Source organism: Pseudophryne corroboree, chromosome 12 (genome assembly GCF_028390025.1).
Source record: "Pseudophryne corroboree isolate aPseCor3 chromosome 12, aPseCor3.hap2, whole genome shotgun sequence".
Lineage (NCBI taxonomy): Eukaryota > Metazoa > Chordata > Amphibia > Anura > Myobatrachidae > Pseudophryne > Pseudophryne corroboree.
Window position 1 is genome coordinate 36,349,732 of NC_086455.1, and position 131,151 is coordinate 36,480,882.

The window sequence follows — 131,151 nt, forward strand, 5'->3', positions numbered from 1 at the left end:
CAGCTGCGATTAGGTACATAGAGAAACATGGCATCTGCGTCACTACTGTAGTGGTCAGTATGCATACCCATAAGGCTACCATAGGTGTCAATGTTTTCTATGGTTCAGATGGGTGTCTATCATCTTTTCTGGGCTTCACTTGCTTAGATTAGCAGTTCCGAAGCCTTAAAAAATTGCTATTGAAAACAAACATGAAAAATGGCCCTGTATTTCAAGTAAGCCCCCTTCTGTGTCTCCAGCCAGCTCCCATTCCATGTCTCTGGCCATCTCCCCATTCTGTCTCTCCAGCCAGCCCCCCTTTCTATGTCTCCAGCCACTCCCTCCCCTTTTGTGTCTCTAGCCAGTCTCTCTTCTTTCTGTCCATGCAGCTCCAACTCTGTATATCCAGCCAGACCCCCTATCGTCTCTCCAACCGGCCCCCATTCCATATTTCCAGCTAGGGACCCTGCATCCAGCCCCTATCCATCTACACTGTGTAGAAGCTAGGGGTGTGCCCCCCCTCAGGTTCACACAAAATCATCAGTTCATGGATTCTTCATCCTACCCATGGAAGTATCAGATGGGACAACTTTCCTGGATGCACTATAAAATAACAATGTACTGTACTGGGTAAGTGATATGCTGAGTCTCTCTCTCCCTGGTAGATTCCAGTTCTATGGAACATACTACACTGCTGTCTCCCAACAGATCCTCTTAATGTACAATCAATAGTGTTAGTAATACTACAGTTACATAACTAATTTTTTTATTCATTATTTATTGAAAAAACTTCAACAAATGACAAATTATTTGCTAATGATATAATTGTATCATTTGTGTGAAAAACAGTAAAGTAGCTAATATTTTGTGTTACAATAAGGTTGGGATAAAGAGAATGTAATGTATAGGTTGGGCAGACCTGTGAAAACAGGACAGAAAAGATTCACTCTTATAGAATCTTGCCAGAACCACTTACAGGCACCTACGGGAGCTCAGATGTTTGTTGTCCAGTCCTGGGGCCTAAAACAAGAAAAGATGGTCATTATTACGTTCAAAGTTTGACGTGGCACAGAAATTAAGCAGGGGTGGAGGATAATGGAGCACCTAACATTACTGACACATGTGCCTTAACTACCCTTTTGTCACCTATGTGCACTCTCACACCAAGATGCCAAATGTCAGCAGCACCCACCTGACAGTTAATCTGGCCTATTTGGAACACTGGGGTACATTTACTAAGCAGTGATAAGAGCGGAGAAGTGAGCCAGAGGAGAAGTTGCCCATGGCAACCAATAAGCACTGAAGTAACATCTATAATTTACATACTATAAAATGATACAAAGCTGCTGATTGGTTGATGGGGAAATTTCTCCACTGGCTCACTTCTCCGCTCTTATCACTGCTTAGTAAATGTACCCCACTGTCTGTTCATACTAGAGTCTCTCGGCATTGAACTGGCATAACCTATTCAGTGGCGTAACTACAGGGTGGCTAGACTGGCAAATGGGCCTACAAAGTGAATGGGGCTCACTGAGCTCCGGTGTGTGAGCTCCGACATCTGGATAGATCTGAAGCCTGGCCTGGATTTTTGGACTCCCAGATAATCGTCTGCTGCGACATGCCAACACTGCTCCCTGCTGCGCCCTCGCCTGACCCCATACTGTCTGCCACTTGCCTGAGGAGGCGTCTCTGTTGTTGGGATCCGCCTGTGGAGGTTGGTGTCCATGCTGGTACTCCTGTGGGTGACTGTTGGTGTGTCTGTCTGCTGGGAGCACCTCTGACCAGCATTCTGTACCAGCTCCTTCCTCATCTTACGGTTCCCTATATGACTCCATTAGTACATACATATCTGCAGCTGCACAGAGGAAACCCCTGGTGGGCCCCACTGCCGGAGGCTCAACCCCTTCCTCTAGGGATTAGGTTCCAGAATGTGCACTTGTATTATACATGATAGATATGTTGCATTATACTGCACAAGACTATGGTGTATTGCAAGCCTCTGTGGAGACTGGCCACACCCCATCTGGAGGCTGACTTTATCCCTACGTATGGGCCCCTATCACGGTATTCCCTGTTGGACCCTTCATACCCCAGTCCGACACTGTGTAAACCTATGGGTTTATAGAAATAAAATAGGAGGCCCACCTTGAGAGTTTTCCAGGGGACTCCAAGCCCCTAGTTACACCACTGAACCTATTTGAGGGAAGTAAAGAAATACAGAAGGAGTATGCTCTCCAGGAAGGCCACTGGTCACCTTCACTGAAGAACTCTTTGCTCTCTTCTATTCTTGTAAACTCACAGCTAACCTAACTACAACACCTATCTATGGGCCTAATTCAGCATGGATCGCTATTCAGAGAAATCACAAATTGAGTGATTATCGAACGACTGCACATGTGTAGCATTCGCATTGCGCACTTGCGAGGGATAATAATAGCGACAGAAATTACGTACAGATCATAATCGCAATGTACCCGCAATGAAACCTGGCGTTTCTGGTCGGAATTTCGGAAACCTACCGTTTTCTGGGTGTGTCAGAAAAACGCAGGCTGCCCAGGCATTCTCAAATCTGGACATCTTCCTTCTAAATTGCTGAAATAATACAATTTCACGATGAATTATGCCAAATCCATTTTATATTAATGTACTGTACTATGCCACCATTTCGTGACACCCATACTTGGTTATTATCCTGGCTAAGAACATCTCACATCTTGCTTCCCTACTAAGACGTGCGGTGAGTTAAACGGCAGGGAAGGCACTGATCTTATTAACTCTCCCCCCCCCCCCCCTCCCTCCCCCTCCTTCATGAAGAAAGGAAGACAAAAAAAAAAAAAAAGCGTGGGACTCCCCCTATGTCATGAAAACCAGCACCAGGCACAACCAGCAAGGGGGAATAATGACATAGCAGGAGGGACACTCAGTGTGGGGTCCCCCAGCCATCACATTACCCACTCCTTAACGGGTCAGCTCAGGGCTGGAATTCCTCAGAAAGTGGGGACACCCAAAAAATAAAATGGGGTCCCCCCTCCTGAACAACAACCAGAACTGGGCTATGCCCCGCACCCCTGGTGGCGGTGGGTGCGGGGTTCATGGCAGAATAATATTGTTCTTTACAGGTGACCTACAGGTCCCAGCTAGCCTGCCCAAGCATGCCGGCACTTGGAGAACCACAAGTGCCAGGCCCGCTGGCACCCGTAGTCCGCCTGTAAAGAAAATATTAAAATAAAAACACCACACCATATGTTTTAATATTTTATTGTGCTGCACCTTCACCTGGGGGCGGCGACCTTTCAGCTCTTTTGCATGGCGTCCCGCCGCTCCAGGGCTTCCGGCGTCTTCACCTGGTGGGCGGTGGCCTTTAAGGTCTTTTGCATGGCCGCCGCCCATCCAGGACTTCCCCGGCGTCTTCTGCCTTCAGGAGATCTTCACTGCTCCTCCTCCGCCATCGGACTGACGCCGCTGCCTCGCGCTGACTTATATAAGTCAGCCAGGGGGAGCAGGGCGATGACGCGGTGAGCCGTGATTGGCTCGTGGCGGCCATCTTGAATTTAAAAAATGACGCTGAGGCGCCATTTTTGAAATGGGTACCCGCTGCCGAACTCTGCAAAATGGCTACCAGGCAAAGGATCCACCCAGATCCAGGCCTGCCGCCAGCCGCGCAATGTCCACCAGGTCCCGCTGTCACAAACCCGTCGTGTCCCGCCGCATAGGCTCTCTACCCAGCGGATCAAGCACTGTATCCGGACGGATCCTGCACTGGATCCGCTGGGCCAATCACATCTCCTGGACTGACAGGGGAGTGCTTTCATGTGAGTGAATGCACGCTCCTGTCATTGAGGCACCTGTACTAGTGCCGCTTTTACACACATTTTCAATGGGCTCTAACAGCCCGTAGCTTGGCCTCGCGCCTGCCCGCCTCCCCTGACTGCACGTCCCTGATATATATTTATATTGGTTTTGGTTACCAGTACTGTGCTTCTGTATTAATACCCAGTTCCTTGTAATATTATCTATACAGTTCTCTTTTGTAAAAATGTGGCCGCCAATCCTCTGACGTTGGTCCTTTGCCAGAGCGGACCTGTTGGAACAGAGATAAAACGGTGTATCTTCGGGGGTGTCTAGTTTTTTACTTATAATAATTGGTATCAATCTAATCTGTCACGTGGTGGCCAGTGTGGCCTACAGTAGATAACCTTCACACGATGTACTATTCAATACAACCCAATAATTCTATTCCAAGTACAATTGAAATACAGACTTTTGATTTATTAAAACATTATTTAAAAACCACTGTAGTAATAAAAAAGTACATTCAATTATTACAAAGTTTTCCTTAAGAACTCCCTGATTGGGGCAGAGCTTGTTTTTGTGTTAGCTTCTGTGTTCTCAAAGAATGCGTGTCATCCAACGCATTTCGTCAGTAACGACTTCATCAGGGGTGTCTTTAGAGAGAACAGAAATGGGTTGTCTTAATATATCCATAAATTCATAAGAAGGACATTTCTTACATTATTTAGTTTACAGGATTACATTTGAAAAATACATTTACAGTTGGGGAGCATCATTTCTCACAAAAGAACAATTAATACATTTTATGAGGTGTTATAATTCAAACATGGAGGGCACAGATTATTTCGTACATCTTAAGGAGATAACAAATAATATATTTAAAAGATGAAACAATATATTTCACAAAGTCGTAGGATTTGGGAGGGTTGATCAACATCAATTGTTCCATTACAATTTATGCAATAATTTTCTCAAAACAGAATATGCATTCTAATTTCCTTATATCATTGTAGTGATGGGACTACGTAAAAGTGAAAACTTAATCACTTAACTTATTAGTGGGTAGTAATATACATATCATAGTTTGGGCTTTTAACCATAATCAAAGTATGGGCTTTATAAACCTTAGATTACTTACATAGAGTATACAGTGCATGCACGTCTCATCTGTTGGGACCCACTGTAAGCCCGAAGCTGTGGGTTTTTTACCTAACAAATTATTTTGTTAGTATCTATAACCTTATAATGGCAGTGTTTAAATCAAATTGGTCTGGAAATACTTACTTAATAATAGCCTTTATTGAACCGATTGGAGTGTTTTTGCCCATATATATATATATATATATATATATATATATATATATATATATATATATATATATATAAATCAACAGTCAAATGCCTCCCTTGTTTGTTTTGGGAGGAAGGTTGGTTTCCAGAGCTTGATTCTCTTAACAGATATTGGTAAGGGGTTAATATACCATTATTAGCTATTAAATTGGAATGAGGTAAATAAATTACATTATAAAGTTGAATTACTGGTATTCCTTATTTGAACAACCTATGTTGGTCCACCAAGGTTGCTCTCTATTGAAATCCTATTAGATAACAATGTTACTATTAGGAAGTTATATTAGACTAGATTTAAATTAAAACAGGAATTTTAAGGTCATTAGCTGGCCAAATATTGAGGCAATTAAATGGTCCTACATTAGTACTCTCTCCTGGTCTCTCCAGTCCTGTGGTCAAGCAGACAATGCTGCATAGGACTTGGGCTGCTCTATTTATACCTCTTTTGACCATATGTCACTTCCTGTTTCAATGTGATTGGGCTAAAATAAACTAGTCCTGAATCCTATGTTTATATGACTTTGGCAGCTTTAATATTATATATATATATATATATATATATATAGCACAAGGGCTTCCCTTTACTTTTATGTTGGGTAAAACTCACAAAAATGTAATTCCTACCTACAGATGACAGGTGGCAGCAGAGCTGGCCCTAACCAATATGATACCCAAGGCAAGATTTTGGCTGGTGCCCTCTTGTACAGACGCTAGTTCCGCCTCTGACCCTGTACCCCTTTCAGAGCACCATCACCCTTCACCCATAGCAGTAATCATTTTGGTGCTCCTACCCCCTATATTTTAAATAGGAACTGTGTGCACATTCAGTGCGCAGCCCAAAACGGTGCGTGTTCTTGCTGGGAAGGGGCATGGCCAGACAATAATACCCCCAGTTGAAAGTAGGCCACACAGTACTGCAACTTTATTCACATTATATCATGCAATAGTGTCTCTTATTCACGGTACATCACACAGTAGTACCACGTTACTCCTCACAGTAGTGCCCCTTATTCACATTACACCACACCATATTGCTCTTTATTCACATTAGACCACACAGTACTGCCCTTTTTATACTTTTCGCCACCAAGTACTGTAGTACACCTTATACACATAATGCCGCACATTAGTGGGTGGCACTTGACATGCCGATTGTCGGGATCCCGGCGCTCAGCATACCGGCGCCGGAATCCCGACAGCTGGCATAAAGACAATTATTTTCCCTTTTGGGGTGTCCACGACACCCCTGGCGGGAGAACAAATAGCGTAGCGCGACACCGCACCCGCAGCGTGGCGAGCACAGCGAGCCCGCAAGGGGCTCTTTTGCACTTGCCCTGCTGCCGGTATACCAGAAGTCGGGATCCCGGTGCCATTATGCTGGGCGCCGGGATCCCGAGCGCCGGCATACCGTAGTAGACCCACATTAGTAATGCATTTCGTATGCAGATAGAGCTGTAGTCACATACAGAATATAGGCATGCTGCATATCATTCTAATCAGCAGAAGCTGCTTGTGCCCCATGTCATTACAAATGCCCTAGGCATTTGCCTAGTTTGCCTATGCCCAGGGCCGGCTCTGGGTGGCAGAGCACCATAAACACTGATAACTGCACATTTATTTTTTTATGTAAGTGCTTTACTAAAGGGCAAATTAATTAGGACTATCTGAGACCTCACCTACTGTATATGCAGCTTTAATAAGCCTATAAATATGACCTTTACACAAAGAAAGTTGGAGTTTTCTTTATCTATTTGTGTTTCACAGTCTTATTTTGTTTACCTGATTGGCTTTGGCTTTGTTCCTCACTATCTCCCTTCTCCAACCCAGCAACTTTACTTTGTTCCACATGACTCCTCCTTTAAAGACATAGGGGTATATTCAATTGCTGTCGAAACTGTCGTCTTGTCGGAAAGACGGCAGTTTTCGACTTTTTCATGTCGGAAGGGGTTCCGACCTATTCAATCCCCGGCTTTTTGTTCCGACAAGTCAGGGAATTCAACATGTCGGAAAGCACGTGCCGCCGATCCGCGTGCGTCTGTCGGAAACAGGACCAAATTCGACAGGTTTTGGTCCCGTTTCCGACAGTCTCAATCAGACTTTAAAAAAAGTCGGATTGAGCAGGGCGTCCCCCCGTCCTCACTCCCGGCAGCGCACCCAGGCTCCCCCAGCCGCCGACAGCTCCCCCCGCCACTGCTGACAGCTCCCCTCGCTGCCGCTGACAGCTCCCCCCACAGCCGCTGACAGCGCACCCGGCAGCCGCTGACAGCAGCAGCAGGATGGGACACTGGGAACGAGCAAATATCGACAGTCGGATTTGCCTGCTCATTGATTAGGGTTGTCGGATCCATTCTGACAAATGCATGTCGGAATGGATCCAACTTTAATTGAATATACCCCATAGGGATCTATTTACTAAACTTTGGATGGAGATAAAGTGGACAGACAAAGTCCCAACCAACCAGCTGCTGTCATTTTTCAAACACAGCCTGTGACATGACAGTTAGGAGCTGATTGGCTGGCACTTTATCTCTGTCCACTTTATCTCCATCCAAAGCTTAGTAAATAGACACCTTGGATGCTTGGCTGGTAGTGATGTGTCGCTGACAGCTACCCAAGGCAAGTGGTTTTCACCTGGGAATAGCCACCATGAAGAACTTCTCCTTAGTGCGTATGGCAATTATAGATTAGCATTTTTTTAGACTTAAGATGATGATACCAAGGTATTTACCTAGGTACATCAAGATTGATATCGTATATTACCACACATTCCATTTGTACATGTAATTGCCTAGGTATTTGCACATTCTGGAAACCCACTATAACCATAGTAACAGTAGGATTATTCAATGTAACAAGAGTCTTCAACTATAGGTTAAATAGTGCAAGATATACTGTATGGTTGAATGTGCCTTTCAGATGGTATGCTCATATTCCCATGGAAATCAGTACTAATTGTATGACACATCCGTTCAGATCTTTTGTGCACCATATAGTTTTATAGCTCTGAGAAAAAAAAGTTTTGTTTGAAGATACAATAAAGAATTATTTACAGATGTACAGTAAAATGGACCAGTGGGGGAATGATCAATCGTGTTGGTTTGGCCATGCCTCTCCCAGCATATTTGTGACCAGATATGAATGTATTCACCACCTCGAAACCGCAGAGTGTTCCAAAGATGGGTTGACGTTGCTTCACCTCCCTGGCTAACCCTGGCCCCTATCGCACCCCCCAGATAGGCCCAAGTATCATGTATCTGCACCACCCCCTTCTGGCAGTATCACATGTTACATTATTATACACAAACAGGCATGATAGTGTCACAAATAATAGCAAATCTGTCACAACCCTCTATCATGTTTAACTATATTGGTTAAGAGTCAAGTTTTTGCCAAATAAACATTTTGCCTTCAAATACTCTTTTTGTCCTTTGCAGTTGAGATGCAGGAGGGCTGGATCACATGGGTCCCGGGTGCCAACACGGGTTAGCAGAATATTCCAAAGAAGACATGGTGTTGAACGTGCATGTGCTCTAATGGAGGAAACTATATGGAGTTAGTCTATCATAAGCAGTGCTATTTTTGTAGGAAAATAAGTTCAGGAACTGTGGGCAGGATAGAGGTGAACGGTGATGTGGGTGGAGCTACCAAAATAATTATGGAAAATTCATTTTGGCCCAGGACAGGTTGGGTCTGGAACTCAAGGTCGACAGCAATTAGGTCAACACCACTTAGGTCGACACCAATTGGTTGACACACCTTAGGTCGAGACCTGAAATGGGTCGACATGTAAAAAAGGTCGACATGAGTTTAAAAAATAAAAATTGGTGTCATTTTCTCCGTAAAGTGACCGGAAACCCCAATTAGTGCACCACGTCCCCTCGCATGGCTCGCTTTGCTCGCTATGCTTCGGGCAAGGTGCCTCGCTGCACTTGGCACAGGTTTCCATTACCAATTGTAGTCCACGTGGATCGTAAAGTATGAAAAAGTTCGAAAAAATGGGAAAAACTCATGTCAACCTTTTTCCATGTCGGCATTGTTCATGTCAACCTTTTGCCCACGTCAACATATTTCAGGTGCCGACCTAAGGTGTGTCGACCAATTGGTGTTGACCTAAGTGGTGTCGACCTTATCGGTGTCGACCTTTTGTCCGGATACTGGACAGGTTCGGGAACCCAGTTCCAGATGATGTCATATTTAATGAGGGGTTCAAGAACCCAGTTCCTGCTGAAAAATAGCATTGATCATAAGTGCTTTGCATATACCCAGTGCTGGCGCAACCTGCTCAGCAAGGGTATGCAATGCAGGGAGGCACCGGGCAGAGGAGGCGCTCTCCCCGCACTGCTACCCTGCTGTTGCTGCCGGCTGCCACTGCACCTGTCACTGTATGACAGGCAGAAGCGCCGGCAGCGGGAAGCGCGGCTTTCAGCATCTGGTGGTCCCTCCGGCATGGCCTATCATGGGCTCTCTGTTTGCCTCTCCGTGCTGAGGATCTCCTCCGTCGTCCCCTCTGGATCCCTGGTGCTTTGGAGAGTGACTGCTTCTGACGGCTGTGGAATCGGGCATGGTGGCTCTGCAGTCCCTCGCTAAGCACCTCTTCTTTGGTGGTCCTCTCCTGCTGGGAGTTGCCTTCGCTGCTGGTCCTGGTTGTTCCTCCCTGCCATCCTGTGGACTGCCGCATTGGAGGTAGTTGCATTCTTGCTGACCCCCCCCCCCCCCCCCCCACCCCCCACCACCACCCCCCTGGCTTGTTCATCCCCCCCTCTCTCCTCCTGTGGACATACAGATGTAGCCATGCTCATCATTGGCGAGGCGCTTGCGCACGCATCGCAGCATGATGGGAACGCGCCGCACTGCAACTGGCCACAGTGGGCATTCGCTCCATAGGCTTTAATGTGTGCGCGCATGCACGCAAGCGCACACAGTCACGGGCACACTAGCCGCGCCACCTCTGTGCATCGTGGCAACAATGAGCGTGGCTACATCCGTATGTATAAGGGGCACCACTTCTGTGGGCATTATGTGTGGCGCTACTACTGTGGGCATTAATTGTCAGGGGCACTACTACTGTGGGCATTATGTGTGGCACTACTGTGGGTATTATGTGTAAGGGGCACTACTACTGTGGGTATTATGTTTGGCACTACTGTGGGTATTATGTGTAAGGGGCACTACTACTGTGGGTATTATGTGTGGCACTACTACTGTCAGCGTTAAGTGTAAGGTGTACTACTACTTGGGCATTATGTGTGGCACTATTATAGTGAGCATTATGTGTGGCACTTCTACTGTCAGCATTGTGTAAGGGGTACTACTACTGTGGACATTATGTGTGGCACTACTACTGTGGGCGTTATGTGGCACTACTATTGTGAGCATTACGTGTGGCACTACTACTGTCGATGTTAAGTGTAAGGGGTACTACTACTGTGGGCATTATGTGTAAGGGAAACTACTACTGTGGACATGGCCCTCATTCCGAGTTGTTCGCTCGCTAGCTGCTTTTAGCAGCATTGCACACGCTAAGCCACCGCCTACTGGGAGTGAATCTTAGCTTAGCAAAAATTGTGAACGAAAGATTAGCAGAATTGCGAATAGAAATTTCTTTGCAGTTTCTGAGTAGCTCCAGACTTGAATTTAAAAAATGACGCTGAGGCGCCATTTTTGAAATGGGTACCCGCTGCCGAACTCTGCAAAATGGCTACCAGGCAAAGGATCCACCCAGATCCAGGCCTGCCGCCAGCCGCGCAATGTCCACCAGGTCCCGCTGTCACAAACCCGTCGTGTCCCGCCGCATAGGCTCTCTACCCAGCGGATCAAGCACTGTATCCGGACGGATCCTGCACTGGATCCGCTGGGCCAATCACATCTCCTGGACTGACAGGGGAGTGCTTTCATGTGAGTGAATGCACGCTCCTGTCATTGAGGCACCTGTACTAGTGCCGCTTTTACACACATTTTCAATGGGCTCTAACAGCCCGTAGCTTGGCCTCGCGCCTGCCCGCCTCCCCTGACTGCACGTCCCTGATATATATTTATATTGGTTTTGGTTACCAGTACTGTGCTTCTGTATTAATACCCAGTTCCTTGTAATATTATCTATACAGTTCTCTTTTGTAAAAATGTGGCCGCCAATCCTCTGACGTTGGTCCTTTGCCAGAGCGGACCTGTTGGAACAGAGATAAAACGGTGTATCTTCGGGGGTGTCTAGTTTTTTACTTATAATAATTGGTATCAATCTAATCTGTCACGTGGTGGCCAGTGTGGCCTACAGTAGATAACCTTCACACGATGTACTATTCAATACAACCCAATAATTCTATTCCAAGTACAATTGAAATACAGACTTTTGATTTATTAAAACATTATTTAAAAACCACTGTAGTAATAAAAAAGTACATTCAATTATTACAAAGTTTTCCTTAAGAACTCCCTGATTGGGGCAGAGCTTGTTTTTGTGTTAGCTTCTGTGTTCTCAAAGAATGCGTGTCATCCAACGCATTTCGTCAGTAACGACTTCATCAGGGGTGTCTTTAGAGAGAACAGAAATGGGTTGTCTTAATATATCCATAAATTCATAAGAAGGACATTTCTTACATTATTTAGTTTACAGGATTACATTTGAAAAATACATTTACAGTTGGGGAGCATCATTTCTCACAAAAGAACAATTAATACATTTTATGAGGTGTTATAATTCAAACATGGAGGGCACAGATTATTTCGTACATCTTAAGGAGATAACAAATAATATATTTAAAAGATGAAACAATATATTTCACAAAGTCGTAGGATTTGGGAGGGTTGATCAACATCAATTGTTCCATTACAATTTATGCAATAATTTTCTCAAAACAGAATATGCATTCTAATTTCCTTATATCATTGTAGTGATGGGACTACGTAAAAGTGAAAACTTAATCACTTAACTTATTAGTGGGTAGTAATATACATATCATAGTTTGGGCTTTTAACCATAATCAAAGTATGGGCTTTATAAACCTTAGATTACTTACATAGAGTATACAGTGCATGCACGTCTCATCTGTTGGGACCCACTGTAAGCCCGAAGCTGTGGGTTTTTTACCTAACAAATTATTTTGTTAGTATCTATAACCTTATAATGGCAGTGTTTAAATCAAATTGGTCTGGAAATACTTACTTAATAATAGCCTTTATTGAACCGATTGGAGTGTTTTTGCCCATATATATATATATATATATATATATATATATATATATATAAAATCAACAGTCAAATGCCTCCCTTGTTTGTTTTGGGAGGAAGGTTGGTTTCCAGAGCTTGATTCTCTTAACAGATATTGGTAAGGGGTTAATATACCATTATTAGCTATTAAATTGGAATGAGGTAAATAAATTACATTATAAAGTTGAATTACTGGTATTCCTTATTTGAACAACCTATGTTGGTCCACCAAGGTTGCTCTCTATTGAAATCCTATTAGATAACAATGTTACTATTAGGAAGTTATATTAGACTAGATTTAAATTAAAACAGGAATTTTAAGGTCATTAGCTGGCCAAATATTGAGGCAATTAAATGGTCCTACATTAGTACTCTCTCCTGGTCTCTCCAGTCCTGTGGTCAAGCAGACAATGCTGCATAGGACTTGGGCTGCTCTATTTATACCTCTTTTGACCATATGTCACTTCCTGTTTCAATGTGATTGGGCTAAAATAAACTAGTCCTGAATCCTATGTTTATATGACTTTGGCAGCTTTAATATTATATATATATATATATATATATATATATATATATATATATATATATATATATATATATATAGCACAAGGGCTTCCCTTTACTTTTATGTTGGGTAAAACTCACAAAAATGTAATTCCTACCTACAGATGACAGGTGGCAGCAGAGCTGGCCCTAACCAATATGATACCCAAGGCAAGATTTTGGCTGGTGCCCTCTTGTACAGACGCTAGTTCCGCCTCTGACCCTGTACCCCTTTCAGAGCACCATCACCCTTCACCCATAGCAGTAATCATTTTGGTGCTCCTACCCCCTATATTTTAAATAGGAACTGTGTGCACATTCAGTGCGCAGCCCAAAACGGTGCGTGTTCTTGCTGGGAAGGGGCATGGCCAGACAATAATACCCCCAGTTGAAAGTAGGCCACACAGTACTGCAACTTTATTCACATTATATCATGCAATAGTGTCTCTTATTCACGGTACATCACACAGTAGTACCACGTTACTCCTCACAGTAGTGCCCCTTATTCACATTACACCACACCATATTGCTCTTTATTCACATTAGACCACACAGTACTGCCCTTTTTATACTTTTCGCCACCAAGTACTGTAGTACACCTTATACACATAATGCCGCACATTAGTGGGTGGCACTTGACATGCCGATTGTCGGGATCCCGGCGCTCAGCATACCGGCGCCGGAATCCCGACAGCTGGCATAAAGACAATTATTTTCCCTTTTGGGGTGTCCACGACACCCCTGGCGGGAGAACAAATAGCGTAGCGCGACACCGCACCCGCAGCGTGGCGAGCACAGCGAGCCCGCAAGGGGCTCTTTTGCACTTGCCCTGCTGCCGGTATACCAGAAGTCGGGATCCCGGTGCCATTATGCTGGGCGCCGGGATCCCGAGCGCCGGCATACCGTAGTAGACCCACATTAGTAATGCATTTCGTATGCAGATAGAGCTGTAGTCACATACAGAATATAGGCATGCTGCATATCATTCTAATCAGCAGAAGCTGCTTGTGCCCCATGTCATTACAAATGCCCTAGGCATTTGCCTAGTTTGCCTATGCCCAGGGCCGGCTCTGGGTGGCAGAGCACCATAAACACTGATAACTGCACATTTATTTTTTTATGTAAGTGCTTTACTAAAGGGCAAATTAATTAGGACTATCTGAGACCTCACCTACTGTATATGCAGCTTTAATAAGCCTATAAATATGACCTTTACACAAAGAAAGTTGGAGTTTTCTTTATCTATTTGTGTTTCACAGTCTTATTTTGTTTACCTGATTGGCTTTGGCTTTGTTCCTCACTATCTCCCTTCTCCAACCCAGCAACTTTACTTTGTTCCACATGACTCCTCCTTTAAAGACATAGGGGTATATTCAATTGCTGTCGAAACTGTCGTCTTGTCGGAAAGACGGCAGTTTTCGACTTTTTCATGTCGGAAGGGGTTCCGACCTATTCAATCCCCGGCTTTTTGTTCCGACAAGTCAGGGAATTCAACATGTCGGAAAGCACGTGCCGCCGATCCGCGTGCGTCTGTCGGAAACAGGACCAAATTCGACAGGTTTTGGTCCCGTTTCCGACAGTCTCAATCAGACTTTAAAAAAAGTCGGATTGAGCAGGGCGTCCCCCCGTCCTCACTCCCGGCAGCGCACCCAGGCTCCCCCAGCCGCCGACAGCTCCCCCCGCCACTGCTGACAGCTCCCCTCGCTGCCGCTGACAGCTCCCCCCACAGCCGCTGACAGCGCACCCGGCAGCCGCTGACAGCAGCAGCAGGATGGGACACTGGGAACGAGCAAATATCGACAGTCGGATTTGCCTGCTCATTGATTAGGGTTGTCGGATCCATTCTGACAAATGCATGTCGGAATGGATCCAACTTTAATTGAATATACCCCATAGGGATCTATTTACTAAACTTTGGATGGAGATAAAGTGGACAGACAAAGTCCCAACCAACCAGCTGCTGTCATTTTTCAAACACAGCCTGTGACATGACAGTTAGGAGCTGATTGGCTGGCACTTTATCTCTGTCCACTTTATCTCCATCCAAAGCTTAGTAAATAGACACCTTGGATGCTTGGCTGGTAGTGATGTGTCGCTGACAGCTACCCAAGGCAAGTGGTTTTCACCTGGGAATAGCCACCATGAAGAACTTCTCCTTAGTGCGTATGGCAATTATAGATTAGCATTTTTTTAGACTTAAGATGATGATACCAAGGTATTTACCTAGGTACATCAAGATTGATATCGTATATTACCACACATTCCATTTGTACATGTAATTGCCTAGGTATTTGCACATTCTGGAAACCCACTATAACCATAGTAACAGTAGGATTATTCAATGTAACAAGAGTCTTCAACTATAGGTTAAATAGTGCAAGATATACTGTATGGTTGAATGTGCCTTTCAGATGGTATGCTCATATTCCCATGGAAATCAGTACTAATTGTATGACACATCCGTTCAGATCTTTTGTGCACCATATAGTTTTATAGCTCTGAGAAAAAAAAGTTTTGTTTGAAGATACAATAAAGAATTATTTACAGATGTACAGTAAAATGGACCAGTGGGGGAATGATCAATCGTGTTGGTTTGGCCATGCCTCTCCCAGCATATTTGTGACCAGATATGAATGTATTCACCACCTCGAAACCGCAGAGTGTTCCAAAGATGGGTTGACGTTGCTTCACCTCCCTGGCTAACCCTGGCCCCTATCGCACCCCCCAGATAGGCCCAAGTATCATGTATCTGCACCACCCCCTTCTGGCAGTATCACATGTTACATTATTATACACAAACAGGCATGATAGTGTCACAAATAATAGCAAATCTGTCACAACCCTCTATCATGTTTAACTATATTGGTTAAGAGTCAAGTTTTTGCCAAATAAACATTTTGCCTTCAAATACTCTTTTTGTCCTTTGCAGTTGAGATGCAGGAGGGCTGGATCACATGGGTCCCGGGTGCCAACACGGGTTAGCAGAATATTCCAAAGAAGACATGGTGTTGAACGTGCATGTGCTCTAATGGAGGAAACTATATGGAGTTAGTCTATCATAAGCAGTGCTATTTTTGTAGGAAAATAAGTTCAGGAACTGTGGGCAGGATAGAGGTGAACGGTGATGTGGGTGGAGCTACCAAAATAATTATGGAAAATTCATTTTGGCCCAGGACAGGTTGGGTCTGGAACTCAAGGTCGACAGCAATTAGGTCAACACCACTTAGGTCGACACCAATTGGTTGACACACCTTAGGTCGAGACCTGAAATGGGTCGACATGTAAAAAAGGTCGACATGAGTTTAAAAAATAAAAATTGGTGTCATTTTCTCCGTAAAGTGACCGGAAACCCCAATTAGTGCACCACGTCCCCTCGCATGGCTCGCTTTGCTCGCTATGCTTCGGGCAAGGTGCCTCGCTGCACTTGGCACAGGTTTCCATTACCAATTGTAGTCCACGTGGATCGTAAAGTATGAAAAAGTTCGAAAAAATGGGAAAAACTCATGTCAACCTTTTTCCATGTCGGCATTGTTCATGTCAACCTTTTGCCCACGTCAACATATTTCAGGTGCCGACCTAAGGTGTGTCGACCAATTGGTGTTGACCTAAGTGGTGTCGACCTTATCGGTGTCGACCTTTTGTCCGGATACTGGACAGGTTCGGGAACCCAGTTCCAGATGATGTCATATTTAATGAGGGGTTCAAGAACCCAGTTCCTGCTGAAAAATAGCATTGATCATAAGTGCTTTGCATATACCCAGTGCTGGCGCAACCTGCTCAGCAAGGGTATGCAATGCAGGGAGGCACCGGGCAGAGGAGGCGCTCTCCCCGCACTGCTACCCTGCTGTTGCTGCCGGCTGCCACTGCACCTGTCACTGTATGACAGGCAGAAGCGCCGGCAGCGGGAAGCGCGGCTTTCAGCATCTGGTGGTCCCTCCGGCATGGCCTATCATGGGCTCTCTGTTTGCCTCTCCGTGCTGAGGATCTCCTCCGTCGTCCCCTCTGGATCCCTGGTGCTTTGGAGAGTGACTGCTTCTGACGGCTGTGGAATCGGGCATGGTGGCTCTGCAGTCCCTCGCTAAGCACCTCTTCTTTGGTGGTCCTCTCCTGCTGGGAGTTGCCTTCGCTGCTGGTCCTGGTTGTTCCTCCCTGCCATCCTGTGGACTGCCGCATTGGAGGTAGTTGCATTCTTGCTGACCCCCCCCCCCCCCCACCCCCCACCACCACCCCCCTGGCTTGTTCATCCCCCCCTCTCTCCTCCTGTGGACATACAGATGTAGCCATGCTCATCATTGGCGAGGCGCTTGCGCACGCATCGCAGCATGATGGGAACGCGCCGCACTGCAACTGGCCACAGTGGGCATTCGCTCCATAGGCTTTAATGTGTGCGCGCATGCACGCAAGCGCACACAGTCACGGGCACACTAGCCGCGCCACCTCTGTGCATCGTGGCAACAATGAGCGTGGCTACATCCGTATGTATAAGGGGCACCACTTCTGTGGGCATTATGTGTGGCGCTACTACTGTGGGCATTAATTGTCAGGGGCACTACTACTGTGGGCATTATGTGTGGCACTACTGTGGGTATTATGTGTAAGGGGCACTACTACTGTGGGTATTATGTTTGGCACTACTGTGGGTATTATGTGTAAGGGGCACTACTACTGTGGGTATTATGTGTGGCACTACTACTGTCAGCGTTAAGTGTAAGGTGTACTACTACTTGGGCATTATGTGTGGCACTATTATAGTGAGCATTATGTGTGGCACTTCTACTGTCAGCATTGTGTAAGGGGTACTACTACTGTGGACATTATGTGTGGCACTACTACTGTGGGCGTTATGTGGCACTACTATTGTGAGCATTACGTGTGGCACTACTACTGTCGATGTTAAGTGTAAGGGGTACTACTACTGTGGGCATTATGTGTAAGGGAAACTACTACTGTGGACATGGCCCTCATTCCGAGTTGTTCGCTCGCTAGCTGCTTTTAGCAGCATTGCACACGCTAAGCCACCGCCTACTGGGAGTGAATCTTAGCTTAGCAAAAATTGTGAACGAAAGATTAGCAGAATTGCGAATAGAAATTTCTTTGCAGTTTCTGAGTAGCTCCAGACTTACTCGGCAACTGCGATCAGTTCAGTCAGTTTCGTTCCTGGTTTGACGTCACAAACACACCCAGCGTTCGCCCAGACACTCCTCCGTTTCTCCAGCCACTCCCGCGTTTTTCCCAGAAACGGTAGCGTTTTTTCACACACTCCCATAAAACGGACAGTTTCCGCCCAGAAACACCCACTTCCTGTCAATCACATTACGATCACCAGAACGAAGAAAAAACCTCGTAATGCCGTGAGTAAAATACCTAACTGCATAGCAAATTTACTTGGCGCAGCCGCAGTGCGAACATTGCGCATGCGCATTAGCGACTAATCACTCCGTTGCGAGAAAAATATAATGAGCGAACAACTCGGAATGACCCCCCTTGTGTATGAGGCACTACTGTGTAGCATAACGTGTATAAGAGGCACTACTGTGTAGCGTAATGTGACTAAGGGGCACTACTGTGTGACATAACGTGAATAAGGGATACTGCTGTGTGTCGCAACATGAATTAGTGGAACTACTGTGTGTCGTAATGTGAATAAGGTACACTACTTTGTGCTGCAATATGAATCGTGCATTACGTGGGGTGTAATGTGAATAAGGTACACTACTTTGTGCTGCAATATGAATCGTGCATTACGTGGGGTGTAATGTGAATAAGGTACACTACTTTGTGCTGCAATATGAATCGTGCATTACGTGGGGTGCAATGTGAATAAGGTACACTACTTTGTGCTGCAATATGAATCGTGCATTACGTGGGGTGTAATGTGAATAAGGTACACTACTTTGTGCTGCAATATGAATCGTGCATTACGTGGGGTGTAATGTGAATAAGGTACACTACTTTGTGCTGCAATATGAATCATGCATTACGTGGGGTGTAATGTGAATAATTACACTACTTTGTGCTGCAATATGAATCGTTCATTACGTGGGGTGTAATGTGAATAAGGTACACTACTTTGTGCTGCAATATGAATCGTGCATTACGTGGGGTGTAATGTGAATAAGATTGTGCTATTGTGTAGCGTAATTTGAAGTGGGTTTACTATTGTGTGGCCACGCCCCTTCCGTGTGAGACCACACTCCTTTATTACATGTGGGAGGGAGGGCGCAAATTTATAGTTTGCAGGGGGGGCACCCTAGCACCAGCCCTGCATATACCAATATAACAATGTCCAGAATTGCCTAATGTGTCCCAGGGGTCTGAATCTTCAGCTTTGTTTCATGATAAGTCCGTTGACTTCAAAGTGTATCGAACCCCTGGCATTAACCATGATTATGCTCTATAGCTTATAAATGCACTAACTCCTGGTCATTACCTCTGATCCTGGTTACTGACTGTATATGATCCACCCCAAGATAATCAATCTCTTATTTTAAGAGTACGTATGAGCACAATTATGCACCACCTCTCAGAGGCTTACTGGTCTGCTGAATGAGTGCTCATCCTTCTGATCACAGTTACAGATTTAGTCTCCAGTCATGGGATTAATTAGTTAATATAAAAACAACGGAAATAAGTTTCAAAAACCATTATAAACAGGATATGACTGCATGCAAACATTCCAGCTGTCCGTCTCTATATATAAATATACAGGGCAAACACAGCACAGAAAAAATCCTTCTCTAACATATTTATTTTGAAAACAGTACTCTGTGGAACTTGACTTTTCTCATTATTTTTCTAAGGATTCTAGAAATAGAAAGACTTTGTGCACAACATATTTGTGGCTTGATGTTAATTAAAAGTTCTGGAAATAACTAACAAATATGTTGCTCATAGTTACCAAGCAATCTCGCTATATAAATTCCATAGTGTAACGAAGGTACAATACAAAATGTACAAATCACAGCAATGAAGCATTTTTCAGACCAGTAATGAACAGGTCAATGAAAGCACAATAACAACAGTGAACATATAGGGCGGGATGTACTAAAGGGAAAATGCGATAAACCCCCCGTTTTGGGGTTTTTTATCGCATTTTCATATGTACAAACACCCGACCGCCACGTTTTTGCCACACAGGGTATTGCCGGCGAAATGGGTGCGGCGACCTCAAAATGGGGGGCATAACATGGGCGTGCACGCGGCGTCTGCGTGACATCGGAAAAGATGGCAGCAGGCGATCGCAATTTCTGCTTAATCGTGGGGGGGGGGGGGGGGGGGGGACGGTCAGCAAGATGGGCGACCTTGCCTTGAGATGGGTGGACCCCAGCATGCGATCTCATGGATTGCAAATCCAAGCGCAATCAGGCCCAAAATGCGTGGGGGGCTCACTAGGAATTTGTAAAGAACCACTATTAGACGAGTACACAAAGGCTGCAATTTTTATTTTTGTTTAAAGAAAAAAATAATTTAATCTGCACCTAAAGCCAACATCTTCAATGTTAAACAAACTTACTAAATATTACCATCACTGCTTTGAAGTTGATGGTGGGAAACGTTCACAATATTTTCACAGTCTTTGGGGGTCATTCCGAGTTGATCGCTCGTTGCCGATTTTCGCAACGGAGCGATTAATGCGAAAATGCGCATGTGCATGGTATTTTAGCTCAAAATTTAGTAGATTAACTAACGGCAGAACAAAGAATTTTCATCGTTGAAGTGATTGGAGTGTGATTGACAGGAAGTGGGTGTTCTGGGCGGAAACTGACCATTTCCTGGGAGTGTGCGGAAAAACGCAGGCGTGCCAGGATAAAACGCGGGAGTGTCTAGAGAAACGGGGGAGTGGCTGTCCGAACACAGGGCGTGTTTGTGACGTCAAACCAGGAACGAAACGGCCTGAGCTGATCGCAGTGTAGGAGTAAGTCTCGAGCTACTCAGAAACTGCTAAGAATTTTCTATTCCCAATTCTGCTAATCTTTCGTTCGCTATTCTGCTAAGCTAAGATACACTCCCAGAGGGCGGTGGCCTAGCGTGTGCAATGCTGCTAAAATCAGCTAGCGAGCGAACAACTCGGAATCACCCCCTTATTTGTTTGCACTGAAACAGCAATCCAAAGAAGTTTATAAAAGTTAGTATTTATAAATCGGGACCAAATTTTTTTTTTTGTTAACATTGAACTATGGGGGTCATTCCGAGTTGTTCGCTCGCTAGCAGTTTTTAGCAGCTGTGCAAACGCTATACCGCCTCCCACTAGGAATGTATTTTAGCTTAGCAGAAGTGCGCACGAAAGGATCGCAGAGCGGCTACAAAGTTTTTTTTTGTGCAGTTTCAGAGTAGCTCAAAACCTACTCAGCGCTTGCGATCACTTCAGACTGTTCAGTTCCTGTTTTGACATCACAAACACGCCCAGCGTTCGCCCAGCCACGCCTGCGTTTTTCCTGGCATGCCTGCGTTTTTGCAAACACTCCCTGAAAACGGGCAGTTGACACCCAGAAACGCCCACTTCATGTCAATCACTCTGCGGCCAGCAGTGCGACTGAAAAGGTTCGCTAGTGCCTGTGTGAAACTACATTATTCATTGTAATAGTACGTTGCGCGTGCGTATTGCGCCGCATACGCATGCGCAGAAGTGCCGATTTTTTTTTGCCTCATCACTGCACAGCGAACGAATGCAGCTAGCGATTAACTCGGAATGACCCCCTATACTTTGAAGCAGCACTGTTTCTTGCTGGTAATCCATCATATATTGAGCTTCAGTATCCAAAATCAATAATCCAGACACATTTTTTAATAAACTGGAAAAATCTTGAAAACCTAATTTTTCAACTGTATTTTTGCGTTTTGCACCCTTGGTACCCACCTCTGAGTACAATAACTATACTAAACTAAATCAAATAAAATCCTAATAAATATAAAAATGGCCCAGCTGTGATTATAACAGTGAAATAAAGTGCTGTACCATACTGTATGTACACAGACAAAACCATGCACAGCAGTTAATGGAGGCAGTTCCTCTTTTATTACAGAGCAGCCCTGCGGCCCTTTTTAACTATTTTTCCCAATTAAGTTTAATTTGCCAGCTGTCATTTTAATTTATGTTAATTTGGTTTACCTGAGGTACAGGAGCCTGGCAGCAGAGGTTTCTTAGAAAGAACACGTGGCGTAAGGAGGTGGATGACAGGTTCAGCAGTTGTCTTCCAAATCTGCAATAGTGCTATCACTCCCTGGGGGTCATTCCGAGTTGTTCGCTCGCAAGTGGATTTTAGCAGATTTGCTCATGCTAAGCCGCCGCCTACTGGGAGTGAATCTTAGCATCTTAAAATTGCGAACGATGTATTCGCAATATTGCGATTACACACCTCGTAGCAGTTTCTGAGTAGCTCCAGACTTACTCGGCATCTGCGATCATTTCAGTGCTTGTCGTTCCTGGTTTGACGTCACAAACACACCCAGCGTTCGGCCAGACACTCCTCCGTTTCTCCGGACACTCCTGCGTTTTTTCCGGAAACGGTTGCGTTTTTTCCCACACGCCCATAAAACGGCCTGTTTCCGTCCAGTAACACCCATTTCCTGTCAATCACACTACGATCGCCAGAACGATGAAAAAGCCGTGAGTAAAAATCCTAACTGCATAGCAAATTTACTTGGCGCAGTCGCAGTGCGGACATTGCGCATGCGCATTAAGCGGAAAATCGCTGCGATGCAAAGATTTTTACCGAGCGAACAACTCGGAATGACCCCCCCTGTCTCCATACTTCACTCAGTGGGGTAAATTTACTAAGATGGGATGTTGCCCATAGCAACCAATCAGAGTCTACTTCTCATTTATCTAGCACCTTCTAGAACAGGGATGGGGAACCTTTGGCCCTCCAGTTGTTGTTGAACTACACATACCAGCATGCATTGCTACAGTTTTGCTATTTGGCCATACTAAAACTGTTGCAGGGAATGCTGGGATGTGTAGTTCAACAACAGCTGGAGGGCCGAAGGTTCCCCATCCCTGTTCTAGAAGATAATACCTTGAATTTGATTGGTTGCTATGGGCAACATCCCATCTTAAATAGAACTCCCTAAATTTACCCCATTGTAATAATCCCCAACCAAGTAAAAACATATAAATGTAACATACATGTAAAACATTTTTATTTTACATAATACTACCTCTCAATGGCCCCCCATTGCTATTATTCGTTCCTCCTACCGCAAGATGTGTTGAAGCTGTTTTTCCAACACTGGCCAGTGGTAGATTTTACCTGTGGGCTGCAAACTCAACAACTGCACTGGCAGTTCCAGGGGGAAGTGTTTTCTTCCAATGGGAAGCCACTTCCCTGCTATCATGCCAGCCCTATCTGGCTTCGGTGGGTTGCAGACACTAGAAGCTGGCCAACTTGTTAATGTGTACGCATGTGTGAGATCACAATTCCACGCATGCACACATTTACAGACCTTCTGGCAACACTGGTAAGGAGCAGCCGCTGCCAGTGACAAAAGTGTTAGACAATTCTAAAAAAAATGACACATTTAATTATATATACAGTAATATATACAATATAGAAAATACACACACAAAAGCAAACTTTTGTATTAAAGTTTATTACGAGTCTATGCGACTTTATTGTTGTAATTCACTACAGCAATATGAGGACTCGATGGCTGCCTGTCACCATTCACACAGTGGTTCGGTCACTGTGTTTCATACGGTATGCAGTTAACATACCGCCCGCCGGGATCCCGGCCGTCTCAATACCGACGCTGGGATCATGACGGGTGTACTATACCGCTACCAGAATACAGGTGAGGTAGGTGATTCCCCCTCTATGGGTGTCCATGACACCCATAGAGGGAGAATAGAACCTGTGGCGAGCCTGCAAGGGGCTCTGTTGTGCTCGCCCCCCCCAGGCATTTTATCACCCATGATGCCCCTGTCGGTATACTGACATTTGGCATCCCGTGTGGCGGGCTCACATACCGATCCCTTTCATACAAAACACTACAGTGGAACCACCTACAGAACTATAGCTATAGCCTCTGGTTAAACCTGCCGATTAGGTTCATGCATCGAAAACATGTTGGATCTGTTGCTCTGAGACTATGTAGACATGTCGGGCCTAATGCAATACGATAATTACTACATCATTTCTACCTGAATGGCTTTGTAACAAGTGTCGGCATGTAGCGAATCTGTAATAGACTGAGTGTTAGAGTCTACAGCTTTTCAGCTTTGTAGAAAAGATCCTGTAGTTTATGTGTGTACGTACAGTATATAATATATAATCAGGGCCGTAATTAGTAATGGGTACTGCCTGCCATAATGTGTCAGAAATGGGGACTGCCTGCCATAATGTGTAAGAAATGGGGACTGCCTGCCATAATGTGTAAAATAGGGGACTCTGGCCCACATTCCGAGTTGTTCGCTCGCTAGCTGCTTTTAGCAGCATTGCAAACGCTAGGCCGCCGCCCTCTGGGAGTGTATATTAGCATAGCAGAATAGCGAACAAAAGATTAGCAGAACTGCTACTAGATAATTTGCTGCAGTTTCTAAGTAGCTCCAGACCTACTCCTACACTGCGATCACCTCAGTCCGTTTAGTTCCTGGTTTGACGTCACAAACACGCCCTGCGTTCGGCCAGCCACTCCCCCGTTTCTCCAGCCACTCCTGCGTTTTTACTAGTGATGAGCACCGGAAATTTTTCGGGTTTTGTGTTTTGGTTTTGGGTTCAGTTCCGCGGCCGTGTTTTGGGTTCGAACGCGTTTTGGCAAAACCTCACCGATTTTTTTTTGTCGGATTCGGGTGTGTTTTGGATTCGGGTGTTTTTTTCAAAAAACCCTAAAAAACAGCTTAAATCATAGAATTTGGGGGTCATTTTGATCCCACAGTATTATTAACCTCAATAACCATAATTTCCACTCATTTTCAGTCTATTCTGAACACCTCACACCTCACAATATTATTTTTAGTCCTAAAATTTGCACCGAGGTCGCTGGATGGCTAAGCTAAGCGACCCAAGTGGCCGACACAAACACCTGGCCCATCTAGGAGTGGCACTGCAGTGTCACGCAGGATGGCCCTTCCAAAAAACACTCCCCAAACAGCACATGACGCAAAGAAAAAAAGAGGCGCAATGAGGTAGCTGTGTGAGTAAGCTAAGCGACCCTAGTGGCCGACACAAACACCTGGCCCATCTAGGAGTGGCACTGCAGTGTCACGCAGGATGGCCCTTCCAAAAAACACTCCCCAAACAGCACATGACGCAAAGAAAAAAAGAGGTGCAATGAGGTAGCTGTGTGAGTAAGCTAAGCGACCCTAGTGGCCGACACAAACACCTGGCCCATCTAGGAGTGGCACTGCAGTGTCACGCAGGATGGCCCTTCCAAAAAATACTCCCCAAACAGCAGCACATGACGCAAAGAAGAAAAAAAAGAGGCGCAATGAGGTAGCTGTGTGACTAAGATAAGCGACCCTAGTGGCCGACACAAACACCTGGCCCATCTAGGAGTGGCACTGCAGTGTCACGCAGGATGGCCCTTCCAAAAAACACCCCCCAAACAGCACATGACGCAAAGAAAAAAAGAGGCGCAATGAGGTAGCTGTGTGAGTAAGCTAAGCGACCCTAGTGGCCGACACAAACACCTGGCCCATCTAGGAGTGGCACTGCAGTGTCACGCAGGATGGCCCTTCCAAAAAACACCCCCCAAACAGCACATGACGCAAAGAAAAATGAAAGAAAAAAGAGGTGCAAGATGGAATTGTCCTTGGGCCCTCCCACCCACCCTTATGTTGTATAAACAGGACATGCACACTTTAACCAACCCATCATTTCAGTGACAGGGTCTGCCACACGACTGTGACTGAAATGACGGGTTGGTTTGGACCCCCACCAAAAAAGAAGCAATTAATCTCTCCTTGCACAAACTGGCTCTACAGAGGCAAGATGTCCACCTCATCATCATCCTCCGATATATCACCGTGTACATCCCCCTCCTCACAGATTATCAATTCGTCCCCACTGGAATCCACCATCTCAGCTCCCTGTGTACTTTGTGGAGGCAATTGCTGCTGGTCAATGTCTCCACGGAGGAATTGATTATAATTCATTTTAATGAACATCATCTTCTCCACATTTTCTGGATGTAACCTCGTACGCCGATTGCTGACAAGGTGAGCGGCGGCACTAAACACTCTTTCGGAGTACACACTTGTGGGAGGGCAACTTAGGTAGAATAAAGCCAGTTTGTGCAAGGGCCTCCAAATTGCCTCTTTTTCCTGCCAGTATAAGTACGGACTGTCTGACGTGCCTACTTGGATGCGGTCACTCATATAATCCTCCACCATTCTTTCAATGGGGAGAGAATCATATGCAGTGACAGTAGACGACATGTCCGTAATCGTTGTCAGGTCCTTCAGTCCGGACCAGATGTCAGCATCAGCAGTCGCTCCGGACTGCCCTGCATCACCGCCAGCGGGTGGGCTCGGAATTCTGAGCCTTTTCCTCGCACCCCCAGTTGCGGGAGAATGTGAAGGAGGAGATGTTGACAGGTCGCGTTCCGCTTGACTTGACAATTTTGTCACCAGCAGTTCTTTGAACCCCAGCAGACTTGTGTCTGCCGGAAAGAGAGATCCAAGGTAGGTTTTAAATCTAGGATCGAGCACGGTGGCCAAAATGTAGTGCTCTGATTTCAACAGATTGACCACCCGTGAATCCTTGTTAAGCGAATTAAGGGCTCCATCCACAAGTCCCACATGCCTAGCGGAATCGCTCTGTGTTAGCTCCTCCTTCAATGTCTCCAGCTTCTTCTGCAAAAGCCTGATGAGGGGAATGACCTGACTCAGGCTGGCAGTGTCTGAACTGACTTCACGTGTGGCAAGTTCAAAAGGTTGCAGAACCTTGCACAACGTTGAAATCATTCTCCACTGAGACAGGTGCATTCCACCTCCTATATCGTGCTCAGTTGTATAGGCTTGAATGGCCTTTTGCTGCTCCTCCAACCTCTGAAGCATATAGAGGGTTGAATTCCACCTCGTTACCACTTCTTGCTTCAGATGATGGCAGGGCAGGTTCAGGCGTTTTTGGTGGTGCTCCAGTCTTCTGTACGTGGTGCCTGTACGCCGAAAGTGTCCCGCAATTCTTCTGGCCACTGACAGCATCTCTTGCACGCCCCTCTTGTTTTTTAAATAATTCTGCACCACCAAATTCAAGGTATGTGCAAAACATGGGACGTGCTGGAATTTGCCCATATTTAATGCACACACAATATTGCTGGCGTTGTCCGATGCCACAAATCCACAGGAGAGTCCAATTGGGGTAAGCCATTCTGCGATGATCTTCCTCAGTTGCCGTAAGAGGTTTTTAGCTGTGTGCGTATTCTGAAAAGCGGTGATACAAAGCGTAGCCTGCCTAGGAAAGAGTTGGCGTTTGCGAGATGCTGCTACTGGTGCCGCCGCTGCTGTTCTTGCGGCGGGAGTCCATACATCTACCCAGTGGGCTGTCACAGTCATATAGTCCTGAGCCTGCCCTGCTCCACTTGTCCACATGTCCGTGGTTAAGTGGACATTGGGTACAACTGCATTTTTTAGGACACTGGTGAGTCTTTTTCTGAGGTCTGTGTACATTTTCGGTATCGCCTGCCTAGAGAAATGGAACCTAGATAGTATTTGGTACCGGGGACACAGTACCTCCAACAAGTCTCTAGTTGCCTCCGCAGTAATGATGGATACCGGAACCACGTTTCTCACCGCCCAGGATGCCAAGGCCTCAGTTATCCGCTTTGCAGCAGGATGACTGCTGTGATATTTCATCTTCCTCGCAAAGGACTGTTGGACAGTCAATTGCTTGTTGGAAGTAGTAAAAGTGGTCTTACGAGTACGACTTCCCCTCTGGGATGACCATCGACTCCCAGCAGCAACAACAGCAGCGCCAGCAGCAGTAGGCGTTACACGCAAGGATGCATCGGAGGAATCCCAGGCAGGAGAGGACTCGTCAGAATTGCCAGTGACATGGCCTGCAGGACTATTGGCATTCCTGGGGAAGGAGGAAATTGACACTGAGGGAGTTGGTGGGGTGGTTTGCGTGAGCTTGGTTACAAGAGGAAGGGATTTACTGGTCAGTGGACTGCTTCCGCTGTCGCCCAAAGTTTTTGAACTTGTCACTGACTTATGATGAATGCGCTGCAGGTGACGTATAAGGGAGGATGTTCCGAGGTGGTTAACGTCCTTACCCCTACTTATTACAGCTTGACAAAGGCAACACACGGCTTGACAAATGTTATCCGCATTTCTGGTGAAATACTTCCACACCGAAGAGCTGATTTTTTTGGTATTTTCACCAGGCATGTCAATGGCCCTATTCCTCCCACGGACAACAGGTGTCTCCCCGGGTGCCTGACTTAAACAAACCACCTCACCATCAGAATCCTCCTGGTCAATTTCCTCCCCAGCGCCAGCAACACCCATATCCTCCTCATCCTGGTGTACTTCAACACTGACATCTTCAATCTGACTATCAGGAACTGGACTGCGGGTGCTCCTTCCAGCACTTGCAGGGGGCGTGCAAATGGTGGAAGGCGCATGCTCTTCACGTCCAGTGTTGGGAAGGTCAGGCATCGCAAACGACACAATTGGACTCTCCTTGTGGATTTGTGATTTCAAAGAACGCACAGTTCTTTGCTGTGCTTTTGCCATCTTGAGTCTTTTCATTTTTCTAGCGAGAGGCTGAGTGCTTCCATCCTCATGTGAAGCTGAACCACTAGCCATGAACATAGGCCAGGGCCTCAGCCGTTCCTTGCCACTCCGTGTGGTAAATGGCATATTGGCAAGTTTACGCTTCTCCTCTGACAATTTTATTTTAGATTTTTGAGTCCTTTTTTTACTGATATTTGGTGTTTTGGATTTTACATGCTCTGTACTATGACATTGGGCATCGGCCTTGGCAGACGACGTTGCTGGCATTTCATCGTCTCGGCCATGACTAGTGGCAGCAGCTTCAGCACGAGGTGGAAGTCGATCTTGATCTTTCCCTATTTTTGGAACCTCAACATTTTTGTTCTCCATATTTTAATAGGCACAACTAAAAGGCACCTGAGGTAAACAATGGAGATGGATGGATACTAGTATACTTATGGATGGACGAGCGACTGCCGACACAGAGGTAGCTACAGCCGTGGACTACCGTACTGCGTCTGCTGCTAATATAGACTGGATGATAATGATATAAAAAATATATATATATATCACTACTGCAGCCGGACAGGTATATATTATATAATGACGGACCTGCTGGACACTGTCAGCACTGCAGACTCCTAAAGTAAGCTACTAGTAGTATCAAGAAGATAGAAAAAAAAAAACACCACAGGTAGGTGGTATACAATTATGGATGGACGAGCGACTGCCGACACAGAGGTAGCTACAGCCGTGGACTACCGTACTGCGTCTGCTGCTAATATAGACTGGATGATAATGATATTAAAAATATATATATATCACTACTGCAGCCGGACAGGTATATATTATATAATGACGGACCTGCTGGACACTGTCAGCAGCACTGCAGACTCCTAAAGTAAGCTACTAGTAGTATCAAGAAGATAGAAAAGAAAAAAAAACACCACAGGTAGGTGGTATACAATTATGGATGGATGAGCGACTGCCGACACAGAGGTAGCTACAGCCGTGGACTACCGTACTGCGTCTGCTGCTAATATAGACTGGATGATAATGATATAAAAAATATATATATATCACTACTGCAGCCGGACAGGTATATATTATATAATGACGGACCTGCTGGACACTGTCAGCAGCACTGCAGACTCCTAAAGTAAGCTACTAGTAGTATCAAGAAGATAGAAAAAAAAAACACCACAGGTAGGTGGTATACAATTATGTATGGACGAGCGACTGCCGACACAGAGGTAGCTACAGCCGTGGACTACCGTACTGCGTCTGCTGCTAATATAGACTGGATGATAATGATATAAAAAATATATATATATCACTACTGCAGCCGGACAGGTATATATTATATAATGACGGACCTGCTGGACACTGTCAGCAGCACTGCAGACTCCTAAAGTAAGCTACTAGTAGTATCAAGAAGATAGAAAAGAAAAAAAACACCACAGGTAGGTGGTATACAATTATGGATGGATGAGCGACTGCCGACACAGAGGTAGCTACAGCCGTGGACTACCGTACTGCGTCTGCTGCTAATATAGACTGGATGATAATGATATAAAAAATATATATATATCACTACTGCAGCCGGACAGGTATATATTATATAATGACGGACCTGCTGGACACTGTCAGCAGCACTGCAGACTCCTAAAGTAAGCTACTAGTAGTATCAAGAAGATAGAAAAAAAAAACACCACAGGTAGGTGGTATACAATTATGGATGGACGAGCGACTGCCGACACAGAGGTAGCTACAGCCGTGGACTACCGTACTGCGTCTGCTGCTAATATAGACTGGATGATAATGATATAAAAAATATATATATATCACTACTGCAGCCGGACAGGTATATATTATATAATGACGGACCTGCTGGACACTGTCAGCAGCACTGCAGACTCCTAAAGTAAGCTACTAGTATCAAGAAGATAGAAAAAAAAAACACCACAGGTAGGTGGTATACAATTATGGATGGACGAGCGACTGCCGACACAGAGGTAGCTACAGCCGTGGACTACCGTACTGCATCTGCTGCTAATATAGACTGGATGATAATGATATAAAAAATATATATATATCACCACTGCAGCCGGACAGGTATATATTATAATGGCGGACCTGCTTGACACTGTCAGCACTGCAGACTCCTAAAGTAAGCTACTAGTAGTATCAAGAAGATAGAAAAAAAAAACACCACAGGTAGGTGGTATACAATTATGGATGGACGAGCGACTGCAGACACAGAGGTAGCTACAGCCGTGGACTACCGTACTGCGTCTGCTGCTAATATAGACTGGATGATAATGATATAAAAAATATATATATATCACTACTGCAGCCGGACAGGTATATATTATATAATGACGGACCTGCTGGACACTGTCAGCAGCACTGCAGACTCCTAAAGTAAGCTACTAGTAGTATCAAGAAGATAGAAGAAAAAAAAAACACCACAGGTAGGTGGTATACAATTATGGATGGACGAGCGACTGCCGACACAGAGGTAGCTACAGCCGTGGACTACCGTACTGCGTCTGCTGCTAATATAGACTGGATGATAATGATATAAAAAATATATATATATATATCACTACTGCAGCCGGACAGGTATATATTATATAATTAATGACGGACCTGCTGGACACTGTCAGCAGAATGCGTTTATAGAATAAAAACACCACACGACGAGTGTTTAACTTTTTCAGGCAGACAATCACAATATACTGGTGGTCAGACAGTGGTCACTGGTCAGTCACACTGGCAGTGGCACTCTGGCAGCAAAAGTGTGCACTGTTAAATAATATGTACTCCTGCTACTGCTCCCCAGTCTCCCACACAATTAAGCTGTGTGAGCACTGAGCACTCAGCACAGTCAGATATACATAGATGATGCAGCACACTGAGGCTGAGCACAGATATGGTATACTGTTACTGTGTCACTGTGTATCGTTTTTTTTCAGGCAGAGAACGGATTATATTAAATAATAATATAATAAAACTGCACTGGTGGTCACTGGTCAGTCACTAGTAAACTCTGCACTCTCTGAGTACTCCTAAGCTCCAGTAAATCAAGTGTCTCACTCTCACTCTCTCTCTTCTAATCTAAATGGAGAGGACGCCAGCCACGTCCTCTCCCTATGAATCTCAATGCACGTGTGAAAATGGCGGCGACGCGCGGCTCCTTATATAGAATCCGAGTCTCGCGATAGAATCCGAGCCTCGCGAGAATCTGACAGCGGGATGATGACGTTCGGGCGCGCTCGGGTTAGCCGAGCAAGGCGGGAAGATCCGAGTCTGCCTCGGACCCGTGTAAAAAGCGTGAAGTTCGGGGGGGGTTCGGATTCCGAGGAACCGAACCCGCTCATCACTAGTTTTTACCTGGCACGCCTGCGTTTTTTAGCACACTCCCTGAAAACGGCCAGTTACTGCCCAGAAACACCCACTTCCTGTCAATCACACTACAATCACTCGAGCGTTGAAAAAACGTCGCTCGAGCTTGTGTAAATCTGCAAAGTTTTGTGTTAAATTACTTAGCGCATGCGCGCTGCGTACCATGCGCATGCGCATTTTCCACCTAGTCGCTGCGTTGCGAAAAACGGCAAAGAGCGCACAACTCGGAATGGCCACCTCTGCCTGCCTAATATGTAAAAAAGGGGGAGTGCATGCCATATTGTGAGAAAAAGGGGGCACTGATGCTGTTTCTTGCACACAGCTCTAAAATGTCTAGTTACGGCGCTGATATAAATCTATATACATGTTGTAAATAAACCCTTACCTCCACCCCACCCCCCCTTTCCCATATTGGCTCTGCCATCACCGTTGAATGTTTTATTAATCATTACATTACTCATTCAGTACTTACCATACTGGCAGATATTTCTGTTTAAAACTGTTTTGCAAATTAGTAATGTATCAGCAATAACCAATCAAACCAACTTGCAAATACTACCAATAGAAAACAAATACAACACATAACATTATTAAAGATCCTGGTGGTCATTCCGAGTTGTTTGCTCTGTAATTTTTTTCGCATCGCAGCGATTTTCTGCTTAGTGCGCATGCGCAATTTCCGCAGTGCGACTGCGCCAAGTAAATTTGCTATGTAGTTAGGAATTTTACTCACGGCTTTTTCATCGTTCTGGTGATCGTAGTGTGATTGACAGGAAGTGGGTGTTACTGGGCGGAAACTGGCCGTTTTATGGGTGTGTGCGGAAAAACGCTACAGTTTCTGGGAAAAACGCGGGAGTGGCTGGAGAAACGGAGGAGTGTCTGGGCGAACGCTGGGTGTGTTTGTGACGTCAAACCAGGAACGACAAGCACTGAACTGATCGCAGATGCCGAGTAAGTCTGGAGCTACTCAGAAACTGCTAAGAGAGGTGTATTCGCAATATTGCGAATACGTCGTTCGCAATTTTATGATGCTAGGATTCACTCCCAGTAGGCGGCGGCTTAGCGTGAGTAAATCTGCTAAAAACAGCTTGCGAGCGAACAACTCGGAATGAGGGCCCCTGTGTGGAATATCACTGCTCAAAAGTAGTAATAGTTAACAAACAGCAAAGAAGAAACCCTGAGCCATGTGTAAAATAGCAACAGCAGACGTGGATTTGCCTTTACACAAGTGCACATTCCCCCAGCACATGCCTATTCTCAGTGCCCAATTTGTACCTTCCTCCTGGGGGCCCTGGGCAACTAATGACTGGCACTCTGTCTGTACTCATGTAAATCCCCGATCAATCACTCTTTTTTGTTGAGCAGCTCCCCAATATTTCCCCAACCATAAAAACAGTATTCTGTACCTACTGGATATAGTATGGGGTACAATGCAGCATATGTAAGAGGCACGGAGGTGGGGCCCTGCAAAAGAAGTACGGCGCGCTCACTTACCAGGCCTACGTACCTCTCGGATCCCGTCCTCCACCTTCAGTCCGTCGAGACAATTCAGACGATACTGGCACGCGTCCAGACACAGAGAAGAACTTCCTGGAGCAACCTGAAACGAATGGCGGACACACTATGCAGGGGTGGCCTACACTGGATTCAGTGAATGGTCATCATTGGCACTTGTGGTCTCAGACTGGGTGCTCCCGTAATGGTGCGAAGCACCAGGCGCGACCCTGAACGAAAACGCCCAAAGGGGGGGGTAGGGGAAGGGGCAACATACACCACAGAAAAACACACGAAACACAATTCCGCTTACCAGCTGTATCCTCGGATTCCTGCCAGACGACTGGCCCTTCTTCCTTGCTCCTGTAAGAGAACACACAACACAGCCCACGGGACGTGGCGCTGCTTACGCTTTACGATGGAGAGACACTTATACAGAGGTTATAACACAATATAGTAATACTGTTTCGACCCGTGTGATACTCACCAGCGCGTAACTTCCGACAGCCTACCTTCCATGGGGGCCTGGCTGTGGGGAAAACTGAGGACTTACCACGTATGCGGCGTAGCGCCAACTGATGCGAACCGCGGCCTAGCGCCGACTTAAGCAACCTGCGGCCTAGTGCCGACTTACCACACCTGCGACGTAGCGCTGACTTACGCAACCTGCGGCCTAGTGCCGACTTACCACACCTGCGACGTAGCGCCGACTTACGCAACCTGCGGCCTAGTGCCGATTTACCACACCTGCGACGTAGCGCCGACTTACGCAACCTGCGGCCTAGAGCCCGTCTACCTAATCCTGGTGGCCAGACATATCCTATTGGGCCTAGCGCCCACATTGCTGACCGGGCTTCATGCCCGCCTGCGGCCCAGTACTCGTGGGCCTACTGCCCTTGGGTCCTCCGGGCCTAGTGCCTACCTGTTGTGCCTCAGGCCTAGCGCCTGTTTTGCCCCACGGGCCTAGTGCCCGCCTATGGTGCCTCAGGCCTAGTGCCTGTTTTGCCCACGGGCCTAGTGCCCGAATCCCTGGTTTTCTAGGGGAAGGGGGGGCACCACCTGGACTTACCCGTCCTAAGGGCTGTGGCTGGACCAGGCCTGGTCCGTCCACGCCCACTGCGTTGTCTTCGCCGGAGGTGGGATGGCTCCCACCACCTCCGGGCTTCCTGGAGTCTTCACCTGGGCAGCGGTGGCCCGTGCAAGCTCTTTTGCTTTGCACACAGCTGTCCCAGGGCTTCTGACGCCTTCACCGACGGGCGATGGCTCTTTGTACTTCACCCGGCGGGCGGCGGTGTGTCTCAGCTCTTTTGCGACTGCCGCCGCCCTCCAGGACTTCCAGCGCTGTCTTCCGTCTTGAGTCTTCCGGAGCTCCTCTCTGCTCCTTCCCCGCCGACGACTACAACACTCGCGCCCGGCACTGGCTAGTATCAGCCAGTGCCAGGGGGCGGGACTATGATGTGGCGAGCCAGGATTGGCCCGCCGCCGCCACTCCCGATTGGCCACCAGCTCGCGAGTCGTGATTGGCTCACGGCTGGCGCCAAATTCAAAAAGCCGCGCTGTGATTGGCGGGGTCTGAGTCCCGGAGGATGCAGGCCCACCGCCATCACCCGCGTGGAGCGGCGGTGGCGATTCACCGCCGCCCCCAAGCCCACCGCCGGACTCTGAAAACATCTGGGCAGGTGGAGACCAGACCAGGCCCGGTCCCCATTGCTGCCCGAAGCCAGCGCTACCTCCGGCCCCATGGGACGGCGCCGAGCCATCCCAGGTGAGGAGGGATGTGCAGGCTAGTAGCAGGGCCAGTGACCGCACGAGTACACTGGCCCTTGCTACACATACATTGGGACACACAGTTAAATATTGAGCGGGTTACAGTGCGGGTCAGATACAATGCAGGTTATAGTGTAGGATGGAAACAATGCTGGACACAGTGCGGATCGGATCTATTGTAGCTTGGATACAGTGTGGGTTACAGTGCAGGATAGACTACAGAACGGATACAGTGCAGGTCAGATATAGTATGGGTCATATACAGTGCAGGTTACAGTGCAGGTTGTATACAGTGTGGGTTACAGTGTGGGTCGGATACAGTGCAGGTTGTATACAGTGGGTTACAGTGTGGGTCGGATACAATGTGGGTCACATACAGTGCAGGTTGTATATAGTGCGGGTCAGATACATTGCAGGTTGGATACAGTGTGGGTCAGATCCAGGGCAGATTACAGTGCAGGACAGATACAGTCTGGGTCATATACAGTGCGGGTCGGATACAGTGCAGGTTACAGTGCAGGTTGTATACAGGTTGTATACAGAATGGGTTATAGTGTGGGTCGGATACAGTGTGAGTCAGATACAGTGTAGGTTGTATACAGTTTGGGTCAGATACAGTGCAGGTTGGATACACTGTGGGTCAGAGACACTGCAGGTCAGAAACAATGTGGGTTTGATACAGTGCGGATCGGATGCAGTGCAGGTTTCAGTGCAGGTAGGATACAGTGTGGGTCAGATCCAGGGCAGATTACAGTGCAGGACAGATACAGTGTGGGTTAGATACATTGCGGTTTGGATACATGCCGGCTGTAGCCTAGAAGTAATAGTGCACTTACTGTGACAGCAGACAGGAAGGTCCCCCTGGTGGTAAATCCTGCAGTGTACACAGCACTCTCTCAATGCTTGCCATGTGTGTGGCTGCAGCGCAGCAGCCGCCTCTGGATAGATGAGAATGTAGGGATCCATAGGCCGAAAGCCGTGAGAAAGGCTCTCTCAGCCACTTAGCAGTCAGCCCATTGATTTCAATGGGACTTTGAAATTGGTGCCCAAATCCAAAACCTGCGGATCAGACACTGGATTACGTTTTGCCTCGTTTTCAGATGCGGGGCAGGTGGGGAGATCGGAGTCCCAGTGTCAGCATTCGGAGTCTTACCTCCGGTTCTGGTCCCTGCGGCCTTCCTGTTAGCTGGCTGGTGTGGCTGCAGCGGATAGGAGCTGTTGCAGCGAGGTCCTCCAGAGCGTCTGCCGGGCCCTTGGGAGCGGAGCATGGCAGCCGGAGGTGTCTGTTTCCAAGTGTCCTGTTGTTGGAATGCGGCATCTGGGAGACTGAGGCCAAGCCAATTGGTATCCCAGTTCGCGTCCAGTCAATCCGGTGCTGCTTTCCCTTTTAAAAAGGGGTTGATGCTTAGCTATGGTGCTAGTGCTTCAAGTTACTTGCTGCTGTAAGGTGCTCAAGCTCTGTGCTCCCAGGTTAACCTCTGGTATCCTGGTTCTGTGGGGGCCGCCCGGTGGTCAGTTCTGTTATTGCAGTCCTTTGCTTCCAGTCCACCTGCCCTTGTGGTGTAACTGCTGGGTCCTCTATCTGGTAGAGGGTCTCCATTTTCTGTCAGTGCTCACAGTGATCGTCTCTTCAACATCATTCTTCAAGTCATCTCTTCATTCAGTGTTCTTCAGCATCGTTTACAAATCACAAGGCATCTCTTCATTCAGGACTCTTCAACATCGTTTACAAGTCACGAACATTTGGTCTTTCAGAGTTCACTCAGACTTATCTCCTAGTCGTTGTATATGATTGAAGTCTCAGTAAAGCTGAAATAACCTTTCTCAGTGTATCGTTCTCATTTAATGTCCTCGTTGCCATCCCTCCTGCATCTTCGGGCCTAAATCCATGAATAGGAACTACATTCAGCCATCCCATTTCCTTCCTTTGCCGACAGCTGCTCCCTCAGTTCATTATCAATCGTCAAATCCTCAAGTCAAGCCAAGCGTGACACCCGACCCGGGTACATTCAGATTGGGTAAGTTCGGGAGGGCTCGGTTTTCTGATAACCAAGTCGCTCATCTGTAAAAGAAAAAGAAAATATATTGGAAGAAAACATTAATTTGGCAAAAATGTGCAACAAGGGGCCGCATTTGAAGGGCATGTGGCCTTGATCAATGTGTAGTGACACCTTAAGCTCTTCCATTCTGGATCGTGTATATCCTGAATGGAAACTTTTTACTCCAATTAAATGGTCACTTCTTTAAGAACTTGATCCTTTTTTGATATGCCTATCACTTTATCAGTCTCCTGTAATATAGATTTTTTTTTCTTTTTAAAAACTGCAAAGTAAAAAATACTTTGATATATATATAATATATTTGTTTGAACCAACACCAGTTTTAATCCTTCAAATTTCCCTTCATTTCCTCCCAAATCCTTTGCTTCTGAATTCCATCTTGCTAGGTAACTTTATATGACAAAGTATGGTGTGGTCCTCCAAAAGGGATCATCTCCCCTAGGCATTCCATCATGTAGCTCATCTTTACATCTTTGACACAAGAAGTAGTTGAGGTAATGATCGCAGAAATATTGTGCAAGGCAACAGTTAGATAATGCTTAAACCAATGGCCCTCATTCCGAGTTGTTCGCTCGCAAGCGGATTTTAGCAGATTTGCTCATGCTAAGCCGCCGCCTACTGGGAGTGAATCTTAGCATCTTAAAATTGCGAACCATGTATTCGCAATATTGCGATTACACACCTCGTAGCAGTTTCTGAGTAGCTTCAGACTTACTCGGCATCTGCGATCAGTTCAGTGCTTGTCGTTCCTGGTTTGACGTCACAAACACACCCAGCGTTTGCCCAGACACTCCCCCGTTTCTCCAGCCACTCCTGCGTTTTTTCCGGAAACGGTAGCGTTTTTTCCCACATGCCCATTAAACGGCCTGTTTCCGCCCAGTAACACCCATTTCCTGTCAATCACATTACGATCGCCAGAACGATGAAAAAGCCGTGAGTAAAATTCCTAACTGCATAGCAAATTTACTTGGCGCAGTCGCAGTGCGGACATTGCGCATGCGCATTAAGCGGAAAATCGCTGCGATGCGAAGATTTTTACCGAGCGAACAACTCGGAATGAGGGCCAATGTTTTTTGCACCTCAAATGGTTCAATGCTGTAAAAATTCCTAAAAGGTGGAAAACAAAACATGTTAGTATTAGAGATGTGCACCGATCCCCGTGTTTTGGTTTTGGATCTGTTTTTCCTTTGTATTTTTGGATCTGTTTTTGATTTTGCCAAAACCACCTTTGTGTGTTTTGGTTTTGGATTTGGTTTTGAATCTGTATTAAAGTTTTTTAAAAACTAGTTAAAAACGGGTGTGGTTCGTTTTATCGACAGTATCTAGGTCGACAATGTTTAAGTCGACCACTATAGGTCGACAGTCACTAGGTCGACATGGATGGAAGGTCGACAGGGTTTCTAGGTCGACATGTGCTAGGTCGACAGGTCTAAAGGTCGACATTAGGGAAAAAAAATGTTGGTGTCGTTTTCTTCGTAGAGTGACCGGGATCCCAAATTAGTGCACCGCGTTCGCTCGCCATGCTTCGGGCACGGTGCCTTCGCTCCGCTGCCGCTTCGCTCGGCACACTTTACCGTTCCAATCGTAGTCCACGTGGATCGTTAAGTATGAAAAAATCCCAAAAAATAAAAAATGTAAAAAACTCATGTCGACCTTTAGACCTGTCGACCTAGCACATGTCGACCTAGAAACCCTGTCGACCTTCCATCCATGTCGACCTAGTGACTGTTGACCTATAGTGGTCGACCTAAACATTGTCGACCTAGACACTGTCGATCTTCAGATCGGATCCCGTTAAAAACAGCTCAAATCACAAAATCTTGGCCTGTTTTTGTTCCGAAAGTATTATTAACCACAATAACATTCATTACCACTCATTTACATTCACGTTTAACCACCTCACATCATTGTTTTCATCCAGTTTAGGCCAAAAGGTTGCACCGAGCTGGATGAATAAGCTAAGTGACAGAAGTGGGTGGTACAAACATGTGGCACTTCAACTTCTAGCAGGGCACATCCAGTAATCAGAATCAACTATTAAAATGTTTGTCATCTACACAAGAAGACAGTGAGTAATGCTCCAAACAGCGCATAATGCAAAGAAAAGAGGTGCAAGATGGAATTGTCCTTGGGATCTCCCACCCACCCTTATGTTTTCATAAATTATACAAGACATGCACAGTTTAACAAACGAATCACTTCAGCGATAGGAACTGCCACTTCTGGCTGAAATGATTGGTTTGTTTGGGCCCCCACAAAACAAGTTGCCAGTGGGCAGAGGACATTGCTGGCAATAATCTCTACATACACAAACTGGCTCAACATAGGCAAGATTTCTTCATTGTCATCATCATCCGATTCCTCACTCCCATCAGTGCGTACATCATCTCCTTCACACAATATTAATTCATCCCAGCTGGAATCCACCATTACAGGTGCCTCTGTATTTTGTGGACATAATTGCCGGTATCGGTCTTCCTCATGGAATTTGAAATTCATTTTGATGAACATCATCTTTTCCACATTTTGTTGAAGTAAGCTCCTACGCTAATCACTGACAAAGTTCCCGGATGCGCTAAAAACTCTATCTAAGTACACACTGGAGGGGAGGGGGGGGGGGGGGGGGGGGGGCAACTTAAGTAAAGTAAAGCCAGTTTATCTAAGGGCCTGCAAATTGCCTTTTTTATCCTGCCAGTATTGAAATGTACTGTCTGACATGACCAATTTGTATGCTATCACTAAAATATATGCATCAACCATGAATATTACACAGTGTTGCAGTAATTTTATGAAATATTACACTGCGGTCTGACCTACAACATCACAATATGTGTATGAATATTAAACTGCGGTACGGCCTGCAGCGTCACAATACTTCTATGAATATTAAATTGTAGTACGACCTGCATCATCACAATACTTCTATGAAATTGGGGTACGACCTACAGCGTCACAATAAATGTAAAAAATTACACTGTGGTATGACCTACAGCGCCACAAAACTTGTTTGAAAATTACACTGCGGTATGACCACTAATGTCACAATACTTGGATGAAATTGGGTACAGTGTCACAATATGTGTATGATTATATCTATATGTTTAGCTTTTTTTAGTGACACTGGGGCAGAGCCACTGGGTGGTCCAACAGAGCACTCCTAGACAGACAGAGCACACCTGTAGGACACAGCAGCCCCTTGATGGACAACAAAGCACCCCTTTATGTACAACAAAGCACCTCTGGGGATGGACACAGCACCCCTTTATGTACAACAAAGCACCCCTGGGGACAGACACAGCACCCCTTTATGTACAACAAAGATCCCCTGGGGATGAACAGAGCACCCTGGACAGACACAGAAGGTCTGCACTGAACGCTTTCCACAGCCAAAGTGAAATGGTGCCAATCACTGGGGACCTTATGTAGAATCCAAAACCCACAATAATCCGACAGCGGGAGGATGATGTTTTGCCTTGTTTTGGGGTCTGAGCCAGACGGGAAAACCCCAGCTGGACTCGTATCCCAGCTCGGAATGCTATGTTTGGGTGGGTCTGGTTCTTAGAGAACTGGACCTGCTCATCTCTAGTTAGTATAGACACTTGGGGGGATGTAATAGACTTCAAGTGTTACGGAGGCCACCAGGTGATACAAGGTGGCGCTTACATGATTACACTTGCCCAGCAGTCTTTTAGCCTCCTGCAATGCTAGCCTTCACCTTTAGCAGCCACCTTTCCAGGGTTTATTAGGTCCACCCCGTACTCAGATGCCCCCCGGACTTATGGATGGACAGGGCAACTATAGGAGGCTGGGCAAGAGTAAAATTCAAGTGCAGAGAAAAGCTCACTGGATTCAAACTTGATTTAGCTGACCAGTTCACAGGCTGGGATAAGTAACAGAATGTATGTGAGTGCAACAATGCACAGGATGATATTAGCAACTAAACACAAACTGTATATCTGTATATGAATGCAACTATGTACAGGGTGATATTAGCAACTAAGTATAAACTGTATATGAATGCAACAATGCACAAGATGGTATTAGCAACTAAGTACAAGCAATTAATAATTTAGCTGTAAGTCCCATAAGGAACTTGGCAGAGGAAAGCAAGGTACAGATAACAAGATAATTTAGCTGCAGGAGTCCCCTGGATTCCAGGCAAGGCAAGGTAAGGCTGGAACTGGAGCTTGTCTGAATGGACTTCCAGAATAGGTCTCACATACACAGTCAGGAGCTCAGGTGACACAAGTAATGTACTCAGGATTCTGGCAGGACAGGGTACACAGGATTCAAACAGGGCTGGGTATCACAAGTAACGTAATAGCACTAACTGCACAGGTTCAAGGTACTACCATAGGACAGGGACCGGAACCAGGTACAAACAGGAATAAGAACCTATATCCGGCGTCTGGTAGAGGGCAGGCTGGGTAATAAAGGGAGCAAGTCCCAATAAGGATGGCTGGAAAATGACAGGCCTCCTGAAACACAGATTAACTGCAGCTGGAAAACCAGACACACGGTAATGGCCTAATTATCCAACAGGTGAGACTGCACAGGCCACACATACAGGAGACCGGCTGCAGTTACACAGACTCGGCAAAGGTACCCCAAACAAGTACATGAGAAAACCTGGAATGCTAACAGAAACACGACAGACTCACAGCATAAGAGCATAAACAAAATTCGCAGCTTGTAACATCTAGAAGCAGAAAGCGCCAGACATTGTGCAAGTTCTCCCATTTTTATAAAGCAGCAATCATTAACAGGGCAAAACCAGGTTGGTTTTGCAGTGTAAATGATTACCACTTTGAAAAACGAGAGAACTCACACAAAGTCTGCCATTTCCTGCTTCTCACCAGCTATTACATCCCCCCTTGGAAGAAATTTACATTTGTTGCCTCTTCACAGTCTTTCTCCTCTCTGAGTTTCACCCAAACTGCTAGCATCATCTCCAACAGCCCTTGTTAATAGTAATACTACAGTAGCCAAGAACCATTAAGCTAAACTTTGATGGAAATACAAACACATGCTAAGGTAATAAAGTATTACAACTTTGCAAAGTGACAGTCTGAAACTTTCCATGAATGAATCTCTTGTGTTGCTGCTTGCTGGATCATCCCCAACCTCCTGTACTGATCTGTAGTCACACAGACAGCAGGTCAGCCGTCTCCAGAGGCAGGAGAATGAAACAAGAGAAACAGCAGAAAACACAAATACATTTCAATGAGCCATGTATGCAAATTTACATTTTACTGATATTATACATATCATATAACCATTGGCACCAAATCAAAATGCTCAGCATCACAGTGCAAAAGACTGTACTATGTCATTTGGGCAGTACGGATGGTATAACGGTTAGCATTACTGCATCCCAGCACTGTGGGCATAGATTTGATTCCAACCATGGCCATAACTGTGTGGAGTTTGTATATTCTTCCCGTGCTTGAGTGGGTTTCCTCTGGGTACTCCAGTTTCCTACCACATTCCAAAGATATACTGGTAGGTAAATTGGCTCCCCAACAAATTAACCCTAGTGTGTACTAGATGGGCCAAGTGGCTCTTATCTGCCATCAAATTCTGTTTTTATGTTTCTACAAACTATTGAAAACAATTGTATTCACTGCTATATCAAAAGATTTTTCAAATTAATAAACATATATGTCTCTAAATGCAGTGTATCTGTATTTGCTGTACTTGAAATATTGGACAATGATGGTTATTAAGAGTTTCAAATAGTAGCCTGTCTCCAGTCAAGAGTGCATGTTTGGGGGGAAGAAAAAGGTTTGCACAAGGAAAATACTGATGCGCTGACGCGTTTCTTCTATTGTGCATGATTTCATCAGAGGAAAAATGTAAAGTTTACTGCTGCATTCTGGAGATCACCTTTCCAATCCAGCAGCCTGATATTCCTCCTAGGCAAACCCTGTGCCTGTGGCAGCTGTGTAGCCACCATATGTTATTAAAGAGGCGCAATCTGAAATGGCGACCCTCACATACTGACAGTGATACATTAATAGCATAGGAGACTTTTACAGCAGGGCAAGTAAGGATCTGCATAATGAAAGTCTTATGTACCGACAGATGGACTGTGTGATTTTATATGTGTAGTACGTATAAGGTTCCGACATAGAGGGTGATTATTATTTATTTATTTATTACCAGTTATTTATATAGCGCACACATATACCGCAGTGCTTTACATGATCATGCTGTCACATACTGTATTATAGGCTGTAAGGGGGATCATAATACTCTTTACAAGGACAACGCCAAATGTCATTTATAGAGCGCCAGAGGTGTGGTATTTGCTTTTAAAAATAAAACAATGTTAATATGTACATTAGTATATACGTAATAGTCAACGAAAAATGAAAGCTGTAAGAAGAAGAAAGAACAGCTTCAAACAAACAAACAAACTAAAAAAAAACCGATACTGTAGGTAGGTGCTGTAGAGAGTGTTTCTTTTGAGGTTTTTTAGGTCTTCAACCTATTAGCTAATAAGTGGAAAGAGCTCAGTGGTTAGTTTAGAGTTGTTTACTTTATCTCATGCTAGTAAAACTGACCCAGAGGTTAAAGGTGGTTCTAAAAATGTACATGAGAGTGGGAGTGAGACACACAACATAAGGGAAGTGGTGTGGCTGTTACATGACACAGTGCAGCTGCTGGAGAAAGAGTTTTAAAATGCGAGCAACAACAGTCATATGCTTTTCACTGCATGCAGATGGGTGTTGTGTAATATTAGAGGTTATTGAAGTTTCTTCAGCTATGATCAATGGTGAACGTACAAGTTGGTCTGGGTGTGCCTCAATGGAAGAAGAGCACGGATTAGATAATGATATCCCAGATGGCATGCTGCTCTCCGCAGTAACCAGGACCGCAGTGTCACACACCATGTGCATGACTGACATGGCCGAAATGGGAGCTGCTTCTCATAACCAGCACCAGCAGATCACCCCACTGGCACTGTGATGAGGGACTCAGGTGTGGATGTCGAACCCAGCGGGGAAGGAAGAGGTTAATGCACTGCCACTGCCAGATATGGTTCTGAAACTGAAAAGAATGAAAAAAATGTTTCCTCTTGTCAAATGCACAGGAAGTACCCTGTTCCGTTTGGTCCAGGGCATAATATCATAATATGCCCCAGTTGGGTCTGTGGTTGTTGGTCATGCCCAGATACTAACTCGCTCACTCGCTCACTCACTCACTCACTGTCTCACTAGGGTATAGGGTAGGAGTAGCAGTAGAAGCTGTGTGCAAGAAACTAGGTGGTTCAATGAAGTTCCTGCTCATGGGGGGTAATTCTGAGTTGATCACAGCAGGAACTTTGTTAGCAGTTGGGCAAAACCATATGCACTGCAGGGGAGGCAGATATAACATGTGCAGAGAGAGTTAGATTTGGGTGGGGTGTGTTCAATCTGCAATCTAAATTGCAGTGTAAAAATAAAGCAGCCAGTATTTACCCTGCACAGAAACAAAATAACCCACCCAAATCTAACTCTCTCTGCACATGTTATATTTGCCCCCCTGCAGTGCACATGGTTTTGCCCAACTGCTAACAAAGTTCCTGCTGCGATCAACTCAGAATTACCCCCATGGACTGGAACCCTAGGAGCACTAAGAAATGCTGGAGGAATAGTAATATGTGAATGCTGTTTGAGCTGCGGAACTTTAAACGGCTGAGCTGGACTTGGACGGTGATGCTTGATATGCAGATGTGTCCCTGCTCATCCTACAAGCTAATCACGGCAAATGTGATTTGTGTACCATGGTTAGCATGCCCATGGGTGTGCAACTAAACTGTGTAAGCACCCACGATACATGGGATTGCATGGTGCATACGCTCCCGCAAATGGGCAGCAGCATGCCACGGTTAGTGGCAATCGCGATGTGGCCGCTTGTAGGACATCTGTAGGAACCAGTTAGGACCAGTGAGGCTTGACTCCGGAGACAAACTGTGACCAACAGAAAACAAGACTTGGATATATGTGAGAGTTGGTACTAGAAGAATCTGTGGTATCGGGGATTCGACTGTAGACATCAGAACTGGGTTCTGGGCAAGGGGTGATAGTACTGGACATTAGAATGGGACTGGAGGCTTTGGAGTCCAGAATGTTGAACAGTGGACTGACACCAATAGTATTGAGCACTGATGTGAGATTAGGGATACTAGAGCTGGACACTGGGTGAAACTGATGTTACTTGAACTGGACTCTGGGCTGGGACTAGTGGTAGTAGCGATGAACACCGGGCTGGAACTGGTGGGATTAAACACTGGGCTGGAACCAGTGGTACATTAACTGGATACATGACTGGAACTGGTGGTACTAAAGCTGGACACTGGATTGGAATTGGTGGTGCTGAAACTGGACACAACTGAAATCAGTGATGCTAGACACTGGACTGGAACCACTGGTACTGAAACTGAACACTGGGCTGGTACCAGTGGTGCTGTACACTGGATCAGAACCAGTGGTACTGAAACTGAACACTGGGCTGGTCCAGTGGTGCTAGACAAGAGTGGAACCAGCAGCACTTGACATGAAGCAGGAACGAGGTACCTCAGTAGAAGATTTAAGGAGACCACACTGGAGAGCACAGAGAATCTGCTCACAATGAAGCCTGTGAGAGACTTTGCACTGACAACCTGACAGAACTTCAGAAAGTCCCTTTATAGGGCCTACTGCCAGCGGATTGACTGAGACCTTCAGGGAACCAGGGACTACTTATTGGTAATACAGCAATCGGCAGAGCTGAAGGAAGATGGTGATGCCCTTGGTCTGGAGCCAAAGGGAATCCGCACATGGCAGATGCTGGAGCCAGCCATACACCCAGCATGCAGGCAGGTGAGCTGAGGAGAAGCTGCTGCAGACATTGCATGGTGTCTTCCCTGGCGTAAGGCTGAGAAGAAACTACAGCCTACGAACAGGTACATTGTGGGGTCTGTGGCATAAACTGGACAAGATATCAGCCTTGACATGTGTACAAAAGACTCATCTGGCATGGGACTATTAATGGAGACTATAACTAGTGCAGGATTTTCTATAGTGGCGCACTGTAAGCAGGATTCAATATAAGTCCCTGCAGCTGTGGTTCAGGCGCCATTTCATACAGAACCACTGCTGAGTTGCATGCTCTGACTGTGCTGACTTCATGCTGTGTCCATCCACTCCAGTATGGAGCTGACTTGACCTATCTGTTTCTACTGTGTCCATCCAATCCAGTGGCTGAGCTGACCTGACCTATTTGTTCATTGCGCCCATCCACTCCACTGGCTGAGATGACCTGACCTATCTGTCCCCTGTGTCCATCCACTCCAGTGGCTGAGCTAACCTGACCTATCTGTGTACACTATGTCCATCTACTCCAGTGTCTGAGCTGATCTGACCTATCTGTCCACTGTAATCATCCACTCCAGTGTGGAGCTGACTTGACCTATCTGTTTCTACTGTGTCCATCCAATCCAGTGGCTGAGCTGACCTGACCTATTTGTTCATTGCGTCCATCCACTACACTGGCTGAGATGACCTGACCTATCTGTCCCCTGTGTCCATCCACTCCAGTGGCTGAGCTAACCTGACCTATCTGTGTACACTATGTCCATCTACTCCAGTGGCTGAGCTGATCTGACCTATCTGTGTCCACTGTAAACATCCACTCCAGTGGCTGAGCTGACCTGACTTATCTGTGTCCACTGTAAACATCCACTCCATTGGTTGAGCTGATCTGACCTATCTGTGTCCGTTCACTCCAGTGGCTGAGCTGATGTGCGTATTTGTCCACTGTGTCCATCCACTCCAGTGGCTGAGGTAGCCTGGCCTATCTGTGTCCCCTGTGTCCATCCACTCTAGTGGCTGAATTGACCTACTGTATCTGTCCACTATGTTCATCCACTCCAGTGGCAGAGCTGACCTGACCTATATGTATCCACTGTGTCCATCCATTCCACTGGCTGAGCTGACCTGACCTATTTGTCCATTGCGTCCATCCACTCCACTGGTTGAAATTACCTGACCTATCTGTGCCCTGTGTCTATCCACTCCAGTGGCTGAGCTAACCTGACCTATCTGTGTCCACTATGTCCATCTACTCCAGTGGCTGAGCTGATCTGACCTATCTGTCCACTGTAATCATCCACTCCAGTGCTGGGCTGACCTATCTGTCCACTCCAGCCCCCTCAGGCTTCTTAGTGTTTGTGACAGGACGATACCGTACGGAAGCACTCGCAGCTTCCGCGTCCCGTTGACTGTGCACAGAATGGAAGGTCAAGCCGCACGAGGCCTGACCACATAGGGGATTCCCGCTTACCGTCAGTAACCGCCTGTTACTGACTCCACCCACTGCGCTGTGGGCGGGTTCTCGCTGCCACCACCAAACTCCTAACCTGCCGTGGCGTTTGGAACCACGGTTCTGCTCTGTATGTGCCGACGCACTGCTTTACCACACCTGTGTGGTGTCGACGAATCCCCACTAGCCACTTGCTAGGCCTCTACCGGTAGCTGGCGGAAGGCGGAGCTTGGAGACGTCAGGTGCTTCCCTGGACAGCCGGAGAACGGGGCTAGGTTTGGCCTAACCCTGTTGGTCACAAGATGAAGCAGTCTTCTTGAGGCAAAGGTGTTTATTGCTCAAATAACCTTTAAAAAGGCTCCTCCCTATTGCTAGGGGCAACAGCATACAATCAAGATCTTTTCAGCAGAAGAAGATGTTACAATACACTCTCCTATGGGCCAACTGCCCTTCTTTTATCCCTCTCCAAGACCCCTTACCACAGGGGGTAAGCCCGCCCTGTGGTGCACAACCAATCAATGTTTACCCATGAGCTGTGCATGCTCTGGTCTCATGCACACCTAACATTGTTCCCTATGGACAGTGGGGAGTGGTCGGTCTCTTTTGTCTCTCCCATCTGGGAGAGCAGGGTACTCCCACGGTGCCGTTCAGTCTGGCTGGGGGGAGGTTTTCCCTCCTAAACTGACTTCCAGAAACCTGCCCGGGACCCCTCTCACTGCCTGCAGCCTGGATTTGGGCTCCAGAGCTGGGCAGCCTGGCTCCCCGGTCCAGGTTTCTTGGCACTACGGCTGATCTCCATGGAGCTCCAAGAAACCACTCAGCTTGTTTCATAGCTAAGCTGCTTCTCTTTCTCCCGGTACCTCTTGGAACTGTGAGGCTGGATGGGAAAACATTCCGTTTTTGGGGAAAAGGTCTGGGAGAATCCATCAGCCTGCACAGCTATGGATTCCCCCCTCCTGGGACACACAATCAAGTAAGTGCACTTTCTCTTTAAATACATTACATTTTAAATCACACTGTACATTTCCCTCTAAATATACACTGAGCCTGTGCCTTGCACAGACTCTACATACTCAGGCACTGCAGTGCCTTCCCTAGCCCTGCAGCCTGGCTGCTAGGGCTCTCTCTCTGTGCTGGAGGTATGGGGCTGGCTTCCCCCATCCTCCAGCCTGCCTTCCTGCCTCTGGGGTTCCAGGGAGCTGGCTCTCCCTGTTCCCCCAGTGTGGCACTACTTTTGTGGCCCCGCCGCACGCAGCGGCGCACCCCCCTGTACCAAAGTCCGGCGGCCCGGGACACTTGTCCCGGCCGCCGTGACCCTGGCTTGTTTCAGCGCTGAGGCGCCGGGAGCGTAGCTCCCGGACCCCAGCGCTCACCATCCTGCTGGGCAGCCTACTATCACCCACGCCGCTAGGGAGCCGGCTAGCCCGGTCCCCCATGAGCGGCGCCTGTCTGGTAGCCTCGCTGCAGCGTCCGGCGGGGAGCCGGGCTGCAGCGCACCCCCCTCGCCGGCTAGCAGCCCGGGACGTCCGTCCCGGCTGCTGCGGCTGGCCACCCGTGCTGGGCTGAGGCGCCGGTAGCAGAGCTCCCGGCCCCCAGCGGCGGCTCTCACATAGAGCACTGCAGCGGGAGCCGAGCTCCCAGCCGCAGCGCTCACCCTTCTCCCCGGCGCGCACACTCCAGTGCGCCCGGGGCTACACTGACCGCTGCCGGGAGCGGAGCTCCCGGACTCCGGCGGTCAGCGGCTGCCTCCTCTCCCCCGGCGTGCACACTCTGCTGAGCGCGCCGGGGGCTGTCCTCCCTGCCGTGGTCTCCGGAGGGGTCCGGGACCACGGCACAGTTAAAAATACATTTTTTACACACTTTATACATCACGGCGCCTAGCGCCCAACATAATTCAAATATGGCGCCAAGCGCCCATTGTCCTTGCAAATGGCGCCAGGCACTAGGGATTAACCCCTTCAGTGCCAGGGCGGCCATTTGCCTCGTGGCTGGGGCTCTCCGGCCACACTCCTCCCCCCCCCATTCAAGCGGGTCAACCAGGGACCCGTGTCCCAACGATTTGGGTCCTGGTCCCGCAGTCCGTTGGGGTGAAGGGGACGCTACCTGGGGGGTGTAGGCTCTGGCCTAGACAGTTCATCCATAGTGTAGTGGGCCTCTCTTCGTGGGTGCACAATGTTCAAATAGTCCACCCGAAGTCCAAGTTCAAGGCTCCACCACAAAAGTCTGTCCAATTCCCCCAAGGTCGGTTGCAGCCACCTAACAGGTAGGTGGTAAGTCACCACGGTGGGGGGCCGGTTACAAACAAGTGCCACCCACGGTGTCCCAACTGTGGCATACCCCACCTCCCACAATAGCAGTTTTCTGCTCAAACAGGCCACAGGGTGCTCCTGCCCATATGGCTCTTTCTGGCTTGGTACTGCTCCCAGTCCGTGCAGTGGCGCAATAGTTCGTAACACACAGTCCTGGTCAAGAATGTGCGCCATCAGCACTGGAGCGGGTACCCGAGCCTCCTTCAATGACTGGAATGCCAACTCGCAAGCGGGTGCAAAGTCCACTGACTTGGGAATGCCCTTCCTAGCCATCTCTGTCAAGGGGTTCACTACAGGACTAAAGTCAATGACAACATGTCCGTAGGGCCTTACAGGTTCTAAGGTCAGTACCGGTCTGGGTGATGTGGGTCGGGGACAGCCTCTGGTTGCCTCCACCCCCTCTGGGTTGGGCCTACCCCTGTCTCCTCCCACATGGTGCCCCAGGCACTGCACCTCCGTCATTCCTACCTGGCAACTGTCTGCCCTAACTGTCAGACCTGCCCTCCAATCCTCTTCTGTCGACCTATGACTCGGGAAACCTACCCTGTCACCTAGGCCTACTCCTTCCTCCTCGTCCGCTACCTGTGCCACAGGGATGGCGGCCAGACCACCAGCCTCTGGATCCTGTGTGGCATCCACTACAGGGAGGCTGCGTGTCTTCCCCGATCTACTGCGCACAGGCAGGGGACCTGCTATGTCCACAGCAACTTGCTGCAAGGGTTCTCCTATGGGCAGAGGCCCAGAGACAACACAACCGCTGGAGTGCCCCGGCTGCCAACGCATGGCACCAGCCTTACAGTTGGTCTGGGCGTCATCCGACATTCCAGACCAGGGTAAGCTCTGTGTCAGGCACTTCAGGGTACGGTCTGTCTCCGGGTTACTGTCCAAAGGGGTTTCGCTGGCAACCGACACCGGTTGCACAGGAACGTCCCCTGAGGGGACCAGTTGGACACATTCCCTATCTGGTCTATCCCCTCCCACTTTCCTGGCTACCCTGTACCTTAACCCTTCCCGCCAGGTCAACCTCCCCGCCCCAACCCTGTCAAGGCCGCTGCCAGAGTGGCGCCTCATGCCTTTCGGGGATGGGTCAGAGAGTTGAGCCTCCCTAAACTCCTGCCTGTGGCCCTCAATCTCTCCTAAATTGGGACACTCTACAGGGGGATCTAGGGGGGGACTACTAGGGTCAGTCTGGTAGGGGTCAGTCATGGAAAAGTCAATGTGGTTTCTCATACTCACCGCCGGAGTTGGCAAACCACTTGGGTCAGGAACATCATTGGGCACCCCCACAGGATCACACGAGCTGGAACCGACATCCTCTGCGTTGCTAGGGGACGTAGGCATACCAGAGGCAAAAGGCATGCGGGGTCGATGTACTGATCTAGCCGCTGTGATCTTTTCCTCTGGGCTGGTTGATGCTGTGGTTGGCTGTGCTGGCAGTTGTCTAGCAGCTGTAGTCTTTTCCTCTGGGCTGGGCTGTGCTGGAGTAGCTGATGTCAATGGTGGTTTTGGAACTTGACTCCGGGGAATGGCGCCAACAAACGTAGTGACGATCCCACCACCCAGATCATTTCCTAGGACCACATCAGTTGGGAGACCATCCATGACGGCAACTTCTCGTAACTCTGGTCCAGCTCCCCAGTCCAGGTAGACTCTTGCCATGGGAACCGCTTTTTCTGTTCCTTCTGCCAGGGTGACTGTGGCAGTGCGACCCTGCAATACTGCAGCAGGATCTATAAGGTGGGGGCTCACCACAGTGATTGAGGCCCCAGAGTCTCTTAGGCCTTCTCCCTGCAGGGGTCCCACGTGGACTGGCTGCAGGTGCCTCCACATGTTGTGTAGGGGCTTTTTGGCCATGCAGGTGACTCTCTCCGCAGAGTGCACCTGTCTCTCGCCACACTCCATCGGACTGACTGGAGGGGGAACAGTCTCTGTAGGCTCATCTCCTCTCGTCAAACAAGCGATCCGGGCTCCAGCACTCGGATTTGGGGCACGAGTCTGGGGTGCTTGGGATGCAGGACAGTTCATCCTCAGATGTCCGATTTTCCCACAGCCGTAGCACTTCTTCTCCAGTCGTGGCACCGATGATCTCTGATCAGTTGCAGGGACGCTGCGGTGCGGTTGCTGGCCAAGAGCACCCGGGTTGGAAGATGCTTGTCTTTGGGGTTGATGAGCTGAAGAGGGTGGACCCCTTGGTGGTACAGTCTGTTGGAGCTGGCTGCTGGCGGGGCGCTTCTGCCCCCGTGGCCGAATTGCCACATACTTGTCTGCTAATTGGGCAGCCATCTTTAAGCTGGGTGGCTCCCGATCTAGCACCCACTCCTTCACTTCTTGGGCGCACCTGCGGTAGAACTGCTCCCTGCAAATCAGGTCGATCAGTGCGTCCCATGTAGTGGCTTCCGAATCCTTCACCCACTTCACCACGTACTGCCGCAGCTGGGTGGCGAACTGCTCATGGGTGCTGCTAGGATTCTTGGGCAAGTCTCTGAACTTCTTCCTGTAAGACTCTGGAGTGATGAAGAATCGCTGGAGGAGGGCCTTCTCGACTTCGTCGTAGTTCCCACAGTCCTCCGTCGCCACTCCTCGATAGGCCTCCAAGGCCTCTCCATGCAGAGTGGGCACAAGGTGTCTCACCCACTCTGACTTGGGTAGATCATGTAGTTTACAAGTCCTCTCAAAGACTTGCAAATGTCCATCAATGTCCCCATCACTGTCTGCAAACTTGGCAAACTGAACTCGTCCTGATCTGTGTACAACAGCTGACAACGGCTCCCGGGGTACCACGGCCTGTGGTGCCCGCTCATCACGCCACATCTGGATGATGATCAAGCGCTCTTGCTCCGTTGCCCTTTCCCCCAATTCCGCTAGCCGATCTGCTAGGGTATCCGGGCCGCCCCCCCTGGGACGTTGGGATCCTGGCCCTGCTAGGGATTGCTGGGAAACATGGCTGTTGTGAGAGAGGGCGGGGCTTGTGGTTCTCACCGGTTCCTTACGAAGGTCCACTGTTGGGCCGTCCTCTGCGATGCTGACGCCGTCAGTGCTTTCCACCTCCGCCCGATGAGACTCCTCCCAGCTCCTGAGCGCCGCCTGCATGACGCTCCTGGACGCGTTGGAAGGGATATCCACACCCTTCCCCTGGCATACGATCTCCAGATCCTCCTTGGACATTCCGCTGAATTCCGCCATCTTGTGCGTTCTCCTGTGCTGCAGTTACTCCTCTCCTGAGTAACTCGGCTTCTCCAATCAGGTGATGAAAAGCCGCCTGGGATGATCCCACCGCTGCCACCAATTTCTGTGACAGGACGATACCGTACGGAAGCACTCGCAGCTTCCGCGTCCCGTTGACTGTGCACAGAATGGAAGGTCAAGCCGCACGAGGCCTGACCACATAGGGGATTCCCGCTTACCGTCAGTAACCGCCTGTTACTGACTCCACCCACTGCGCTGTGGGCGGGTTCTCGCTGCCACCACCAAACTCCTAACCTGCCGTGGCGTTTGGAACCACGGTTCTGCTCTGTATGTGCCGACGCACTGCTTTACCACACCTGTGTGGTGTCGACGAATCCCCACTAGCCACTTGCTAGGCCTCTACCGGTAGCTGGCGGAAGGCGGAGCTTGGAGACGTCAGGTGCTTCCCTGGACAGCCGGAGAACGGGGCTAGGTTTGGCCTAACCCTGTTGGTCACAAGATGAAGCAGTCTTCTTGAGGCAAAGGTGTTTATTGCTCAAATAACCTTTAAAAAGGCTCCTCCCTATTGCTAGGGGCAACAGCATACAATCAAGATCTTTTCAGCAGAAGAAGATGTTACAATACACTCTCCTATGGGCCAACTGCCCTTCTTTTATCCCTCTCCAAGACCCCTTACCACAGGGGGTAAGCCCGCCCTGTGGTGCACAACCAATCAATGTTTACCCATGAGCTGTGCATGCTCTGGTCTCATGCACACCTAACATTGTTCCCTATGGACAGTGGGGAGTGGTCGGTCTCTTTTGTCTCTCCCATCTGGGAGAGCAGGGTACTCCCACGGTGCCGTTCAGTCTGGCTGGGGGGAGGTTTTCCCTCCTAAACTGACTTCCAGAAACCTGCCCGGGACCCCTCTCACTGCCTGCAGCCTGGATTTGGGCTCCAGAGCTGGGCAGCCTGGCTCCCCGGTCCAGGTTTCTTGGCACTACGGCTGATCTCCATGGAGCTCCAAGAAACCACTCAGCTTGTTTCATAGCTAAGCTGCTTCTCTTTCTCCCGGTACCTCTTGGAACTGTGAGGCTGGATGGGAAAACATTCCGTTTTTGGGGAAAAGGTCTGGGAGAATCCATCAGCCTGCACAGCTATGGATTCCCCCCTCCTGGGACACACAATCAAGTAAGTGCACTTTCTCTTTAAATACATTACATTTTAAATCACACTGTACATTTCCCTCTAAATATACACTGAGCCTGTGCCTTGCACAGACTCTACATACTCAGGCACTGCAGTGCCTTCCCTAGCCCTGCAGCCTGGCTGCTAGGGCTCTCTCTCTGTGCTGGAGGTATGGGGCTGGCTTCCCCCATCCTCCAGCCTGCCTTCCTGCCTCTGGGGTTCCAGGGAGCTGGCTCTCCCTGTTCCCCCAGTGTGGCACTACTTTTGTGGCCCCGCCGCACGCAGCGGCGCACCCCCCTGTACCAAAGTCCGGCGGCCCGGGACACTTGTCCCGGCCGCCGTGACCCTGGCTTGTTTCAGCGCTGAGGCGCCGGGAGCGTAGCTCCCGGACCCCAGCGCTCACCATCCTGCTGGGCAGCCTACTATCACCCACGCCGCTAGGGAGCCGGCTAGCCCGGTCCCCCATGAGCGGCGCCTGTCTGGTAGCCTCGCTGCAGCGTCCGGCGGGGAGCCGGGCTGCAGCGCACCCCCCTCGCCGGCTAGCAGCCCGGGACGTCCGTCCCGGCTGCTGCGGCTGGCCACCTGTGCTGGGCTGAGGCGCCGGGAGCAGAGCTCCCGGCCCCCAGCGGCGGCTCTCACATAGAGCACTGCAGCGGGAGCCGAGCTCCCAGCCGCAGCGCTCACCCTTCTCCCCGGCGCGCACACTCCAGTGCGCCCGGGGCTACACTGACCGCTGCCGGGAGCAGAGCTCCCGGACTCCGGCGGTCAGCGGCTGCCTCCTCTCCCCCGGCGTGCACACTCTGCTGAGCGCGCCGGGGGCTGTCCTCCCTGCCGTGGTCTCCGGAGGGGTCCGGGACCACGGCACAGTTAAAAATACATTTTTTACACACTTTATACATCACGGCGCCTAGCGCCCAACATAATTCAAATATGGCGCCAAGCGCCCATTGTCCTTGCAAATGGCGCCGGGCACTAGGGATTAACCCCTTCAGTGCCAGGGCGGCCATTTGCCTCGTGGCTGGGGCTCTCCGGCCACAGTGTTGTTAATATTGGCCAAGCTAGATTACAGTACAGGCAGTTAGCAAGCCATTGTTTATTTTTTTACAGTGCAGAAACTTAGTTACCTTAGGTACCTTATCTATTGTCTAAGTGTGACACACTGTGATTCGGCAGGCTGTACTCCACTGCATTCACATAAATAATTTAAGTACTGTGACTCCACCGTGTGAGTTGTAATTTGCGAAAAAATAAAAAAGTTTTAAAAAATTACTTTTTTTTTGTACAACTTGTGTGCTGTACCCCACTGCCCTCACGTAAATATAAGTGGTCTGACTCCGCCATGTGAGTTATTTGCAAGAAAAAGTTTAAAAAGATGTTTTTATAAAATTGTAATTTTTTTTGTACAACTTTTGTGCACTGTATCCTACTGCAGTTTTGTTCATATAAATATAAGCAGTGTGGCTCCCCACAGACTGAGTTGTCATTTGCAAAAAAAAAATAATAATATTATTTTGTTTGTACAACTGGTGTGCGCTGCACTCCACTTTGTTCACATGCATATAAGTACTGTGACTCCGCAGACTGTGCCCCAGTGTGTTAACATAATATACTGTAATCCTTTTTATGTACAATTCGTGTATGCTATGGGTGCTGTCGTTCACATAAGTATAAGCACTGAGTTATTATGGATCATGACTATAGAAAAGTAGGTGCAGCAACCAAGTACTAGTGCCATGGCTGCTGCCAGTCATGATAGTACTACAACATCTAGTACAGTGGTCCAGGGGGCAGAACGTTTAAGAAAGGGCATCTGAAATCAAAATCTTTCACACTGTTAAAAAAGGGATAGTGGTGTCACATTAATGATAAATCAGTGGTTAAAAAAAATGAACACTAAGAATCAAACTGTGTTTACAAATCCCTGAGTAGAGTCTAGGGGTGCCCACATTAACTATGTGTGAGTCTGACATTTCTCATTCTATACTCATAGAGAATCCTCCTTTTCCTCCTTCCACTATTTCTGCACCATCTGTAAATGTGGGGAGGAGCAGTAGAAGTAAAGATGGTGGTGGCGATGATGATGATGTCATAATAGAAATTGAGGATGCTACTGTGGAAGTGGAAGAGGATGAGGGGTATATTTGTGTACTATCTGATTCTACAGAGGATGAGGATGTTTATGATGTTGTTTGTGTAAGTCAGCCACCAGTGGCTCAGTTCTTGCCTGTGATAAAAAGAAAGCCATTGTGATACCTAGGCATAAAACCAAAAATCCACTTTGGGATTATGGGATTATTTTTACCCAAATCTTGACATTTGTGAAGGCATCTGCTCCATTTGTGAAGCCAAAGTTAGTAGAGGTAGGGACGTTAACCATCTAGGTACATCCACCATGTTGTCATTTGTGTCAAGTACATGAAATTTATTTTACAAAATTATAATAATCATCAATCTCCTCAATAGTTTGGAGCTAGTCCTTCAAAAATAATGGTTTTTTTTTTTTTTTTTTTTTTTGGGGGGGGCACAAACAAACCAAGCACTTCAGGCACAAAAGTGGCAGTCCCTGTTGCTGAAGTGATTGGTTTGTTAAACTGTGCATGTCCTTCATGAAAGTGGGTGGAAAGGCCCAAGGACAATTCCATACTTGCCAAAATTTATTTTCATAATGGGCTGTATTTTTGGGGAGCAATGGGGATGATCTTTGCATTACTACTTTGCAACACATTTTAAGCAAGAAATGATGTGGTGCCTCACATATGTTAATTTTAATTAATCAATCACTATTGTATTTTTTATGGCCTTTTCTCTCCTGATTTGCTGCAAAACCAAAGGACAATGTAGTCCACTTCTCAATTTTCATTTTATTAATAATCAATCAATGATTCTTGTGTTTTATTATGTCCTTTTCTATCCTGACTTGCTGCAAAACAGAATGTCAATATAGTCCACGTCTCAATTTTATTTTTCTATAATAATCAATCAATGTATTGATCATTCTTTTATTCTATTTCTTTTATGTCCTTTTCTCTCCTCACTTGCTGCAAAACAGAAGATTAATATAGTCAACCTCGCAATTTAATTTTTTTTAATAATCAATAAATCAATCAATCAATTATTCTTTTTCCTGCCTTCCACTATATACTCAAAATCCATTTCCCTGTTCTTCCCTTAAGGTCTCTGTGCTAGTTCTTGATTAATGAAAAAACATTCTTGGGTACTTTCTATGGGGTCTTATAGTTTATTAAACTGCCATCCTGTCTGCCACTGCAGTGCCACTGTTTCCTACATGTGCCATGTTTGCAGTTGAAGTGCCACATGTTTTGGCCGCCCACTGCTGTCACTTAACTTAATCAGTCAGCTAGCTCAGTACAACCTTTTGCCCTAAACTGTATGAATACAATATTGTGAGCTGTGAGGTGGTAAATATTGACTAGAAATGAGTGTAAATAAATATTATTGAGGTTAATAATACTGTAGGGGCAAAAACAGGCCCAAATAAGGTGATTTTAGCTGTTTTTATCAATTAAAAAAAATATAGATTCAAAACCAAAACACTTGAGGGTGGTTTTGGCAAAAACAATAATAAAGTTTCTTATAACGTTTCTCACCCAGGATGCTACTAAGACCCTCATCCACTCACTGGTCATCTCCAGGACTACTGCAATCTCCTCCTTTCTGGCCTCCCTCAAAAATGCCTCTCTCCAATCTATCCTCAATGCTGCTGCCCGTCTCATCTTCCTCACCAAACGTACTACATCCACATCCCCTCTCTTGCAGGACCTTCACTGGCTCCCCTTCCCATTCAGAATACAATTCAAGTTTCTCACACTCACCTACAAAGCCCTCACCCACTCCTCTCCCTCTTACATCTCTGACCTTATCTCTCTTTAGATTTCCACCCGTCCTCTTCGCTCTGCTAATGCACGCCGTCTCTCCTGTCAACTGATTACCTCCTCCCACTCTTACCTACAAGATTTTGCATGTGCTGCTCCCTATCTCTGGAATGTTCTACCTCTCCCCATCCGACTCTCCACCTCTCTACAAAACTTCAAACGGGCTCTCAAGACCCACTTCTTTACCAAACCCAGCCAACTCTCCTCCTAACCCTCTTGTCTATGCTCACTGTCTACCCCTTCTGTGTTTTGGAATGGGGAGAGATAGCGCTCACTGGGGGAAGGTTAGGATGAGTGCTGCTAGACCTGGAGGTGTCCTACCTCCTGTTGCAGATAATTGGAAGGAATGGGTCAGCGCACTCTAAGGGTGTGGATGTTGAGGAGGGGGGGGGGGGGTAGAAATGAGGGGGGGGGGGGATTGACCTTGTTCTTGTATGAGGATAACCAATGATATTTATGTTCCCTGTAAGTGCAATGATAACCCGTGAGACAAGATGGATTGTGTATATTTATTGATTGTATGTTACGTATCAGTGAACGTCCCTCTTCAGGTATGTCCTGCAGACTACCCTTTCTGAGTGTACCCTCCTAAATGGTACACCTGTGCCTGGGCCCTTACAGTCAATGTGTCCAAAATGCCACTATCAGGTGTGTCTTGCAGACCACCCTTTATATGTATACCCTCCTGATGGTATACCCTACTCAGAAGGACCCCAGCTGGGGTTAATGTCAGGTGTACCTTATTACGGGTCACCTTTACCATAGGTGTGGTTGGCCTATGTGCTTCTGGTTAATTTTCTGTTAGTGTATTCTTGTGAGTGTGACAGTTTGCGGCGTCCCGCCTGTCAGACTCTATCTGGTGTCCTCGGCTGGAGGTTGCGGGTGTGGGGCTGTAAGGTCTCACTTACCGCCGGGGGCAAAGCTGGCGCGCCTGCCGCCGGTGTCTGCAGTCCCGTCCCGCTTCCTATGTTGCCTCCGTGGGTCCTTTCTGTAGCTCCGGTCCCCGTCCCTGTCACAGGCGCCGTTGTATTTCTCCTGCTTGCGGGGTCTCGTCTACTACTTCCTGGTGCCGGTGTCACGTGCAAGGTCACGTGAGCGGGCAGTGTAAGTCCGAAGCAGTGTGTTCTCCCTCTCCGGCCGGAGAAGGGGATCTGTGGTACAATTAGGAGGTGAAAGTCTGTGTATGTATCAGGTCTCCAACGCGTTTCAGCATATGTGCCTTTTTCTAGGATTCTAGGAAACGCGTTGGAGACCTGATACATACACAGACTTTCACCTCCTAATTGTACCACAGATCCCCTTCTCCGGCCGGAGAGGGAGAACACACGGCTTCGGACTTACACTGCCCGCTCACGTGACCTTGCACGTGACGCCGGCACCAGGAAGTAGTAGACGAGACCCCGCAAGCAGGAGAAATACAACGGCAACTGTGACAGAGACGGGGACCGGAGCTACAGAAAGGACCCACGGAGGCAACGTAGGAAGCGGGACGGGACTGCAGACACCGGCGGCAGGCCCGCCAGCTTTGCCACCGGCGGTAAGTGAGACCTTACAGCCCCACACCCGCAACCTCCAGCCGAGGACACCAGATAGAGTCTGACAGGCGGGACGCCGCAAACTGTCACACTCACAAGAATACACTAACAGAAAATTAACCAGAAGCACATAGGCCAACCACACCTATGGTAAAGGTGACCCGTAATAAGGTACACCCGACATTAACCCCAGCTGGGGTCCTTCTGAGTAGGGTATACCATCAGGAGGGTATACATATAAAGGGTGGTCTGCAAGACACACCTGATAGTGGCATTTTGGACACATTGACTGTAAGGGCCCAAGCACAGGTGTACCATTTAGGAGGGTACACTCAGAAAGGGTAGTCTGCAGGACATATCTGAAGAGGGACGTTCACTGATACGTAACATACAATCAATAAATATACACAATCCATCTTGTCTCACGGGTTATCATTGCATTTACAGGGAACATAAATATCATTGGTTATCCTCATACAAGAACAAGGTCAATCCCCCCCCCCTCATTTCTATCTTCCCACCCCTCCTCAACATCCACACCCTTAGAGTGCGCTGACCCATTCCTACCCCTTCTGTGTCACTCCAGTCTGTTAGCTCCTCACCTTTTAGATCAGAGGTTCTCAAACTCGGTCCTAGGGGGCCCACACAGCGCATGTTTTGCAGGTCTCCTCACAGAATCGCAAGTGAAATAATTAGCTCCACCTGTGGACCTTTTAAAATGTGTCAGTGAGTAATTAATACACCTGTGCACCTGCTGGGTTACCTGCAAAACATGCACTGTGTGGGCTCCCGAGGACCGAGTTTGAGAACCTCTGTTTTAGATTGTAAGCTCGCAAGAGCAGGGACTTCTTTCCTCATGTGCCTTTCCTTTTCTTACACTATCTCATACTCCATACTCCCTTTGATGGCACCTATCCCCGGGTTTTTCTATACCTGTCCTATATTTTCATGAACTGTAAGCGCTGTTTTCTTGTTTGCTCATTTGATTATGTACTATGTAATGGGCGCTGCGGATCCCTTGTGGCGCCATATAAATAAAGGGTAATAATAATAGTAAAGTTAATACAGATGCAAAACCAAAAGCGAAACATGGGGGTTGATGCACAGCTCTAATTTGGATACCGTTTGGAGGCCTTTTCCTATCTTATGCATGTCTCTTTAAATTTCTTAGAATGCTCTCTGGTCTTAATTTTTATAGCTTTTACCAATGTTTTTTGACCAATGTCTTTCATCTCAAAACAGTTGACTTTTTTATTGATTCACAGGTATAGTCTAATTAATAGCCAAAGCTAGGGCAATATACTGTATTTCATCTACAGTATGTATGTAAACATGTAGATTCTACAGCACAAGGAGTTGAATACTTATATTCAATACATTTTCTTATACTTACCGTATATTGAATACAAGTTGCATGTTTGCAGAGACATAATGAACTATGAGTTTGAAAATGTATTAGCCCACTGGTTCACAGTGACATCACTGTCTAGACTGTAGAACAATGTTTGTCATTTGTCAGACACGTCATTTTATGATCTACTTTTATGAACACATTTGCAAGCCACTGTATAATGATATTGTTAATAACATATGGATACATCATAACAAGTAAACATCTAAATAGAATAATCATAAAACTTATTAAATAGGTTTTAATATTTATTGTGGTCACATTTTTATTAATTAATATTAATAACATGGATGTAGTTGGCAGCCCGATGGTCAAGATGGCATCCCAACTCCACTCAGTACCCTGACACCAGAATCCCAAACACTCAGCATCCCGAACATAAGTATGAAGAAGGAAGAGGGTTAGGGTTAGGCTGCAGGGGGAAGGTTAGGGTTAAGCACTAGGAAGAGGGTTAGTATTAGGCTGCGGGAGGGGAGGGTTAGGGTTGGGCTGCAGGAAGGGAGGGTTAGCGTTAGGTTGGGTGTAGGGAGGGTTAGGGGGAGGGTAAGGAAAAGGATCAGCAAAGTTACTAAAATGTGTCGGGAAGCCACTGTTGGTATCTTGATTGCTGGTATCTTAACTGTAGGGATCCCGTACCCAAAACCTGATATCACATTGGTACATTATTCATTTTAAATCAGTATACGGTTATTAAAAAAAATTACAATACAATTATATATGATATAAAAAAATGGTTTAATACATTATTATATGAAGCATGATAAAAAACAATATACAGTATGAACATTTATATGTACATATCTCGGCACAATTGACATAAAAATGTAAAGAGAAGATTACATCACATCTATGTATATAAAGTATAACTATTTAATGACATCCATTAACCAAAAAGTCACTACTATCTGTTACCCGAAATAATCCTCATGGGATTAAAGAATTGATTTCATATATCTAAAATGACTTCCTTCATGACAGTCTAATTCCCAAATACATTTTCTATATTAATTGGAACATGTTCTATTCATTTTAAAGTTAAAGAGTTTTAAATTATTATTATTTATTATTATTATTATTTATTTGATTGTGAGGAACAGTAATAAAATATCTGGTAAGACAATGGGCCAAAGGTTTCAGTTATAGTTTCCACTTTAAATGTCATAGGTGGTCCGATTCTTTATTCTAAATTTCTTTTCAACCTAGTTTTTAAAACCTTTTTGGTTTTTCTTCATCCACTTGCACACCAATTGTTTATCAAGAAAACCTGACACTAAAATTAGACTTTACAATGGAACTTTCTTAAAATTACTTATGGTTTAGCAGGTACAGTAAATGTAGGCCCAAAAATATTTTATAATGCTAATTTACAGTAGCACATTTTCCATTTCTTTTAGCATCACTATTGCACTTAATAATGATGCCCATTGAAAATACTTTATTAGTTTATTTTGGTGCGCTGTGATTATTTACTTTCTTTATATATTCAAATAATTGAAATAAGATGCCATTAATCCTTTTTGGAATAATTCAATAGGAAACCTGAATGCAAAAACATTTGTACAGGAAGTCTGGTTTTGTATAAATATGTCTACTTTAATAGAATTCCTTCTTAACTGCAAAAACTGTGACTTCTGTGTATTTATCTTTTAATTTGTCTATTTTGGCAAATGACAACTACTTCTTAGTATAAAGGTATTTGCGTCAATATTTTTTTTAAGTGTTAGTTTCCAGCTTTCTAAATCCATCTATCTCTAACACTAATTACAAAAATCTATTATATTTTGTATTAGCGTTACCTGTAAAAGAAAGGTTACAATAATTAGTTTTCAATGCTAAAATAACTCTGGAATATCGTTCTCAGTGCCATCTCAATATTATATACAATTATTGATTTATCACTTATAAAATATATTATTTTTTTATCCAATCAATGGGGAATTATAAAACTATTTCTCCATTCTCCCTTAAAAACATGTTAACATTATTTGTGGTAGATTTTTTTACTTACCACTGTTCTTTGAGCCTGCAAATAAATTTTATTCTAAAATACAAAAAAAAGATGGTTTAAAATAAAACGTGTCATCCAAAAAATATTTTTCTTACTAATCGATAATTAACTATCCTTACTTAAAGTATTATCAATAAGAACAGGACGAAACCTAGGCTGCAGAAACACCTGAGCAAAATGTAGTGACTTTGCAAGCAGATACTTCCTAGTATGGAATATACATTTTGCTTCACTCAAAGAGAGAGATATCTAAACTCTTTCCATGGGAGTGTGAAGAATAAAGTCCCCAGACATCTATAGTCAACCAGGTATGAATCTCTTTCTAATTAAACTCCTCTAATTTTATCTCTTAAATATGAATCCATGTTATGGACATACAGTATCGCTGCAGATTCAACTCTATAAAGTGAGATACATTTTTTTTGTTAATGAGCTTACCCCAGATGTAATTGGTCTTCCAAGAGTTGGATGTAACTCTCTATAGATTTTAGTTATATGATGTCAAATGGGTATAACTAGACAATTTGCATACATGTAATAAAACTCATCCTTAGAAATATTTTAAGTCTTAGATATTAAGAAAATAATTCCTCTTTAATGTTTTCAGTTACATCATTTGACAATTTAGTATAAGTATTGACCTCATCTAAAATGATGTTGGCTACTTTTAATCTTCACTTTCCTGAATAACAATCCCCCCACTTTATTAACTGCCTTGATGACCAGTTTTGCTTTAGTTAAAAACCCCTATAAAGCATCCTGTTATCCTATTTTAAAGGAACATTTTTCTAAAAAGAAGTCCATAGAATTTAAATGATGTCAATGCCTGTGCTAAACTTCCCAAAGGTCATACGTTATCCAATGATCCCAGTCAAAATGGCCAGGGAGCTATATCTGCTTTCCCGAGTCATCTCCAGGCACAGACAGACCCAACTGTGTGTATTGGCCCAACACAAAACCAAATGAAGTAGCTTTACTTCTTATAGTCTCCTAAATTCCTTTGACTGGGTCATTGGAGTGGAGTTCTAGTTTATCCAACACTCATTGGTTCTTCCTGTACTGAGGGGCTTGAAATGGGGCGAGCTTATCATTCTTTCACCTGGGATCCCATGAATCAATGACAACTGAGTGCACCAACAGGGAATAGCGAGAGATTGACTTATTATGGAAGGGCTTATTCCCTTTCCAAGTGTAACACCTTAGCACATTATGAGCCAGACCTGGTGTACCAAAAGCTCCCACATATGTTATGGTAGTGACTCCCCAAGTTCATACTCACAAAGGTGATGTTGAATGCTATGTTAAGATCTAGGTTTAGAGTCTAACTCTATTAGGCTATGACTTTGCTATGTTGATTATAAGGTAACATTTATATTACATGGTAATTTTCAAAAGCGTACAGAAAATAAAGAGCAATATTCTCGCTTGATATGCAAATAAATACTATGTAAAAATATATACTAGTCCAGTGGTTCCCAAACTGTGTGCCGTGGCACCCTGGGGTGCCGCGGGACACTTGCAGGGGTGCCTCAGGTTGGTGGTCAAGGACCAATTCAAACTATTTATTGTCAATTTAATAGGCAAAACCAGTGCTGATGGCTTCCAGTTATAAAATATGTGGACAAACAGAAGCAAATCTTGTCCATCACCACATAACTGACCCTAAGGACGACATATAAACGCAATCTACTTCATGTAATATTTCTTTCTAAATTTCTCAATAAGAAACTTGTGGCCTAGGGGTGCCGTGAAAAAAAAATCTGACACTCCAGGGTGCCGTGACTCACAAAAGTTTGGGAACCACTGTACTAGTCTAAATTTAGCAAAGTGAGCCTGCTGTGATCTTTGGACTTATTTGAAGGAAACTTTGTTTTGTTTGTTTTTCTTCTCATACTAACCTCAAAAGGATTAGATTCTGGCAGGAGTAAAGCAGTTAATCATTACAACTACCTTTGTCTTAGCATTCTCTGATTTAAACAAGAGGGAGTTTGTCTGCGATCTTTACAGTATGTGTACTACAAGCTGCCAAACTTTCAAAACATCTGTAAAATAAACTTCACCAGAATAATAAAACAAAAATTTATTTGAATGGAATCCAAAATTTTAAAATAAACCTTTCCAATTTAAACAACTTTCCAATTTAAAATGTTGCTTAATATTGCATGATTAATTCCAGCAATTAACTGATAATACTGGTCATTTCCTGAACTACAAAATGTAAATAAAGGGTTTTTTTCAGCTGAAACAAAAGCTCTTTCTATTTTTAAATATTCTTTATACTATGAAAATATAGAATAAATAGAGTGTTTTTGTACTCACATTCAACATCCATTAAAACAACATTACCTAGATTACTACGTTCAGTGACCACTTTTGTTCCAAGTGGACACGCTATTAATCTGGTGACATTCCTACTTGTGTAAACATTAAGTCACCGAGACCATTAAATATTGTAAAGAATGTCAGTCCTACACCCACTGGGTGAGGTTCACGAGACGTCGAAGTTAAAGTTATTCCTTTGCATTCAAATGAGCTGGATGTCTGATATTCTGTATAAATGGTAGTCGTGGAAACCAGGAGCAACAGTTTCTGGTCTGCTGAATCCGGACTTAATGAATGGATAGTCTTTCATTACACCGCTAAATATTGTGTCTTATTTAAAATCTTTGTATGCATTTTTCTTCAAGTGTTTTCATGTTCCTGGTGGGGTGCTTGTTTTTTGAGAGAACAATAGGCCAAGCTGAAGACTGAAATATGAAAAAGCCATGTAAAGTGATTGCGGATGTATTATTCAAAGTGTTAGTGGCAAATAAAACTCCAGATGTTTTCCTGACTTCCTTCCTGATGGGTGGAATGTCTCCCCAATCATTAGTAATTTATAAGCCAAATGTTCTTAAATGCAAGTGTCAGACAAATCTCAAAGCAAAAATAAAATAAAATGAAATAGAAGCAACAGTCCTAGTCATGGCGAAATGTCAATGAAAGCATTGAATGAGGCCAAACCGCCATTTACAGAAAAGGATACAAAATTCAAACTCATTATTTTTCTAGTGCAGTCAAGTAGGGAAAGAAAAGCTGTGGTACAATGATGTCGTAGATGAACTGTTTATATATAGAAATACTGGTCACTTATTCAGTGTTATTAAATGTTTAATATTCCCAAACATGAATATAAGTGGTTAAGATACATATTCAAACAAAATAGACAAGCATTACAGTATTAATTTACTGTTCCTACAGTATTAATAATTTCAATAACATTCATTTTCACTCATTTCCAACATTATTATCAACATGTACACACATATCCCCCTTATCCTGACCCACTTCCACACACAAATCATCATTTTCTATTATGTCCTCCTCATCATCACCATCTTTACTTCTACTGCTCCCCACGTGTGCAGATGGTACAGAAATGGTGGAAGGAGGTGAAAGAGGCTTCTCTATGAGGACAGTGTGAGAACTATCAGGCTCACACATAGCTGACCTGGACACCCCTAAACGTTCCTCAAGAATGTCTGTTGGTCCTGGTGCCCAGTTTGTCTTACTGACTCTGCAGCTAACTTTCCTTTTGATGTTTTTTCTTTACCACTGTAAAATTAAATGATTTTATAAGCCCTGACCTAAGCCCTCTATGCCCCTGAGCATTGGCCTTAGTAGATGACGTTGACGGACTTGTATCGTTATGACTGGTGGCAGCTCCTGCACCACTAGTATGTGCTTTACGCTCTCCTCTCCACAAACATGAAAGAAGTTGGGTACAGCACACACAACACTTTGTACAAAAATGTTAATAGTCTGAAATAGTAATCAAACACTGTGGTTTAATTTCACCAGCAGTGGCGCACAATACATGTATGAGTCAGAAATACTAATCTAACACTGCGGTTTAATTTCACCAACAGTGTCACACAATACGTGTATGAGTCAGAAATAGTAATCAAACACTGCCAATTATTATCACCAACAGTGTTGCACAATATGTGTATGAGTCAGAAATAATAATATACTGCGGTCTGACCGGCAGTGTCACAGTAGTTATGAAAATAAAATAAAAATTGTAAAGTACACTGGGGTATCAGCACAAACAAACAAAAAATATATATTTTTTATAATTATATTTTAGGCTTTTTAGCTATTATTATTTTCATTTTACATTGGGGTGGAGCCCCTGGATGGAAGGACAGATCACCCCTGGGATGGACATATCACCCTTTTTTTAACATTGGGGCAGAGCCTCTTGATGTATATGGACAGATCACCCTTGTTGTCAGATACACAACCAGATGACAGACAGAGTACCCCTGGACTGATACTGATATATAGGACACACCAGCCCCTGGATGTACACACAGTATACTGGGATTTTTTTTTAACATTGGGGCAGAGCCCCTGGCTGTATGTGGATTATGGTTAGGTCACCCCTTGTCATATACACCCCTTAACGACAGACAGAGCACCTTTGGACTGATACAGCAGCCCTACAGCAGCCCCATGCCATACAACCCAGCTCTGAGACAGACACGTCTGTTAAGTGCACTCTCCACAGCTGGAGTGAAAATGGCACCATTCACCAGGACCATTATAGAATCCAAAACCCTGTGAGAATCCGACAATGCGATGATGAAGTTTTGACCCGTTTTGGGATCTGAGTCGGTTGGGAAGCCCCAAGATGGACTCGGATCCGGACTCAGAACACAAAGTCTGCATGGGTCTGGTTCTCAAGGTGCATACACACGGAGAGATTTTGGCTATGAGAGATTTTGACTAACTTTTCCCTTGAACTGGCAGTAGGAGATTTTGACTAACTTTACCAGAGATTTTGTCTAACTATGCAAGAGATTTTGGCTATGGGAGATTTTGGCTATGGGAGATTTTGACTATCTCATTTAAATAAGGGGATGAGTGTCATATATAGGACGATTTTACAGGGTGGCTGGTATTTAAATAGCTGAAAGTTAAAAAAAAAATTTGCGTGGGGTCCCCCCTCCTATGTAAAACCAGCCTCGGGCTCTTTGAGCCAGTCCTGGTTGTTAAAATACAGAGGAAAAAATGAGTAGGGTTCCCCCATATTTAGACAACCAGCACCGGGCTCTGCGTCCAGTCCTGGTTTAAAAAATACGGGGGACAAAAGACATAGGGGTCCCCCGTATTTTCCAAACCAGCACCGGGCTCCACTAGCCAGGGAGATAATGCCACAGCCGGGGGACACTTTTATATTGGTCCCTGCGGCCGTGCCATTACCCCCCCAACTAGTCACCCCTGGCCGGGGTACACTGGAGGAGTGAGGACCCCTTAAATCAAGGAGTCCCCCCCTCCAGCCACCCAAGGGCCAGGGGTGAAGCCCGAGGCTGTCCCCCCCATCCGTGGCCCGGTGGATGGGAGGCTGATAGCCTTTCAATAGTAATATTGTTCTTTACAGGAGGCCTACAGGTCCCAGCAAGCCTGCCCCAGCATGTTGGCACTTGGAGAACCACAAGTGCCAGCATGCCCGGACATAAAGGGCCCGCTGGCACCTGTAGTCCACCTGTAAAGAAAATATAAAAAGAAAACACAACACATTCTTTTAAAAATCCTTTATTAAACTGGGTCTTCACCTGGGGGCGGCGGCCTTTAAGCTCTTTTGCATGGCCGCCGCCTTCCCAGGGTTTCCGGCGTCTTCACCTGGGGGGGCGCCACCTCCCCAGGGCTTCTGGGGTCTTGCTCCGGCGTTTTCACCTGGTGGGCGGCGGCTGCTAAGCTCTTTTGCATAGCCGCCGCCCATCCAGGACTTTCACGGCGTCTTCAGGAGCTCTTCTACGCTCCTCCTCCGCCGTCGGCATAGGTGTGCGCAGGGGGGGTTCCTGGTGCGCACAGGCACCCCCTAATGTCTGGCACCACGATCTCACATGCCTGATGCAGCGATTGCCGAGCAGGCTGATTACTGTCCCCTCTGCGCTGCACCCTGTCAGGACTGCATTACTGACTGGACGCCTGGGTTAATCAAGGGTGCCACTGCCACCGGCTTTCAAATTCCCAGCTCCACCACCATGTGCAAAAACAGCGTGATGTGACGTGATTACGTCATGCTGCTCACATGCCCTCCCGTCACACCCACCACATACACACCTCTCTCCTTCTATGCTATGCCAATGCCAGCCACTGATGAGGAGCAGCATGCAGCCAGCGTTCCTCTTGGGAAGACAAATTCAATACTGGCAGACAGACAGCAGCAGCATTGACACGTCACTAGTTTTTCCAGCAGCAGCAGTACTAGTCTGCGACTGTCAGTGTCAGTGAGTGACTGATTTGTAAGTAAGCTGCTGCAGCTTGCAGGTGAAAGAGAGGGGGAGCCAGACCAGGCTGATGAGGAGCAGTGGAATTGCAGTTAATGCCATCAGGGGTGCTTGTTTGGTGCACACCACAACATCTGACAATGTATCTGCTTTATTAGGATTGGTACAAAGGTGTATATTTTATGCGTTGACCATCAATAGATAGTGCTAGACACGCCCAAAAGGCGGTGCTAGACACACCCCTCCGACGGTGCACCCCCTAATAAAATGTGCTGCGCACGCCAGTGGCCGTCGGACTGAAAGCCGCTGCCTCGCGCTGACTTATATAAGTCAGCGGGAGGGGGCGGGGCGATGACGCGGCGAGCCGTGATTGGCTCGCGGCGGCCATCTTGAATTTCAAAAATGACGCTGAGGCGCCATTTTTGAAACTGGTACCGCTCCGCTGCCAAACTCTGCAAGATAAAGGTAAATTTCCCCCATCCGCACCGCCGCCGCCCGCACCACCGCCTCAACCCGCCGCCGCCCACACCGCCACCGCAACCCGCCGCCGCCCACACTGCCACCCGCCGCCGCCCGCACCGCCGCCACCACCCGCCGCCGCCCCCACCACCGCCAACATCGCTATCGCTGGGAAAAATCGCTGGCCTCTAGCGATTTTAACTAACTTTCCCAGCGACATAGCCAAAATTGACTTGCCTGCACTGACTATTTTTCCCAGCGATAGCGACCTGGCGGGGACGCGCATCGCTATCGCTGCCTGTGTACACACGGAGCGATCTGCACTAACTTTCTGAGCGATTTTGACTATATAGTCAAAATCGCTCAGTTATATCGCTCCGTGTGTATGCACCTTCAGAGATACTAGTATTTCCAGATACCCATGTCTCCTTTCTTACTGTTGCTTCGGGATGTAGTTGGCATCCCAACGGTCAAGATGCAACTGTCAAAAGACCGGTGCCGGAATCCTGACACCACCTAGAATCCTGATGTCAGAATCCCCAACGTAATATGAGGGAGTGGTTTAGGGTTAAGTTGTGGGGGGGAGGTTAAAGTTAGGCACTAGGGGTAGGGTTAGGGTTAGGCAGCAGGGGGTAGGTTAGGCACTAGGATTAGGCTGTGCGGGGAGGGTTAGGATTAGGCTGCTGGTGGGGAAGGTTAGGGTTAGGCTGCGGGTAGAGAGGGTTAGGTGGAGGGTAAGGAAAAAGGTTATCACATTTACTTAAAAGTGCCGTGGTGGTCTGCCGATAGCGGTTATAGAAAGGATTTATTTATAAAGTCACTGAAAGTAATGGACCATCTGTGCCAGGTAACCAGGGAGTGCAGGTGCCTCGCCAACATTGTTGGGGATTTGTCACAGTTTGCGACTGCAATCCCGTATGCAGTTACAGTGACTCAGTTGTCTTACTGCCAGCGGCAGAAGTATAGCTAGGTGCCATGGTGCCCGGAGAAAGGGTATGTTTTAGCGCACTGGTGTGCTAAAAATCCAATATAGGATCAAGATAAGCAATAATTAATGCTTTCAGAATGTGCCGCCTGATTGATTCAATCGGTTCTGCTGCATAATAGGCAATGTAGCCTCGATAAATTGCACCTAAAAACCATACTGTTATTACCGTATTTGGTATAGATCTGTTTACTTGATACTATTTTGATAGAGGGATAATATATATCGTAACATAAATAATTTGTGAATAAAAGTTATGTTTTAATAATTTCATTAACTTCTCAATTTTTCTGGTTCTATTAATGAGTGCACCAGACAAGGGTTTTGTCTTTCTTTTCTCTTGTGTACGTATCCAACAGTAGGTGACTACTGACACCCTTGGATCACCGCCAACAAAAACATAATAACAACAATATAGTAGAAAATGTGTAATGTTGGTTGTTTAAGTGATTCTTCAATTAATTAATAACTCTTATATATATCAGTGCGGAAACACCCCCCCCCCCTTTTTTTTTTACAAATAGCTGCCCTGTTCCCTATCTACTGTAGTTTCTGCGCCCTCTCTGCTCCTGCTCTGCAGCTGCCTATACAGCAGTACAAAGTGCAGCGTGAGCAGGGAAGGTGGTGATGCGTCCTCTCACTTTTTTGGCACCCGGAGCTCGCGCCCCACCAGAGCCACCCTCGCTGCACCCCTGGCAAGTGGTCATCCTACACGACCATAGGGTTATTCACTAGGTCAATATTTGACCGATGTCCGTCCAATGGTTGTGCCTTTGTGTGCACGTGGTGGTTCACATAACCAGTGCCTGGCATGGTCGCTTCGTTTCCAATCTGGTCGAAAATGATGCGACCAGTCAGATACACGGTGTTGGCGGCTCCAGTAAGAGAATCTTTGTGCAGCTGCTGCTCTCCCTCTGCTTCCCTGCACACAGCTGTATATAACGGGCCTATAAAGAATATTAAATAGGCCCCATAGTTATAAACTTCGCAAGAGTGAAAAAAAGACACATGTGCATTCATAAATTCTAAGGGGCTCATTTATTAACGAGTGATAAAACTCACTGTGAATGATAAAACTCACTGTGAATGATAAAACTTGTTCCGTATGATAAATGGTGCTCCAGATAATCAGCTCCCAAGTGCCATGTGTGCAGCTCCTAACTGTTACGTGTTTAAAAAATGACAGTTAGGAGCTGATTGGTAGGAGCACATTTATCATACGCAACAAATTTTATCATTCACAGCAAGTTTTATCAGTCGTTGATAAATGAGCCCCTAACTGTGTTGATCCATAGCAAAGCAAATAAAACCCCAGGGATAAATGTAATGAACCACAAATTGTCTAAATCAATGATTTTTGGCCATTTTTGCCAGAGGATTTAAATCAGCAATTGCCTTTACCCACAAATGAAGTCAAGCTTTCTGGTGTATAATTACATGGTTTGGGATTTTTCTTTATTAAAGATTGCTTTTTCATCAATCCTGTGGGAAAAGGGCCTAGTTATAAGAGAGTCTTTTAATTATTATTTCATTATTACCTTTTATTACATGACGCCACCAGGTGCCTGTAGTGACGTGAAGAGAAAATTACAACAATTCAATACAAAAAGGTTCAAACAGACAGTACAGGAGGAAGAGTGAAAACAGTGAGGTACAGTATTTGTGACAGTTACTAAGATTAGCACTGTGCCATGGGAAGGGTGCAGAGAAAGTATCAGAGTTACGGACTGTGGGGGAGATTAATCAAATCTTATTTTTTTTTAAAAAGAGTGGAGAGAGATAAAGTACCAACCATTTTTTGTCATTTTTTTTTTTAGCGCAGCAAGAAAAATGGGGATCCGGTCTAAAGAGCGACACTGTCTAGGTCGACAATGTTTAGGTCGACCACTATAAGTCGACAGTCACTAGGTCGACAGGGTTGGAAGGTCGACAGGGTTTCTAGGTCGACAGGTCCAAAGGTCGACATGAGGGTTTTTTAAAAAAAATATATATATTTTTGGAACTTTTTCATACTTAACGATCCACGTGGACTACGATTGGAACGGTAATCTGTGCCGAGCGAAGCGGTACCGGAGCGAGGCACCTTGCCTGAAGCATGGCAAGCGCCGTGAGCCATGCGAGGGGACACGGTGCACTAGTTGGGGTTCCCGGTCACTCTACAAAGAAAACGACACAAAAAAAACAACAACTCATGTCGACCTTTTGACCTGTCGACCTAGCACATGTCAACCTAGAAACCCTATCGACCTTCCAACCCTGTCGACCTAGTGACTGTCGACCTATAGTGATCGACCTAAACATTGTCGACCTAGACACTGTCGACCTAATTATCCACACCCAGAAAAATGACAGGGGCTGATTAGTTGGTACTTTATCTCTCTACAAGACTTGATCACTCTTCCCCTGTGAGCGGTGGTGCTCTGGGAGTATGGATAGTACAAGGGAAGATGGATGGAGGACCCTGCCCCTGAGAGATTACTGTCATCTACTGAATGTGGGTGGATGCCATATGGGCAAGATGCTTTGGAATCTTAATAATATATTCAGAAAAATATTACCTTTACCTTGCTTACACAGAACTGCACCCCATTCTCTGTTAGACAAGTAACATACAATGGTGTGCACGTTCCTGAAAAAATTGCCATTATTAGTGTAGTAGGCGGTGGTAATGAAAAACATTCACATTAATGTGCCACAAACTGTATTCAGCTACTTATCCTTATGAGAACACCGAATACATGTGTTTTTTATGAAAGTTGTGATGACGTTATATGCTGTTGAAATAAAGCTAATGTTTTCTTGCCACATACCAAAAATGTAAAGTCTGTACAGTGCCAAAATACAAGAAACACTCCTAAAATGACTACAAGTAAAAAACTAAGGGGGAGATCTAGGAAAGTGGTTCAATAAGTAAGGGGAACAAGACCTCTCACGTGTGTAATGACCTCTATCTCATTCTAATTTCCCAGATGGCCAGAGCAGGTAGACCACTGCTTCACCTCAAGGCCATTAGATTGCGCCATGTTACAGGTTGTGCTGGGAAAAATGACAGTTAGGAGCTAATCGGTTGGTACTTCATCACCGTGTACTTTATCACTCTACAAGGCTTGATAAATCTTGGCCTAAACACCTCAATGTTTGATCATGTTTCCACCAGCCCCGCCATAGTACAACTGACATTGGGACAGTATGACTGATATGAGGCACAGTCTAATGGCCATGACCGGTAGCAGTGGTCTACCCGCTCTGGCCTGGTGGGACATTAGAATGAATTAGAGAACATTACACACGTAAGAGGTCTTGTTACCTTATTTATTGAACCACCATCGTATTATAGTAACTGCACTGGGTCTATTACCAGCAGGAGATTCTGGAGCTCACTGCAGGCTGAGAGACACCAAAGCACTGACAGCTTTCTAGTGCTGAGACCCGGAACTTATACCCAGTGCTTACAGCTAAGTGGATGAGCGGCTCACATGATGCGGAAGAGAATCCGGATTGGCTCCTGAGGGATCAGCTGACTGGAGACTGTCGTGGCGCTGTCCATGGGGAGAGCGGTGGGAACTTCGGCATGCTACGGCCAGATCCAGCCATTATGGCCGCCGGATAGCAAGATGCAGGTAAACAGTAACAGGTGCCGCTGCGAGCGGCAGGACACATCAGGGGAGTGCCCCGGATGAAGGATCGCACCCAGGCCTGCGGCGCAAGTCAGCTAAAGTGCGGCTATGGAGCGCAGATAACCTCTGTTTTGTGACAGGATCCTTTAATGTCAGGATGCCAGTGACGGTCATGTGACCTCCAGCATCTCAATAAGGTATTTCATAAGAAACCTCTTCTTACATCTCCCCACACAACTTGCAGGCAGACATTTTGTGCGTACTTTCTTTCACACACATTTATTGTGTTTTTCTGAAGAAGGGATTTTTTTTAATTAGAAGATGAAAACAGAAGGATCTACTAAAATGGATTTAGCTATTTTTTTGTATGCGTGAAAACATTATTTTCTAAATAATTGAAAAAATCAGCAGATAGAAGCCATACAGCAATTGGCATAAAAGATATAACATGTTTTTAATCAAGTCCCTTTGTTTGAGTCCTTACAAGAAAAACATATCAGGCAAAACATAAATGAACTTTACAATACAGAAGATTGGGGATCATTCTGAGTTGATCACTCGCTAGCTATTTTTTGCAGTGCTGCGAACAGATAGTCGCCGTATATAGGGGAGTAAACAAAAATGGTTACCACGACAGGTCTCAGGCGCTTATCTATGAATAAGCCTTTGGAATGACCCACATCAGTGTTCTGGTTACGTGATGTATATTCTAAAATCAAATAAAATAAATAACATAGTGTAAAACTGTTAAAAAAGGGACGTGTATTTCGCTCCCTAGTGCAGACCCGTACCGAATTCGATGGTCTGCTATGTAAGCAGACAGAATCGCTTAGTGTATAAGAGGAATCTCCAAATGGCATGCGTCCTAATCTTCCCTCTACCACTGTGGAACGTTTTCTTCAGATAGCTCACACGTGGTAATATGTAAATGAAGAGGAATTTAATAGTGCATTATTGTAAGACACCCTTAGCGGCACACAAAGTGAAATGGACTCTCACCGGATGTATTGGTCTACGGGTCACCGTAGACACATATGCATGCAATGAGTGGCTTTAGTTCTCATAGACCCTCCTCTCCTGGTTGCCAATATACGATGATATATAAAAGAGAGGGACTGTATGGTGTATTATCGTTTGATAATTTATTAAGCAAGCCACACACAAATAAAATAAAATTGAACAGGTGGACTCTCACCAGATGTGATGGTCTACAGGTGTTAGTAGACAAAAAGCGCATTAATAATGAGCCCAGGCGTCCCCGGAAGTCTTCATCAATCGCCAAGTGAGTCCTCCACGTGTCCAAGAGATACCTCAACCAACGCGTTTCAACAACAGAGTGTTGTCTTTTTCAAGGTGTCACACCTTGAAAAAGACAACACTCTGTTGTTGAAACGCGTTGGTTGAGGTATCTCTTGGACACGTGGAGGACTCACTTGGCGATTGATGAAGACTTCCGGGGACGCCTGGGCTCATTATTAATGCGCTTTTTGTCTACTAACACCTGTAGACCATCACATCTGGTGAGAGTCCACCTGTTCAATTTTATTTTATTTGTGTGTGGCTTGCTTAATAAATTATCAAACGATAATACACCATACAGTCCCTCTCTTTTATATATCATCGTATATTGGCAACCAGGAGAGGAGGGTCTATGAGAACTAAAGCCACTCATTGCATGCATATGTGTCTACGGTGACCCGTAGACCAATACATCCGGTGAGAGTCCATTTCACTTTGTGTGCCGCTAAGGGTGTCTTACAATAATGCACTATTTAATTCCTCTTCATTTACATATTACCACGTGTGAGCTATCTGAAGAAAACGTTCCACAGTGGTAGAGGGAAGATTAGGACGCATGCCATTTGGAGATTCCTCTTATACACTAAGCGATTCTGTCTGCTTACATAGCAGACCATCGAATTCGGTACGGGTCTGCACTAGGGAGCGAAATACACGTCCCTTTTTTAACAGTTTTACACTATGTTATTTATTTTATTTGATTTTAGAATATACATCACGTAACCAGAACACTGATGTGGGTCATTCCAAAGGCTTATTCATAGATAAGCGCCTGAGACCTGTCGTGGTAACCATTTTTGTTTATATGTACTTGAGTGCTGGTGAGACTCTTACCACTACGTTATAGGCTGCTATCAGCGCATGAGTGTGTGTTCACATCCTTTTACAATTTGTATATAGGGGAGTGTATTTTTGCTTTGCAAGCATGCGATCGCATGTGCAGCCGAGCACTATGAAAAAGTTATGTGCAGTTTCTGACTAGCTCAGGTCTTACTCAGCCGCCACGATCACTTCAGTCTGTCAGGTCCCGGAATTGACGTCAGACACCCGACCTGCAAACGCTTGGACACGCCTGCGTTTTTCCAAACACTCCCAGAAAACGGTCAGTTGACACCCACAAACGCCCTCTTCCTGTCATTCTCCTTACGCACGGCTGTGCGAATGGATTCTTCGTTAAATCCATCGCTCAGCAACAATCTGCTTTGTACCCATACAATGCGCCTGCATATTGCGGTGCATATGCATGCGCAGTTCTGACCTGATCGCAGCGCAGCGAAAAATCCTAGCGTGCGATCAGGTCGGAATGACCCCCATAGAGACAAAGAAATGTGTGAAACATTAATTGCCAAAAAAGCCTGGACTCAAAGCAATAGTCAGAACGTTAATTTCTGCAGTCATTCCTCGTACCTCTATGTGTCTTATGCAGAGAGTTAAACATAATTTTTGCTAAAAACATGAATTTAAATTGCATTTTAAAAAATGTTTAATATGCAGAGGTTTCACCAGATTACGGTAATTGTGCACCTATATACAGTACTATGCGTATTTTGCATCATTTATGCTGTCAGCCCAGCTCAGTAATGGATTATAGTGGGAATTCCCCATTGTCTGACTCAAACCAGAGAGGAACTCCACTAGGTACATAGAAGTAAATTGTCACCTTTGAATCATACACAGCGGGGTCCCACGAGGAGTTGGTGCTGTAAGTTTTTTCTTTATTGCCAAACTGAGAATGGTGGAAGCTTAGATCATACTTGCCAGCTCTCCCGGGAACGTCCAGGGGGCTGGAGCGTGATGATGTGTTTTCTGAGAAACGCATCATCTAGGCCCTGTCCACACTTCATGGCATTAGGCCATTAGGACTGGAGCCCAATCATGAAGAGTGCCTGGCACAGTGGCACTGCACCCACAGTGCGTCTTTGCTCGGAGCCGTAACTAGACATTTTGGTTCTCCTATGCCAGAAATAGAATTAGAGTACCCTTTTACCCAGTATTCCAGATAGTGTCCCCTTTTACATATCAAGACAGGTAGAGCCCCCTTTTACATATCACAGCAGGTAGAGCCCCCTTTTACACAGTATGACAGGTAAAGTCCCCTTTTACACAGTACAGCAGGTAGCGTCCCCTTTTACACATTACGGCAGGTACAGTCCCCTTTTAAACATTACAGCAGGAAGAGTCCCCTTATACACATGACGGCAGGTAGAGTCCCCTTTTACACATTATGGCACGTAGAGCCCCCTTTTACACAGTACAGCAGGTAGTGTCCCCTTTTACTCAGTACGGCAGGTAGAGCCCTCTTTTACACAGTATTGCCGGTAGAGTCCACTTTTACACATCACTGCAGGTAGAGTCCCCTTTTACACAGTATGGCAGGAGGAGTCCCCTTTTACACAGTACAGCAGGTAAAGTCCCCTTTTACACAGTCAGCAGAGTTTGGTGCTGGTTGATCAAATATGGGGGAACCCCTGTCAATTTTCCCCCCATATTTTTTCAACCAGGACCGGCTCAAAGAGCCCGAGGCTGGTTTGGCTTAGGAGGGGGGACCCCACGCAATTTTTTTTTCAAGTTTTTACAGTAAACAGACCCTTTACCATAGATAACCATGCACAGATCTCACTGAATCGTGCATGATTATCCAAACTCGCCTGGAAAAAGCAGGTCTATTTTTTTGCTGCTTTTTTTAACGAATCGCAAAAAAATAAACCCGCAGTTGACCACTCAGAGACTAACACCCAAATACGAATGAATAGTGAATACCCGTGCTGTATGAAATAACAGCCGCGTTTGACCGATGGTCTATTCATTTGTATTTCTGAACTTTGTCATTCAAACCATTACGAATAGTCCAAACACTGCCGAGATTTGTGCTTAGTGAATTCCCGTGTTGGGACTTAGAAAAAAAAACACAAATCGGACAAACTCGATTTTTTAGTAAATATTGGCCAAGGTTTCTCGTGGCCTCTTACAGTATATGGAACCTCTTGCAAAATACAATACACAAACAAATCCTGCAAAATATCAGTGTCATTTCTTCAATAATAGATCTTACTAACTTTGGGGCTCATTTACATTTGGATGTAAGTCATTTTCATGACACGTCTCTCCGATGTAGTAGTACACATCCGCGCTTATAGGTGTTACTTTCACAATCTCCCTGAAATGCTTTTTCAAAAGTAGGCAACTATGATTTACTTTCTGTTAAGACCTTATGTCAAACTTTCCATGAAAGTTCCTTACATGGACATACACAAAGATTGTTTTTGTGTAACCTGAGCCCCCCCCCCCCCACACACACACACACACACATACCCACGAACACACACACACACACACACACACACACACACACACATTAACATATATTATGATAAATATATGGAAGATAGTACATATTTTTCTCATAGCCATACTAGCGTATATACCAATCAAGTTATTCCTGTAACTGACTCTTCTGTTGATTTATTTTGCTATGTATTATTCTATAGAAATAACAAGCCCCGTGTGCTACAAAAGGGAACACAGATTTCTACAAGAGGGTTTCCCTTGTGCTTCGGTTATTAGCAATCCCTGGGAAGGAGCCAACGGATTTCATCCATTGTCACACTCCTGTCACACCCAGGGCAGGATACGAGGAAAATAATAAGATATCATGGGCAAACAGGGTGTGACACGTCATCTTGTCACCAATCCCCAAGCCACGCCTGAATGACGCAGATTAGGAGACATTGGTATAAATTATAACAAGTTGTGAGTTATGATATCTGAGTCTACACAAAATAATGTCATGATAATAACTTACTTATACCTTATGAAATAATCAGAATGGGGTGATGGGGTCTTTTTTGGGGGGATTTAATACAACAAACATTCAGGGCCTTAATCGGAAGCATTTGCTGTTGCTTGCTACCTTATGCTAGTGTGCCAGCCTGTGCCGATTGTCTGTCCATCTTTATACAGATGGCCGGCCACATCGCTGTTTTCCATCCCAGTTGTCATTAGTAACGGGACTTACATCCACTTTATGCTGGGTGCAAAATATCCGTCAGAACAGGTGTCCAACTATGGCCCTCATTACGAGTTGATCGCTAGCTGCTTTCGTTCGCAGCGCGGCGATTAGTTTAAAAAAGCGGCACTTCTGCGCATGCGTATGGTGCGCAGTGTGCACGCGCGTCGTACTTTCACACAAAACTATGCAGTTTCACACAAGGTCTAACGACGCTTTTCAATTGCACTGCTGATCGGTGAGTGATTGATAGGAAGTGGGTGTTTCTGGGTGGAAACTGAGTGTTTTCGGGGAGTGTGTGTAAAAACGCAGGAGTGGCTGGGGAAACAGGGGAGTGGCTGGGGAAACGGAGGCGTAGCTGGCCGAACACAGGGCGTGTTTGTGACGTCAAATCAGGAACTAAACAGTCTGAAGTGATCGCTAGCTAGGAGTAAGTTAAGTTTTGAGCTGCTCAGAAACTGCACAATCTTTTTTAGAGCAGTTCTGCGATCCTTTCGCTCGCACTTCTGCTAAGCTAAGATACACTCCCAGAGGGCGGCGGCTTAGCGTTTGCACTGCTGCTAAAAGCAGCTAGCGAGCGATCAACTCGGAATGAAGGCCTATGATCCATATGCTCCACGTTAGCATTGAAGTCTGGCTACACGCCATGACGCTTCCATGAAATAGTTCCATACCTCCCAACATGACCCTCTCCAGGAGGGACACAATACTCTGCTTCTGGACTTTTCTTTTAATGTATGATTGCCGGCACCTGTGTTGAACAGGGTAATGGATAAGAAAGGTGTTTCACCACAGGTGATGGCAATCATAAACTAAGTGGAAAGTCCAGGAGCAGAGCATTCTGTCCCTCCTGGAGAGGGTCATGTTGGGAGGTATGTAGTTCTATTCTACGTGCTTGCACAGCCAGCATCTATTTGTTTCCCAGAAACGTCCATTTCACATAGAAGATTGTGGGCCTGATCCTGATTTGGAAAAAGTAAAGCAAAATACAGGCAAGTAACCGTGAACCTGGGCAAAACCATGCTGCACAGCAGGTGGGGCAGATATAACATATGCAGAGAGATTTAGATTGGTGTAGATGTGTATCCTGCTAGGACCCTGCAGGATGGGATTCTACCTGGGGCTATGCATTATGGGAGGGACTTTCCTGCTTGTTAGTCAGTTCAGCGTAGATGCTAGAATCAAGTGGGCTAAAGGACCTTGGGGGTCATTCTGACCTGATCGCTCACTGCAGTTCTTCGCAGCACAGCGATCAGGTAAGAACTGCGCTTGCGCTGGCTCCGCAGTGCGCCGGCGCATGGCTGACAGCCGACAGCTGTTGTTGCCTAGCGATTGCCTCTGCCTGATTGACAGGCGGTCGCTGGGCGGGAGGGGGCGGCATGGTGGCATTTGGCCGCCATTTTGTGGGCACAGTCTGGCCAACGCAGGCATGGCCGGGCCGTGCGGGGAGCGGACCGTAGCGGTTGCGTGACATCACACGCAGCCACTGTGACCGGGGCAGAGATGAGTAGCTCCCGGCCAGCACGCAAAAGCACTTCTGCGACGGGGCAGGGACTGACATGCGGGGCGAGCTAGCCCTGTGCTGGGCGTCCGCCCGCATATCTGTGTTCCTGATCGTAGCTGTGCTAAACTCAAGTCCGAATCACCCCCCTTGTTCGGCCATGGCTCCTCCCCCTGGTGACATTAGAGGTCCCTTCACCAACTTGGTTTTAGACCTAACTGTCAGTTCAGTTCCTGATGTGAAACCAAGTAAATGTGTTATTCAGCACTCCAGAGTCCATGAGTATTACCTGATTTACAGTACATCTATATGGTGACAGAAGTGGGATACCATGGCTCAAGGCCTTCGCCACATTGACCCCCTGACAAATGGGTGCAGTTCAGGAGGGAATGGGTCGTGTACCGCATTGCTGGACTGTCTGACAAAGCAAATAAGGTACAAGCCTACACACTGCTGAACTTGGCAGGGCAGAGGCAGTTATTAAAGCAGACACATTTACATATGCACAGGGGGAAGACAAGGCAGACCCAGATATATTGCTTGCAAAGTTTGAAGAGATTTGTATGCCTGTTAAAACTTACTAATGGACAGACACACATTTAGTTCTATGAATCAGAAAACTGGGGAAAATATAAAATCATGTGTGTTCACTCTGAGACTGTTAGCAAAAAAAAGAAATTTTGGAGCCATAACCGATGAGCTGATTAGAGACCGTTTTGTATGTGGCACCCATAGTGACGCAGTCCGTGCACACTTACAGCGGGAAAAGGATCTGACCTTAGACTCTGCTATTCACATATGCATGCTGCATGAGCAATCAGAACAGGGCACAAAGGAGTTACGGAGGGAAGGTGAAATATCAAGTTTACAGCGCACACAAACGCAGCACAGGCCATATTATAACTGTGGGGGATGCCATGCATTTGCACGGGAGACCTGCCCTGCTTTTAACAAACGCTGCAACCACTGCAACAAGCTCAACCACTTTGCAAAGTGTTGCAGATCCAGGCGTACCATGACACACAGTGAGCCACATGTGACGCAGGGAGAAAGACTAATGCATAAAGTCAATCACGTGGGCACGGAGTCCACACCACACACCGCTGCCACCATATATTGTGACAGAATAGATCTAATTGCACAACAAGGAGAGATTTTCACTGACCTGTGTGATAAAAATAGTGGCAATACCTTGAAGATTAAAATTGACACCGTGGGCCAAAGGCAACGTAATGTCCAGGACCCTGCTGCACCAAATTAGCCCTCAGGCAACAATAGACCACACAGACACTGTAAATTTAGTGGCATATGGAGGTCAATTATCAAAATCGTAGCCACCGCTTCGATTTTATCGAATACACATGTGTCCCATTGCTTTTCCACATAGTAGATAGTGATGTTAGACCACTGCTCGGACTGCCTGACGGTGTTCATCTTGGGTTGATACATCTGGGTCCGGAAGTACACCTGATACAGCACGATAACCCAGAGTTCCGTGACTTTAAGGACTTATTCACTTATGACACCATTGGCAAGCTACCTGTCATCTACCACATGCGCTTGGATGAATCTGTTATCCCTACAGTGTGTGCACCTCAGCGGGTTCCAATCGCTATGAAAGACAAAGTCCTAGCTGAGCTGGAGAGCATGACCGCACTTGGCGTCATAACCCCTATTGAAGAAGCAACCCAGTGGGTATCTGCAATGGTAACTGCTGTAAAAAAATACGGGACTGTAAGGATCTGCATAGACCCCGTCCACCTCAATAAAGCGTTACTAAGACCCAGCCACCCATTGAGAACTGTAGAACAAGCCATTGCTGACATGCCGAAAGGAACACAAGTTGCTTTTTCTTACACAGAATTACCCCACCCTTTTAGCACCTGAGTGACATCACAATCTGATTGAGCAGCTTACTACTATATGTGCATGACATGCCGAAAGCCAAGGTCTTCAGCACATTAGATGCCAAATGTGGGTTTTGGCAAATTCCGTTGGAGAAAGAATCATCACTTCTCACTGCTTTTATGACACCAGGGAGATATGCCTTCTTACGTATGCCATACAGCCTGACTACTGGCAGTGAGGTGTTTCAAAGGTAACAACAATATAAAAAGATACAGCGCTAGATCAATAATAATAATAATGCTAATAATAAAAATTGTTGTTTAATATTGTGTATTAACACTAAAAACATAAGCAGCAATATGCAAAAGATTAACGTGAAATAATTTTGTTAATCAATCAGTTGACTAATAAACACCAGTTGCTGGATTAATGGTACACTCCACAAATCACCTTCTTTTATAGGCAGTAGTCCATAATGAAAACTAGAACATTATTAATACGTCCAAGGACCAAGACAGTTAGTGTAACACTTTACCGATCCTGTGTTCCAATGCAGGGATGCAGGGATCCAAGATGTGGGGTCTTTCCATATAGTGTTATCAAGATGAGTGGATTCTGGTTCACAGTGGACAGAAGAGATGGCAATTTTAGCTGTCCTTTGGGCTGTGTTCCAAATTGAAGAATCCTAATGGATGGTGACCCTTGCAACATCAATAGGCACTAATTGTTAGATCCTGATTCACAATTAGCAAGTCGTCAGGTAATATTTCTGGTGTTGAATGCTAGTCGAGGAGTACAGCAACCTGGAGTGTTTCAAAGGTGTATGGAACAATTGTTTGCAGGATACGTCTGTGAGATTATAGTCAACGACATCCTCATCTGGGGCCGTAATATGCAAGAGCATGATGAGCGTCTCTGCCAAGTATTGGAAAGAATACAAGCAATCAACTTAAAGCTCTACGCAAATTAGTGTAGATTCAGAGTGGCTGAAGTTCTGTACGTGGGTCACCTCCTTACAGACCAAGGTGTTAAACCAGACCCTGACAAAACAGCGGCCATCCAGCACATGCCTCTGTGCCGGTGGATAAACTCAGTCTCCAACGTTACTTAGGGATGACTAATTACCCATCCAAATTCATCCCCAATTATAGTGAGATCACTGAACCGCTAAGACAGCTTCTACACCAAGATACAGAGTGGTGTTGGTTGGAACCACACCATGCGGCGGTGTCAAGTTTGAAGAGCATGCTCACCAGCCCTCCTGTACTGCAGTACTTCAATGTACATTTGCCGGTGGTTATCTCAGCTGACGCCTCACAGCACGGATTGGGTGCAGCCTGACTTCAAAAGAATAGACCAACTGCATTGAATTCCAGGGCACTGAAGGAAACAGAATCCCATTATGCGCAGATCAAAAAATAGCTGCTGGCGCTGGTTTTTGCTTGCCCCAAATTCCATTACTTCATCTATGGCCGGCCAGTCACTGTCAAAACAGACCACCAACTGCTCATCACCATCATGAAAAAGCCTCTGCACAATGCATCTGCCCGTATTCAGAGGATGATGCTCATATTACAGAGGTACCACCTAAACATCGTTTACAAGTGTGGCACAGAAATGTTTGTGGCTGATGCCCTCTCCAGAGCATTCCTTCCCCATCCTGCTCCTCTACAGATTGACGATGACTATGAAGTGATGTCTGTGCAAATCCTGTCCTCTGCCTGCCTGGAGGAGCTATGAAGAGAATCTCTGGCAGATGATTTGTGTCAACATCTATTTTAGGTTGTCCTGCAAGGTTGGCCTCAATCCTCCAAGGAACGTTCCCAAGACTTACGCCCAATCTTTCCATGCGAGATGAGTTATCTCTGTCAGACGGGATCATCTTCAGAGGTCAGAGATTTGTCATACCCTGTACCTTACAAATGTACTACACCAAGCAATTGCACCGAGGACACCCCAGCCTGGAGGCCACCAAGCTAAGTACCATGGAACTGCTCTATTGGCCCACCATGTTCAATGACCTTGAGAGAGGGTCTCTGTTTGTGGCCCATGTGCGGCTCTTCATGTACACCAACCATATGAGCCTCTGCGTCCACATGAACTCCCAGATCTTCCGTGGTCCATCACTGTAGCAGATGTTTTTGTATGGAGGTGTAAGGAGTACCTAGTTCTTGTAGACTTTTACTCAGGGTGGTTCAAGATTGATCATTTGCCCACTCTTACAAGCACCACTATTATTACCAAGTTCAAAGGACACTTTGCTACATATGGAATACTTCAGAAACTTATCACAGACAGTTCACTAGCAATGAATTTAAGATGTTTGCTTGCACTTGGGATTTCACACACATCACCAGCAGTCCACTATATCGACAATCCAATGGGCTTGCAGAGAGAGCTGTCCGCTCAGCCAAACATCTACTGGAGAAATGCACACGAGACCAGACTGACATCTTTTTAGTGCTCTTAAACTTACGCAACACACCACAGGGCGGAATACTTTCCCCTGCCCAACAGGTATTATCACGTCGCACCAGAACCCAAATTTTAATTACTAAACATCAATTACAACCTCAATTACAGATGTAAGTGCATACGGCGCTTGCCTCTAAGCGCATGTCTAATAAAAGAAATTATGACCGTACAGCACACGCCCTTCCTTAACTGCTTTCACGGCAAGCTGTTCGAATACAGACCACTTGAGGATATGAAAAGCCTGCCACCGTCTTAAAGGAAGCCAGCCAGCCCAACAGTTATGTTGTTCAGGCAGATAGAACTGTGCATGAGTGTAATCGTCGCCACCTGTTGAGTCTCCCTGAGGAGACTATTACTGCGCCAAGTGTAACAGTGGATGTCAGAGACCCTCCTCACACCACACCACATTCTGGGTTGTCAGCTATGTCTTCCTCAGTCGATAGTGAAACACCGTCTGACTAAATGGCACCTCCAGCCATTACTCCCAATGAACAGCCACCCATGACGCACCTGTATACCACTAAGTCAGGACGTTTATGCAAACCTAATTCCCGATTCCAGGACTACGTTACATAAATTCCCCACGCCCATTCCCTTCATCATTCTCCGTACACTTTGTTACCCTTTTACTATGTTCTTGAAGGAAAGGATATAGATGTGTATCCTGCTAGGACCCTGCAGGATGGGACTCTACCTGAGGCGATGCATGATGGGAGGGAGTTTCCTGTTTGTTAGTCAGTTCAGTTCCTGATGTAAAACCAAGTAACTGTGTTATTCAGCACTCCAGAGTCCATGAGTCTTACCTGATTTACAGTACATCTACAATTGGGGTGGGGTGTTTCTAAATTGCAGTGTAAAAATAAAGCTGCCTAACATTTGGGGGTTACATGTAAAGGCAGATAGTATTTACTGTTATGATTCCAGCACTCTGGTCTGAGGAGATCTTATAGCAAGGACCTGAGCACTGGAACGTAATGCTGGGAAAGGGAGCGGGAATGGAAAATAGCCCCTTGCGCCCTAACTCCGTTGTCTCGCCCGTGCTGTCAGAAATCCCTTGCGAGACTATGGTTGCTTGAGCCCATGGCAGCCGCGTTTGAAGGGCGGATTACGTCTGCCCAACTCCGATGCCCCCTCAGGTCTTAATGGGAGACAAAGAGAAATCCGAGAGAGGGTGATAACAAGGGGCCCTCTAACTAAGCAACAGAGCCAGGGGCTAAGCTAACTTAAAACTAGAATATGTGCGGAAAAACCGCCAGGGAAAAGGACAACCAAAATACCCACTTGTCCACTCTCCTACCCGGCACCGCCGAGTTCCGGAGAGGACTTGTGGAAGCGTAACCCTCCGCAAATGCTCCGAAACAGAATACAAAATAAAGCGGGCTGAGCCGCAGCACACGGCAGAGCCGCAACTCACGAACACCACACGAGATTCTCTGGCGACCATTGCGGATAATAGGGGACCAGAAGACTTCTTGGGATGAGATGACAACTCCAAGATTCAGGAACTCCGAGGACAGGAATGACCGGACACAGCAGGACTGGAACAGACGTTCAGCAAACCTAAGCAGCATGCAGGAAGCTATTACCGGCGTCTGTGTGAAGCACTGAGAAGGTATTTAGCAAGGAGTCCTCCAATCAGATGTTCAGAGTCTGATTACCCTAAATGCTGTGCAGCTGCCCTGCTGCACGCCCAGAAGACCAGTGTGTGTGTGTGTATTAGATTGACCCTGCAACGGGGAACGTGGTCCGCCCGTGGCGTCCCCGTTGCTAGGGTCCAGGCGGCTCAGCGCGCCCGGCGTCCCTGCGTTGCTAGGGAGCCGGCGGCTACGCGCGCATGGCGTCCCAGTGTTGCTAGGGACCCGGCGGCTAACACGCTTGGCGTCCCTAGTTGCTAGGCGCCGGGCCGCGAGGACATCGCGGACAACGGCGCCTAACAGTACCCCCCCCCCTTGAGGAGGGGTCAAGGAACCCCTAAAGCCAGGTTTCTGAGGAAATTTCCGAAAAAATGCCCTCTTGAGCCTAGGTGCATGAAGATCCTTATCCAGGACCCAAGACCTTTCCTCCGGACCATAGCCTTTCCAATGAACTAAAAAATAAAGCCGACCCCGGGACAATTTAGAGAATCAAGAACTTTCTCTACCAAGAACTCCTGTTGTCCCTGTACATCCACTGGAGATCTACCCTGAGAGATCCTCCGAGGAAATCTACTGGAAGAAACGTATTGTTTCAACAGGGAACAGTGAAAAGTATTTCCAATCTTGAGAGATCTTGGTAAACGTAGCCGAAAGGCAACTGGGTTGACCTTCTTAATAATATGAAACGGTCCAATAAATTTGGGTCCCAGTCTAGCCGAGGATTGTCGAAGCCTGATGTTGCGAGTTGACAACCACACCTTATCTCCCACCTTAAAAGTGCAAGGACGTCGGAGCCTGTCAGAAAATTTCTTCTCTCGGAAGGCCGCTTTTCTGAGAGCAAGGTGCACTTTTTTCCAAATTGCTCTGAGATGGGAGGTCAAGGTTAGCGAGGAGACTGGAGAATGATGAAAAAAAGAATTGGCTCTGGGGTGAAAACCAAAAACTGAAAAGAATGGAGACTCTTTGGTGGAGGAATGACAAGAGTTATTGTAAGCAAATTCAGCCAAAGGGAGAAACTCGGACCAATCATTCTGGAGTTTGGCTGAATACAAACGCAAATATTGTTTTAATGACTGGTTGACTCGTTCGGTTTGCCCGTTAGACTGTGGGTGGTAACCAGATGTTAAAGACAGTTTCATCTTCAATGAGGCACAAAAACATTTCCAGAATTGTGCGATGAATTGTGGACCCCGATCAGAAACAATATCAGTGGGCAACCCATGAAGCCTGAACACATGGCGGAGGAACAAAACTGCCAACCCTTGAGCAGAAGGCAATCGGGGAAGAGCAATAAAATGAGCCATTTTACTAAAACGGTCCACTACCACCCAAATGACTCGGAATCCGGCTGAAAGGGGAAGGTCAACTACAAAATCCATGGAAATATGAGACCATGGCCTGAGAGGAACAGCTAAAGGCATGAGTTGCCCGATAGGCAACGAACGAGGAACCTTATGCTGTGCACAAACCTGACATGAATGGACGAATTCCTTAACTTCTTTAGCAAGATTAGGCCACCACACTGAGCGAGAGACTAACTCCAATGTCTTAGTGATTCCCGGATGCCCAGAGATTTTGTTGTCATGAAATTCAGTTAAAACAGTGGCTCTCAAAAATTCAGGGACATAAAGACGACCAACAGGAGTAAGTCTAGGAGCTTGGTGTTGAAGCTGGTTTAACTGGGTAAATAAATCCTGTGTGAGGCCTGCCCGGATGACCGAAGATGGAACTATGGGGGTAACAACAGGATTGCTATTATGAACCGGAAGAAAGCTACGTGACAGGGCATCAGCTTTTGTATTCTTGGAACCAGGCCTGAAAGTGATTATAAACCTGAAACGAGTAAAAAATAATGCCCAACGTGCCTGCGGAGCATTAAGCCGTTTAGCTGATTCAATATATTGCAGGTTCTTATGGTCAGTCAAAACCGAAATAGTATGTTTAGCTCCCTCCAGCCAATGCCTCCACTCCTCGAAAGCCCACTTCACCGCCAGTAACTCCCGATTACCAACGTCATAGTTGGATTCAGCGGAGGAGAATTTCCTGGACATAAAGGCACAAGGATGTAACTCCAGAGACTGTGGATCCTCTTGAGAAAGGACAGCCCCCACTCCAACCTCTGAGGCATCAACCTCCACAACAAAGGGCAATTCCGGATTAGGATGTCTGAGGACTGGAGCCGAGACAAAGGCTTGTTTCAAGGCCTGGAAGGACAATTCAGCTTCATGCGACCAGTTGGTAGGATCCGCTCCTTTCTTTGTCAGAGCTACTATGGGAGCAACCAGGTCAGAAAAAGAATGAATGAACCTCCTATAATAATTTGCGAACCCTAAAAAGCGCTGAATTGCTTTTAAATTAGTGGGTTGCGCCCAATTAAGGATGGCCTGGAGCTTCTTTGGTTCCATGGAAAATCCCTGAGGAGAAATTATGTACCCTAAAAAAGATACTTCTGTGACGTGAAAATCACACTTCTCCAGCTTGGCATATAATTGATTCTCACGTAACTTTTGAAGAACCAGACGCACCTGGGTAACATGTTGTTCCATCGATTCAGAATAAATCAAGATGTAGTCTAAATAAACGACCACGAATTTCCCTAGGAAGTCACGGAGAACATCATTAATGAGGTCTTGAAAAACTGCCGGAGCATTAGACAGGCCGAACGGCATCACCAGGTATTCGTAGTGACCCGACTGAGTGCTGAAACCCGTCTTCCACTCATCCCCAGATTTAATTCGGATGAGGTTGTAAGCTCCTCTAAGGTCAATTTTAGAAAAAAACCACAGCAGAACGTAACTGATCAAAAAGTACAGAAATTAACGGCAAAGGATAGGTGTTTTTAACGGAGATCTTATTCAGGGCCCTAAAATCAATGCATGGTCTAAGCGAGCCATCTTTTTTCTCCACAAAGAAAAAACCTGCACTTAAAGGAGATTTTGATGGTCTAATAAATCCCTTCTTTAGGCTTTCCTGAATATAATTATTCATGGCCGTAGTTTCTGGCCCGGACAAGGCATATAATCTCCCCTTAGGCAAAGTGGCACCTGGAACTAGCTCAATTGCACAATCATAAGGCCGATGGGGAGGCAGAATGTCCGCCTTGCCTTTGGAGAAGACATCGGCAAACTCCTGGTATTCCACAGGAATGAGCTCTGGAACGATTGCTGCAACTCTGACTGGATACGAAATACATTCCTTAGCACAAAATGTACCCCATTGGGAAATCTCCCCGGACCGCCAATCAATGGTGGGATTATGAAAGGCAAGCCAAGGGTGACCCAGAACAACAGGAACTGCCGGGCAATGTGTAAGGTAGAATTCAATATCTTCGGAATGTAAGGCTCCTACTGTAAGTACTACTGGAGGTGTACGGTGAGTAATTACCCCATTAGAAAGCGGACCCCCATCTAAGCCGTGCATGGTGATACATCTATCTAATGGTAACTGCGGAATGCCTAAGGCCTTAGCCCAAGTTAAATCCATAAAGTTTCCTGTAGCTCCACTGTCGACAAAAGCCGACACCAAAGAACTGAGGCTGCCAAAGGAAACCTTAACAGGGACTAAGAGAGAGTTGTTCGAGGAGATAAGCTGCAGACCTAAGTGAACCCCCTCACACTTCACCTGGTCAAAGCGCTTCCCGACTTGTTCGGGCAATTACGAGCAAAATGTCCCTTACCACCACAGTATAAACAAAGACCGGAATTTTGTCTTCTGGTTTTTTCCTCAGGAGACAGCCAGGAGAGACCCACCTGCATGGGCTCCTCGACGTCCTCTGGGAAGGAATATACACAAGGACTAGACCTTACAGATGTTCCTCTTTCAGCCCTCCGATCTCGGAGATGACGATCAATCTTTATAGCAAGCTCCATGAGTTTATCGAGAGTCTCAGGAGCGGGGTACTGGAGGAGACTGTCTTTAATAAATTCAGATAAACCGAGGCGAAACTGACTGCGCAGGGCCGGGTCATTCCAGCCACAGTCGTTCGACCAACGGCGAAACTCGGTACAATAAACCTCCGCAGGATTTCTACCTTGTTTGAGAGCGCGCAGCTGACTCTCAGCGGACGCCTCTCTATCTGGGTCATCATACAAGAGCCCTAAAGACTTAAAAAAGGCGTCTACAGATGACAACGCAGGATCCTCTGCTCTTAAACCAAATGCCCAGGTCTGGGGATCCCCCTGGAGTAAAGAAATAATAATCCCAACCCGCTGAGATTCATTACCAGAGGATGTAGGTCTTAAACGAAAATAAAGTTTACAGGATTCTTTAAAATTAAAAAAATATTTTCTATCACCGGAAAAACGGTCGGGCAAATGCATCTTTGGTTCAGGGACTACCTTCGGGGAGGCTCGCAAAAGATCTTCCTGCGATCTCACCCGAAGCGAAAGATCCTGAACCATCTGAGTAAGTTCTTGAATCTGGTTGACTAAGAGCTGACCGGGATTTGGCCCTAAACCTGTCGGATTCATGAGGCCGATAAACTCTCACAAAAACAGAATGAGAAAAAATTAAACCCCGTTTAATTTTAATTTTTGGTTTGGCCGGTAATAATGTTATGATTCCAGCACTCTGGTCTGAGGAGATCTTATAGCAAGGACCTGAGCACTGGAACGTAATGCTGGGAAAGGGAGCGGGAATGGAAAATAGCCCCTTGCGCCCTAACTCTGTTGTCTCGCCCGTGCTGTCAGAAATCCCTTGCGAGACTATGGTTGCTTGAGCCTCAAGGCAGCCGCGTTTGAAGGGCGGATTACGTCTGCCCAACTCCGATGCCCCCTCAGGTCTTAATAGGAGACAGAGAGAAATCCGAGACAGGGTGATAACAAGGGGCCCTCTAACTAAGCAACAGAGCCAGGGGCTAAGCTAACTTAAAACTAGAATATGTGCGGAAAAACCGCCAGGGAAAAGGACAACCAAAATACCCACTTGTCCACTCTCCTACCCGGCACCGCCGAGTTCCGGAGAGGACTTGTGGAAGCGTAACCCTCCGCAAATGCTCCGAAACAGAATACAAAATAAAGCGGGCTGAGCCGCAGCACACGGCAGAGCCGCAACTCACGAACACCACACGAGATTCCCTGGCGACCATTGCGGACAATAGGGGACCAGAAGACTTCTTGGGATGAGATGACAACTCCAAGATTCAGGAACTCCGAGGACAGGAATGACCGGACACAGCAGGACTGGAACAGACGTTCAGCAAACCTAAGAAGCATGCAGGAAGCTATTACCGGCGTCTGTGTGAAGCACTGAGAAGGTATTTAGCAAGGAGTCCTCCAATCAGATGTTCAGAGTCTGATTACCCTAAATGCTGTGCAGCTGCCCTGCTGCACGCCCAGAAGACCAGTGTGTGTGTGTGTGTGTGTGTGTGTGTATTAGATTGACCGTGCAACGGGGAACGCGTTCCGCCCGTGGCGTCCCCGTTGCTAGGGAGCCGGCGGCTACGCACGCACGGCGTCCCAGCGTTGCTAGGGACCCGGCGGCTAGCACGCTTGGCGTCCCTAGTTGCTAGGCGCCGGGCCGCGAGGACATCGCGGACCACGGCGCCTAACATTTACCCTGCAAATAAATAACATAAATGTATTTGTTCCCTTTGCAGTGCAAAATGGTTTGTTTGCAACAGGTAATGGGTTTGAATCCCGAGTATGTCAGCATCTTGAAATGTAGTAAAGAACACTGTGACTGAATAACAAAGAGCTCTCAAGTTAAGTTCATGAATGTTGTATAGGTATTAGTGACAGAAGAGGTGGGACTAGGAGACTGGGACAGTCAGGAGATGCTGGGCTTCAAAAAGGGGGGAAGCAACTTACTTCGGCCAAGGTTACTATTCCTAATCGAAGCCCACTTGGATTAAAAAAAAACTTATGTCAACCTCTTGACCCTGTAGACCTAATGCATATCGACCATTAGTGGTCCACAGTATGAAAGCATCCACACTATGGAAGGGAAATACAGTTAACTTTCCAGGCATTGAGTCATTAAATAAACTCGCAATAGTATCATTGGTTACTGACTGCGCCCTTTCCTGCTTAAAGAGGCTAAACCAGACGTAGTGAAAACAAAACCTCTTACGTACGGCCACCAATTTGACTATAGATACAGCGGCTTGGGCTTTACTCTTCACAAAGTACATTGCAGTATATGTAGTGAGCAGTCTGAAGCTGTTAATAAGATGGACATGCCAAGTTCTAATAAAGAGTATGCAAGCTCCAAGGCTTCAAACTCATTTGATACTGTACATTGCAGCTGAAAGCAGATTAACTAGTAAGCAGCAGAAACGTTCATTTTAGGCTGCAAATCAGTGTATTCATCTCTTTATTGATTGGGGGATAGAAATAAAAAATTCTGTTTTAGTAACAGGAACATTCTCATTACACAGAGAACCGAGAGGGTTTGTTCATGCAATCTTCAGACATGTGTCAGACTTGGCAGCACAATCCGTCTGTTTTACACTATGAGAATGTTGGCAGTAATCACTGTGTACACACTCAAACAGGAGCTTAAGTCTAATGTTCTAAATCTCCTAACATTTATATAACTTATTGTTTGCAGTAGTAACAGAACATGCAATCAATTTTGTATGTAAAACAAACTTAAAATATGGACAGTGCCAATTAGCACATTTATAACAATGGGTTGTAATCAAAATGATGTTACACAGCATTTACTTATATATGTATATTAAAATGAGAATTCTTTTGGGGAATGAACTACCTATTTTATTTAAATACACAATTTTACATTTCAATATAAATTCATGACATATAATGTTATACCAGTGCAGCACAATGAAAGTGTAAACCCACAAAAATGTGCTAATCTCTCTTATTAATAATATAAAAAGATGGATCAGCGCTAATTTATCCCTTTTTATCAATGCAATAAAATGAACTGAACTGAGGTCTCTAGCAATATGGTATTACCATCATCCACCATGCCAAACCAATTCAGCTGCAGCACTTCACTACTGAACCTACAAGCACGGATGCTCTGTGTTCTCCTACCATCCTATATGTGCCCTAGTTTATATGCTTCTCTATAGCTCCATTACTCCCAGCCTCTCTGCATATTTTTACAGTGTCATAGCATCTTAAGAAGCCACCTGCAACCTGAAAGTAGCTGAACACATCTACATAAGCTTCTGAATTGCTGTACCCCTTTATGATAGGTGAGTTGGGGGAGCAGCTGGTGCCCCCAGGACCAGCATCCTAGGCTGCAGCCTGATTAGCCTAATGATTGATCAAGTGCATGTATCATCATCTGTGTTTGGCATACAAACAAGTGCACTTGGACATAACAAAGCATTGTGGGTCTGCAGGTTTTGCTCCTTGGAAATGACCCTTACTGAGAGCTCTTGCAATGCAATAGACTGTTCATTCGGTAACCAAAACTGTGGCACCTGAGGATTTAAAGTGAGCTCCAACATTATTTGCCATTGAGGATTATAAAAACTTGGTTAGAATAAGCTGGGAATTTAGCAACTGTTATTGTGAAACTGTATTTTCATTACCATTCTCATCATCACATTATGGTTTATTATTGTAATAAACAAATATAAATTATTTGATTGATTGTCTTTTGCATTCTTGAATGATCCAATGTGATGTGAACTATAGTCAATTGTCATCTCTTTATCTTCTTCTTTTAATGCCTAGCTTCTTGTGATTATTTAATATTTTTGGCAAATTAACCAATCATCATCCTTCATCCAGAGTTCATTGTGGCTCAATAAAAATACATCCTGTTGGAATAGCTGGCTCACTCCTGTTTTGTATCAATCTACCCTACCTCTCTGAGCAAGGTACTACAAACAAGGTACGGGCAAGAATATTTCAACAGGACATAGCCACCCAGCACCTGTGATACCTTTCCCAACCACTTAGACATACTCGCCAACCCCAGGTTGTTACACTGGGAGTAAAAAAAATCCCTCAAAAATCTGCCCAGACCTTTCCAACAAGTGGCTGCCACTAATAAGGGCATACGAAATGTACCTGCAAGATTATTCCTTCCGTAAACTATCAGAGGCTTAAGTATTCTAAACACTGACACACAGAGACACTTATTACTATTATTACTATTCAAATCTTCTTCTGTCCCTGATGTTTCTATACCCTAATATTTCAAATAATTCTGGTCATTGTAGCCCCAGATCTAACTACTATTTGAAATAAATTACTCACGGGGGACTTCCCTGTTAGAACTTATGATCTATGCCAGCCATGTCAAACTCGTGGCCCTCCAGCTGTTGTGAAACTACAAGTCCGAGCATGCTTTGCCAGCATACCTTCCACTGATCAGCTGTTAAAGCATGCTGGGACTTGTAGTTTCAGAACAGCTGGATGACCATGAGTTTGACATGTCTGAGCTATGCTAAAGCTTTAGCTATCAATCTGGGACCTCTGCTACACAAGTTGATACACCCAGATCAAGTTGAGTTTGTTTCTGGTAGCCAGGCATCAGACAGTATATGACTGACTATTAACCTGCTGCTCCCCATTCATGGACAAAAAACCTCCTCCACTAGGGGTAAATTTACTAAAGCTTCTAAAACTGAGAATTAGTAATGTTGTCCATAGCAACCAATCAGATGCTGTCTATCATTACTCGACTGCCTTTTAGAAAATGATAGACAGCATTGATTGCTATGGGCAATATCACCAATTCTCTGTTTTAGAAGCTTTAGTAAATGTACCCCTTACTCTCACACTAAGAGGCTGATTTATCTACAATTTATCAACACTCCAATGAACACACAGGCTGATCAGTGTGAAAAAAAAATGGTGACATACTCACCTACCCAGGGACCAGTGATCGGGGCTTTGGTGCAGATTGCTGGTCATCGATCTTCCTGCCACTCCTGTGACCCCCAGTGCAGTGAAGTGATGCTGCAAAACGGCAGCTCACTTTACAGCACCGGAAGTCACAGCAGCAGGGAATCCCAACGACAGTCAGTCCTCCATGAGCACGATCCTTGACACTGAGTATGAGCGCTGCGCTGGGGAAGTGGGGGGGGGGGGGTAGTTGCTGCGACGGATGTGGTCGTTAGTGTGCCTTGAGGACCGAGGTTGGGAATGCCTGCCTTAGATGATGAGAAAGTATTTGATTGTATCTCTTGGCCAATCATGTTTGGGGTGCTGAGGTTAATATCACTTGCCTCCTGCTAAGATTTTGGCTGTTTGAATGGCCTCCTCTTCTTTCAGGAGCAACAATGGTACTAGACATAGATGTTCCCCATTCCCACTTATTTGTGTGTAACTTATAGAACCATTTGCTGCAAGGGGTGGTCTTCAGTATGCCGCCAGCCGGGATCCCGGCCACCAGCATACCTGCGTCGGGATCCCGACCGCCGGCATGCCGACACTTATTCTCCCTCTTGGGGGTCCACGACCCCCTGGAGGGAAAACAAATAGCGTGGTGAGCGTAGCGCGCCACCGTGCCCGCAGCGTGGCAAATGCAGCGAGCCCACAAGGGGCTCATTAGCTCTCAACCAGCTGTCGGTATGCCGGCGGTCGGGATTCCGGCGCCGGTATGCTGGCCCCCGGGATACCTGCCACCGGCCACTCATACTACACTCGCTGCAAGGATGCAAGCCATCCGGAAACAGCAGATGTGAGAGTGGGAAGTACAGAGCATAAGTGTCTCTTTATAACGACATTTTACTGACTACAATGGGCCTTCCCAATCTCTTCTGCACCTCCTCAATGCAACAGACCTGTACTGTAAAATGAGACGATTTAAAATAAATCATTAGAAAACAGAGGTCTTGGACATTTATTGGCCTGAGGAGGTAATTATTTCCTAGGAGCAGACTTTACAACTCAAATGACACAAAATGAAAAAGAAATACTTAGAAGTTACGTACATCACCGTGCTCTGCCGCCAACTCTTCCTCCACACAAATCATCCAGTGTTAAGCCTTAGCCTTAAATGTTCTTTATGAAATGTCATTGTGTCATGATGATTACTATGTATGACCTACAATAAATAAAGTTCTTTAAAAATGAATGCTATTTGAAGCAGTAATCGGTCTGCTTAGAAAGACAAACGGGAAGCTTTATTTGTATTGTGCTTCAGCTGCTGTACACGCTCGCCAGGCTAAGGTATGAATAATAAGCTCTGTTTTGAAATAAGCCTATTCAACAGGTGACTGTTCTCAGGAATAGATGCAAAACAATATATGGCTTCCAGTTCTAACATGGTCAATGCAATCTAAAAGATGAACTGTTTGTGCTTAGTTGGTGTGGCAATAACATGCCTCCCAAACATTTTTGAGTTTGCAAAAGGTACGGGGAACGTGGCAACAGCACACAGGGGATGTGGCTATGTCTTAATGGGCAAGCTTTCTGTATTGTATATAGGCCCTCATTCCGATTTGATCGCTCGCTAGCTACTTTTTGCAGCCATACAAACGCATAGTCACCGCCCACGGGGGAGTGTATTTTTGCTTTGCAAGTGTGCAATCGCATGTGCAGCCGAGCGGGACAAAAACGTTTTTTGCAGTTTCAGAGTAGGTCTGAACTTACTCAGCACTTGCGATCACTTCAGCCTATCCGGACCCGGAATTGACGTCAGACGTCCGCCCTATAAACGCCTGGACACGCCTGCTTTTTCCCCTGAAACCCATAGACGCCCTCTTTCTGTCAATCTCCTTGCGATCACCCATGCAAATGGATTCATCGCTGGAAGTATTGCCCAGCAACGATGCTGTTTGTACCCGTACGACGCGCGTGCGCATTGCGGTGCCTACACATGCGCAGTAGTAACCTGATTGCTGCACTGCGAAAATCGGCAGCGTGCGATCAACTCGGAATGACCCCTATAGGACACTAGAATGCTCTGTGTATTGTTTTGAGGTCACAAAGATGCTCTCTGTATTGTATTTTTTTTTTATCTCTGGGATGCTCCATGTATTGCAGATGGATCCCTAAAATGCCTGTTATGACTTAGAACATAAAAATGTGTTACAGGGGTGGGGTGGAATAGGAAAGACACTGAATTAATTAGCTTATTATACTAGGGTGGAATTAATTGTTTGCAACCCTTGGTGGCTTCAAACTGCTCAACATCACCATAAATTTGCTCTCTCACTGTTGGATTTACTATACAGTTACTTTAAACCCCCAAATTTCATGTGGTTACAGATAAACTTTTCTTTACTTTTGAACATCTTTGTGGAGATTACAGGTCTTGGGGAGTAACAGAGGATTCCGAAGAGTTATGTATACACATAACATTGGTTAACAACATTTTTATATTTTTCTGTCCCATAAAGTAAAATAGGTGAATCCTACAGTATTTTAGACACTGAATTCAAATCTGGTATTAGATTTTTTTCTATCAGGTATGTCTTTTAAGGAACAGATTAATTCCATTTTACAATCAGTGTACACTATTTTCACCAATATGGTTATTATTACATGTAAAATATGTATAAATTAACCTTTAAAATGAAGAAGCGTACGATTTTTGGCTATATTTTGTTGCAGGAACATCTCTTTTCAGTGCCAAGCAATAGTTGCCAACATAGATGAGCTCCTTTTTCCTTTGTACCGCTTTTCCATGTCGAAGATATCCTGATGAAATTGCTCACCGGGAAAAGTCAGTGGGAGTCCAAAAAGTTAATTTTTAGACTCATATTGCATCCAAGAGCTCTAAACGAGGTCAGAAGGTCCTTTACAACATCACTCTACTATTCCGTTTAGTGATTTTCAAAAAAAATTGTTGCAAATTATCTTACAAGATAGCCATGCAGATTGTTCATGTTCAGTAAGCTCTGTGTCCAATTTTTCATCTCAAAGCAGTTACCTGATTTGAGGTCCTACAAAAATACCCTCTTTTATTTATTCCTCACATAGGTCAATCCATGACCGGTTTTATCCATAGCTTTGAAAAAAATTTCATCAGCCCAAGCTTAATGTGTAACGGAGGCAGATAGATTTTCTCCGGATCAACAAGAGTATTGACTACATTTTTCTGCCCTGGAGTCAGTGACATCCGTCTTTTCCACACTTTTTTTGTCTCGACTGTCCCACTCACAGAGAAAACAACAGAATTTCGTATAACCAAGATGCATTCCAAGTAATAGTGCCACAACATTGAGGTTACAATCAATTAAACAAACTACAAAAATAGCTATGTTTGCTATTACAGTATTTTGGTCCCAAACGATCTAAAGAGCTTTTACTGGAACAAAAAAACTATGGGTGGTAGAAAAATTCTGAAACCATATTTGAATTCCGTATATCAGAATCGGATATTTTTTTTGCGTGGAACATAATTTTTGCTTATCAGTGACGTGGTCAAAAGTGAAACTAAAAAAAATTTGAACACTCAAGATATTTAAATTGGAAGCAGGCGTGGAGACTTGCGGGTTCTCAATGATTCCTGATTTCCCAATGTTTTGCAGTGTGTCAGTGCCACCTCACAGGCAGGGTTAACCATTATTTGAATTACCTTTTATAAAGTCTAGGTACAAGATGTGCCTGGCATGCAGAACAATGCAAACAAAGCATTACATTAATTCAATGTTCTCAAGAAAGACATCTCCATCGTGTCCTCATTATTTAATACCTTTATAAGTATCGTAAAAGCAATTCATTGGGAAAGTTCAATTGTTCATGGTGAATGGTCAAGTGGGCAGTTGAGATGAATGAAGTAGTTTGGCAAATTGAGCAATTTTCTGAATTTCATTGTTTTGGGGCTATGAATTAGTATGGTCACATTCATATGGAGTAGGGGAATTTGTGGAATAAGCTTATACTGTGGGGTAAATTTACTAAGGTGGGAGATTTTTAGAACTGGTGATGTTGCCCATGGCAACCAATCAGATTCTACTTACCATTTATCTAGCTGCTTCTAGCAGATAATAGATATAATCTGATTGGTTGCTATGGGCAACATCACCAGTTCTAAAAATCTCCCACCTTAGTAAATTTACCCCTGTATGTCCCAATTTTTTCAAACAGGGACCATTGACAGGTATACTGTACAGCTCCTGGCTACCAGGTTTGTCAGAGCATCAGAGTCTAACACTTCTTATTCTCTAACTTTCGTGTATGTGACAGAGGTATTGTTTTACCCAGCTTATTTATTATACTATTGTGGTCTCTCTCGGTCTTAGCGCACTATTAGTAATATGTCAATAGCTCATCCTAGCGCTGATTTGTACACTGCTGCAAACGCTTTATTGTACTTTACCATAGTTGGGTTTGTGACTTTGGGGATCATTCCAAGTTTATCGCTCGCTAGCTACTTTTTGCTGCACTGCGATCAGATAGTCGCCGCCTATGGGGAGGTGTATTTTAGCTTTGCAAGTGTGCGAACGCTTTTGCAGCAGAGCGGTACAAAAAAGTTTTGTGCAGTTTCTGAGTAGGTTTGAACTTACTCAGCCGCTGCAATCACTTCAGCCTGTCCGGTCCCGGAATTGACGTCAGACACCCGCCCTGCAAACGCTTGGACACGCCTGTGTTTTTCCAAACACTCCCTGAAAACGGTCAGTTGCCACCCACAAACGCCCTCTTCCTGTCAATCTTCTTGTGATCGGCTGTGCGAATGGATTCTTCGTTAAATCCATCGCCCAGCACCGATCCGCTTTGTACCCGTATGACGCGCCTGCGCATTGCGGTGCATATGCATGCGCAGTTTTGCAGAGTTTTGACCTGATCTCAGCGCTGCAAAAAATAGCTAGCGTGCGATCAGGTCGGAATGACCCCCTTCATTCCCTGGTCTATAAACATGTGTTTTAATGTGTAAGGACTGGGCCATACACTTTGTATGCCTATAGACACAACAGTCATTTTTAGATGCACCATGGAAATGAGCACCAGCAGAATCTCTGTCAGTGTATGGCCTCCAGTGTGAGCGATTAAGCATCTGAGTTCCCAACGAGACGTGTCTGCGGTATTCCCATAACAAACCCATAAGATAGTATTATCTATATGCGTCTGAATAGCCACCCCCAATCAACAACCCAATAACGCCCAATATAATTCCAATACATTCCTGAGACCATGCATTGCAGTTGCAACAGTGCCTCTGTGCATGCACACCATGGGGTATATTTACTAAAAGTCGATTTTGGTTTTCATTTGGTTTTGGTGTGACAGGTATTTACTAAAGTCAAAATCGACTCAAAATCTTCTGAAAAACAACTGAAATAGAACTTTACACCTAAATAGAACTACAATAGAACCTTCAATACTTTAACATATAGTTCAATTCCTAACCCATATTTACTAATAGTCGATTTGAAAACAATTTACTGAAAATCCACCATAAATCACCATTTTCAATAGAACCAACGTAAACAGTTCTATTTCATTTTATATAGGGCCAGATGTACTAAGCCTTGAAAAGTGATAAGGTGGAGAGTGATAAACTACCAGCCAACCAGCTACTGTCATTTTGTTAACCACTTAACTGACGATTTTGTTCCCCAAAAAAATGCTCAGAAATTGCCAGGTTTTTTTTTATGAGTAAAACAGAATGCAAGTTGCTCATATCAATTTGACAATATACTTCAGGTGCTTGAAAGGAAGGGGTAATTCTAAGCAAGAGACAGGATGGGGATTAACCCTTGGTGTCCCCCAGCACACCAAACTATATGGGTAACATGACTTGAAAACCTACATATAATAGAAATCCAGAGGTCTTCGTTACATATATCTGCAGAAATATGGCAAAGCCACCAGGCCTCGACAAGGCTCCTCTGATGCTGGTGGTCCTAAACCTAATACTATATCTGGGCCTGGGGTGCAGAACCCCACAAACCGGCATAGGCCAGCCACCCCAGGGCAGCACACATGTGAGAAGGTAAAGTGTTAGTATGTGTTAATTAAAGGGAACGCAAAATCTGTATACAAAAAGTGATACACTAGTGACGGTGTAATTAAAAGACCTAAAGGATTAATAACAGTGTTAAGGGGGGTGCTAAATAAATATAATAGTGTGCTACCCCACAGCAGCCCAGCCACTCCAATCAGGGGGAACTGCACCCCAGACCCATTTCCAGTACTAATAATAATAATAATAATAATAATAATGATGATAATGATAATAATAATAGCCCTTCTGGGTCATACTAAATATAGTGCCACATGATAATGGCACCTAACAGATATACCCAAATTGAGAGCTAACTTACCTGGAGCCACCCCTGGGATCTCCATATGGCACTGTAGGAACCAGCATGCCCTCCAAACACTGGTCCCATCTATGCCTCTCATACTAGCAAAACAGAATGCAAGTTGCTCACATCAATTTGACAATATACTTCAGGTGCTTGAAAGGGAGGGGTAATTCTAAGCAAGAGACAGGATGGGGATTAACCCCTGGTGTCCCCCAGCACACCAAACTATATGGGTAACATGACTTGAAAACCTACATATAATAGAAATCCAGAGGTCTTCGTTACATATATCTGCAGAAATATGGCAAAGCCACCAGGCCTCGACAAGGCTCCTCTGATGCTGGTGGTCCTAAACCTAATACTATATCTGGGCCTGGGGTGCAGAACCCCACAAACCGGCATAGGCCAGCCACCCCAGGGCAGCACACATGTGAGAAGGTAAAGTGTTAGTATGTGTTAATTAAAGGGAATGCAAAATCTGTATACAAAAAGTGATACACTAGTGACGGTGTAATTAAAAGACCTAAAGGATTAATAACAGTGTTAAGGAGGGTGCTTTTTTATGAGTGAATTAGGTGAAGAACATGAATTTAACCCTATCCAAAATTATTTTAGTTAAAAAAAGAAAAAAAGGTTTCATTTTTTTTAAATAGTTTTTTCTAAACATTGGAACATCGATCGGGAACATCGTAACCATCATAACATCGGGAACATCGTGACCATTGCAACTTTAGTTTTTAGAGCCTGGACAGCTACCAGGTACACAGGTGGGTGCTGGGGGTGGCTTGGCGGCGATGATTTACACTTACCATTGGCTGCTATTGTATGCAGCCGCTGGGGGTGGAGGATCCTGCCGTGCTGACCAATCAGCAATGATCGGCAGCACGGCAACACTGAGGGGAGGGTACAAGGAGGCAGAGGGACCTTCTGGACCCTCTGCCAGCAGCAGCGGAGGGAAGTTTATCTTCTTTGCCGCCAGGCTTGGACTGGCCCACAGGGGTACAGGGGAAACCACCGGTGGGCCCCACTACCTGGGGCCCCACCTCCTGCTCTAAGGATCGGGTTCCAGACTGTGCACTTGAATTATACACTGTGTTAAATGATCTTCTGATGGCAAAAGACAGAGGTGACTGTTCAATATTAATCCTTCTGGATCTCTCGGCAGCATTTGATACCGTGGACCATGGGCTTCTGATTGAGCGACTGATACATTTCTGTGGTCTGGATGGCACAGTCCTAAGATGGTTCAAATCATTTCTCACAGGCAGGTCACAGAGAGTATCATCTGGATTATACTCATCACCACCAGTGTCATTGTCATGTGGTGTCCCACAAGGTTCTATACTATCCCCCATGCTTTTTGCAGTATACATGCTCCCATTGGGCGAAATAATCAGGCGCCATGGCCTGGTCTACCACTGCTATGCAGATGATACACAACTGTACTTGTCCTTTGCTCCGGGCACTGATAACCCAATAGCAACCCTTAATGGCTGTCTAGCTGAACTACAGGAGTGGATGAGCGCCAGCTGGCTGCGACTGAACCCGGATAAAACAGAGGTCCTTATGATACGACCGCAACATCAAAGGACAAGACTGCAGCATAGCCAACCAACTGGACTTACACTCGGGGATTCAGAATTACAGACCAGTGATCGTGTGCGGAATCTTGGCGTTGTCCTGGATGGTGGCTTGACACTTAAACATCAGATATCAGCCACAATCAAATCCTCATTCTTTCACCTGAGGAACATAGCCAGAATCAAGCACTTAATTCCCTCAGATGATATGCCAAAAGTCATACATGCATTTGTATCATCTCGTTTAGACTACTGTAATGCCCTCTACCTTGGTCTCCCAGCAAAAGAATTGCAGCGCTTACAGCTGGTGCAAAACACAGCTGCCAGGCTATTAACCAACCAGCCCCGTTCTAGCCACATAACACCCATCCTCTACTCCCTTCACTGGCTGCCTGTACGATGGCGAATCATCTTCAAGATTGGCTTACTGAGTTTCAAAGCATTACATGACCAAGGCCCAAGGTACCTCAAACAGCTTCTGACCCCATACTGCCCCACTCGATTACTGCGATCTGTAGATGAAGGACTTTTAGCAGTACCTAGAATCTCCCGTAATTCATCAGGGGGTCGAGCTTTTAGTCATGCGGCTCCGACTCTATGGAACTCACTTCCCCGCACAGTGCGAGAGGCCCCAACTATAGAATCCTTCAAAAGTAGACTCAAGACTTTTCTGTTTACTCAAGCATTTCCATAATGTCCCTTTTAGTATCTTCATGCTTCTGTATTTTATGAAAATGTACTTCATTATTTCCTGTACTATATTATGCTATGTATCTGTTAAGCGCCTTGAGTCCTATGGGAGAAAGAGCGCTATATAAATAAAATTATTATTATTATTATTATTATTACATATGTTACCTTATACTGTACTATGGTGTATTTTCTACAGTGCATTGCTGTTATTAATCTGTTATTAATCTGGTACAGCAGCTCAATTTACTGTATATATTTATGAAGGGGCCCAGACATTGCACTCTCTAATCGTTAGTCAAACCAATAAGATGACAGGCCACACCAGCTCTGCAGACTGGTCACACCCCTAAACATGGGCCCCTATCACTGCATTCCCCCGGTGGGTCCTACATGCCCCAGTCCGACACTGGCTGCCGCTGCTAACACAGTTTATCTGACTGGTCGCATCCTGTGCGACCAGGTCAGATAGAGCACTTGCAGGCATGGTCACATCTGATGCCACCATGCCAGCCAAGTGGTTAAACAGGGCCTGTGACATGGCACTTAGGAGCTGATTACCTGGTACTTTATCACTCTCCACATTATCACTTTTTAATGCTTAGTACATCTGGCCCTGAATCATGAAGAATTGTCTGAAACCTTAATATGTTGAAAAAAACATGGGACAGAAGCATGTGGGGCACTCTGGCTGCCTAAATCATGGCATTTAAAGGAACAGCAATGATTTAAAAAATTGTGGCTATGCAAATGAGCACAGAAACGATGGTGTGTGTGGGTAATACAGTGCATGTGACCTATTTTGCCCCATAGGAATGGTTTATATAATTTTGTCTATTTTGGGTCGATTTTTGAGCGATTTTTATTGATTTTTTTGTGAATAGAACACCTTTAGAACTTCAAATAAACTCACATCACTCAGTGATTTTAAAATGGAACTCAAAATTAAATTGTAGTAAATGAGCTATTTGGAACAGAAACTCTGTAGACCATTTTGTGAGGATGTTGGTTCTATTCTGGTTGATTTTAAATTGACCCAAAATCGACTTTTAGTAAAAATACCCCCATGAGCTGTCGACTTTATTGTGCTTTACACATGCACAGTTGAAAAACATCAACCATTTGCGTGAATATCTGCATTGTGTTCAACTCACCATCAGGCCCACTGTGTCAAGCATCATCAGAGAGTGGCTACTAGGCACTAGGGTCCAATATCACAGTTACTAGCCCTAATAATTCATCTAATTGTCACAAACAGTTTGTAAGTGTAATATTAGTGGTATAATTGTATAAGTAACACCCGATTGAGGGAAGAAGTCAAGAGTTCCAAACAAGAGGAACGTTCTGTACAAGAAGTACAGACAGAGAGGCGAAGGACAGAAGCTGAGTATTATGACAAAACATTTAGGGCCCAATTCAGACCTGATCGTAGATGTGCTAAATTTTGTACTTGAAGAGCAGCTCTCCACCAGAGCAGCTCCTGCACGCTGGCAGGGAGCTACTCATTGCTATGAGGGTCGAAGCGGCAGCATGTGATGTCATGCAGCCGCCGCGGCCCATCCCCTACACTGTCCGGGCACGCCTGCGTTGCCCAGACCACGCCCCTAAAACGCCGGCCAAAAGCCCCCCTCCCGCCCAGCAAATGCCTCTGCCTGTCATAGGCGATCGCAGGGCTGAGATGGCCGTCAGCTGTCGGGGCATGCGCCGGCGCACTGCGGTGCCGGCGCATGCGCAGTTCAGACCCAATCAGGTCTGAATTAGGCCCTTAGGGGGACATTTACTAAGCAGTGATAAGTGCGGAGAAGTGAGCCAGTGGAGAAGCTGCCCATGGCAACCAATCAGCACTGAAGTAACATCTAGAATTTGCATACTATAAAATGATCCAGAGCTGCTGATTGGTTGCTGGGGCCATTTCTCCACTGGCTCACTTCTCTGCTCTTATCACTGCTTAGTAAATGTCCCCTTTAGAGTGCAGAATCCTTTACAGTATGTGTCAGAAGCTGACAGGGCATGTGCAGGCTCTGAGAGAACTGTGTAAGATCTATAAAGGAGAAGTGAGATTCATTTACATGTAATTACATAATATTATAACAGAAGATAACCTTTCACCAATTATCATGCACCACTTTTCATTTCTATCACACTAATATATGCCTGGGATTTTATTTGTCCACGTATTGTGAAATCATTTAATATGTCATTAAATAAAATACAGAAAGGAACACCTATTTCTGTGCACTAGTCTTCATTCTTTAATTTGATCAGAATTCCTGAATCTGTATTTTAATATTTTGCCGTACATATAATAATTTTACACTCTATTGAGTATTATAATAATAATCATCATCATTATAATAATAAAACAGAACAATATTTTTAATGTATGTAGTTTTTGCACCACAGAAATAATTTATTTCCCTGTCTTTGCTGTATTTCAGGCTTATTGACCACATTCTGCATTTTTAATGCAGAATGTGGTCAAATTTATTTGCAAAATAAAAATATTTTTGCTGAAATTTAGCAATATTCTCTTGTTGGGACATGACCTCCTATTCGAGACCACGCTATCACTCTGCTTTGAGGCTCAGACTCAACCAGTGTAATTAACCATCCGGATGCGCATGCATCAGTAGGGCCAATCTCAGGTAAAAATAGCGGAACAGTATACCCAAAGGCTACTATGGGCTATCATCATCTGAAGATGGCACTAGCTATTGAGGCACAGCTTCAGAATGTTCCGCAATATAGCAGCTACTGTATATAGGTTTCTATTAGGGCTGCTTGTGCAAGTGAAGACGGGATACATCTTGGGGATACTAGAAATTTGCAGGTATCACCCGAAAATGGGTGTGTATTCTGGGGATATTCTGGAAATTTCTTGTGATAAATTGGCCCCTTTGTGAATACTCAATAAATAGAAGAATATATAGAATATATTGCTTTATAAAGAAGAACACAGAAGTGGACAACATAAATTGTATGAACCAGTGCAGAACACGTGAATCTTTTCTCCATTAAATGACACCTCAAAGCAGTGTCGGACTGGGGCATGTAGGGCCCACCGGGGGGAATACAGAGGTAGGGGCCCATGTTTAGGGGTGTGGCCAGTCTCTAGAGGGGGTGTGCCCAGACACCATATTGGTTTGCCTAACCATTTTGCATGGGTTGGTCCCTTAGATAAATATATACGGTAAATACTGTAGTGTATGCATGATAATGTACTAGATTAGTTTACAGCACAGTCTGGAATCTGATCCCGAGAGTAGGGTGTGGGGCCCCAGGCAGTAGGGCCCACCGGTGGTTTCCCCTGTACCCCTGTGGGCCAGTCCAACCCTGCCTCAAAGTGCTTCCTCTCAAGATAGGTATAATTTCAATGGAATATTTTCCAACAGAGAAGACTTCACCAACAGGGACTCATTGCGATGACACTGAAAGTAGAAGTTGGGCCTGCTGGATCCCCTATTGCTTGTATTGTGTTAATCATGTATATATTAAACTAGGTGCTTCATCGCGCCCTACGGGCGCTCTTCACACCGTCGGAAGGGGCTACGCCCCCTTAACCCCTGCACGCCTTTCTGGGGTTCAATATATGGAGTATTACCTGCATTCCTAGTTTTGTTAGTGTTTGAATATTGCACAATGAAAGGGCGTCCGATGATGAAGGGGGCGTAGTCCCTTGCAACAGTAAGGGGTTTGGGGAGTGGGGACCGCAGATGGGGGAGGGGGTATGAAGGTGCTATGGGTGGGGTAGGAGCAGGGGTGTCGCAGGTGGGGGATGGCAGCTGCAGGGCTGTTTCGGATGGAGGAGGGGTTCCGAAGGCGCTGCAGATGGGGAAGGGGTGGGTGCGGATGTGCAGTGGATGGGGGAGGTGTCCAGGGGGCGCGGTGGGTGGGGGAGGGGTGGATGCGGGGGTAACGTGGGTGGGGGAGTGGCGGGTGCGGTGCTGTTGCGAATGGTGTAGGCGATGCGGATTGGGAAGGGCCTGCTGCGTGGGTGGGGTAGGGGATCCAAAGGTGCAGCGGGCGGGGGAGAGCCAGATGCGGGGTGTGGCGGATGGGGGAGGGGGTCCGGAGGTGATGTAGGTGGTGGAGGGGCGGGTGGCATAGGGGGTCTGGAGGCGCCGCGGGTGGGTACCGGGGGAGGGGGCCGGGGGGGCGTTGTGTGTGGGGGAGGGGCAGGTGGGGGAGGGGCAGATGCTGGGCTGGATGGGGGAGGGGTTCCAGAGGTACTGCGGGTGGGAAAGGGTGTGGCGGGTGGGTAGGAGGTGTGGAGGCGTTGCGGGTGGGAGAGGGGGGGGGTGCAGTGAATGGGGTTAGGGGTCCGGAGGAGGGAGGGTCCGTGTGTGTTGAGGTGTGGGGTCCGTAGGTGCTGTGGGTGGCGGTGCCACGGGTGGTGGAGGGACAGGTGTGTGGATTTGCGGTGGATGGGGGAGGGGGTCTGGAGGTGCTGCAGGTGGTGGAGGGGTGTGTGCGCGGGTGGGTGCGGGGGTGCAGCGGATGGTGGAGGTGGTCCGGGAGTGTGGGAGAGGTGAGGTGCTGTGGGTGGGGGAGAGGCGGGTGAGGGGCTGTTGCGGATGAGGGAGGGGTTCCGGAGGCGCTGCAGGGTGGAAGGGTGCAGGTGTTGCGGGTGAGGTAGGGGGCCTGGAGGCGCTGCGGGTGGGGGTGCGGTGGATGGGGAGGGGCTGCAGGTGGTGGAGGAGCGGGTGGTGTAGGAGGTCCGGAGGTGCAGTGGGTGGTGGAGTGGTGGGTGCTGAGGGTGGGGTAGTGGGTCCGAAGGTGTTGCGGTTGCTGGAGAGGTGGGGGTGTAGGGGATGGTTCAGTGGGTGCAGCGGATGGGGGAGGGGTGAATGCGGGGGATCAGCGGATGGGGAGGGGGTCAGGGGATGCGGGAGGGGTGGTGGTGCTGTGGGTGGGGGAGGCGGGGGAGGGGCTGTTGCGGATGGGGGAGGGGTTCCGGAGGCGCTGCTGGTGGAGAAGGGTGCAGGTGTTGCGGGTGAGGTAGGGGGCCTGGAGGCGCTGCGGGTGGGGGAGGGAGGGAGGGGGGGGAGGGTGCGGTGGATCGGGAGGGGTTGTAGGTGGTGGAGGAGCAGGTGGTGTAGGGGGTCCGCAGGTGGAGTGGTTGGTGGTGGGGTGAGTGCTGCGGGTGGGGTAGTGGGACCGAAAGTGTTGCTGTTGCTGGAGGGGTGGGGGTGCAGGGGATGGGTCCGGGGGTGCAGCGGATGGGGGAGTGGGGGAGGGGCTGCTGCAGATGGGGGAGGGGTTTGGAAGACACTGCGGGTGGGGTAGGGGGTCCGAAGGCGCAGTGGGTGGGGGTGCCACGGGTGGTGGAGGGGCAGGTGCGGGGGTTTGCGGGGGATGGGGAGGGGTCCAGGGGCGCTCCAGGTGGTGGAGGGGCAGATATCAGTGCACATAGTTTCTGTGGTAGTTAGTGAGGGTTGGTGATGGTGTAAGAGGGGTGAAGGCCAGTACACAGACAGGCAGTTAGAGAGCAGAATGAGGGTGACAGGGCATAGTGACGGGGAGTACTTGGCAGATATAGGGGTGGGCTACAGGTGTGATGTCACAGTGTGTGTACCTTTGCTGTCATGTGTGAGGTATGTGAGGTATATGTGAGGTATGTGTGAGGTAAGGATGTGCGGGTCGTGGTGGCCACTAACCTCCAGGCTGCTGCTGTGAGATGGTGACTGCAGAGGGAGGGAGCTCAGACCCAGCAGCAATGGGTCGTGGTCAGCATTCCTTCCTGGCCCCGTTCCGCCGCACACTGTCCGCCCCGTCTGACGGGCGTCATTCCTCCATCCTGCCTGGCAGCGTCAGCTGCTGTGATTGCGGAGCATAGGTAAGCGTCCGGAGCCCTGTGGGCGGGCAGGCATGGTGTTTCCCTGGAGAGGTGCGGCGCGCGTCCTTAGGCTGCAGACGGAGGGAGCTCCGGCCCAGCAGCAATGTTGATTAGTGCGTGTCCCGTCCTGGCGCTGTCCCGCTGCACATGCTCCGCACCGCTTGCCGCTGAGCATGGCAGCCCTTGTGTGTATGCTGCAGATGCTGATCTAGCGGTGCCTGAGCTAGCGCCCTCTCCCTGGGGTGTGGGTGTCAGGCGGCAGGTATGGTGTGTAGGTGGGAGAGGAGCTGCGGGCGGCGACTCGCTGCCTGCAAGTACCCTCCATATCAGCGCTGTTCCCCTCCCTGCAGATAGTGTCAGTGTCCGTGGTGTACTTTTGCTACTGGTGGCCAGGGCCGGTGCTAGGGTGTTCGGCGCCCCCCTGCAAACTATGAATTTTGCGCCCTCCCATATTCCTTTGTTGTGCATCGGGAAAAGTGGTGTGGTCTCACAACTAAGGGGCATGGCCACACAATAGTACCCCCATTTAAAATTACGCCACAATGTAGCACAATCTTATTCATCTTATACGTAATGCCCCACCCGTAGTAGTAGCGTCCTTATACGTAATGCCCCACCCGTAGTAGTAGCGTCCATATACGTAATGCCCCCCCAATAGTAGTAGTGTCCTTATACATAATGCCCCCCCAGTAGTAGTAGCAGTTATATGTAATGCTCCCCAACAGTAATAGTAGCGTCCTTATACATAATGCCCCCCCAGTAGTAGTAGCATCCTTATACATAATGCCCCCCCCAGTAGTAGTAGCATCCTTATACATAATGCCCCCCCAGTAGTAGTAGCGTCCTTATACATAATGCCCCCCCAATAGTAGTAGTGTCCTTATACATAATGCCCCCCCAGTAGTAGTAGCAGTTATATGTAATACCCCACAACAGTAATAGTAGCATCCTTATACGTAATGCCTCACCCGTAGTAGTAGCGTCCTTATACGTAATGCCCCCCAGTAGTAGTAGCAGTTATATGTAATGCCCCCCAACAGTAATAGTAGCGTCCTAATACGTAATGCCACCCCTGTAGTAGTAGCATCCTTATACATAATGTGCCCCCAGTAGTAGTACCGTCCTTATACATAATGCCCCCCCAGTAGTAGTAGCATCCTTACATGTAATGCCCTCCCAGTAGTAGCGTCCTTATACATAATGCCCCCCCAGTAGTAGTAGCATCCTTACATGTAATGCCCTCCCAGTAGTAGTAGCACCGTCCTTATACATAATGCCCCCCAGAAGTAATAGAGTCCTTATACATAATGCCCCCCCAGTAGTAGCGTCCTTATATGTATTGCCCCCCAGTATTAGTAGCCTCCTTATACGTAATGCCCCCCTATAGTAGTAGCGTCCTTATACGTAATGCCCCCCCATAGTAGTAGCGTCCTTATACGTAATGCCCCCCCTATAGTAGTAGCATCCTTATACGTAATGCCCCCCCATAGTAGTAGCGTCCTTATACGTAATGCCCCCCCTATAGTAGTAGCGTCCTTATACGTAATGCCCCCCTATAGTAGTAGCGTCCTTATACGTAATGCCCCCCCTATAGTAGTAGCGTCCTTATACGTAATGCCCCCCTATAGTAGTAGCGTCCTTATACGTAATGCCCCCCCTATAGTAGTAGCGTCCTTATACGTAATGCCCCCCCTATAGTAGTAGCGTCCTTATACGTAATGCCCCCCCTATAGTAGTAGCGTCCTTATACGTAATGCCCCCCCTATAGTAGTAGCGTCCTTATACGTAATGCCCCCCCTATAGTAGTAGCGTCCTTATACGTAATGCCCCCCCTATATTAGTAGCGTCCTTGCATGTAATGGCCCCCCCAGCAGTGGCGTCCATAAAGTGCTCACACACAGACATACCTCACACACACACAATTCACACATATATACAAACACACACACCCCACCATATATATACACACACACACACACACACACACACACACACACACACACACACACACACTATGGGGGTAATTCCAAGTTGATCGCAGCAGGATTTTTGATAGCAATTGGGCAAAACCATGTGCACTGCAGGGGAGGCAGATATAACATGTGCAGAGAGAGTTAGATTTGGGTGGGTTATTTTATTTCTGCGCAGCGTAAATACTGGCTGCTTTATTTTTACACTGCAAATTAGATTGCAGATTGAACACACCCCACCCAAATCTAACTCTCTCTGCACATGTTATATCTGCCTCCCCTGCAGTGCACATGGTTTTGCCCAATTGCTAACAAAAATCCTGCTGCGATCAACTTGGAATTACCCCCTATATACACACACACTATATACACACACACACACACACACACACTAGGGCCCTCATTCCGAGTTGATCGCTCGTTATTTTTCATCGCATCGCAGTGAAATTTCGCTTAGTGCGCATGCGCAATAGTCGCACTGCGACTGCGCCAAGTAACTTTGCTATGAAGATAGGATTTTTACTCACGGCTTTTTCTTCGCTCCGGCGATCGTAGTGTGATTGACAGGAAATGGGTGTTACTGGGCGGAAACACGGCGTTTTAGGGGCGTGTGGATGAAAACGCTACCGTTTCCGGAAAAAACGCAGGAGTGGCCGGAGAAACGGGGGAGTGTCTGAGCGAACGCTGGGAGTGTTTCTGACGTCAATCCAGGAACGACAAGCACTGAACTGATCGCACAGGCAGAGTAAGTGTGGAGCTACTCAGAAACTGCTAAGTAGTTAGTGATCGCAATAATGCGAATACATCGGTCGCAATTTTAGGATGCTAAGATACACTCCCAGTAGGCGTAGGCTTAGCGTGTGTAACTCTGCTAAATTCGCCTTGCGACCGATCAACTCGGAATGAGGGCCTATACACACACACACACCCACTATGGCCCTCATTCCGAGTTGATCGGTCGCAAGGCGAATTTAGCAGAGTTACACACGCTAAGCCGCCGCCTACTGGGAGTGAATCTTAGCTTCTTAAAATTGCGACCGATGTATTCGCAATATTGCGATTACTAACTACTTAGCAGTTTCAGAGTAGCTCCACACTTACTCTGCCTGTGCGATCATTTCAGTGCTTGTCGTTCCTGGTTTGACGTCACAAACACACCCAGCGTTCGCCCAGGCACTCCCACCGTTTCTCCGGCCACTCCTGCGTTTTTTCCGGAAACGGTAGCGTTTTCAGCCACACGCCCCTGAAACGCCGTGTTTCCGCCCAGTAACACCCATTTCCTGTCAATCACATTACGATCGCCGGAGCGATGAAAAAGCCGTGAGTAAAAATACTTTCTTCATAGTAAAGTTACTTGGCGCAGTCGCAGTGCGAACATTGCGCATGCGTACTAAGCGGATTTTCACTGCGATGCGATGAAAAATACCGAGCGAACAACTCGGAATGAGGGCCTATATACACACATGCACACACATTTCTCTCTCACCCTCCACTTACCAAGTCTGGCTGGCCGTCACCGCAATGCTGATTCCACCACTGTTCAGCTGTCTGGTCTCGTGTAGCTCCGCCCCTCTATTCCGTGTAGCTCCGCCCCCTCGTGACGCCGTAGCTCCGCCCCCTTTTCGGGACACACGCTGCACAGCACACAGCCCGCTGTCACAGGTGATTGGGGGGGGGGGGGGGGGGACAGGCACAGCAGCCGGCAGCTAGTGGCCATCCTCACCTCCTATACTGTAAGGTAGGGTCTTGCACCTGACTGCTGCTGGCGCTGGGTATGGGGTAGCTCCCTGCAGCAGATGCAGTTGACTCCGCCCAGCGTTACGAGCACAGAGTCACAGATTAAGGCAAATATATAGGAGATATTTGTAGTCAAGAATTCCAATGGACTTGATAGGGAAATGCAACAGACAGCTCAATTTTTTGGACAAAGGAAACAAGTAAAGTTCTGTTCTAAGGCCACAGGGTGTCAGTGGTCAGAAACCTGAATCTCAATCAAACAAAATTGTAACTGATGATTCTTCATATGGGATCTTATTGGTCAAATATATTTGAATGTACAGAGCTTTATTCAAATATATATATATATTTTGTTTATAAACCACATAGAAGTTCATTATAAACAGCTGCTGGATGGTTGCTATAATTATTTATATATTGATATTGTGATTTATTAGTGCCTTGGGGTTGTTCTTTTAATTTTTGGGATCCTATAGGTGTTGATCTCCTCCTATAGGCTCTACATAAAACACAAGAACGGGATATATAGGGGGTCATTCCGACCCGTTCGCTCGCTGCGTTTTCACGCAGCAGAGCAAACGGGTCCCTGCTGTGCATACGCCGGCGCCTTTGTGTGCCTACGCATGCGGGATGGCCGACGGCCGTAGCAGGACAGTGATCGCCCCTGCCTGATTGAAAGGCAGAGGCAATCGATGGGCGTGAGGGGGTGAAACGGCGGCGTTTGGACACTGTTTCGTAGGCGCGGTCCGGCTAACGCAGGCGTGGCCGGACCGAATGGGGGGTGGGCCGCAGCATCTGCGTGACGTCATACGCAGCCGCTGCGGGCCAGGGAGTGAGGAGTAGCTCCCGGCCAGCACGCTAAAGCTGCGCTGGCCGGGAGTTACTCCTGAAGTGCAAAGGCATCGCCGATGTGCGATGCCTTTGCACTTCTGCGAGGGGGGCCGGACTGACATGCGGGGCGGACTAGCCCCGTGCTGGACGTCCCCCTGCATGTCAGGAAAGTTGATCGTAGCTGTGCAAAATTTTGCACAGCTACGATCAACTCGGAATGACCCCCATAGTGTAGTATTTAGTGCAAATGAGTGTAATTCGTCGCCAATTGGGTGCACACATTCCTGAATAGTGAAACTCCAAATTTGACCACCACCTTCTGAGGACCAGGTACTGTAGAACCAACACATTCACACCCTATTGCTAGCCACCAGTAAGAGAAAGGTGAGCATGTCTCATATCTGAGTCTTCTTGTTCCTTACAGATGTTATCGCTGACATCAAATGTATTTGTAAATGGATAGAAGATATAAGAAGCACAATAGTGCATTCCCTTTATCCTAAATGTATTATGTAATAAAGGGCCTAGTTCAGACCTGATCGCAGCAGCAGCAACATTTTTCTCTAATGTGCAAAACCATGTGCACTACAGGTGGGGTAGATGTAACATGTGCAGGGAGAGTTAGATTTGGGTGGGGTATGTTCAAACTGAAATCTAAATTGCAGTGTAAAAATAAAGCAGCCAGTATTTACACTGCACAGAAAGAAAATAACTCACCCAAATCTAACTCTCTCTGCACATGTTACATATGCCACACCTGCAGTGCACATGGTTTTGCCCATTAGAGGAAACATTTTGCTGCTGCGATCAGGTCTGAATTAGGCCCAAAATACATAGGGCCTATTTAGGTTGGATCGCTATTGAGACTGAAATTGCAATCGTCTCTTAACTGCTACTGCTGAAAGTTGCATGTGAAGAGCCGCCCTGAAAGGTAAAAGATGCCCCCCCCCCAATGCAATTGCAACTCTGCATATACAGTAGCAGAATTGCGTACCATCAACAGTTGCGGTTGACCCAGGGCTACTCAGAATAATAAGAATGCAATCGCACTGGTGCCATATTTTCAGTCACAATCGATTGCAACTGACTGTACATGGCCCGAAAACGAACATGACACGCCTGCCTTGTTCCAACCACTCATTACAAACGCCATGTTAACACCCATGAAAGGTCACTTCCTGTCAATCAAATTGCGATCGGATTTTAATGAAGCTGCGTTTGCATTTTTCAGCTTAGTGATCCAACCTAAATAAGGCCCCTACTATAAAAAAAAAATGAGATATACCAATCGTTCAGTAACAGCCAGATAAACCTCTAAGATATGATGAGCATTGTACAAGGTATATTCTTCCTGTTAAGTCCTGCATCATCCTTTTTAGCACCAGTAACATTGCAGCATGTTGGTTTTAAGGCCCCCATAAATCAAAGTCCTGATTCCTCCTAGTCCTAGTTAAAAAAACAAAAACAAAAAAAACTTTTCCTGAATAACTTATTCTATAAGACTTAAAAAGTTGGAAATATTGGGGGTAATTCCGAGTTGATCGCAGCAGCAAGTTTGTTAGCAGTTGGGCAAAACCATGTACACTGCAGGGGGGGGGCAGATATAACATGTGCAGAAAGAGTTAGATTTAGGTGGGTTATATTGTTTCTGTGCAGGGTAAATACTGGCTGCTTTATTTTTACACTGCAATTTAGATTTCAGTTTGAACACACCCCACCCAAATCTAACTGTCTCTGCAAATGTTATATCTGCCCCCCTGCAGTGCACATGGTTTTGCTCAACTGCTAACAAATTTGCTGCTGCGATCAACTCGGAATTACCCCCACTGTGCCATGCTTCTCTATAAATAAATCCTGCACAGATCTGCATTGTAACCAGATGAATTCTATGTTTCCAAGACAGTCTTAAGGAATCCACTATGAGCTTCGCTACAAGAAAGTGTTGAGTGTGCTAAAACCATGATATATTTCATCTAGCTAGACAGTGAAATAGTTACACTTAGCTCTTTGTTACCATGGACGAGTGGTTGGCATCATGTGAATTTGGCCAGAGTAGTATGTACTGTATGTATAACTTTTTTATTTTTTTTTATTTTGTAGCATAAAACATAGTATTATAGAGGGATGGATTTTCTTCCCTTCCACAATCTGAAGCTTGTTTCAGTACGCTGCATCAGCAAAACATTGTGCAGATAGCAACGCTTGTTACTGTTTTTCATAACATAGTTATATATTGTCACATCAATCGGAGAAGACAACTTAGTTTGTCTTAAACTGACATCACTCCATTCAGTATTGTTTCCCACATCGCCGCCATGGAGTTTGCATTTAAAAAGAAACCTTTTTTTTCTTTTTAAGAATTCCTGTAAGAAGCCTATTACTGTCATCTTCATTCTCTGAGACTTAGCTCACATCAGACAATAGGCAGATTGTACCGCCGTGAGAAGATTTAGGGTGGAAACTATTAAAGGGAGATTATGTTTACCAGTTTAAAATGACATAAAATCGCCATAATAAAATAATGGAATAACTAGGAAAACTCTCCAAGTATATAGCGATTTTATAACTACATCGATAAAATTATGGAGATTTTGAACAATTTTAAACAAGGATATAACTAGTTTTCTCTTTAAAAATCTTTAGGCTTTTCCCATTCATTTCAATAGGTTTTCCAGTGTACTAGCACTACATGAATTAAATGATCCATTGAAATAAAGGAAAGAAGCTACAGTAATACTCCTTTCACACTGAGGGGGTCATTCCGAGTTGATCGCTCGCTAGCAACTTTTTGCAGCGCTACGATCAGGTTAAATCTCGGCAAAACTGTGCATGCGTATGCACCGCAATGCGCAGGCGCGTCATACAGGTACAAAGAAGATCGGTGCTGGGCGATGGATTTAATGAAGAATCCATTCGCACAGCCCATCGCAAGGTGATTGACAGGAAGAGGGCGTTTGTGGGTGTCAACTGACCGTTTTCTAGGAGTGTTTGGAAAAATGCAGGCGTGTCCAAGCGTTTGCAGGGCGGGTGTCTGACGTCAATTCCGGGACCAAAAAGACTGAAGTGATCGCAGCGGCTGAGTAAGTCCAGAGCTACTCAGAAACTGCAAATAAAAGTTTTTGTGCCGTCGGCTGCAAAAGCGTTCGCACACTTGCAAAGTGAAAATACACTCCCCCATAGGCGGCGACTATCTGATCGCAGTGCAGCAAAAACTTGCTAGCGAGGGATCAACTCGGAATGACCGCCTGAAAGTAAACAAGAAATGTGGTAATTGCTCAATGCAATTAGTAGACTAAAACCTGGGATAAGACCAAGGCAGGCTGAGCAACCCGAGACTTGGCTCAGTGTAAAAGGATCTACCCGGGTCCAAATTGCGGGGGCCTCGACCCTGGTCGCTACAAGGGTTATTGCTGGGTTTGTCCCAGGTAGCCTCCAGTGTGAAAGGTATGACCCTTTGATCCCCACATTCAATCTGTCTCAAAATCATGTTACATGCATCTAAAAAACATATCCAAAATACGACCATATCTTACACAAGACTCTGCAAAAACTCTAATCCACGCTCTCATTATCTCCCGCATTGATTATTGCAATAGTCTTCTTACTGGTCTTACCAAAAAGAGACTCTCACCACTACAATCCATTCTGAATGCAGCTGCAAGGCTAATCTTCCTCGCTAGATCTTCATCGTCTGCGGATCTGCTCTGTCAGTCCCTCCATTAGTTACCTGGATTCTACCGTATTCAATATAAATTAATTTTACTCACATAAAAGACCATTAACCAAACTACACCAACGTACATCACTTCACTTATTTCAAAATATCTTCAAAACTGACGTCTTCACTCTTTACAAAATCTATGTCTCTCATCCACACTCATTATTCGCTCCCATTCACGATTGCAGGACTTTCTTTGGGCTGCACCCATTCTGTGGAACGTCCTTCTACACACAATAAGACTCTCCTATAGGTGGTCATTCCGAGTTGATCGCAGCCAGCAACTTTTTGCTGCTGCTGCGATCAATTAATACACGCCTATGGGGGAGTGTATTTTAGCTTAGCAGGGCTGCGATCGCTTGTGCAGTCCTGCTAAGCTAAAAATTTTTAAAGCAGAACATGACTAGCCCTGGACATACTTACCCTGTGTGACGATCTCAGCGATGCTGGGGTCGGCTCTGACGTCAGACATCCGCCCTCCGTTCTCCTGGACACGCCTGCGTTTTCATCACCACTCCTTGAGAACAGCTCCAAACAGTCTGGTGACACCCAGGAACGCCTTCTTTCTGTCAATCTTCTTGCGGTCGGCTCTGCGACCGCTTTCTTCGTTGGCCGCGACGTAACCCGTCGGCCCATCGGCAGTACAGCAGCCGTGCATACGCATTCCAGACCCGTTCGCACGCAGTGGTTTGTCGGAAATGACCTCCATAGGCTCCAAACCTTCAAGTGTTCCCTAAAAACTCACCTCTCTTAAGGCAAGCGTATCAAATTCTGGAACTGCCCACATACTGTATCCTTCATAAACGTTCCTATCCAATTACATCCCTGCTGTACAGTCCACATATATCTCTACATATTTTCTCTTCTTTGCTTGTCCATCCTCCTGACCCCAGGCCAACATTGCTGTGTTCATACAGGATGTAGCCATGTGACCGGCGGTCAGGAGACCGCCAGGCACAATACCGATGCCTGCATGCCGCCCCCTCAAAATCCCAACAGTCGGCATGCCAACTAACAGGGACTATTCCCACTCCTGGGTGTCCACGACACCCATAGAGTGGAAATAGAACCTGTGGTGAACGCAGCTCCAACCTTGCGCCAATAAGTCTGCAACTTCTTTGTGCGTTCAAATGGGGAGGTTCAATTTGCTGCAAGTTGGAACAAAATTTCTTGCTGTGGGTTAAAAACTTGTAGTTGCGCCTTTTTGCTATTTAAGTGGAAATCTGCAAGTCTCAATGAGAGTTAAAGAGGATTTTATTTTGCACTGCCAGACAGGTGGAACCTAGATATATCTAGATGTTGTTGTAAAAATGATAGGACACAGGACCTAATTCAGACCTGACCGCTGCTGTGCGCTTTCGCACAGCAGCCGATCAGGTCTGAACTGCGCATGCGCCGGCCCATGCCAGACAACCGACGGCCATCTCAGCCCTGCGATCGCCTCTGCCTGATTGACAGGCAGAGGCAGTCACTGGGCAGGAGGGGGCGGGCCGGCAGCGTTTGGCCGCCGTTTAGGGGCGCGGTCCGGGCAACGCAGGCATGCCCGAACTGTGCAGGGGGCAGGCAGCAGCGGCTGCGCAACGTCACACGCAGCCGCTGCGACCTGGACAGCGATGAGTAGCTCCCGGCCAGCACGTAGTAGCTGCACTGGTAGGGAGCTACTCGTCAAGTACAAAAGCATCGCCGCTGTGTGATGCTTTGTACTTGTGCATCGGGGCAGAGCCAGACATGCGGCGCAGGCTATCCCTCTGCTGGGTCCCCCCCGCATGTCTGAGTAACTGATCGTAGCCGTGCAAAATTTTGCACGGCTACGATCAACTCTGAATTAGGCCCACCGTGCAGTGCCCCTGACACACCTCACCCAATTAATAATAATAATAATAACTTTTTAAAAGTTTCTTTTTAATAGTAAAATTTGTAATAGAGGCGTAATTTTCTTTAAAAAGCAGAGATAATATGCGACATGGTCTATTATATACAATGTACAATAGTACGGCTGTAATAAGGGTGGTTACTAGGAAGGTATATTGTATAGTGGTTAGTTGGAAGCTCTCTGCAATGTATGCTGGTCACTGGAATGCTCAATGTATTGTATGGTGGTCACTGGTGTGGCCTCTGTAATGTATGGTGGTATCTGGAATGCTCTGTGTTGTATGGTGGTCACCGGTGTGGCCTCTCTAATGTATGGTGGTATCTGGAATGCTCTCTGTATTGTATGGTGGTCACTGGTGTGGCCTCTGTAATCTATGGTGGTCACTTAAAAAGCTATCTGGAATGTTCTCTGAACTGTACAATATATTGGTTTCTGGGATGATCCCCGTATTTTATATACTGTAGGTCCCTAAAATGACTGCCATTGTTGATACGCCATGCAATAAGTGAAAATTTTTGGTGGCGGTCAATACCAGGCTAGGACAGCCAAAACCCTTAACCAGGCATTGCTGTTGCTAAATAGCATGGCGTAAAGCTACATAAGGAATAGAGGGGCTTTTTCAGACCTGGACGCAGCCGCGCAATCACACGAAGCTGCCGCATCCAGAGGGTCTGTGAACACACGGCGGCTATTGTGTGCGTGCGCGACCCTTCTCCATGCGATTGCATCAAGGAAGGATATGATCGCATATCCATTGACAGCAGCGGCCATCAGGGGGCGTCGACACAGCATTTTCAGGAAGTGGTCTGGCAAACGCAGGCATGTCTAGAGAGTTTTCGGGGGGTGGGGGTGGTGTGATGTCAAACGCAGCCGCTGTGAAACAAAAGATGATGCCGAACAGCCTGCCTGCGCAGCCAGGAGTCATCCTGTATTCGATGCGTCCGCAATTAAATTGCAAATGCACCATGGGGCGGCGCAGCACACACCCTGGGCAGCCTTGCCCTGTGCTGGGCGGCCCCCAGCATGTGAGTATATGGACGCAGATTTTGCTGTGGAAGCAATATCCGCGTCCATCTCTGAATAACCACCAGAGAGGAGACGTGAGGTAGCCCCAGCCTTACAATGATTGTGCCATAACAATAACATTACAGTAGCTCAGCATGGAATGTTCCTAGGAAAAGGAAGAACGTCTCAGACATCACAGTAAAATCATTTCCAATTTTGCTCTGATTCTCATTTTCTTTAACATGTACAGATGGAATTATGGTTATAGCTGTGGATGATGATCTGAGAAACGTATGTCAAGGTCTGCAATTAAGTAATGAAGCTGGTTTACAGCAATTACCCGTCTAAAGTAAATATCAGGGATTTCAGCTGACATATTATTTCTATTGATTTGCCAACTACAGCCACATGGGAGACTTTAATCACATATGAATCCTAAATCAGTAGCTTTTTAAAGAATAAACAATCCTGACTGCTTCAGCGGCCTCTCTGATTCTTGCCTCCTGCCTAAATATCTCTCTCTCTCTCTGTCTCTCTCTGTCTCTCTCTCTCTGTCTCTCTCTCTGTGTCTCTCTCTCTCTCTCTCTCTCTCTCTCTCTGTTTGTCTCTCTCTCTCTCTCACTCACTCACTCACTCACTCACTCACTCATAACAACCGTACAGGCTTTCACAATGTTATTAATTTGATCTTGCAATACAATAAGACCTTTCACAATGACTATACACTGCAGTAGTACTATTGCAAAAGTAGGGATGCGATCCATAGATGACACTTTTTAAAAATAATTGGGGTACACTTGTTTACCCCCCTAATATAATGAAAAACAATGGCATACAATGAAATGGCTAGTGTCAGCATAAATGTTGGGAGTGCTCAAGCACCCACAGAGGCAAATTCCATTAGCTGCATAAGCCAAAGCTTTTCACGCATTATGGGGGTTATTCAAAATTCAAATAGAGGTTGACCCCTGTCTACGCAGCATGGTTGCATAGGCAGGGTCACCGCCACCTTGTTTCCGATCACAGGACACGCAGGCAACATCATCGGCCGGCCCTGAAAATGGCCATGACACTTCTGTATTTCCCGCGACACTCCACCCCCGCGCCGCCGTCCCCGAATGCCTGTCACCTCTCAATCATGATGTGAACGCATCCTTCCGAGATTCGATTGCATCATGCTAGTCTGCACACGTGCACTGCGGCCACGGCGCCTGTGCAGATGGTTGAAAATTGTCTGTTTGCGATTTTCGAACGCCTGTAACAGGGTCTAAATAAAGCCCTATGTCATGGAAGACTTACTTCTGCTCACATCCTATGGAGGTGCAAGCAGACATCAGCGTATCATAAATGGATAATATATGTGCAAAGCAAGCTGCCATTCATTATTTTCCCTAGAGTTGTCACTTATCTTGTGAAGTAGACAATGACAGCACAAACCATACTATGCAGTAAATGAAACAGTCTGTGCCTCACAAGCATCGGTGAGATCCAGGCAAGTCTGGACAATGGGGGTCATTCCGACCCATCCGCACGCAGCGGTTCTCCGCTGCGGTGCAAACGGGTCGGAACTGCGGCTGCACGGTGCCCGCATTGCGCACGAGCGTCATTGCCCAGTGACGGCAGACACCGGGCAACGACGCCAGGACCGAAGAAAGCGATCGCAGGCCCGATCGCAAGAAGATTGACAGCGGGAAGGAGGATTGGGGCGCCTACTCACCGTTTCCCGGCGTAGTAAGGCGAATGCAGGCGTGTCCAGGCGTTTGGAGGGTGGATGTCTGACGTCACAGCCGGGACCTTCATCATTGGATCCGTCGCACTGGGTAAGTAGGTGCAGGGCTGGTCTTGTTCTGCACAAAACTTTTTTAGCATAGCAGGGCTGCACAAGCGATCGCAGCCCTGCTATGCTAAAATACAGTCCCCCATAGGCGGCGTCAAGTTGATCGCACGAGCAGCAAAAAGTTGCTACGTGCGATCAACTCGGAATGACCCCCTATGTTTTAAAGTGGCAATCATTTAAGAGGCAATATAAAGTTGTTTTTGCCTTTTAAATGTAGGGTATTACATTTACCCCTATAACTGTGCCACAAAAAAATAGCACTTTGAGATGACAGGTCATAAATGTCTAGAAAACATTGGATTACTGCTGTTTATACAGTACGTCACGGTTTGAGTGCTTCTGTGCATGGTACTCAAATGAGAAAGGCGTCACCAGTTAGGAATGTCTTACATCTGACAAACGTCATTGTAGTAGCACACACAGGAAAATAGTGTAATGGAGCATTTTAGGCTGTAGAAGGATACGAATAAGTAACCAGAAGTTGAACCAGAACCATGCATACAGGAACAGCAATGGCTGATAACATTGGCACAAGTCTCTGAAACACAGAAGTATCGATTGGTAACAAAGGGCCTAATTCAAGGTTGAACGCAAATGTATTTGCAAAGGCAAATTTGCAAACATTTGCAAAGTGAACACAAATCTGCACAAAAAACAAACAAACAAAAAACACTCCCACAGTGCAAACTAACAAAAAAAAATACACAAAAGAGGAGTAACCTTGAATGATGCACATACCAACATAAACTAAACAAAGGACTAAACATAAAATTCAGACTGAATGTACCTGGGTCCTGGGCGTTGCATATGCATATCTGCAGATTGCCAAGCAAAAGTACAGAAAAAGTCAATGCAGATTCTGCATGGCTCAATACCTACCCAGAATCTGCATTGACTTTTTCTGTACTTTTGCTTGGCTATCTGCGGATATGCTTATGCACCGCCCAGGACCCAGGTACATTCATTCAGAATTTTATGTTTATTCCTTTGTTTAGCTTATGTTGGTAAGAGCATCATTCAGGGTAACTCCACTTTTGTGTATTTGATTATTTTTTTTTAGGTAGTTTGCACTGCGGGCGTGGGGGATTTTTTGTGCAGATTTGCCTTTACTTTGCAAATATTTGCAAAATTGCCTTTTCGAATACATTTGCGTTCAACATTGAATTAGGCCAAAGTCCAGGATTTTCAGGTGTAGCACAAAGTTATGCATGCACTAAAATTGAGAAACACAGTACTCCTGGGTATGCAGTAGATGACATGGGAATGCAATAGAGTGCATACAGAGGACCAGTCTGCTGGTAGTACAAGTAAGTTAAGACACATCTCCAGTGCATGATGATGCTCTATCCAACAGGTCCTGGGCATAGTCCGGTGGCGAGCTAGGCCGAGGGGCTTTGGGGAAAAGGGGGTGGAGCCTGGAGGGGACTTTGAGTGTACACCCTATTTTTAAACATTATAAGAGGTGCTACCATGCTCAGGCTTCTAGTACCACACAAAAATGAAAATGCAGGTGCACACCCTAAGCCCTAAGAATACTGATAGTCATAATAATAAGTTTGATAAGGTCCTACAAATAACATGAAGTATAAGTGAAGTTCTTAGCACAAATTTGGTAAAAAATGTAGGCCCATCCACCACATCCAGATAAACTTGATTAGATTTGTCCCTAGCTTCCCTAATGCTAACACTTTATATACATTTTTCCAGGTCTTTCCTTAAATAAAGAACATGCTAATATTTAGTCAGCAATGTAGGAATCTGTTCTAATTAAAAACACCTGAGGGTAGATGAGAGGGGTACCAATACCATAATGAAGGAGCCTCACCATCAGGTTTACAATATATACACAAATATACAGGAAAGGGGGGAGGGGGCTTGGACTAAAGACACTATTTTTAAACATAAGAGGTGCTACTATGCTAAAGGGTTTAGGCCACCTGCCCCACTGTGCTGGTACAGTTTATGTGCTATGGGGCTTCCCTCAGACATGCTCTGCATGTACACACTTGGCTGCAAAAGGCAAGTAGAGAGAATGCTCCCCGTTTGCTCTGTGCTATAGCGAATCAAAGCAGTCAGGCATATCCACCTCCCCGAGCTCCTCTCACTTGGCTGGTGCAAGTGCGCACAAGCAATGTGACATTTTACAGGCTGCGTGCCACTGCAGGGGACCCAAGTAGCAAGAAGGGCCATCTCAGTGCAGTCACAGAAGAAAGGGAGATCAGACTGAAGTAAAGCAGGTAAGTTTGTTTGCGCTCCATGGCGGTGCTGTGAGCTGATTATTTGAGGGGCTGGTGGGAGTGAACTTTAAGGCAGAGAGTGCTGTGAGAGGTGGACACTGAAGAGGAGAGTGCTGTAGAGCATTCATTGAACGGGACAGGGGAAGGAGTGCTGTGAAGTGTTTATTGAAGGGGTGAGTGCAATAAATGAGGAGGAAGTGCTGTGGGTTGGACACTGAAGGCGGGGTAGTGCTGTGAGCGGTGGACACTGAAGGGGGAGTGCTGTAAGAGGTGAACACTCAATGGGGGTGCTGTGAGAGGAGGACACTGAATGGGAGGAGTGCTGTGAGAGGAGGACACTGAATAGTGGAGTGCTGTGAGAGGAGGATACTGAAAGGGGGAGTGCTGTGAGAGGAGAACACTGAATGGGGTGCTGTGAGAGGAGGACACTGAATGGGAGCAGTGCTGTGAGAGGAGGACACTGAATGGGAGCAGTGCTGTTAGAGGAGGACACTGAAGGGGGGAGTGCTGTGAGAGGAGGACACTGAATGGGAGCAGTGCTGTTAGAGGAAACCGCCGACTGACGTGGCGGAGAAACGCGTTGAGGCTACAACCATTGTGGGTCCGTTGCGGGACACTATTCTTATCATCATAAAGCCGGTGTACGTCCTCCCCCTGTCACCCATCGCACTGGGCACTCTCCACCTCCACCTACTGCCGCTGTGCCTAAGAAGCACCCTCAGCAGACACGCTATTGCGGACTTGCCGTCTCCTTCTCCGGTACATCTAAAGAAGGGGAAACTTACAGCCGCCCAGAGCATCTTTGTCTGCATTGCCATCGATGGGAATCAGCGCCAATACCAGCAATGAGTGAGAGTTATTCCAACTAACAGGGGTGAGCATAACGTACCCACCGTTTCAACTTTTTTCTAAATTGGGACTTGCTAATCATAGCATGCCAGCATACATCACCAGCATATAACCTTTTAAATGGACAGCAACATTGGTCAATAAAATCTAGCTACTATAGCTGATTATACCTGGGAGGAGTGCTGTGAGAGGAGGACACTGAATGTGAGCAGTGCTGTTAGAGGAGGACACCGAAGGGGGGAGTGCTGTGAGAGGAGGACACTGAATGGGAGCAGTTCTGTTAGAGGAGGACACTGAAGGGGGTAGTGCTGTGAGTGAAGGACACTGAATGTGAGCAGTACTGTTAGAAGAGGACACTGAAGGGGGGAGTGCTGTGAGAGAAGGACACTGAATGGGAGCAGTTCTGTTAGAGGAGGACACTGAAGGGGGTAGTGCTGTGAGTGAAGGACACTGAATGTGAGCCGTGCTGTTAGAAGAGGACATTGAAGGGGGGAGTGTTGTGAGAGGAGGACACTGCATGGGAGCAGTGCTGTTAGACGAGGACACTGAAGGGGGGAGTGCTGTGAGAGGTGAACACTGAATGGGGTTGCTGTGAGAGGAGGACACTGAATGGGAGGAGTGCTGTGAGAGGAGGACACTGAATGGGGGTGCTGTGAGAGGAGGACACTGAATGGGAGCATTGCTGTTAGAGGAGGACACTGAAGGGGGGAGTGCTGTGAGAAGAGGACACTGAATGGGAGCAGTGCTGTTAGAGGAGGACATTGAAGGGGGGGTGCTGTGGGAGGTGGACACTAAATGGGAGGAATGCTGTGAGAGGAGGACACTGAAGGGGGGAGTGCTGTGAGAGGGGAACACTGAATGGGGGGGTGCTGTGAGAGGAGGACACTGAATGGGAGGAGTGCTGTGAGAGGAGGGCACTGAATGGGGGGAGCTGTGAGAGGACACTGAATGTGAGCAGTGCTGTTAGAGGAGGACACTGAAGGGGGGAGTGCTGTGAGAGGAGGACACTGAATGGGAGCAGTGCTGTTAAAGGAGGACACTGCAGGGGTAGTGCTGTTAGAGGGGGACACTAAATTGGAGCAGTGCTGGTAGAGGAGGACACTGAAGGGGCAGTGTTGTGAGAGGAGGACACTGAATGGGAGCAGTGCTGTTAGAGGAGGACACTGAAGGGGGAATGCTGTGAGAGGTAAACACTGAATGGGGAGGGGCTGTGAGAGGAGGACACTGAATGGGAGGAGTGCTGTGAGAGGAGGACACTGAATGGGAGGAGTGCTGTGAGAGGAGGACACTGAATGGGGGGGTGCTGTGAGAGGAGGACACTGAATGGGAGCAGTGCTGTTAGAGGAAGACACTGAAGGGGGAGTGCTGTGAGAGGAGGACACTGAATGGGAGCAGTGCTGTTAGAGGAGGACACTGAAGGGGGAGTGATGTGAGAGGTGGACACTGAATGGGAGGAGTGCTGTGAGAGGAGGATACTGAAGGGGGGGTTGCTGTGAGAGGTGAACCCTGAATGGTGGGTGCTGATGAGAGGAGGACACTGAATGGGGGTGCTGTGAGTGGAGAACACTGAATGGGAGGAGTGTTGTGAGAGGAGGACACTGAAGGGGGAAGTGCTGTGAGAGGTGGACAATGAAGGCGGGTAGCTGTGAGAGGAGGACACTGAAGGGGGGGGGGAGTGCTGTAGAGCAGTCATTGAAGAGGCCAGGGAAGGAGTGCTGTGAAGTGTTTATTAAAGTGGGTGACAGTGCAGTAAAGGAGGGGGAGTGCTGCAGGTTGGATTGCTATGAGAGGTGGATACTGAAGGGGGGAGTGCTGTGAGAGGTGAACACTGAATGGTGGGTGCTGTGATAATTATCACACTAATGAAATGAAGACTTAGGGGGATATTCAATTTGGCCCGAAGAGACATCGGGAGTAAAAAACCCCGATGTTTCTTCGGGTGCTGCGGTCGGGCTATTTAATTTGCTCGGCCGGTAACAAGTCTTCTTACACCCGAAAACACACAGGTTTAGTGAAACCTGTGTGTTTTCGGGTGAGCCATTTTGCTTCGCCAGCCGGTGGCAGGTGAAGCAAAACCCCCGATAAGCCGCGGCGCGCGCCGGCTTATCGGGGTCAATTAAATAGCCCCCGGCGCCGATACTTATCACCCGGCACCCTCGGGACAAATTGAATAACCCCCATAGTTGGCAAAGCATAAAAGATAGTGAGAAAGCGAAATATAATTGCCATTAGCAGAACAGGCACAAACAGCGGTAAACTTAGTTTACTGCTGTTTGTTGAATACTGAAAGCAGGATATAGTGCTAAAGGGGTTATGTCTCGTTGATAAATAGGACCTTCATTCTGTCCATGGTGACCAGTGGCGGCCTCTTCCTAGATTAGGTCTGTCCCCTTTCCCTAGCATTGGGAACTGTTGGGCCCACTGCTACATGCATGCATACAGTAATTCAGTGGCCTTCAAAACTTCAAACAAGAGCACTCCATCGTAAAGCGTCATTAACATAATTCTACATTGTCTTTTATTAATACTCAGGTTATAAATTGTCATGTAAGTTATATTTATATATAAAAGAAAGTACTTCTTTATAGCATGTTTATGTACAGTATCATAGAATGCGATAAGAAAGTTATTGCATGGTGTATTGGACTATTAGACCTTAGGGCCTAATTCAGACCTGATCGCAACAGCAAATTTTTTCTCTAATGGGAAAAACCATGTGGACTGTAGGTGGGGCAGATGTAACATGTGCAGAGAGAGTTAGATTTGGGTGGGGTGTGTTCAAACTGAAATCTAAATTGCAGTGTAAAAATAAAGCAGCCAGTATTTACCCTGCACAGAAACAAAATAACCCACCCAAATCTAAATTTCCCTGCACAGGTTATAGCTTATATCTCCACTCCCTTCCCCCCCCCCCTCCTCGTGCAGTGCACATGGCTTTGCCCATTAGCGAAAGATTTTGCTTGTGCAATCAGGTCTGAATTAGGCCCTTAGACTCTTAGTCACCCCATACAGTGGGAACAGGGAACAGGGAATTGATACTTGTGTTATTTCTGAGTCAGCGAGTATCACAGCCTCATAGTGCAGGGAGGGAAATGTATGTTACATCGTAGGACACTGATTGCCACTGAATCTACGGCTGAGAGCTCTGATCAGTTAAACTGTAAGGTAAGGCCCTGTTAAACTCAGTGGGGGGAATTCAAATGTTTGAAAAGTCAGTTGGGTATCTGTTTTTTTCCTATCTAATAGACAGGAAAAAACAGACACCAAACCCACTTTTCAAACATTTGAATTCCCCCCAGTGTGTCAGGATCCTATGCGGACATTTGGGTGTTTATTTTTCAAATAATTCTTGTGCCATATCCCTCCCAAAACACCCGTTTTCTCGAGTCACCCACAAATATAAATCATCACCCGTATGTATGAATTAGGGGACGGCAGCAGATATGTCCACATCTGCCGCAGTCCCTCCATTACCCGCAGCAGCCACAGCCCCCATAGCTTCTATGTGAACTGTGAAGCTGTCAGATTTACCAAGCTTCGGAATCTGTCCCTAGCAGCTAATGCCATCTGAAGATGGTGTTAGTCTACTGTGGCCTATGGGCTTACACTTCTCAAAATATACCTGGAGAGGCTTCCTCCAGAACGATCCCCAGCAATGGCAGCCACACATTCGTGGCCAGCAGACCACATATACAATACAAATTAGCGCTCTGGAGGTCAAGATAAAGTAGGGAAGTGACTGCTAATGTGTTGACTTCATTACTAATACAGTACATCGCAGGGATGGCCACCTTTCCGAGCACCAGACCCTGCGTGTGATTTTTTTTACACATTTGGGCAGTAAATCATTTCTTATTGATGCCAATAATGGCAATAAGAAAATGCAATTATGTCTAAAAATATATAAATATCCCCATGGGTATGAAACTGTGTCATACTACTAGACTATCAAGTCCTGCTAAACGTTAAAACAAAAGGGCAAAAGTTAATTTGTCTCAATACGTGTAATTGCATTACTTTCATCACACTGCTAAAAAAATCTTGATTATTCTGCCCGAGTATTGTGTTATATCCTGCCAGTTGTTGCCGGGTCTTGCCTCTCTGCTGTAGCATAATCTTTAGAACCTGTGAAGACGTTCCCAGGAGAGAAGAATTCAGTTCAACAGGTGGACAGGTGGAAACAAGATTAGACTACACAGGTACTATAAACACCCTAGTTACCGATGCCCGTACTTCCACTGGGTTACCACATTTTCATGAGCCAATGCAGACTTTGTAATGAAGGAAAGGGATAGTCTAGTTGGCAGTATTTACATAGTTCTTTGTGAAGCCCCAGTTCAAGAAGTGAAATGCAGGCAGTGCGCTCCAGGGTCGGGTCGGGCCGGTCCAGGGTCTGGCCGGTGAAAATTCCCTGTTGTCTCCACCCCCAAATCTGATGTGAGGTTCCAGACAGTGCAGTCAAATTTGACATTGTTTCTCTCTCAGATACATGAGGCAGGATGTAATGATGTCCGATATTGCCAGAGGTGCGTGATACCGGCCGATCTTGGACTTTTTTATAGAGGCAATCATTTACAAGGCATGGTTTTTGCCTTGTAAATGAATGCCCCTTTTAAATAGCGACTGAGTTTGGCCGGCATCCTGGACCTCCGGCAGACTCAGACTTGCCTTGTAAGTGATTGCCCCTTTAAAAAAAAGTCAGAGACCAGCC

At 46.3% G+C, this 131,151-nt stretch overlaps 1 long non-coding RNA gene across 1 annotated transcript; it reads right to left on the reverse strand.

Annotated features, from left to right (window-relative positions):
* Window positions 1–11,499: 11,499 nt before the first annotated feature.
* LOC134979898 (uncharacterized) lies at window positions 11,500–102,378 on the reverse strand. The gene is made up of 3 exons (XR_010190298.1): window positions 102,293–102,378; window positions 97,013–97,125; window positions 11,500–11,649 (listed from the first exon to the last, which is right to left on the reverse strand). It is a non-coding gene; the product is annotated as an uncharacterized LOC134979898 (long non-coding RNA).
* Window positions 102,379–131,151: the final 28,773 nt, after the last annotated feature.